The 144179-nt window shown below is 39.6% G+C and overlaps 2 protein-coding genes across 4 annotated transcripts; one reads left to right on the top strand and one right to left on the bottom strand.

Annotated features, from left to right (window-relative positions):
- Nucleotides 1-33951: 33951 nt before the first annotated feature.
- Nucleotides 33952-123718, bottom strand: REG (proteasome regulator gamma). 2 transcript variants are annotated; one of them, XM_067137563.2, is made up of 2 exons: nucleotides 123565-123718; nucleotides 33952-35910 (listed from the first exon to the last, which is right to left on the bottom strand). In XM_067137563.2, exons 1-2 carry the CDS (start codon nucleotides 123592-123594, stop codon nucleotides 35209-35211), a joined length of 732 nt encoding a protein of 243 aa, XP_066993664.1. In that variant the 5' UTR covers nucleotides 123595-123718; the 3' UTR covers nucleotides 33952-35208. The 2 variants fall into 2 exon arrangements, with proteins under 2 accessions (XP_066993664.1, XP_066993665.1); XM_067137564.2 differs by having other exon boundaries at nucleotides 33952-35901.
- Nucleotides 123622-127765, top strand: LOC136858538 (uncharacterized). 2 transcript variants are annotated; one of them, XM_068225445.1, is made up of 3 exons: nucleotides 123622-123657; nucleotides 127339-127487; nucleotides 127606-127765. In XM_068225445.1, the coding sequence occupies exons 1-3, from the start codon at nucleotides 123655-123657 to the stop codon at nucleotides 127724-127726; spliced, it is 273 nt and encodes a 90-aa protein (XP_068081546.1). In that variant the 5' UTR covers nucleotides 123622-123654; the 3' UTR covers nucleotides 127727-127765. The 2 variants fall into 2 exon arrangements, with proteins under 2 accessions (XP_068081546.1, XP_066994250.2); XM_067138149.2 differs by lacking the exon at nucleotides 123622-123657 and adding an exon at nucleotides 126791-126859.
- Nucleotides 127766-144179: the final 16414 nt, after the last annotated feature.

Here is a 144179-nt window from a genome sequence, read left to right as displayed (position 1 = left end):
AGTAATTCATTTTAGGAACTTCAACCATTCGAATGAAAAGAAATTAACACGTAACATCTCAACAATAGCATTTCAATGTTGACGAAGAAATGTCTCGACTTCAATATTTTTAAGGGGAGAAGAAAATGTTAATGTTGCATTTCACGTGCACGAGACTTTTAAATAATATAATCAAATAACAAAAATTTATGTTTAAAATACTGAAAAGGAAACAATGCATTCTAGTATTCACCTCCATACGATTTCCAGTTTGCATGATACTGTAAGAACCGAGCGAATGGCTACGCGGTCCGTGTCATGTAGCCGTCAGCATGCATTCGGGAGATAGTGGCCGGTCATACACATAAGTGGACTGCACAGCTAAACTGAATAAGAGTATGTTCGTTGATTCTGAAGTAGCACAGAAAATGACATGTGCTAGAACTAAAACAGAAGCTTTAATAAGTAATGTTATTGCACCTCACTCGAGATAGGCCTATTACTGAAATTATTATTAAGAACTAGCAATTACCCGCTGCTTCGCTCGCGAGGATTTCGTAATTTGATCAAAATAATCGTCCCTCGGCATTGTACCAAGACATTATCTGAAAATTCCTAAAGTATAAAAACTCACCCAAAAATTGAGTTGCATTTACGCCAGAAATTCTTTGTAAACCATGTTCGTGGTATTACCTTTCGGGGCTAAAGCGACCATGCGACATAGAACTGTACTTGTGAGAAACCCCTTGATCAGTCCCTCCCCAACCCTCACCTAAATGTATTTTCCGAAAACAAAAATACATGTTCCTTTATTTTTAAAGGAGATCCCCAATACCAATTTTCACGTCTGTAACATCTTCTGTTTTTAAGATATAAGTATCTTCATTAAAAAAAATGGACTATTTTTCACTTCCATTCACCCCCTGTTAAGTGCCTTCTCCGAAAACAAAAAGGTACAGGTTCCTGTATTTTTGAAGGACTTTCCAAATACCGAGTTTCTTGTCTCTAACATTTTAAGTTTTTGACATATAATGTAGATATACCGGTACTCATTTTCAACCCCTTAATTGGATTTTCGGAAAACAAAAAGTATGTGTTTCATTTTTCTTAAAGTAGATTCCAAATACCAGTTTTCATGTCTGTACGTCTGTAACACCTCCAGTTTTTGAGATAAATGGACACACATAAGAATAATTCAACTTCTTCTTCTTCTTCACTTCTTATCACCCCTCTCCCGCCTTAAGTGGCCTTACCGCAAACAAAAAAAAAAACAAAAAAATACGTGTCTCTTTATTTTGAAAGGAAATTCAAAATACCAATTTCACGCCTGTAACAGCTTCAGTTTTTAAGATAAAGTATACTCATAAACATATTTCAACTCCTTATTTATTTATTTATTTATTTTCAACCCCCACAACTCTTACGTCGATTTTCCGAAAAAACAAATGCATGTTTCTACATTTCTAAAGGAGATTCCAAATACTAATTTTCACATCTGTAACATCTTCAGTTAGTATACTCATAAAAGTAATTCAACTCCTTTTTCACCCCTATTCCCAAAAGTGCGTGTTTCTTGTTTTTTTAAGGAGATCCCATATATCAATTTTCACGTTTTTGAGATATAAGTATCCTCACACAAACAATTCAACTAATTTTTCAATTCATACCCCCTTAAGTGGATTTTCCGAAGACAAAAGAACACGTTTTTTTACTTTGAAAGAGGATTCCAAATACAAATGTTCATGCCTCTAACATCTTCAGTTTTTGTGATGTAACTATCCTCATAAAAAGAATTCAACTCGTTTTTCACCCCAACCCGTTAAGTTGATTCCCCCTCCAAAAAATGCGTGTTTATTTATTTATAAGGTGTTCCCAAAAAAATTTCTACGTGTGTAGCTAAGTTTTTGAGATACAAGTTTCTCCATAAAAAGAATTAATGTTTTATTACTTCCCTTCATCCGCCCCCCTTAAGTGAATTTTCCAAAAAACCATAAGAACTCGTTTCTTTATTTATAAAGGAGCTTCCAACTGCCAATTATCACGACTGTAACATCTTCAGTTTTGATATAAAAATAAATTAACTTCCTTTTCCACCGCCCCAAGTTGCCCCCCCCCCCCTCGCCGCCGCCGCCGCCACCACCACCAAATACGAGTTTCTTCATTTTTAAAGGAGATTCCAAATACTAATTTACACGCCTGTAACATCTTTAGTTTTTGAGATATAAATATCCTCATACAAAGTATTCAAGTAATTTTTCAATTAATTCACACCCCTTAAGTGGATTTTCCAAAGATAAAAGATTGAGTGCTTCTTTACTTTGAAAGAAAATTCCAAATACAAATTTTCATGTCTGTAACATCTTCAGTTTTTGAGATATAAGTATCCTCAAGAAAAGAATTCAACTCCATTTTCACTCCACCACCGCCCGTTAAGTTGGAGTCCCCCCACCCCAAATAATGCGTGTTCTTTTATTGTTCGAGAAGATTCCAAGTACCAATTTCCACGTCTGTAACCTTCAGTATTGAGATATAAGTTTCTCCAGAAAAATAACTCAATTGTTATACTTCCTTTCACACTACCCACTCAAGTGAATTTTCCAAAAAAACACAGTACCCGTTTCTTTAAAAGAGCTTCCAAATACCAATTATCAGGACTGTAACATCTTCAGTTTTTTGAGATATATATATCCTCGTATAAGGAATCCATCTCAGTTTTCATCCCCCCTACCAAATCGATTGCCCCATAAAAACGCGTGTTTATTTTTAAAGAAAATTCCAAATACCAGTTTTCACATTTGTAAAATCTTTAGATTTTTGGTGTGTATATATATATATATACATTCTCATACAAATAATTCAACTAATTTTTCAATCCTTTCACCCCACCCCCCGTTAAGGGGTTTTCTGAAAATCAACGAATACGCATTTCCTTATTTTTAAAGAAGATTCCAAATACCAACTTTCACGTCTCCAACACGTTTTGAGATATACTGTAGATACGCTAATTTTAAAAATCCACCCCCATTTTCAGTTCCCGTTAAGTGAATTTTTCGAAAAAAATTTTTGTTTCTTTACATTTACAAGAAATTCCGAATACCAGTTTTCAAATCTGTAATAGGCTACGTGTCTGAGATAATTTGCAGATATAGTCTTTTTAAAAATTCGCCCCGTTTGTCACTCCTGTTCACCCCCTCTTCAACGGACTATCCAAAAAACACAAAAATACGTGTTTCTTTATTTTCAAATGAGATTCCAAATTTTAATTTTCATGTCTGTAACATCTTCAGTTTATGAGATATAAGTCTCCTCATAAAAGGTGTTCTACCCATTTTCCCCTTTTTTCACTCCCCGTAATGGGATTTTCCGAAAACAAAAAATATGTTATTTCTAAAGGAATTCCAAATACCCATTTTTACGTCTGTAAACTTTTAAGTTTTGAGATATAGAAATCCTCATTTTGAAAATTCGCCCCCCTTTTTACCCCCTAGCGAAGGAATATCCAAAAATCCTCCCTTAGCGAGAACCTACATGTTAATATGAATGTATCTCCAAAATTTCATTTCTTTATATCCAGTAGTTTTGGCGATGATGAATCAGCCAGTCAGTCAAGAAAAGTTATTTTATATATATAGACTAGCAAGATCCTCGTGCTTCACTACGGTGTTATACTGAAATTTATAATTGAATGCTCAACGTTTTATATATAATCCGCCGAAATTCGCGATCTGACTCGTTTTCTGAGAGATTACGATAAAGTTCCTCCCATTTTCAATCTTTTCTTCCAGCAATCGATTTCGTATTTCCCGCGCTAGGTTCAGATATTCCACCCGGTCAGTTGGGTCCCTAAATCTTTGCCATCTTTTCCTATAAGCAATTTTAATATGGATCAAATTCTTGAGGAGATCCGGCGTGGTGTTGTCTTGGGAGCCTTGGCGGTACTGAACCCGCGGCCGGACTGCATTCGTAGTCATTACCCCGCCAGGACCCGTTTCCAGCGCGGTCCCCACATTTTGACGTCGGTCCGGAACATTATTATTATTATTATTATTATTATTATTATTATTATTATTATTAGGGTGGGTGATATTATTGATGTTCTGGAACCCACAGCAAGATGCAAGACCGCTACTTGACAGTAAATTACATCTGCTGCCATTGTCATCGCTGACAATGTGACCAGCACTATTGTCGCGCGTAGGCAAGTGCGCGGGATTTCAGGCGACACGAATGACATACTTCGGTGCATTATTGACCTTATTATAGAGGTAATTGCACGGTCAATATCATTCCTATCGTTTCTTTCAAATGTGTTTAAATTGATATGCCAGGAGAATCTACTGTAATCTAAGACTGTTCTCCAAAGGAAAAGATGGCTACTGAAAACGAACCCAGGAAAGATTGAAAATGATCGGTTTATGATCAGAAAGTATACTGAAAATCCACAGCCTGTTTCTAGCCATTTGACTGGGTCAGGAATGGAATGAAAAAGCCCCCATCTAGCGGCGAGGATAGGAATTGTGCCGGCTGCCGAGGCCCGTCGCACTTCTCTGGGGCAATGATTAATGAATGAAAAATGAAATGAAATTATATTGGAGTGTGTTGGTGGAAAGAATGACAGGCAAAACCGGAGTACCCAGAGAAAAACCTGTCCCGCCTCCGCTTTGTCCAGAAAAAACCTCACATGGAGTGACCGGGTTTTGAACCACGGAACCCAGCGGTGGGAGGCCGGCGCGCTGCCGCCTGAGCCGCGGAGGCTCCTTATAAGTACATTACGAACAGTAAAATCAATTGGTCCAACTCTTTTTTCACCCCGCCGCCGTTAAGTTGGTTTACCCTCAAACCCTCCCCCCACAAAAAAGGCGTGTTTCTTTATGTTTAAAAGAGATTCCAAATACCAATGTTCACGTTTATCACCTTCAATTTTGAGATATAAGTATCCCCATAAATATAATTAACTTTATTTCACTTCCTCTCACCCTCCTCCCCCCTTTAAGTGAATTTTCCGGCAAATAATACTTGTTTCTCTCATAGTAAAGAATCTAAATACCAATTATCGCGACTCTAACATCTTCAGTGTTTGAGATATGTGTCCTCATGAAAGGAATTCAACTCCTTTTACCTCCCGCCCCGAAGATGATTCCCCCACCCCAAACGCGTTTTTCTTTGTTTTGAAAGGAGATTCAAATAACAATGTTCACGTCTGTAACAACTTTAGTTTTTATTAGATGTGAATATCCTCATACAATTAATTCGATTAATTTTTCAATTCCTTCACCTCCCACCCATCCCACTTCAATGGATTTTCCGAGACTACGTGTTTCTTTACATTTAAAGCAGGTTCCAAATACCAAGTTTCACGTCTGTAACATCATGTTTTGGGATATCAGTATCCCAATTAAAAGAATCCAACCCCATTTTCAGTCACTTTTACCCTTCCTCCCCACCCAAGTGGTTTTTCCGAGAACTAAAAATAAACGTTTCTTTATTTTTAATAGAAATAAAAAATACCATTTTTCACTTTTGCAACATGTTAAGTTTTTGAGATATACTCTAGAAATTCTCATTTCAAAATTTCACCCACCCCGTTTTTAGTTCCCCTTAAGTGGAGTTTCTAAAAACAAATCACCTTTGTTTCTTTATGTTTCCAGGAGATTCCAAATACCAATTTTTACGTCTGTAAAATTTTACATTGCTGAGATATACTGTCATTCTAAGAATTCACCCCAATTTGTCACTCGTGTTTAACCCCCATTAATTGGATTTTCCAAAAACAAAAAAAAAGTATTTCTTTATTGTTAAAGGAGATCCCAAATACCAATTTTCAGGTCTGTAATATCTTCAGTTTCTGATATATACGTATCCTCATTAAAGGCATTCAACCTCTTATTCACCCTTTTTCACCCCCTCCTATTGGGATTTTCAGAAAACAAAAAAATACGTGTTTCTTTATTCTTAAAGGAGATTCTAAATACCACCTTTTGCACATATAAACTTTTAAAGTTTCGAGATATAGATACACACTTAAAAATTCACCGCCCCCCTTTTGGGTTTACCAAAAACAAAAAATGTGTTTATTTATTTTTAAAGGAGATCCCAAATACCAATTTTCAGGTCTTCAATATCTTCAGTTTCTGAAATATAAGTAGCCTCATTATTTATTTTATTTAGCGTATGGCTTATATAGACATAATCAGTAACATACATATATACATATTTACAGCTGAGAAACAAAGCAACTTGTGCTTCACAATTGAATGTCTAATTCTTCGATCCAGCGTGTAGCATCCGGAGTTAGCAGCAGGAAGTCATCCTCATCACCGTGATAGGCAGGAATCCTACATTCCCTGACGATATGACGAACAGTCTGGTGAGGAGCTCCGCAGTCACAGTCTGGATTAGGTAGCTTTTTCCACTTATGGAGAGCGGCTCTGCACCGACCATGTCCTGTTCTGATTCTATTCAGGGCAGTCCAGGTCTTGCGTGGTAGGTGGGATCCACTTGGAAGTCTGGGACCTGAGAAGAAGGTATGAAGGCGCACATCCGTTGCTGCTTCCCATGTACTTTTCCACTCATCAAGAGATTTAAAATCCTTAGCATCCATGTTAGAGGCATCACGCAGAGTTGGATGGCGTGATTTTAGTCTGTTAAGATTCAGAAGTGGCAGGTCACTATTCACGGGTAGACTAGGATTTCTTGAGATCTTGTGAAATTCCTTCATAAGGGCGTTAGATCGGCGTAGATCAGGTGGCATTATACCAGTTAACAGTGGAAGCCAATGAACTGGAGTAGATGTATTTATTTATTCGTGTCAGAGGTACCAATATATAAGAAATCAAATCAAATACAATTCAAAAAATTAAATAATAAAAATATGAAGTATGTTAATTACACAAAATGAAAGACATATGAACAAATTAATTGTAAAAAAGGGAGAAAGGAAGTATTACATGAAAATATCTACACTATATATACATTATTTACACAAGTTGTGACCAGTATTTGGCTACATTGACGGCGTTGTTTCCGACCAGTGCCAATTCCAACCCTGTACATGAATCTGGGCATAGACGACAGTGCAAGAGGTGCGTAGAAGTCTCTTCCTCTCCACATTCGCATAATGAGTCCCCACCATGCACGATGCCCCATTTCACAAGATTGTCCTTAGATCTTGCAACGCCGGTCCGCAGTCTGTTTAATGACTTCCACATACACCATCCCTCTTCGTGACCAGGTGGCAACTTCTCTTCAATTTCAACACGTCCCGGATGATCTGGGTACCTTTGTTTCCATAGCTTAACCCTGGCCTTTTTTGGGTCAGAATCAAGTGGAGCAGAAGACTGTAGAAAACTCTTCCTGGATTTCAGTCGAGCTGGAGGTGGCTGATGTTCATGAAAGGGGTGGGCCGAGATGCTGCAAACCTTTTGTCTCTCGATATTAGCGGCCACCTCACATCTAATATCAGGTGGGGCTATACCTGCAAGTGAATACAACTTCTGTGTGGGTGTTGGTTTTAAACAACCTGTAATTAGCCTGCAGGTTTCATTCAAGGCAATGTCGACTTTCTTTGCGTGAGCTGATTTATACCATACGGGACTCCTAGTAGGGTGTATTTGCATGTGATATTGTCATACATCCGGGCGTCTCCAGGGCAACGGACTAGGACTTTTCCTAGACGGCTGATTCTCTCACTTCAGAAGTACCAAGATCAATTTCAATGGAGTAGATGTGATTGCGCCAGATATGATGCGCATTGTGGTATTAAGCTGGGCGTCAAGAAGCCTTGTATGATGACTGTTCATCCAAACAGATGCACAATACTCAGCACTTGAAAACACCAAACACAGGGCTGAAGATCGCAAAGTGGTTGCTGAAGATCCCCAGGTAGTTCCACACAGTTTATGAAGGATGTTATTTCGAGACTTCAACTTTTGTGCTAAGTTCAGGAGGTGTTGTTTGAAGGATAGTGTGCGGTCCAAGATGACACCAAGGTATTTTGGGTTCCAGTTATGACGAAGAATTCTCCCTCTGAAACTAACATTCAGTTTCACGTTCGCCAAACAATTATTTAAATGAAAGCAAGACACTTCTGTTTTGCTCACACTGGGTTGGAGTCTCCAGATTTTGAAGTAGTCTTCCAGTAAAGACAGGTCTTTGGTCAGAATCTCTTCAGTCGTCTTCATTACCTGATCTTGTACAGCTAGAGCCAAGTCGTCGGCATAGCAGAATTTTCTGGATGAAGTGTCAGGAAGGTCAGAGAGATGTAAGTTGAACAATAATGGTGAGAGAACTGATCCTTGGGGCAATCCGTTGTTTAGCTTCCTCTCCTTGCTTATCTTGCATCCAGTGATTACTTGAAACTTCCGATCACTTAACATGTTGTTAATCAGTTGAGCCATCTTTCTGCATGGTATGATACGAAGAAATTTGTAGATAAGGCCTTCCCTCCATAGTGTCAATGGCAGCAGTAAGATCAATAAATGCTACAGATGTTTTCAGTTTTGTTTGATATCCTGCCTCAATGAAGGATGTAAGAGACAATACTTGGTCACAGCAGCTACGTCCTGGTCTGAAGCCTGCCTGTTCAACTGGAATATGCTCTAGGACTGCGCTACTTATTCTGTTATATATCAACTTTTCAAAAAGTTTGTATCAGCAGCTAAGAAGGGCGATGGGTCGATAGCTTTCTACCTTGTTGCTGGGTTTGCCAGGTTTCAGAACAGAAATTATCTTAGCCTTCTTGAACTCCAATGGAAGTTGACCAGTCAGCAGGATGTCAGTAAAGAACTCTGCCAACCATTTCTTAGCATATCCTCCCAAATGAATAAGAAATTCTGGATGGATGCCATCGAAACCAGGTGACTTAAAAGGTTTGAGGTCATTCAGTCCCATGTCAATGTCTAAAACTGTGAAGGGACGTGCATATTCAGATGAGGGAGATGTCTTTTTCAAGTCGCGAAGCTGCCGTCTGATATGTTTGGTATGTTTCTTGTCGGGAGGCACTCTTGATGTGGTAATGATGTGGGAAGCAATTTGGTCAGGTGTTACTCCTGGAGGTTTTCTGCATACTGATCCACTTCCTCCCAATCTCCTCAGAAAACTCAAGCAGGGAAGCATGGAATAGCCTCATTAAAGGCATTCAAGCCATTTTTCAGCCCACCTATTGGGATTTTCCAAAAACAAAACAAAAAATACTTTTTTTAAAAGGAGATTCTAAATACCAATTTTTACATCTGTAAACTTTTAAAGTTTTGAGGTATAGGTACACTCATTTTAAAAATTCATCCCCCTTTTAACCCCCTTAGCGACGGAATATCCAAAAATCCTCCCTTAGCGAGCACCTACATTGTAGTATAAATGTATCTTCAAAATTTCATTTCATTATGTTCAGTAGTTTTGGCTCGGCGATGATGAATCAGTCAGTCAGTCAGGACATGTTCTTTTAAATATATAGATTACTAGCAAGATACCCGTGCTTCGCTACGGCATTATACTGAAATTTATAATTGAATGCTCAACGTTTTATATAAAATCCGCCTAAATTCGCGATCTGACTCGTTTTCTAATAGATTGCGGCAAGTTTCCTCCCATTTTCAATCTTTCTTTCCAGCAACCGATTTCGTACTTCCCAGGCTACATTCCAGGCATTTCACCCGGTCAGTTGGGTCCCTAAATCTTTGCCATCTTTTCCTATACGCATTTTTAATACGGATCAAATCCTTCAGAAGATTCGCCGTGGTGTCGTTTTGGGTGCCTTGGCGGTACTGAACCCGCAGCCGGACTGCATTCCTAATCATTACCCGTCCAGGACCCGTTAACAGAGCGGTCCGCACATTTAACGAAGGTCCAGAATATTATTATTATTATTATTATTATTAGATGTTCTGGACCCCACAGCAAGATGCAAGACCGCTACTTGGCGGTAAATTACATCTGCTGCCATTGACATTGTTGACAATGTGACGAGCACCATTGTCGCGCGTAGGCAAGTGTGCGGGATTTCGGGCGATACGAATGACATACTTCCGTGCATTATTGACCTTATTATAGAGGAGAACAATTTGTCGGTCAATCTCATTCCTATCGTTTATTTCAAATGTGTTTAAATTTTTATTTATATGCCAGGAGAATCTACTGTAATCTAAGAACGTTCTCCGAAGGAAAAGATGGCTCTTGAAAACGAACCCAGGAAAGATTAAAAAATGATCGGTTTATGATCAGAATAAGTACATCGAAAATATACAGCCTGTTTCCAGTCATTCGACAGGGTCAGGAATGGAATGAATAAAGCCCAGTCTAGCGGCGACAATAGCAATTGTGTCGGCTGCCGAAGCACTCCTCTGGGGCACTGATCGATAAATGACAAATGAAATGAAATATTGGACAGTGTTGCTGGAATGAATGACAGGGAAAACCGGAGTAAACGGAGAAACACCTGTCACGCCTCCGTTTTGTCCAGCACGAATGTCACATGGAGTGACCGGGATTTGAACCACGGAACCCAGATGTGAGAGGCCGGCGCGCTGCCGCTTGAGCAACGGAGGCTCCTTATAAGCACATTGTGAACAGTAAAATAATTGATCTCACCTCCTTTTACACCCCACCGCCGTTTATTTACACCCCCCCCCCCAAAAAAATTAAAAGGCGTGTTTCTTTATGTTTAAAGGAAATTCCAAATACCAGTGTTCACGTCTATTACCTTCAGTTTTGAGATATAAGTATCCCCATAAAAATAATTCACTTTCTTTCATACTCCTCCGCCCCCCCCCCCAAAGTGAATTTTCCGGCAAAAAAATACTTGTTTCTTTGATAGTAAAGGATCTTCTAAATACCAATTATCACGACTCTAACTTCTTCAGTTTTTGATTTGTGTGTCCTCATGAAAGGAATTCAACTCCTTTTCACTCCCACCCCCCAAAACGCGTTTTCTTTGTTTTTAAAGGAGATCCAAACACCAATTTTCACGTCTGTAACAACTTTAGTTTTTATTAGATGTATGTATTTTCATACGAATAAGTCAATTAATCTTTCAATTCTTTCACCCCCCCCCCCTTCATTGGATTCTCCGAGAATACGCGTTTCTTTACAATAAAAGCAGATTCAAAATATCAAATTTCACGTCTATAACATCTTCATTTTGGAGATATCAGTAGCCTAATTAAAAGAATTCAACACCGTTTTCAGTCACGTGGTATTTCCGAAAAATAAAATACACGTTTCTTTATTTTTAGTAGATTAAAAATACCCTTTTTTACTTCTGTAACATGTTGAGTTTTATGAGATATACTGTAGAAATTCTCATTTTAAAATTTCACCCCTTTTTAGTTCCCCTTAAGTGGAGTTTCCAAAAAAAATCGCCTATGATTCTTTACATTTACAGGAGATTCCAAATACACAATTTTTTACGTCTATAACATTTTACGTTTCTCAGATATTCTATAGATATAGTCTTTTAAAAATTCACCCCAATTTGTCACTCCTGTTTAACCGCCATTAATTGGATTTTCCAAAAACCAAAAATTCGTGTTTCTTTATTTTTAAAGGAGATCCAATATACACATTTTCAGTTCTGTAATATCTTCAGTTTCTTTATGTATCCTCATAAAGGCATTCAACCCATTATTCACCCTTTTGCACCCCTCCTATTGGGATTTACAGAAAACAAAAAATACATGTTCTTTTATTTTTAAAGGAGATTCTAAATACTAATTTTTACAACTGTAAACTTTTAAAGTTTTAAGATGTAGACACATTCATTTTAAAAATTCACCCCTCTTTTCACCTCCGTTAGTTGGATTTTCCAAAAACGAAAAAATACCTGTTTATTTTTAAAGTAGATCCCAAATACCAACTTTCAGGTCTGTAATATCTTCAGGTTCTTAAATATAAGTGGCCTCATTAAAGGCATTCAACCCTTTATTCACCCTTTTCCAACCTTCCTATTGGGATTTTCTGAAGACAAAAAAATACGTGTTTCCTTAGTTTTAAAGAAGATTCCAAATACCAATTTTTACATATGTAAACTTTTAAAGTTTTGAGATATAGATACACTCATTTTAAAATTTCACCCCCTTAGCGACGGAATATCCAAAAACCCTCTCTTAGCGAGCACCTATCCCCAAAATTTCATTTCTCTATGTCCAGTAGTTTCGGCTCGGCGATGATGAATCAGTCAATCAGTCAGTTAGGACAATTTACTTTATATATATAGATTATTGTTATTAAGAATTATTAAGGAAGTTAAATTTTTGGCCTAGGAAGAGATGCAAGCAAGCATGGTGCACTAAAAATGTTCCAATTGTCATCCAATACCTTGATTACAAAAATGGCATTCAGATAACAGTTCAGTTACTACTGATCTGCAGTTAGGGGCAATCGCCCAGGTGCCAGATAACCTATATTTTTTTTTACCAGCTTTTTCTCGAGTGATTTCAAAGAAATTGGAAATTTAGTGAACATCTCTCTTGGTAAGTTATTCCAGTCCCTAATTCCCCTCCCTATAAACGAAGTTTTTCTCCGATTTGTCCTCTTGAATTCCAACCTTATCTTCACACTGTGATCTTTTCCTACTTTTAAAGACACCACTCAAATTTATTCGTCTACTAATGTCATTCCACGCCATCTCTTCACTGAAGTTAGGAACATACTACTTAGTCGACCAGCTCGTCTTCTTTCTCCCAGGTCTTCCCAGCCCAAACTTTGCAACATTTTTCTTCTTCTTCTTTTTTTGCTATTTGCTTTACGTTGCACCGACACAGATAGGCCTTATGGCGACGATGAGATAGAAAAGGCCTAGGAATTGGAAGCAAGCGGCCGTAGCCTTAATTAAGGTACAGCCTCGGCATTTGCCTGGTGCGAAAATGGGAAACCACGGAAAACCATCTTCAGGTTGCAACATTTTTGTAATGCTACTCTTTTGTCGGAAATCACCTAGAACAAAATAATAGACTTGCTTTTCTTTGGATTTTTTTCAGTTCTTGAATCAAGTAATCCTGGAGAGGGTCCCATACACTAGAACCATATGGTACTCTAGTTGGGGTCTTACCAGAGACTTCTATGCCATCTCCTTTACATCTTTACTGCAACCCTTAAAACACCCTCACAACCAAGTGCAGAGATACATACCCTTTATTTAGAATTCCATTTATGTGGTTACTGCATTGAAGAGCTTTCCTTATGTTAACACCTACGTACTTACAGTGATCTTCACAACAAACTCTCATCCCATCAACGCAGTAATTAAAACTAAGAGGACGTTTCCTACTTGTGAAATTTACAACCTGACTTTTAATCTCACTTATCAACATACCATTGCCTGCTGTCCATCTCACAACATTATAGAGGTCATTTTACAGTTGCTCACAATCTTGTAACTTATTACTCTATACAGAATAACATAATCAGCAAAAAGCCTTATCTCCGATTCCACTTCTTTACTCATACCATTTATGTATTGAACCCATGACCTTTGTGCCCTAAGAACATTATGCATAATATGACAAATTAAACTTGAAGTTGGATTCTTGATAGCATGGAGTTGACACGTGACGAGGGGGTGATTACCTTCGGTCCCACGCTCAGGGGTACGTGACGTCAACCACACGTGTCGACGGCGGAAGAATCTCAAGTCATTTTTATGAACTATTTCAAAGCGCGTGTACACGGCGTGACCACGCCAAGTCAAAAAAATATAGTGCCTATCAAAGGAGGTCAATCATCTCACAAATCGAACCCGTAAAATTTTTAAATGTCCATGAACACTACCGCCAGAAATGTAGCAAGCATGTAGTCACTTTCAAAACTCTTGAAATTACAGTTTAGGTAAGTCAGAAAATTTATAACATTTTTCTTGGCGGCAAAGGGAGAGATCCGAAGAGAGGGGGTAACTGCTATAAATATGAAGGGACGCCATGACGAAGTTTCCTTCTCCGGCATTTGTGATACAAAGCGGACGAAAATTGTTGAGCTGCTCTGCGAAATCAAACCAACGAAAGTAGACTGAGTTCGACTGCGGATTTTAGCCAGTGTGGCTAAGTCTTGACTCCATGGGGAGATAGTTTTCTTGAGAGAAATAAGTGTATCAGATAGGACGGTCAAAGTACTGAAATATTCTAATGTGATTAAGTAATTCGTGTGCGGGAGTAATTATAATCCATCGTGTGCGTTCAAGCAATCAAGTGAAGGGTATTTTCTTTTTTTTAATGCTTTATTCCAGGAAACCTGAAGAAACACAATGATATGTACAGCCATGAATTTAAAAATGGCTAAATAAAATGCCAGGGTCGCAGGTGAGCCCTATGACGAACAATGGTGTGACTACATAAGGTAATGTGACTTTCCATCTTACTACCTCTTATATCTCGTCTCGTGATTTCTAAAAGTGTATTTGCATGGGGATATACGACGCAGTGGTCACCCCTACTAAGTTTTGTAAATGTGAGAGTACGACTAAAAGAGTCATTTGTTTTATTTTCCACTTGGATAAATTTTTGAAGTCTTGCGAGGGCCGTATAATGTTGTAAAAAGTTATTGAATAGGATTCCGAAGTGATATCACGTCCAATGTAGATCGTCATCCGTGTGAGTGTACTGCCTATATTTTGTGATGTCAAATTAAGATGTTCATTCGACGTAAAATTCTTCTGTCTGCAATTTGACGTTAATAATAATAATCCATGGTCACTCATTTTCAATCGAGTGGAAGCGCGCTGTCGGATGAGAACCTAGGGTGATGAATTTGGTCATGGAGAGAAACGTTTTTATTTAATGCCCATTTTAAACTGTGTCTGACTGACAATAAAAGATCTAGTAGAATGTTTCAGTCATTTCTCGTAAAAATCAAGTTATTAAATACGATATAATTTATGCGAAGTTATTCATGATTAATGCATTGTGCGATATTAGACGTCGGTATTTCTAGTGAGGATTTTATTCCAGTTCTTTGTCGATGATAATTGTGGAGCTGGGAAACAGAGGTTGGTTTTGTGAATCAGGTTGGACCTGTCATTGAAGCCGGGACCCGGAAGCCCGAGGAGTGTTTTATATGAGTTGAGATGAGATGTGCGAATCAGGTTAGAGTCCTGTCATTGAAGCCGGGATATGATAGCCCGAGGAATATTTATAATGTTGGGAATGGAAAGAAATTCATAGAAATCTATAGCGGTATCAATTGGCGACGCGTATAATTAGTGTGGGCATCTTGAAGCATAATCTGTGCATTTTGTTGGTTAGAATATCGTATTTGTTTAATTATGTCGGCAGAGTTTAAAGGGAACATTTTGAGAAGTCAGTCAACTGTGAATAAACCAGGTGGTTCCTGTAACTGCCAAGCGAGCGAGGGGGGTGAGACACCTCAGCTATCTAACGGGACAGGCTTGGTATTGAGACTGTATTCTCGGCCAGGAAAACGTTAAAATGCTGGATTTAGTTGAAAATTCATAGCCGGTAATGATCTAAGTATTGTGAAATACTGTAATTGGGGACGTAATGAACATTTGAAACCATGAACTTTGAGTATAAGGAACAGAGTAACCCAATTTCAGGGTTGTCCAAAATATAGAGCGATGGTCGTGATTGATCGGTTTGTCTGTGAGGGTGTGCAAAATTTCATAATGGTAATGACGAGATATGACATCGTAATTAGATGGCGAGTTGTTTGGTTTGTACGTAGATTATTAGGATATCCAAGTGTTAATAACGGTTAGGATTATATTGAATTTTAAAGTGTGATATCACGAGATGAGATATATAGCTGGACATGAATGATGTAACAAATTCTTTTCCAGCCAGATAAACATCGCAATATTGAATTCACATCACAGCTGCGTAGAAATTTGTGAGGAAACCAGAGTCCGCGGAGATGAAATTTGTTGTTTGTTAATATTTCGTTAAATCATTTAAATTTATTAAATTATTAAATTCAGTGAAACCGCATTTTGAAATAACTTTAATCAAGCGAATAACTTGGAGATGCATTCTGGAAATTTTAGTTTGTTGTCTGGGGAATATTAAAATAAAGTAAAGATTAAAGGGACATATCCGAAGGAAATGGATTTTACTGCCACAAAGTTTGTGAGCATTGCTATTGTTGTAATTATTGAACTTTGATTGATTGAGCAGTGAATGTGCTGGGGATAGTAAAGTGGAAACTTTGGTCATCAACCGATGTAACTTAATTGTGTTTAGCCTTCAGCCTAGAAACTTGGATGGTCAGGGGGTCATCAACCTCAGTGACTTAGATTAGGGCCATATGCCATTGTAGCATCATTTCCTTGCGGTCATCATCCACAATGACTTTAAAGTAACTTAGAAGATTAGATGTCGGTCCATGACATAGACGCAGGTCACATCGATTCAATTAAGGGTCCATGCCGTAGAACCACTGTGTGGCACACACCGATTGGACGGCCTTAATTATACTCAGAGTCCAGAGTTCGTGTTACGGGGGCTGGACCATAACGAATCACTATGATGGTACATGTGATCTCACATGGAAGCCGAATTTAAGGATTTCCAGACTTTCCTTTCTTAAATGATTAATAATTGAGACAATGGTTTCTAGTAAGAATGCCCATCAGGCAATTACGTTAAAGTCTCACACCAGTGTTCTGACCATTATGTAAAAATGATTGTGGTGTCCAGTGGATACAGTTGACTTCTATGATACCAGTGACAGATTGCTTCAGAATTTCCTGAATAAATAGGAATCTTTTAAACAGACCTTTCATTCCAGTAGATAGATTAGAATTAATGAACCCTACCTTTACCTCAGCAAGTGACGAAGAACCCGAAACGACCCAAGAGACAGATCTCATGAACTTTGCTGATAGGTAAGGAAGGCAGGTATCCCTCAATAAGGACCTAAAGGGTTCAGTAAAATGGCTTCCAACGTGGTGGCATCAGTCACTTAACGATGGGGCATAAGTCACGATAAGGATGAGGGAACCTAAGTCACGATAACGATAAGGATATTTTGGAAAAACCGTGTACCAGAGGAAATGAGAAATAATGTTGAGGCTATGCCACATTATGGATGATAAAATCGTGCGCCAGAGTTGATAGTGAACTCGAAGAAATAGATAAACGCCCGATGAGTAAGGCTAGGAGATACCACTATGAGAATAATTTATCTACTGAATGAAAGGTATAATTTAAGTGTGTTAGTGTAATTTCCCAAATTTTTGAATACTGGTTTGAGTGTTTTGGCTGATCACTTTGATCGAGTGAACATTGAATTTCACATTTTATTAAATAAAATTTTAGAGAATGTTGCATTAACAGTGTGATGTGTTAGATAGGAGGATGTTGTGATGTTTATCGTTGTAGTCCCATTATACGCCGTTGAAGTCTCGGGCTCACCGATGACCTATCGTTTTCTGTTAAATACAGTATGTTTATGCAGGAGGGAGAATTGGCCCAAGGGCAGTTGGTCCAAATGATCAAGGACTTAAGTGAGAGTATAAAATCTATCAGTGAAAAATTAGATAGTGCAGACGTAGAATTAAAAGGTATGAAGGAAGTTGTTCAAAATGTTGACATTAAAGTGCAGGACACTCAGGATAGTTGTAAGGAAGCTAGCGTTGATATTAGGAAGGACATTGGTGACTTAAATGTGAAGGTGGAGCAGAACACTAAAGCACACGTTGACTTTAAACATGAAATAAATCAGCAGTTCATGGAAACTCGCGAGCTACATCGTGTTCTCAGTGAAAATCAGGACATAATTAGAGGGGACCTCGATAGGTACGTCAACGAAAGTAGGGAACTACATCAGCAGTTGATGTCAGATCAAGCTGAGCTTAAGGCCAATCTGAAGACAGAGGTAGAGAAGTTCAACATCATGCGTGAAGACGATAAGTCAAAGGTCTTCACAGCAATGAATGAACATAAGGAAATGTTGTGTAAAGAGATAGCCGTCGTAAATGACAAAGTAGACCAGGTAGCCGAAGACGTCAAGGCAACTGTAGACCAGCGTATTGAGGCCATTGACTTTAAATTAATCCAGATGAATAAAGAGGATATGAGAAAATTAGGTACAACTCAGGAAGAAACGGCTAGGAGTATTGAGGAGGTACAAGCAGATATTGAGGAACTAGGAAAGGATCTAGGCGATACAAGGGTAGACCTATCGAAACAACTTAAAGATACCCAAGATAAGGTCATAACACTGAGCGACGAGTTGACATCTGTTCATGAGGCTCTTAAGGGGGAAGTTAGTGCCCGGAAATTGGAACTGGATGGGTTAGTGAACAATATCGTAGGAGTCCAGGCCAAGATAGAGGAAGTGGTTAGTAAATCTCGCCGCACCTCAGATATGTCGTTCAGTTGCCCTAGCAACGCTAGTAGTCCCATACATCCTGCAGGGAACGGACACTTTGACAATTCTACCCATTCTCAGGGGCAAAACGTCACTAATGTTATAAACATGATTCGTCTTAAGGAAGATCAGCCTAAGAAATTCGATGGCAGTGGTACCCAGACGCCAAAGGGTTTTCTTAGAGAACTTAGAGAGTATATTCGCGATAATAGGATACCTGAAGAGAGGCAACTAAGGACTGTGGAACGGTACCTAGATGGAGTTGCGTCGCTGTGGTTCAAAGGTTTCCGATATAGCTTTGACACGTTCGAGGAATTTCAGACCGCATTTTTGGGCAAATTTTGGAATTCTGAGATTCAGCAGAACCTAAGGCTAGAGTTATATAGTCGCCGGTATAACACAGCAGGACCGCCGAAATTTTCGCTTTACTTTACCGAACAATTAGTTAAGTTCAAGGAACTGGAATCAGCCCCAAGTCAGCAAGAACTGGTTCAGGCTATCCAGAAACAGTTCCCACCGGATATCCAAAGAATATTAATTGCTGCGAAGGTCGAAACCCCGATGCAGGCAGAATTGATATTGCGACAGCTGGACCAGACCCATTCGCATCAATCAGCCCCACGAATAGTCAGGCATTCAGAGCCCCAGGTGAATGTCGTAAATCACAGCCAGGAGAGCGCGCCAGATAGGGAAGTTTCACGAGCACCGAGATATGAGAATGAGGGGCGGCGGTTCGACACCAGGCCATACCAAGGTAGGAAGAACTGGGAACAGCCCAGATACCATCACGAAGAGTGGGACAGACGCCGAGAACAGTGGAGAAGAAACCAGGGTCGATACCAGGGGAACTCAGATCTAAGACGAAGGAACCCACGCGGGAATGAAGGCAACAGAAGAGGGGACGGTTACGAAAATTCCAGACGTTCTGACCGTTGGCACGGGCCTGAAGAGAGAAGGAGAGAAGGGGACCAGTATTTGAGAGAGCTGAGGTCAGGTACCGGACAGGACAAATGGAAGGACAGCATCCAACGAAGGGAAGTCAACACTGACTGTGTAGGAGCTCAAGACATGTCCCATACTGGAGCTATCCGAAAGACCTACCACCAGGATAGGGAATTAAACCCTAACGCGCCTCATTTCGACGAAAATCTGAATTCGTCAAATGAGCGAGAAAAAAAAAACTCCAAATTTCCAGTAGTGGTTACGAGACAGGATTCCCACACACAGCCTGAATATGTTTCTCGCGACGGCTGGATAGTAGCCCAGATTAACTCCTGGATTATACAACCAGATGAATTAGTGGAAGACCACCTCAGACAGGAGGTTAGGAAAATAAGAGAGCTACCAATCATTAATGTCAGGATATGCAACTTTAAAGTGAGCTGTTTATTGGATACAGGCGCCAGCATCAGCTTAATTTCACAAAATTTCTTTAACGAATTGTCTACTCGGAAGAAATTGCCAGAAATTCCTGTGGCAAATATCAAAATTAGAGGAGTCATTCCCGACAAAACTGCCATTTGTAAAACGCAGACATTTTTGGATTTGCAGATAGGAGACATGACATTTTCGCATCCTTTTGTCATAATTTCAAAGCTGCACTATAATGTTATTCTGGGGGCAGACTTCATTTGTGAAAGTAATGCCGTCATCGATTTAGGAAGGAGAGAGGTGAAATTCAGGAAGGATGACGGACCGGAATTAGTAGCTCTAAACGAAGAATCATTGGGTCAGACTGGGAGAAGAATGTGTGAGGAAGAAGTCCATTTCACTACCGTTTCTAAGGAGACAGAAGAGGAGATAGAACAGGGAGAATTTGAAGAAGGTTCTGAGGAGGAAGACTTTGACAGCGAGGAAGACTTTGACGGCGACGAAGGGATAAATAGCTCAGTCGAAAATTCAGTGGAGAACTACCAGGAAGCTGAAGGCATCAACCAGTATCCGCACACCAGAAGATGACCAACTGCATAAGAGAGAAGAAAGGAATTTATGTTCAAAGGTCATGTTTCATCAGACGTCAAATTTAGAAATTTCGCCATCTGGAGTATTTTAAAGGAAATTCCTTGTCACTGTGCGAAAGGAATTCGTGTCTTGGGGGAAATATGAACCCATGACCTTTGTGCCCTAAGAACATTATGCATAATATGACAAATTAAACTTAAAGTTGGATTCTTGATAGCATGGAGTTGACACTTGACGAGGGGGTGATTACCTTCGGTCCCACGCTCAGGGGTACGTGACGTCAACCACACGTGTCGACGGCGGAAGAATCTCAAGTCATTTTTATGAACTATTTCAAAGCGCGTGTACACGGCGTGACCACGCCAAGTCAAAAAAATATAGTGCCTATCAAAGGAGGTCAATCATCTCACAAATCGAACCCGTAAAATTTTTAAATGTCCATGAACACTACCGCCAGAAATGTAGCAAGCATGTAGTCACTTTCAAAACTCTTGAAATTACAGTTTAGGTAAGTCAGAAAATTTATAAAATTTTTCTTGGCGGCAAAGGGAGAGATCCGAAGAGAGGGGGTAACTGCTATAAATATGAAGGGACGCCATGACGAAGTTTCCTTCTCCGGCATTTGTGATACAAAGCGGACGAAAATTGTTGAGCTGCTCTGCGAAATCAAACCAACGAAAGTAGACTGAGTTCGACTGCGGATTTTAGCCAGTGTGGCTAAGTCTTGACTCCATGGGGAGATAGTTTTCTTGAGAGAAATAAGTGTATCAGATAGGACGGTCAAAGTACTGAAATATTCTAATGTGATTAAGTAATTCGTGTGCGGGAGTAATTATAATCCATCGTGTGCGTTCAAGCAATCAAGTGAAGGGTATTTTCTTTTTTTTAATGCTTTATTCCAGGAAACCTGAAGAAACACAATGATATGTACAGCCATGAATTTAAAAATGGCTAAATAAAATGCCAGGGTCGCAGGTGAGCCCTATGACGAACAATGGTGTGACTACATAAGGTAATGTGACTTTCCATCTTACTACCTCTTATATCTCGTCTCGTGATTTCTAAAAGTGTATTTGCATGGGGATATACGACGCAGTGGTCACCCCTACTAAGTTTTGTAAATGTGAGAGTACGACTGAAAGAGTCATTTGTTTTATTTTCCACTTGGATAAATTTTTGAAGTCTTGCGAGGGCCGTATAATGTTGTAAAAAGTTATTGAATAGGATTCCGAAGTGATATCACGTCCAATGTAGATCGTCATCCGTGTGAGTGTACTGCCTATATTTTGTGATGTCAAATTAAGATGTTCATTCGACGTAAAATTCTTCTGTCTGCAATTTGACGTTAATAATAATAATCCATGGTCACTCATTTTCAATCGAGTGGAAGCGCGCTGTCGGATGAGAACCTAGGGTGATGAATTTGGTCATGGAGAGAAACGTTTTTATTTAATGCCCATTTTAAACTGTGTCTGACTGACAATAAAAGATCTAGTAGAATGTTTCAGTCATTTCTCGTAAAAATCAAGTTATTAAATACGATATAATTTATGCGAAGTTATTCATGATTAATGCATTGTGCGATATTAGACGTCGGTATTTCTAGTGAGGATTTTATTCCAGTTCTTTGTCGATGATAATTGTGGAGCTGGGAAACAGAGGTTGGTTTTGTGAATCAGGTTGGACCTGTCATTGAAGCCGGGACCCGGAAGCCCGAGGAGTGTTTTATATGAGTTGAGATGAGATGTGCGAATCAGGTTAGAGTCCTGTCATTGAAGCCGGGATATGATAGCCCGAGGAATATTTATAATGTTGGGAATGGAAAGAAATTCATAGAAATCTATAGCGGTATCAATTGGCGACGCGTATAATTAGTGTGGGCATCTTGAAGCATAATCTGTGCATTTTGTTGGTTAGAATATCGTATTTGTTTAATTATGTCGGCAGAGTTTAAAGGGAACATTTTGAGAAGTCAGTCAACTGTGAATAAACCAGGTGGTTCCTGTAACTGCCAAGCGAGCGAGGGGGGTGAGACACCTCAGCTATCTAACGGGACAGGCTTGGTATTGAGACTGTATTCTCGGCCAGGAAAACGTTAAAATGCTGGATTTAGTTGAAAATTCATAGCCGGTAATGATCTAAGTATTGTGAAATACTGTAATTGGGGACGTAATGAACATTTGAAACCATGAACTTTGAGTATAAGGAACAGAGTAACCCAATTTCAGGGTTGTCCAAAATATAGAGCGATGGTCGTGATTGATTGGTTTGTCTGTGAGGGTGTGCAAAATTTCATAATGGTAATGACGAGATATGACATCGTAATTAGATGGCGAGTTGTTTGGTTTGTACGTAGATTATTAGGATATCCAAGTGTTAATAACGGTTAGGATTATATTGAATTTTAAAGTGTGATATCACGAGATGAGATATATAGCTGGACATGAATGATGTAACAAATTCTTTTCCAGCCAGATAAACATCGCAATATTGAATTCACATCACAGCTGCGTAGAAATTTGTGAGGAAACCAGAGTCCGCGGAGATGAAATTTGTTGTTTGTTAATATTTCGTTAAATCATTTAAATTTATTAAATTATTAAATTCAGTGAAACCGCATTTTGAAATAACTTTAATCAAGCGAATAACTTGGAGATGCATTCTGGAAATTTTAGTTTGTTGTCTGGGGAATATTAAAATAAAGTAAAGATTAAAGGGACATATCCGAAGGAAATGGATTTTACTGCCACAAAGTTTGTGAGCATTGCTATTGTTGTAATTATTGAACTTTGATTGATTGAGCAGTGAATGTGCTGGAGATAGTAAAGTGGAAACTTTGGTCATCAACCGATGTAACTTAATTGTGTTTAGCCTTCAGCCTAGAAACTTGGATGGTCAGGGGGTCATCAACCTCAGTGACTTAGATTAGGGCCATATGCCATTGTAGCATCATTTCCTTGCGGTCATCATCCACAATGACTTTAAAGTAACTTAGAAGATTAGATGTCGGTCCATGACATAGACGCAGGTCACATCGATTCAATTAAGGGTCCATGCCGTAGAACCACTGTGTGGCACACACCGATTGGACGGCCTTAATTATACTCAGAGTCCAGAGTTCGTGTTACGGGGGCTGGACCATAACGAATCACTATGATGGTACATGTGATCTCACATGGAAGCCGAATTTAAGGATTTCCAGACTTTCCTTTCTTAAATGATTAATAATTGAGACAATGGTTTCTAGTAAGAATGCCCATCAGGCAATTACGTTAAAGTCTCACACCAGTGTTCTGACCATTATGTAAAAATGATTGTGGTGTCCAGTGGATACAGTTGACTTCTATGATACCAGTGACAGATTGCTTCAGAATTTCCTGAATAAATAGGAATCTTTTAAACAGACCTTTCATTCCAGTAGATAGATTAGAATTAATGAACCCTACCTTTACCTCAGCAAGTGACGAAGAACCCGAAACGACCCAAGAGACAGATCTCATGAACTTTGCTGATAGGTAAGGAAGGTAGGTATCCCTCAATAAGGACCTAAAGGGTTCAGTATATAGGAAAACATTAAGGTCCAACAATACTGCCTTGAGGAATTCCCCTCTCAATTATTACAGGGACCGATAAAGCTTTGCTTACTCTACTTCTCTGAGTTCTGTTTTCTAGAAATATAGCCACCCATTCAGTCAGTGTTTTGTCTAGTCCTTCTGCACTGATTTTTGCTAATAGTCTCCCATGATCTACCCTATCAAATGCCTTAAGATAGGTCAATTGCAATAACCGTCCAATTGACCTCCTGAATCCAGGATATCTGCTATATCTTGCTGGAATCCTACAAGTTGAGCTTCAGTGGAATAACCTTCCCTAAACACAAACTGCCTCCTATCGAACCAGTTATTAACTTTGCAAACATGTCTATTATAATCAGAAAGAATGCTTTACCAAAGCCTAACACATGCAATGCATGTCGAATTGACTGGCCTGTAATATTCAGCTTTATGTCTGACACCCTTTCCTTTGTACACAGAGGCTACTATAGCAACTCTCCATTCATTTGGTATAGCTCCTTCATGCAAACAATAATTACTTGAGATATGGTACTATATCCCATCCCATAGTAATGGGCAGTCTGAGACTAGGTCTCGAGATTTCTCGAGACTAGCACAGGCACAATTTCTCGCGAGAAATTTCGAGAGCGTTGTCCCCTCATTGTGCGGCGAGCAGCGTGTCGTTAGGCCTACGGGTGTCGGAGTTGAACGTCGTTTGTGCTGAGTATGCGAATAGCCAACCACGGGCCTTCTCCATTTCGTAAATACGTATTAACAAGCGACTAGGGCGTTCATTTCTACCGAGGTCTGTTTTAACGCAGTATAACATAATTATACAGGATACGCATTCTGACATTGTATGCACTGGTAGGTACACGAATAAGTGGTTTAAGTACAGAACCTGACGGCTACTGTAGGTACACGTTCCTGGATACTAGAGGCGTGCAGTATTCGAACTCGAAACGAGGCAAGATGCACCTTGCTGCATATGCAACCACCATTACGCATGAGTGGAATGTGTAATCTAAAATGCTTGAGTTTGCTCCAATTATTTTAACAGGTAGGTAGGTGTACATTGTTATCAGACCCCACATTGAATATGACCGCTGCTTGTGTTTACCGATATTTTGGTGACGAAAGAAATAATTCCTTACAATGTTACATAGTATTCGCGTCATAATTACGTATTTCGGTATATGGCGGTGCAATGTGTAATTGTGTCCAGTTGTACGCGACAACTTGAAGCCTATGTCCGAAACGCAACGTAAATCGTGGATGTCGGTTATTTTGAAGAGACGTCACATAACACAGCCCGCATACTATCGCTGAAGAGGAATCGTCACAAAACACCTCCGGGCCGGTCTGCATCACAAGAGGCTACCCAGTCGACAACAACTGCGAGGTGTCCAGGTAGGTGTACATCCTATATTTAGTTATTAACAAATTACACGGGTTATTCAGCTAAGATGTCCACCTCAAATAAGTTGTGAACAATTTAAAATACAGTACTGACATTCACTTTTGTAAATGGTATTAAGGAGCTCACAGTTCAAAACGCAGTACTCTCCCAGGCCTTTAGTAACATTTATTGGCACACACTTTTCCATATGAGAATTGCTGATGATATACTATCAAACTTACACTCGTAGTTACTGCGACAAGGCACAGCTCGCAATACAGGAGAATCGGTCTCGAGATCTGTGACGTCAGTCTCGAGCGAGAGCGTTGCCCATCACTACCATCCCACTGTCTTTAGTATTGTATATCCTCAGAAATCTTACTAATTCCGGCCACTTTTGTGTTTTTCAACTTTTGTATCTTATTTTAAATGTCATTGTTGTTATAAGCAAATTTTAATACTTCTTTAGCATTAGTCTTCGCCTCTATCTAGACATTAACCTTGTAACCAACAATCTTTACATACTGCTGACCGAGTACTTCTGCCTTCTGACGATCCTCACATACACAATCCCCTTGTTCATTAATGATTCCTGGAATGTCCTTCTTGGAACCTGTTCCTGTCGTAAAAGTACCTATACATACCCTTATATTTTTCAATGAAATTTGTATGATTGCCAATTATGCTTACCTTTGTCGTGTTACCCTTAGCGGTCTTCTTTGCTAGATTTAATTTCCTAGTAAGTTCCTTTAATATCTCCTTACTTCCACAGCCATTTCTAACTGTTTCTTTTCAACCCGCACCTCATTCTTAGTCTCTTTATTCCTCTGTTAAAATAAAGTGGGTTTTTACCATTGCAAAGGTACAAACCTGTCTTCACATTCCTCAATAACTACCGTACTTTAAACCTATCCCCGAGTTTGTTTAAATTTTTATCTATCGTTTTCCACCAATGATAGTTACGTTTTAAAAACTCCCTCATGCATGCTTTATCAGCCATGTGGTATTGCCTGACCGTCCTACTTTTAAGACCTTCCTTTCTATCATATTTAAACTATGACAAAAACAGCTTTGTGATCACTAATACCATTTGTTACTTCCATTTCTCTATAGAGCTCATATGGTTTTACCAGCACCACGTCCAGTATATTCTTCTCTCTAGCTGGTTCCATCACTTTCTGAATCAGCTGTCCTTCCCATATTAACTTATTTGCCATTTGCTGGTCATGCTTCCTGTTGTTCGCATTACCTTCCCAATTGACATTTGGTAAATTGAGATCTCCCGCTACAATCACATTCCTTTCCATGTCGTTTCTCACATAGCTCATCTTATCAAATAATTTTGAATCAGTGCCGGTGCTACCCTTTGCCGGACTGTACCCTCCAAGGACATCAAGTTTACTATTATCTTTAGAAATGAGCCTTACACCTAGAATTTCATATTTGTCATCTTCAACTTTTTTGTAGCTTACAAATTCTTCCTTCAACAGAATGAACACTCCCCCCTCCTACCATTCCTATCCTCTCTCTACGATACACACTCCAGTACTATGAGAAAATTTCTGTATCCAGTATACCATTTCTCAGCCATGATTCAACTCCTATTATAATATCTGATAATTATATATCTATAAAATTACTGATTTCTATTCCTTTCTTTACAATACTTCTGCAGTTCAATAATAACATTTTTATGTCATCCCTACTCGACTTCCAGATCCCTGTATTCTTATGACCGCTTACTAAACCACCCCATTCCCCTGAATGTACCTCCCTATAACCCTTCTAAACAAATTTCCTAACTTACACATACCACTGCGGTTTAAGTTCTTGATTTACAAGCGTGTATGAGAGTTGCCTCTTATATTTCAGATACCCTCAAAAAGCAAAACATTACTTCTAGATGCATTGCATTTGCTGGAGATAATGACAATGTTAATTTTGGAGGTCTTGAATGCAAGAGAGGGAAGAATGTGTTCTCTGCTCTCGAAAGCATGGAGCTGACGTTCCTGTTGATATTGTGTCTGGGCTGATGGAAATGTTATTTTTGAAGTACATATACAGTGTGCACTCAGGAACTGAAAGACCTTTGTGACTTTGTTGTTGTAAAATATGTGCAGCTTTCAAATCATTCCTAACTAGGGGGTTAACACTGCATCCTGGAGTAGAAAGGATCCTGCAATTATTTTCAGTTCTCAAATCCTACTTTCTCAGGATATGGATTTGATGCCTTCATCAATTAGGAACTTCCTTGAAGGTGACTTTCTAGAGTTCTATATTTTTCTCCTTTCCTCAACCATGCAAATTTTTCACTGTAAAATTTTGTCAGCTGAGAAAGAAAACAACACAGTTGTGGAAGTACTTGAACTATTAGAATCTGTCCAGTCTTCAATGGAAGATAGACTTAAAGGTCAATTCATTCCCCTTAAAGTCAGATGTTGAATAGATTTTTAGAAGATGGTCTAGATAAAGAATGCAAGTTATTTATGGAGCCTACGATTTCTAATTAAACTTGCTTCGAGTAGGGTAAGATTGCCTAATTCTGTGAAAAATTTCTTTCAAATGTAATTTTTGAAGATTATATTTCTGCATTCATATAAGTGGGTTACAGTTGTCGATGTTCACATCATGATTCACCTGCCTGAAATGTATGAAGGTTACAGGATGCATTATTTTTATGTTACTCTGTGTACTACATAAACAGGTCACTGATTCGTAATACTGTGACATGTGCTCTAATTCTGTGGTAGTGCTATCCCAATTCCGTGAGTTGTTTCCTTATTCCGTGATACTTACATAAATAATTAAATGTTATATATCAACTGTACTTACATTCTTTCAAAAGGCGACTCTCAATTTTATGTTACAAAATACATGCAATTATATATCAAACTGTTGGTTCTCACATCAAAATGTTCACTACCTGTCATTGTCTTTGTGAGTAGACCATGGCACTTTGAAATATTTCTAAGCCCTGTGTTCCTTTAGAACTTTCTTGACAGTTAGTTCCACAGCCTGCTTTTCATACTACTTTTCAGAAGTAGGTTTAGCGCCTCCTGGTCCAGATATGTACGATTTCTTGGTTTTACCCATAATGCCACCTATTTTAGCAGTAACTGAAAATAAATGTAATATACATGTGTGTAGGCCCACATGTAGAAGTTCATCACGTTCCTACGGTTACAATTTTAATTTTAGGTTATAAAATTTTCACACACCCTGCAGTAGAGTAAATTCATCTTGATGCTGGGTGAAATTATATGTTTACAAAATAACAGATTCCATTCAAATACACAACACTGAAAGTTAATTATGTGTAGGGAGATATACTCTGATGATAACATATATGAGAACAAGGCAGAGAAAACAAAAATAAATTACAAGACTTGAATGAATCTACCGTTGTTTAGAAGTCTGTGGATGAAAATAATAACAATCTGAAAAGTCTACATCTTCATCTACCGTACAGACATAAAAGCAAGCATATATTGTTATATTTACCTAATAATGTTGATTTCCCAACTTACAGGCACACAATGCAGAAACACAGCTATATTCTCACACCAGTTAAGAAATTACATACTACGCCATAACACCACACCCTCGACCCAAGCGCTGGTGTTCACGTTTGAAACGGCTAATTTCACACAATGTCTTCAGAATATAATATAAAAAATTTATTATAACTTCAACCTATTCAATACAGTACGTTGAATAGGTTGAAATTAAAATAAATATCTTAAGATTCTTTCAATACAGAGAAAATTATTTTCATTACTTGTAATGTCTTCAGAATTCAGACGTACTCGAGGGATGCCTATTGCCACGATATTCAATCACAGAAAGTATCACGGAATTAAGGCTACCACGGAGTTAGGCACCCTTACCCTACTTGGATAAATGGATGCATCCTAAGGAAGAATTCAAGTGCTTTAACACTTTAGCGCCGACGTGTACATTTGCTTTTTTCGTGGTAAACTCCTGAAATGCTATATACATTTTTCAGGTTGTTGTTGGCTACGGATGTTCGTAATTTCATTTGTAGATGATAATCAAAGACATAATTCATGTTCAAAGTTACTGTTTTTGTGTCCCCCCATTGGGGTGACATATGGTTATCAGGTTGACTATGCAACAGAGAAAGCGCACGTCACCCCTAAGGGGTGACAGCCTTTTTACCTTTGTTGTTGTGGAACACCGTGCTCTGTGTTGTGAGCTGTTGATTTACACGCCTTTCAATGAGTTCATTGTAATTTACAGTTTTATGATAAGAATTTAATTCATGTTATGTGTTTCTGTGTTGAGTAAGCCATGATTACTGATAGAGAGAGAGAACAACAACTTGAAAAGGTTTCGAATGTTGAATCAAGAGATGTTGACAATTAGGCTTCACAATGTGATGCCACCTTTTCCGAGTCGGAATTTGACAGCAGTTTGTGTAGTGAGGACACTAGCAAAGATTCCGGTGCTGCATTGGGCAATGATTCAACCAAATCATCAGCCAGTGACAATTACTCGGTAACATTCTCAGGTTTGCAGAAACATTGTATTTATTTACACGTAGCCCCGGTTTACAATTTCATCTGAGTGCTAAATCTCAACCAGTATGTAAGAATAAAGCAATAATAAATTCCAATCCACATTATTTCCCTTGCCATTAATAACTGAATTCTGATGGTTGCGTATGTCAGAGAAATTCCACTGTCTGTTGCGCAATGCACAGCATGCTGAGAAAGGAATGGGAACTGCGCTGCACTCTATGAACACCTTATGTGAACAAGCAATGCAATACAACAGCGACTGGTAGCGCTAGTTTCGTGCGACAGCCTGAAGTTGAGAGGCCTGGACACACTACCGTGTCACCCCATGAGGGGTGACATACTATATTTTGTATGAGGGTCCGTCACCCCACACGGGGTGACATCGTCTTCAAAGTGTTAAATGGTTGAAACTTCAAAGCTTTAAGGATATTGTACCATGTCTTCAATGTATACAGTCAAAGGGAGTAGAAATACATGATTCAAAATTGTTAGACCGGTTCTGCAACGTCCAGACTTATTCTAAAATTTCAATGATGATGATGTTTATTGTTTAAAGGGGCATAACAGCTAGGTCATCGGCCCCTAATGGTACAAGGTACAACGAAATGGAACGGTAATTAAAACTTCAAAGTGTATCCACTGACTAGAATCTAAAAACAAATGACGAAAAAAAAAAGGCTATGAATCCAAAACAAATTCACAATCACCTATTTTCTGGGATGATGCTTGTTGTCCAAAGGGGTCCAAAATCCAGGTCACCAGCCCCTCGTAACACCGGGTGAGCAGAATACAGATGAACCGCTACATCCTGTGCGAGCGAGCCGGCTGGTGACGAAATACAGTGCCGAATATACTCAAGGCCCTGCTACCAAGCCAGGTTTCAGTCTTTGAACGTTTGCAAACGTGACACGTTTCATAGGTGACAATAGTACAGTGTGTGAATTCAGTGAAATGGCTCAGGTAGCTCAAGTCGAGTATCAGTATTCTGTTTCCCAAAGAGTATTCATTTCAGATTCATACGTCCGTACAGAAAGTGCAAGGGCCGTAAGGAGATTATTTCAAGAAGTTTCCTGATGTTAAAGTTCCAGGTCAGGCTTTGATTCATAGATTAGTAAATTACATAAGACGGGAAGTCCTCTTGATAAGAAAATAAACCACGTACAGTACTCGCACAAGAAACTGTTGGTAACATTGGCTCTGGAAAGGTTTCCTACAAAATCACTTCGACAACTTGCTCAGGAAATGGAAATTTCCTATGGTTCTGTTCGAACGGGTACAAAGTTATTGAAAGGTAATGAACAATTTCCTAAGCAGATGCCAGAAATGCTTGAACAACGAAGGGAGGCACTTTCAACATCTCCTGGCATGACGTATGTGAGTACTTTTATTTGTTTGTGTTGCTTGTTAAAAATAGCTTACGCAACACTGTATACATATTTACTGCGGACTTCCTGTCTCGCACGCACCTCCCATGTACAGGCTGCGGGACTGATTCCACTTTATGTTGCTCACCCTGTAGTACTAATCACTGGTAGAGCAAAACCATGGTGCTCCTCCTATAGTGATAATCACAGGTAACGCAGTGTTCCTCGCATGGTGGTACTAATCACAGGTAATGCAGATCCATGGTATGCCACACATAACAGCACCATTCGCACATAACACAGACCCTTCTTGTTCCTCACATAAGGGTACCACCCACAAGCAATGCAGACCCATGGTGTTCCACACTTAGTGGGATTAATCACGGGCGCTGGCTAGATCCAGGGTGTTCCTCACATAGTGGTACTAATCACAGGCAATGTAGACCCACGGTGTATCACACATTATGATACCACCCACGGGCAACACAGACCCACGGTGTTCCTCATGTAGCGATACTAATCACAAGTAGCGTAGACTCATGGTGTTCCTCACACAGCGGTGCTAATCACAGTTAATATACCACTCGCAGGTAACGCACATCTATGGTTTTCCTCACATAATTGCACCACTCATAGGTAATGCAGACCCACGATACCAAACACAGGCAACGCCCAGACACGTGGTGTTTCTGACATAATGTTGCTAATCACAAACAACGTTCCACATAAAGTGGCACTAGTCACGGGTACTGTAAACCTATAGTGACCCACCCACAATGATACTAATCACAGACCCACAGCGTTCCTCACACAGTGGTCCTAATCACAAGTAAAGTTGTCCAATGATGTTGATCATGTGATGGTTCCAATTACATCATCCCTTGGTCACCTCTTTTAGTTGCCTCTGTTGACAGGCAGGGGATATCATGGGTGTAGGGGAGGTCTGAAAGTTCAACTTTGGATAAAGACACAACATTAGACCAACATCTATTTTCTTAAACAAATGCCACACCACTGAGATATTTTCTGAACTTTTGCACATTTGACAGTTTTTCTTTGTCATACCAGGCAGCAGGAGCCTCCGTGGCTCAGACGGCAGCGCGTCGGCCTTTCACCGCTGGATACCATGACTCAAATCCCGGTCACTCCATGTGAGATTTGTGCTGGACAAAGCGGAGGGGGGACAGGTTTTTCTCCGGGTACTCCGGTTTTCCCTGTCACCTTTCATTCCAACAACACTCTCCAATATCATTTCATAGCATATATCATTCATTAATAAATCACTTTGGCAGTGGCGACCCCATCGTACTAATAGCCTATATCTGCTTCATTCATTCCATCCCTGACCCGGTCAATGACTGGAAAACAGGTTGTAGGTTTTCATTTTCACCAGGCAGCACTACCTCTACCTAACATGTTTTTTCATTCATACATAATCAATGGACAAAAGAAAGGAACCATTTGTTGGTAGATTCAGTGAAAGAATATTACAAGTATGTACTTCAAGTCTTCTTTCAAAAGTAGGTTCTGTTGAAAAATAGAACTTCACGGAAAAGAACTGCAGCAAGGACTAATCACTGAGTAAGGCATTTCCTTCTGTAAAAAAATATATAAAAAAATAAAATAAAATAAAAAAATATGTAATATAGGTATAATTTTGTTACTGATTGAAGTTGTCCTGCCTGTTTTTTCTAAGTCCTGCTTTTTTTTTTTTTTTTTTTTTTTTTTGCCAAGCAATGTCCTGCATTTGGAAATGTTCAGTTGGTAATCCTACTACTGTCCTTATTTGTTTTCACCAGCATCGTACATATCTATTCAGGCATAAGTGAAGGTCTTGTACTTTTAATAACTGGCTGACAGAACAATGGTGATGCATCACATTCTAATGTAATCAAAGGAATAAAGGTCTGAAGAGATATTATACACCTATACTCCGATGAACTTTAAAAACTGTAAAAGGTCCTTGCAAGATTCTCAAGTACGCCAGAAAATACTTCACATGTCTAATGAATGGCAGTTCCTCCAAACATGGAATAATAAGCGTTGTACTGAGAGACACAGAAACCAGATTTGAGGTAATTATTCATAAAGCTTGGATTAGGACGATTGCATTTCACTGTCATTTAACTTTTTGCTTGGGACTAATGAACACAATTCTTTCATAACAAATATATCTCCATGGTGTGTGTGAATCAGGATATACTAGGTATAAATCAAATTTTCAAACCAGAATGATAAATAACATGAAATTACCAGGTGGATATAAAATGATAAGGAGTGTGTGTTCTACTTCGTACAAAAAATATGTGAGAAACATGAAACATTGTTTCACAGTGATGTTAAAAGTTTATATAATCAAGAAAGAGAACAATCGTAATGAAATAAAAGAGAGAGTGCATGCAAGGAGGTATGTTACAAATGCCTTTGTTTTTAAGTTCTTCCATTTTTGAGAGAGAATGTATTTCTTACACGAAAGACATGAAACAAAAAAGAAAATATGAACAGAAAGAATAAATATCGACAAATACAGATCAACAAACCTTTAGGTGCAGCAATAATTTTAAAAAATCAAAGTGCCAGAGTCAAATAAAGAGCATGAAATAACTGTATGTTCTTATATATATATAAATCAGCATAAAAACACGTCATTTACTGAAATATACATAAGAATACTACTGATAATATCACACAATACAAATTTAAAGTATAACCACATTGTAAGTTCCCTTCTTGAACTCTCCTTTTATTTTGAGGTAAAATCATGTATATTCAGTGATATCAAATACTTATATTCCAAGGGATAACATGCCAACATGTCCTACATGAAATTTGGCCAAAACTGCAAGCAAATATTTATTTATTAGACATTTACATTTCAGTTTGCATCCTTAACAATATTTGAATCTGCAAACACTTCTTACACAGCCAATACTTATTCAACACTTGCTTCAAATGGAATGTGTAGAACCACTCTAAAAAGATTAACTTTACTTTCAAGGGTAACCATATCAAAAAATCAGAAACCTTCCTTCAATATAGGCAGTGAATGCTACAGATTGCTTGAGCAATAAACAAATTCTTCTATGGTAATGTGACTGTACAAAAAAAAAATATTCAAGATTACATTTATAGATTCACTTCAGATATAAATAATACCAATCACAAAGCCTCCCACCACCTGCATCATGGAAATCAAAATATGTACTAGTCTCAAGAAAAATATCACCACAGTAAACTATTATGAGAGGTGCAAAACAATAATCTATAAATATTATTCGCAAGGTATAATTCCAGTTCAGATCTAACATCGAATGAAGTGCAATCCATAGCCTTCTATGCCTAAATATTTTCAGTCATATATCATTAAGCAAGAGGATAACAAAGTTTACTATCTCTGTGGTTCAGAACCAAATCAAAATCGCAAGTTAACAGCATCCACTACCAGAGGAACTTCCTATATATAGTAATATTCAAATGGTAGCAGAAAACATACGTAAACTTATGGGAAATATTGTTAACTTTCTTCTTGAAAAAACTTACCAAGGGTCAATGCACCCAGATACAGTCTTAAGTTATATAAAACTGCTTTTAAATAAATATGAATGAAAAAAATTCTGATTAAAGCTCCAAATATTCTCAAATACAAGACTGCACACTTATTTCACAGAGCAGGCCATTATTTGTACGAATGGTTAGCACAAGTTGGTGCAAACCATCAGGACACTGAATAGATAACTACAGCTGCTTAGATATTTACTCATTTTAGTATAAAACCTTTATACTTTTCCTGGTATCAAAATAAATAATTTCACCTCCCCATCCTCTGCTTATCAGTTCCGAACACACTTCACCATCATGGGGAAATTACAATATACAAGACAAGAGAAAGGGAATCAATCACTTGATACAGCTCTAGAATCATACTCTTGATTCATTTAATGGCAAGGCAGTACATCTGATTGAATTTACAAAATTCTAGAACTTACTGAACAACTTTCAAAACAGGTCTTTTTTAAAACTGAATTTTGGAGCAACGCAAATTGGAAAACTTTTCCTACACCTTGCTCTAAAAATCCACAATAACCAAAGATGGCATTTTAGTACAATGAGTCAGCATTGGAGTTTCGGGGTTTCTTAATCTTTTCAAGATTCTTGATAACAATATCATAAATAGTGCAGTAGCGATTACGCACTTCAGACATCACCAGCCACAGACTCAAATATTCCTTTTCATCTAGTTCCTTCATAGCACGCCTGTAATCCTCAACATGAGGATACTTAGCTACCTTTGATACCATCTTTGCCCGCGATAAAAAGTACCGTGAAATCTGGTCATAAAAAGAAGCAGCTTCTGATTCAACTGATTGGATCTCGGCTAGTGTATCTTCTTGGATGGATACACCAAAATTATTACCATCCTCAATTTTTGGAATCATGAAAGTAATCCACATTTTTAGCAGATTGGTGTCTTCGATCAACTGCCGAATGTGAGGCTTTACAACGTGCACAAGTTCACAGAGCTGTTTGTTGCAAGGCACCATACCACCAGGAAGAACCATCACTCTAGTGCCCCCAATATCACACCTACACTTCCTTGATGATAGCTCAATGTCCATGTCTTTGGAAAGATCAATAGGATCTGGAACTGGGATGTTAAGTTTCTGATGGACATCATTAAGGTCTTGTTTGCGAAACTGTGACGTCTGCAATAGTTCATTCAGTTCATCAATTTTCTTAGGAAATCCCTTCAAAATGAGTTCCTCAGCCTTCTCCTTCACAGAATCCTTGTACTGTTGAACCTGAAACAATGTAAAACTGTATATCCCTACATTGACAATGGCAACAAATACATGCATGAGCAATACAATTACTCACAAGGAGAGGTAATACTGCTTAATCATTAGCAAAATTGAACATGAATGAGAAAAAACAGATTTATATGAGAGGATTAATAAATTAATTAGGTTACAAATTAATTAGGACAATGACATGCATGGGAGGAAAAACAAACTTTATAAAATGCACTAATAACCAACACACTGAAACCAATGATACACTACACATTCAACAATTAAACACCTAACGAAGAACAGAAGAAGGTAGGAAATATTTTCAAAGAAAGTGCATGCTTTCATATATTGCATTATACTGTTGTTGAACAATGATTTGTATGCTGGCTCAAATTCATACTATTGTACACATTATACCACTCTCTTCAATTCCATGTTGTCATTCATCAAATGTATGTCTATGAGTTACGAGACTAATAAATGTATCGCTGAATTGTCAACACACTCCTTTACTCTCATCTGGAATCCTTTGTAACTGTCAACCAGTCCAACTTTAGGCATGTGCATCTACTATTCCCCATTTTAGAAGGAACCTTGGTACCCATTTTCATAACAGGCAAATGTTAGGGCTGTACCATAATTAAGGCCATGGCAACTTCCTTCCCACTCCTAACCCACTGTCACCATAAGACCAATCTGTGTTGGTTCAATGTAAAAAAGAAAAGAAGAACCTATGAAATAAATGCCTCTTTGACAAGAAACCTGTGAAATAAATGCATACATGTCCCTGACTGATAAATATACATTTTCTAAATGTTTCTCCCTTCATACTCCATTAATATTCAAGATGACTGTCCCACCAATCCTAATAGATATGAAGCATGAAAATGATCATAACAGATTATTATGCAGATTAATTACACACTTGATACTAACCAACACAAACAGGCAATAAAAGTCATGATTACATATACCTCAGAAAAAGTGTATGCCTCCAATTTGCTAGTATATAGCTTTAACTACTGTGCTGTATTTTCAATTTGTATGCATTTCCAAATATATAATTTGGAATGAGAATTTAGAAAGTTGTGTGCTAATCTCAACATTCAATAAGAAATATGCATTTTAAAAAAATATCCTTTCACTTTTTATTTCTCTTCACTGCTTGACTACCATAACTACTTTGTACCACTGACTCATTTTACCATCAACTCTTACTATAACTTGAGTGTCAATGTGGCTTTCTTAGCCAGTAATAATCTACCTCGACTGCACAATCTGCAGAACTAGTGTATTTGAAATGTTCTACATAATGCAATATTGTTAGCGTATACCATTACAATAAATTATCTTGTTTTTATTCTTTCTGTTCTTCTTCTGTTCCAATTCTCTCCTGGGCTGGGATTTGAATCAAGGACCTCCATTGTTGTCAGTCTCTCCACTTTTTTCTTGCATCCAATATTCTTTCTACTTTTCCTCCTCTCTTCACTATACTCTCTTCCACTGCAGTAATCCACCTCTTTAAAGACCTTCCTCATTCCTTCTTTTCCCCGTTGGTTTCTTAGTAAATGCTTTCTTTGGAACTTCGTCTTCTGCCATTCAGATCATGATATACAGGGTCTTTTCTTTGGCTCGCTCCGTGTGTCAAGGGAACATGCACGGAAGGCGATAGCGCGGCCGCGTGACTCATTTGCCGAGCGATATATTGCTTTATGACTGACTAAGACGATCTAATGCAGTACAGCAGCGATAACCTTTGCTTCACAGCAATAGTTTAGTTTTAACATCTGTGATATTGGTAGCATGTTCAATGTGTGCTTTAAAATAGCGTTGTTTCTGTAGGAATATTAAAGTATTGAGTGTTTAACGAGTGATGTATACAGTAGAACAGCGTGCATTCATTGTGTTGCACTATACGAAGCATTCTTCTTGTACAGAGTGCCGCTTTTGATTCACTCGCAAATTTTCTGGCATCCTCCCTCCCCATAGGAGTACAGTACGTAAATTACTAAAGAAGTTCTGCACCACAGCGTCCATTCTTAACAAGAACTCACGCATGAGACGAACGGTTTTAACAGAGGAAAAGCTTGACGAAATAGCTCTCTTGGAAAGAACTCCAACAAACTACCTGTCGCGTCTCGCTGTACAAGCTAATGTGTCATTATCTTCTGTCCACAAAGCAACAAAACTGTTAAAAGCAAAACCATACAAACCCATCCCTGCATAATATTTAAGAGGACCTGACAGTTTTGCTAGGGTTTGGCATTGTAACTGGTTGCTTCAGTCAGTTCACGATGGGTATGTTGAGCCAGAACATTTATTTTGCAGTAATGAAGCATGGCTACACTTAAGTGGCTATGTGAACAGTCAAAACAATCGCTACTAGTGTGCAGAAAATCCCCACCAGCTGCATGTATGTCCACTTCATGATGTAAAGATAGGAGTTTGGGTGCGCAGTAAGTGCTTGCAGAATTATAGGGCCTATATTTTTCCGTGAAACAATAAATGCTGATCGACACAGAGACCTCATTCTCAGACCATTCTTTCAAGAACTGATGGAAGAAGAAGGGAGTAATGGTTACTTTATGCAAGATAATGCAACAGCACACATTGCTAATCAGTCTAGGGAGGTAATACGGGAAGTTTTCGAAGATCGTGTGGTTAATTATCTCCCTGGATCTCCTGATTTAAATCCCTGTGATTATTACCTGTGGAGGATGTTGAAGGGAAAAGTGTACGTGAACAACCTTCACGCGAAGAAAACTACAAGAGAACATTACACACATTATTTTGAACATTACACGGGCTGAGATTCGCCGAGTGTCTGCAATCCAATTTGCAAGGTGTCAGGCGTGTTTGACAGCTAAGGGACAACATTTCTGAACATCAAATGTAATGCCACGTAGGTTTTAGACTTCTAGTTTCACTAGAAATGGATTTCTATTAGTGTAAATTGCTGTGAGTAGCAGGGAGGAGTTAGGGGGAGAGTACTGACTGTATTGGAGTTTGTAAAACTCTGCCACCTGAACCGACTTATCTAGTTTTGTTGCTGTCTATATACGTGTTGCATATGACAATATTTAACTGGCTGGTTAACCCTCCATGGTAATGGAGCAGATCGTACAGCTAGTGTCTCAATGCCGAAGTGTTGGGCAGCAGAAAATAACCTGACGCACTAAAGGGAACTAACAGCTTCAGGCAGAAGAGTTCCCTTCAAGCAGTGCCTGTTCCCAGTTCAAAGGCTGCTGCAAGAGGCGTCTGTACTTATTTCAGATGCCCGTTTAAAAATGTGCCTATAATAGTCTAGGACAGGGAACAGTTTACTTTTCTCCACTATGCTTGGTCGAGATAGAAACAACACTTGATAGTGAATATTTGTTATGGGAGAAAATCAGCATTTAAATAATACTGAGCCTTTCTGGTGTGGAAGGAACGGGGATATTCACAATTTTTGTTCTACAGCGAAACAGGAATAAAAATTGACTGCAGGTGAGGATGGAGTCACTCTTTGAAACATTACTTGCAGAGTAGTTTTTTTTTGCTATTGCTTTACGTCGCACCGACACAGATAGGTCTTATGGCGACAATGGGAGAGGAAAGGGCTAGGACTGCGAAGGAAGCGGCCTGACTGAAGGTACAGCCCCAGCATTTGCCTGGTGTGAAAATGGGAAACCACGGAAAACCACCTTCAGGGCTGTCACAGTGGGGTTCAAACCCGCTATCTCCTGAATACTGGTAGAGTAGTTTAATCATATGTGTGTATCCCATGTACCTATATAAATGGACCTTTATTTAATTCAATTGAAAGCAAATGATACTGCCACAGAATGTATTATGTTATTAGTTCAATGTCCCACTAACTACTTTTACGGTTTTAGGAGATGGAGAGGTGCCGGAATTTTGTTCCCTAGGAGTTCTTTTACATGCTAGTAAATCTACCGACACGTGGCTGACGTATTTGAGCCCTTTCAGATACCACCGGACTGAGTCAAGATCGCACCTTCCAAGTTGGGCTCAGAAGACAAGCGCACTAGAAAACACGAATCAAACCACCTCACTTAGCATCGCAATAAAAAAATCTGACCCACTCAACCAACTTAAGCTTTAAAAAATTCCCTTTGTCACTGAAAAGTTTAATGCACTCTTCGAACACAAAGTCTTTGTGAGGACAAAGTTTGTATCGAGGTGTCACTGCTATGAATTCTGAAAACTAACACTGTGTTAATTAAAATGGTTTGAAAGTTTTGTCCTTTTTTCCTTTATTTAAAACGTTTGTCAAGGTAGCTTGCACAATTCTGCAAGTAAGGAGCTGCTTCTCGTTTGAATGTTTTGACATGAGCATTAGGGGCAGTGATTTTTAGCCACTTTGAAATCAGAAATTTAGCATTTTGATTTGAATATTTAGCATTTTGTAGTGTTTGTACATTTGCAATTTAGCATTTTTAGCATTTGGAGAAGAACTATAATAATAACAACAACTATGATACTGCTAAACGAGTACCGTAGAACGGGGTCAATAGGAATGCAGGGGTGAATAGGAATGATTTTCTTCTATTTTTTATTTTTACGCATCAAAGTGTAAATATAACAATTACAATTTTTATCTTTTCAATTTTTGGCTGCACTTATGTTGCTGTTAACATTCACTTGTTTTCCCGATAATTCCTATATTGATCTTAGATTTGTCTGCTAAATTTGTTCCTGCGGAATTATCACTCGTTTTTCTTTGTGGAAAATCTTCTTCTGGTACTTTAAAATTTTTGATATTAGGTAATTGATTTAGTATTCATTATACAATATCATGTATCTAGATAACAACCCATATTTGTTTTTTCTCTGAAATTTGCTTATTAACTATTTCCTGTGTGTATTATCAGGAAATTCCAAATTTTATAACTTATGGGGTGAATGGGAACAATTGTGTGCTTTAATTAAATATGTTGTTATTTTCTTTAACAACCTGTTTAATGGGGAATATTAATTTATATTATTATTAGGATGTGTGAGAAATATGAGATTTTGTTTTCCTTCCAAAAAATTCTACTCATCTCACACAGCCACTTGACGTTGCCTTCTTCCACCCACTGAAGGTATCCTGGCAGAAAACTCTTCTAGAATGGAAGAAAAAGGAAGGGCGCTCAGCAACTTGTGCCCCAAAGGCAGTATTTCCTCATCTTCTATACAAACTCATGGGTGTTATAAAGGAAAACTAGGAGAAGAATATTCAATCTGGCTTTGAGAAATGTGGCATTATTCCTCTGAATCGTGAAAAAGTGCTAGAACGCCTTCCAAGCACTAATGCTGGCAGTTGGCAGTTAAAGAGCCAGACCACACTGCGAGCTCTGGCAATGATAACACCCATGCCGACTGTCAGGTAGCTGATGATTCAATCCTGTCCGTTCTTCATGAACTGCACTACAACGACCAGCCAAAAACACCTATTCGACGGTGAAAACTTAATGTTGTCCCGGGTAAGAGTATGAAGGGAACAGACATTCATTCTAAGGATGATGGCACTCCTGTAAGCAGTGGAGAAGATATTGATACGTGCAGTGCCAAAAGGAGTGAAAGAAAGGCATGCAAGAGACCATTAATTACTGATACCAACAGAAGGGAACCATCCAGGTATGACAAACGAACCAGATATGTTGATGAAGTTTGCGTAAATGGAGAAAAGCTCGCTGGTGTTTACAGGAAACAAGACATTCAGTCTGGTGATTGGGTTGTTGCAGATTTTTCACTTCAAGTGACAGCTAAACAAACATCCTCCAAACGGACTTTGTTTATTGGAAGTGTTGTTGACATTGTTTCTGCAGATGAAGTAAATGTAAAGGTCACTAAACACCTCCCAACGAAATTGATAATGGCAAGCTGTTCAAATGGCCTGACATGGATGACATTTGCATGCTGAATTTGGGAGCTATAATTGGTCTTGTGGATCCCCCCACAGCGAAAAGAAGAGGGCTGTTAAAATTCCATTCTGTTGACTTCAACTTATGGTAATGTTAACACTGGAAGACTTTCCTTATCAGTCGTTCAAAAAGTTTTGCTCATCTTCAAATTTGTATCTTAGTGTTTGTAAATAAGTGCTAGTTATTTTTTATTTTCTACACCTATTAGTCATTAAACAATCTTTGTTCCTTAAGCATACCTTATGGCACGTGTATGTTGTTCCTTTTCACCTATTATAGAGGTAGAATAGAATTTTGCACAGGTATACATTTACGTTCCTATTCACCCCGATAGTGGGGTGAATAGGAATGCTGATATTTATGTAAATAGATTTGAAACTGTGCTGCAGAATTGTTATAAAAGTACTTCATTATGAAGATCAAAAGCAGTAGCAACTCTTCCAGTATAAAATGCTTAATATAATTATATCAGTGAGATGGCATATGAAAATATCTCAAAAAATCATTCCTATTCACCCCATTCTACGGTAATATATTTTGAAACAACAATAATGTGAAATTAAAATCACGTTTGTAAAAGGTTAATAGTGAGATAAAATCAGTAGATTGTGCATTTATTTTAAATTAAATTAATATAGGTTAATGTAACACAGAGAAAAATAGAACAATTGATACAGCCTAAAGCATAACACATACTGATGAGAAACTAGAATGATAAAGTGAAAATACACAAAAAACTGAAGTCATGCAAGTTCATGAATCAGCAACACTGTTGAGTGAAATCATAGAATGTATCTCAATATTTTGTTCTGTCATTCGTGTTCTCCTGTCACTTACAGTTAAATTGTATTTGCTGAAATAGTTTTCAGCACCTACGCTGTTGGAAGGAGCCCAAATACATTGTAGAGCTACTTGCAGAAACTCTGGGTATTTGAGCTGAACTGCCAACAGCATTTGCAGGCAGTCTACACCTTCATTTTTATGCATAATTGTACCAGTTAGGAATAAAAATATTAATTTTCCTTAACAAAACTCTCCATCTTAACATCCCAAAAATATGGGACCTTTGTTTTACTTTCACTTAAATATTTCAAATCTGTAGGCAATATTCAGACAGTAGTAACAGGATTAAAAGCCAACCTCTTGGAAAAAAACAATTTGTCACATTTTCTACTATAAGACTTTTTGTTGCACTTAAGCATACATTCCATAAACATGTTTTTAATTTCGTATTTTACAATTACACTTGAAAAAATGACCATGAATTGCAACATAGCTATGGGTAACCATCCTCCGGCACACCTTTTCAGCACAGTGCATGAAGATCAGCACACCTTTTCAGCAGGGCATAAAGTTAACAACTCATCCCATGCAAAAGGATAGGAAAAGCCCCCAATTGGGTAATTAATTTACTTATTCTGATTGAGACAACCTGAGTCACAATTTTTGCCTGATACTGTACTTCAAAATGATGACATTCACCATTAAAGATATTTCGGAGGGATGGCGAACTGCTGTTTAACAAATTTTCATCCAGAGATTAAAAACATCTTTTGAAGCATCTAATGAACTGTCAGCATATTACACAGATTGAAACCATTAATTCCAATGTGTCAACATGGGGTAAGGAAATATTACTGCTAGGAGATTTGGATAACTTACCCCGAAAAAATTAATGAGCATTTTTCAGTTTTCTTGAATCTAAGGATTTTCAATCTGGACACAAAATGGTTTACTTGTGACATTTCTTTTAAATTAACACCTCCAACTGCTGTAATAAACATTCCACAAGGGTGTACAAACTCGTCAATTGAAGTTTTGAAAGAAAGAAAGAAAGAAAGAAAGAAAGAAAGAAAGAAAGAAAGAAAGAAAGAAAGAAAGAAAGAAAGAAAGATTTTATTGTATTTTTAAAAATCTTGGATTTCACATTCATATAGCATTTTCGTAGCCTATAATTTTCGCATTTTGTCGCTTTTTCAAAATGAAAACAAGAGCGGAAGCCTATATGAGCATTTTGCATTTTATCGTATTAGCAAAAATTCACCACCCCTAATCATCATCGATCAGTGACTTTGAGATAAATTAAGATGCCAAAGAACTGTGTAACTGCTCTCTTCCTCTCTTGATTTCAGTGAGGTTTTGAAGGGTTTTATAATGACAAATAGATCTGTAAAAAGCGCTTCATGTGATTGCAGTTCTCCATTTAAGGATGTCAAATACCCACCAATGCCCATTACGACATGCCGAAGACAACTAATCTTCGAAAAAGTTTATATTTCTGGAGTGTGCTCCTGAGAGAGGACGTACGATTTGTTTGGTTTGTGAAGTTTTCCAGTACTCATTCACTATTGACTCTATAAAACCTCCTAAATTGCATTATTTTTTGTAGAATGATGGAAATCATTGTGCATCTTAATTACGACGGCCTCCACAGATATTGCGAGTACTTGTGGCGTTGTTCAAGAGGTGATATTTACAGGCCGCTTCATTCAAGTTCAGATGTTCTTTCCGGAGGTCGACGTACACTTTTATTCTTTCCGAAATTCACAGAGCAGCACAGACGCTGCAGTTATTCTTCATGGCAAAGAAGCATTTTTAGTTCAATTTTGATTTCTGCTGCAACTGAATCAGATGTTTCACTGTCACTGCTTTAAAATAGAAGTTTTGTGCATACATCTTCTAGTGGAAGTATATTAAAGTATGTCATGTGCTTGATGTATCCAAAGCAAGGGAATAGTAAATAGTAAACAGTCGTTCAATTGCTTGACTACAAGCTCTTTCGAGGATAGGCCAAGTACTGAGCTCCCGATAATCATGTTTGGTGCCTCTCAGCGACCACGTGAATATTTCTCACATTTTATAACCCGGAAATAACTTCGACGGTAAATTGTTGCAACAATCCACAAAAACATATGTGACTATATTTAACTGAATGAAACACAAACGATGATACGGCAGCAATTACTTTTTCTTGCTCTATAGTTCCATGAGAGGTAAACTATGAGTTTACTTTCGTCTAGGTTTCTGAAGCAGACATGAATACAAGCCTTGTGTGTTGCAGTGTTTGTACGGTATGAATGTCGTTTCCGCCTCCATAAGAAAAACTGAAGAAAGTGAGAATTATAATCGTATTTCCCCTTTCTTAGACAGAATTCACTATTAAACTTAGTTTTCAATTTCTGCTTTGTTTTCGTCACCAACATTTCGGTATATTAACTATCTGACGACGAATCCATTGGTAAAAATGCTTTATTAAACTGAAACATACACCATAACTGCCAACAGTGAAATGTCGCTAACACTACCATACTCATGTCATAATTGGCAGAGAACCGATATCACTCACTACTTACTGTGGACTGGAGTATAATAGCCTACACACTACAGCAGAACTTGGCAGTATTGCGAGCACCGCATCGGTTTCATACAGTTACCGAAGAGTGGCTTCGTCTATACAGCTTTCTTTGCATTCGGGAGGTGATGGGCTGATCCTACCGTCAGCCATCCTGAGAATAGTTTTCCGTAGCTTTTCATTTTCCTCACAAAGGTGAATGCCGGGGTTACCCTCTGGGAGGCCCGCCGTAGGCCTTACCTGCACAATTCTAACAGAATTAAAATGGAGACCAAATTATGTGATATTATTTATACAGATATTGTCTACTTCGGGGTAACCGGGATTTATACTAATCCCGTCTGGCTTAATAGGGAGTCGAGTTTTCACCACGCAAATCAAGAAAAATCTCACCTAAATCGCCGGACAACCCTGGCTGCTATCGAAGCCAAATACTCCTAAAGCGTACTGAACTGCTGCTAAACTGCTGAATTGCCAGTGTTGTATTATAATATGAAGCATGTGAAATGTAGGTGAAAACGATTAACAAAGCGGAGCAGGAAGAGAATACAAACCATCGACTGTAAGAAGTGGTGTTATTATGGAGTCAAACCTTGTAATACACGTGTACGAATTGCTAAATGCACGCGCGAAGTTACTTGCCGTTCCGTTTATGTACAAGATGTATGGCACCGACTGATATATAGGCCTACAGTACGAAGTTTGTGCGCCTTCGAAAGACAGCGCAGACCAAACTTCGTCCATGCTTTGTATTCACTTCCTGCTCCACTTCTATCATCGCGTGCGCCTCGTCGCGCCTGCTTTTCACGCGATTCATATTACAATACTGGCACTAAAATTTATTTTGGGCCGATACGGATTTCACGAAAGCAAAACAAGTCATCTTCGCTGCCCTTTTGTGAAGTTTCATTATGATCCGAGTGTAGTAACTCGATTACTTCCTTTGTCAGTTTGACAATATATATGGAGGAGGTATGAGCTATACTAGAAATGCCATTCCTCATACAGTCTCTATTATGAACGTTGGTGAAAAGTGTTCCTCATAGGGTCAGTTGGTGTATGTATTTCAGCGGGCTTGTTAGTGTGATATTTAATGGTATCGTGCGGCCCAGCGAGGAAAGCAACGAGAAACTACCTCACTCATATTTCAAGTCTGAGGTCACTGAGATTCCATAGTAACATAACAGGAGTAGAATGTTCACGTCCTTTGTGGTCCTTCCCTTTCTTTAGCAAGTAAGCTACCTTCATCCTTCGAGCAGCCGGATTTTTTCCTTTCTCTTCTTATTATTAGAGTTAAAGAGATGGCGGTTGTACTTCGTCTTAAAACTATCGTATGTTCTCTCTACTTGGCTGACCATACAAATAGGAAGGGAAAGAACCCACATCGAACAGTCAAAATTTCATCACATTTTGATGCTGCAAGTTTGCTAAATATTGTTTTTAAGCTTTCACGAAAATAAATGTATACTTATACAGATATATTTACATTTTTCAGAACATTCAACTCACGTCACTGACAAATACATTTTCTCACATGAACCGCATATATAAGTATCTTATGTTACCGAAGTTCTACAAAGATAAACCCCCGCATCAGAACAAAAACCTTGTAAGACTTCGAGTGACTGTAACTTGACCCTCCGTAAGGCTAACACTGATCACGCAGCACAGAGTCGTACGGTTTCTTATCTCTTTTTGAGATAAAATGACAAAGCGAGTTATACAAAATGTTATCCATTCCTCGAAAGGTATTTACAACCAACAATATAAAATATATTTCATGAATTCTATCTCACAGACTTTTAACATCTTCAGTATAGTATAAAGTGGGAAACCGATGACGAATCGGTAACGTTTGGTCACTTGACAGTTGCAATTCCTAAACTATCTCGCCTGAAATGTGTTATTCATTTGGAATGAATGTTTGGGACCTGTCTACACATCAGTATATACGAAGGGCACTAGGAAAGTTTTGCAATGTGAGTGAAAGCTTTAGAATTTTTCAAAATAATTTCCACTACACTACTCCATACGTCGAAACCAGTCACTGAACCAACTCTGCCACTCTTCTTCGGTTACATTTTCACACTCTTGATTCCATGCTACCAGAAGCTCCTCGTCGGATGCAAAACGCCGCCCTTTCAAGCTTCATCTTCACTTCTGGGAAGAGTGCGAAGTCACATGGGGCAAGATCAGAACTGTATGGAGGGTGATCAAGCACAGTCAACCCTGATCTGGCAAAAAAAAATCCAATTACATTAGCACGATGTGCTGGAGCATTGTGATGCAAGTGCCAAGTGCCGATATGTCAACCGCTTCTCTTGCCGCAACATTTTCCTCACAGCTTCAATGTTTTCCTCGGTCACTGATACAACGGTCGCCCAGAACGAGGATGGTCTTCAACCTCAAAATTTCCCCTCTGGAACTCTTTGTACCAGCGGAAAATTGTTGTCCGATGTGGGCAGTCTTTCCCCAGCACAGGAGTCATTTCCTCCAGGCACTGGTCAACAGTTAATCCACGAGCAAAATTGCAGCGGATAATTGCGCGATATTCACCTTTAGACCACACTGACATCTTTACTTGCTTTCAATCCCACTGCTTGGTAACAACTGGTGTGAAGGTCGCGCCTTGCTGTCTTCTAGACCGGTTTTCATCCCTCACCATAACAAGTGGTGCCTAGCCAACCGTTTTTGCGCATTGCAAAACTTTCCTAGTGCCCTTTGTATTAGACATTTTGAACTTGATACCGCCCAGAAAGCACCTCAGAAAGTACATCTGTGGATTAAAGGCCATGCTGGTATAACGATGAACGAGATCGTAGACCAGCTAGCGAAAGAAGCCACAACTTGTGAACTCCGCCTTCAGTCACCATATTCTGATGCCCTGTCCACAATCGAACAACAGGTCTACAGGGACTGGTCTGAGTACTGGAAAATGTCAACTTGCGAGAGGAAAGCACTATGCTAAACTTCAGCCAACCACACCATCGCAAATCTGGTTCACGAAATTGAAACCAACTCTCAGACACCTTTCATCTTTAATAAGAACGCATTTTTTCTTTTTTTTTTTTCTTTTTGCTAGTTGCTTTACGTCGCACCGACATAGATAGGTCTTATGGAGACGATGGGACAGGGAAGGGCTAGGAGTGGGAAGGAAGCAGCCGTGGCCTTAATTAAGGTACAGCCCCAGCATTTGCCTGGTGTGAAAATGGGAAACCACGGAAAACCATTTTAAGGTCTGGCGATAGTGGGGTTCGAACCTACTATCTCCCGAATACTGGATACTGGCCGCACTTAAGCGACTGCAGCTATCGAGCTCGGTAAGAATGCATCTAGGCCATGGATGCTCTCCCGAGTCATCTACAAAGGATCAAGGTTTTAAACAACCCTCACTGCCCAGAAGACCCTGGAGAAATAGCCGACTTGAACTACATCATTCTGTCATGGAAGAAGTACTCCCAACAACAGACCATTGCTGAAGTTAAATACCTCACTGTCAACTTCAAATGCCATCCTGTTATCAAACCTAAGGCCACAATAATGCGCTGTAATTTGCCAATATTTATCCGACTGTAGTATTAGGGTCTTACTAATAAAAAGTCCTTATACCGTTGTTTAACTCTTGTTTAGTTATACAGTGAATAAACCCTGTATAAGCGTTTTACATTTTTCTTACTAATAAACGAGGTATACGCATTGTATTACTAAACAGCACGTATACACTCGTTCCAAGGAGTAGGAATCTCTTCCTGTAGTTCACTGACGTATTTCGCACGTTCGCCGCCTTTATGATCGCTTCTGCTGGTTATCTACGAGCAAAACTTTCCGGAAAGTCGCACAGTAGCACGGCATATCGAAAAGGCAGTGGCAGCACTAAGTGAGACAGCTGGAAATTCGCTTATATTGATATCAACATTTCTTCAGCTTGCTTGTGTAATGATCGCCAAAAAAAGAAATGGAATGGCTTAAGAAAAGATCAATAGCTCTTAACTGGGATAGTACGGAAAACGTAAGCAATTGTAATTCAATCGGCGGGTTGAAAAGGGTACACATTCCAAAATCCTTCCTTTTCAGGAGAAAGGAAAACCTGTTTTGTAGCTAAACGAAAGGTTAGATCAAAAAAGTTTCTATTAGGCATTTATACATCACATTTCTACGTATTCAACTACAAAGTATGGAAATCATATTACGTACGGTTTTCAAGTTATACCATTTTTTATGTCAAGGAATATGTCCCTTTTTATACTCAAATTTGAGAAAGATCTAAGATCTTTGTAGAGGCAGATAATGTATAATAAACTCGCAATTTAAAGTCTATTAAGCAGTAACACCTTATTACACAAACATACGCCCAACCATAATTTCTTTTATAGTTATTCCTTGTCATTCCGTGAGACAGCTGGAAATTGACTTATATTGATATCAACATTTCTTCAGCTTGCTTGTGTAATGGACGCTAAAAAAGAAATGGAAAAGCTTAAGAAAAGATCAAAAGGTCCTAACTGGGGTAGTTCGGAAAACGTAAGCAACTGCAATTGAATCGGCGAGTTGAAAAGGGTACACATTCCAAAATCCTTACTTTTCAGGAGAAAGGAAAACCTGTTTTGTAGCTAAACGAAAGGTTAGATCAAAAAAGTTTCTATTAGGCATTTATACATCACATTTCTACGTATTCAACTACAAAGTATGGAAATCATATTACGTATGGTTTTCAAGTTATGCCACTTTTTATCTCGAGGAATATGTCCCCTTGTATACGGTAGGTACTCAATTAAGAAAGATCTTTGTAGGGGCAGATAGTGTATAATAAACTCGCAATATCAAAGGTCTATTAAGCTGTAACATATTTTTACACAAAAATACGCCCAACCATCATTTCTTTTATAGTTATTCATTGTCATTCCGTCTCTTTAAAGTGTTTTACTTTACGAAGATGTCTAGCTTCCATAACCTCTGAATGGTGTACGGTACCGTATGTCTTCTATGTTTAAAATATCGTGAAGATCATCAACGTTATCGTCATTCTTTCAACGTGTGTTCAATGTTAAATGGATAAGTCGAATATTTTACAACGATTATATTACTGTCGACAATAAATACCACGAAAATAAACTGCTCGCTCGTTTCTTTTTTTCCGCTACACGCTGCTATACAACGCTTATACTAGGGTCCTGGACTGTATAAGCAATTCAGTGAATAACTATAACAGATGTATACACAGGAGGCTTATACACGGTTTATTAGTAACGAATTTCGCGTAAACGGTGTATAAACCTTGTATAAAAGTTATACACCGTTTATTAGTAAGACGGTTAATGTATAAGATACAAGAACTGCACGTGGCGAGCCGAACATGTCCTCGGGCACTCCCGGCACTAAAAACCATACGCCATTTCATTTAGCAGACTATCATGATATAGCGTAAGCTGCTGTCGCCTAGCGACAATCTGTCCATCAAGTCGATCCAATCTAGGTGCGGCTTTGCAATTTAATATACATAAAATTACTTATAATAATAAAACTACCTTACCGATTTCGTTTAAACCACTTCATAATCCCTTTCAGATGTAATAAGAACAAGTTGTGAAAATTTCAGCGAAATCGGTCCAGTAGTTCTTGAGTCTATTAACGTCAAATATACCAACATCCAATTATATATATATTCAACCACGAAATGTATGTACCATAAATGTACGCTCACACTGTAAATGCTGGCCGCAAGGTTCCGAGACCTAATGCCGTTAGTAATAAAAACTGAATTAAAAATATCATCCGTCTTCTTTTTAGTACCAGTCATTCACGATGTCTAGGAAACCGCGAAAATACAGTCAAAAATGTCCGCATCTCAAAGAGTCAGTCTCCCATCACGCGAGTGCGATACGCAGCGAGTAGATCTGTTACATTATTATTAAAAACTTCTAGCTTCCAGCTGCCGTGGTTCAGGTCCCGGTCAATATATGACGGAGTTTAGAAACTAAAAGTCACAAACTTGTCTTTTGAATTTCGTGTAAATCTGCCGGTCTCGTGGCCGAAAACCACAAGACTGACATACATAGAAATTGAGTGCACTGATCAATGCTTCTGGACCTATTGCGGCAGTCGAAATGGCAATAAGGTTTGTTGTCTTTCAATGTAGTTTGTATATGCTGCTGCACTACTACACTTTTTTTAACCTAGAGAAAGAAATCTAACGACGTTCGGCAAGGAGAGCATGCTCGAAATTTACGAACACGACTAGGTCTAGCTTTCTGGAAAGTTAGGAGTTTAATTGGATTATGGCTGACAAGCCCGCAGTGTAAGGCAAAGTTATGTTACGACTGCCTCCTTTCACCCATAGATTTGGGAACAGCCGATATTGTGTATTTCTTACCTCAATCGTATTTTGAACAGCCATTTTCACATAGTTCTCACGGCATTTGACTAGTTCAGCGTTAGGTTGTCTAACAATATGGGTACGATGGTACGATAAATCACACTGCACGTTTAGCCATTCAGAGTACCATCCATGAAATAAGGGGAATTTTGAGTTATCATTACTTATGTTGACGCACCGCCTGACGACGTCACGGCGACCTTTCCGACGCTCAGAAATTTATATTAATTTGATTTACGTTCCTGATTTCTAAAGTTGCTTCATAGGTAAACAGATCCCTCCCCATATCAGGGTCTTTTTGCAGAACCCACTGACAGAATGCCAAACTATTTCAAAACCCATTGCCGTGAAACTCTTAGGGACCCTACACACGGCTTTGCCTTCTGATCGATCCTACGGGCAAAACTGCTAGTTTGGCATCTCCCCTTGGTCCGATGATGACCTAGATGTTACGCCCCTTTAAACAACAAGCATCACCACCCTCTCCACTTCCACCTTCACATCAGTGTAGATAAACCGGCAGGCTGCACAGTTAATTAACTCAAGTTACCTTTGTACCACTCACAAGACTTGGAAACCCGTGCACAGCCTCTTCTTGTCTACCAAGAACAATAAATATTTGACCGAGCGAGTTGGCCATGCGGTTTATCATGTAGCTGCGAGCTTCTAATCAGGAAATGGTAGGTTCGAACCCCACTGTCGGTGGCCCTGACGATGGTTTTCCGTAGTTTCCCATTTCCACTCCAGACAAGGCCACGGTCCTAAGAACTATTTGTGTCCTGTGACAAGCCTCACAGCAGGGTTATTCAAAAAGGTGGACCCAATTTAATTTGTATTCCACGAAATATACATTGGACATGTACAATCTACATACAAATGAACAGTGAAAGGTTCAGAATATTTTTGACCAAAGGCTATAAATGTTCAGTGTGTGTGCCCTGAGCTGCACGGCAAACATCTAAGCGGTAGCCAACTCGTTCCACACGGAGAAAGCATGTCTCGTGTTATTTAGTGCACCACAGCAGTGATACGGTTCCGCAGGTCGGCCAGAGTTGTTGGTAGAGGTGGGACGTAAACTGTGTCCTTAACAAAGCCCTACAGGAAGTCACATGTAGTAAGATCTGGTGATCTCGATGGCCAGAAGTGTAGAACAGGTCTTCGTTTCGTATGCGACCTATCCATCGCCGCGGAAGGGATTGATTTACAGTCTTCGGACATCAAGGTATCAATGCGGCGGAGCTCCATCCTGTTGGAAAATGAAGTATTGTGAATCTTCGGTAAGTTGAGAAAAAACCCATTGTTCCAACATGTCCAGGTACGTTACTCCACTTACAGTGCGTTCCGCAAAAGAGAATGGGGGGGGGGGGGAATCGAGGTGGCAGTGAATGAATACAGACGTGTTATTGATGTGTGCTTGCTTTTATCTAAACACACTTCAAGTCCTTTTTTCAACACAAATACTGGACTAAATGTATTACGATTCAGTGTAAACTTCCAGGACTGGATTCGACATAATTTTATTTACTTAGAGTGAACTTTATTATTTTCTGTTCTACGTGTAGAAAACCGTTAGGACATCAATAACCAACAGTTGAACAACGTAACTCAGAGAGGCTTCCAAGTCTTCCACACTCAGAAATGGCTTCTTACCAAGGAAATCAGTCCGTACAAAACTTTACCGACAGTTATACCTATAATGCACCTAAGCAGTCTCAGATAAGTTATGCTTCTGATGCAGTTAACACCAAAAAAGAACAGGCTATCATTATTGATGCTCACGGCGGAATCCCTATAAAAGACTACGTCCTTGCTGTAGGAAAAATAACAGATCCAACTCACATGCGTTATATATCCCGTATTTCAAACTCAAGAATTTGCATATTCCTATCGAAAAAAATTGTTCAGGAATTGTCACTCAATCACTCTGTAATCAGAATCAATAATATTGATCTCACTCTTAGACCGTTACTTGTCGCAGACAAGACAGAGATATCCAACGCATGTCCTATTTTACCCAACACAGTCAATGAAGAACACTTGCAACAACTGGGTATCTACATCTAAGCCTAAAGAATGGAAGTAATATTCCGGGATTCACACACATTCTTAGCTTCCGCGGACAACTATATGTTAAACCTGACGATTTCAATAAACTACCGAATGCACTGCAAATTCTGTATGTTTTGAACGAATTGGACCTACACTTCCTCAGACGTTCCCACCTGTCTCATTTGCAAAAAAGGCCACCTAGCCCGAGTATGCCCCTCACTACCTGAGACTCTAGAAGAACTAGTCACGTAATCAACGTTCAGTCTACTCCAAGGAGGACGCCTCCAACCCAGCAAACGCAACTATGACTCCTCAGCCAACTACTGACCCTCAGCAAATTATTGAACATTCTAATATCACATCATCTTTCTCCAGAAACACCCCTCGACTGGACGTATCCTTGAACACTTCAGTTCCAATATATGAAGCAAATAAAGAACCACTCATAACTAAACCTCAAGGAATAAAACGACCCTTGCCTTCAAGCTCTTCAAATAACACTTCCAAGGCTGATAATTCCTCCTTAGATATTTCTTCTATCTCGGGAGATGATAAAACGGATGATGAATTTCCTGTTCTAGGATCACATAAAACCCAAGACATTAAACAGTCTAAGAAGAAACTAATGGTATTAAATCTCTTTAGTCTTGAAGAACAATTTCTTCCTGTTAACGAAGTAATAGAAGCTAATCCCTCAAATGTTATTCTCAATTTCATACAACTCAAAAGTTTATTTGAAAATACTAAAGGAACATCAGCACCAAATATCTTACCTATTGCATTATCTTATACTTCCCATGCTGAAGATCTCATCGAGAACTTGCATAAAGTATACTATCAAAACAAAAAAATTGAAAACGAGAGTACAAGAATTGTAAAGAAATTACTCACTGCCATAAACGGAGAAAGCAATAGATCTGCCCCAGATCAGACAATCCCAATCTATATCTATACTAATATTATAAAGAGGAAAAATGTGTTTGTTTGTAACGAATAGACTCTACTGAACCGATTTTGAAAATTTCTTCACCTATAGAAAGCTACATTGCCAGTGAGTAACATGGGCTGCATTTTATTTTCAAAACAATTCGAGATGGGGGGCAGGGGGAGGGGAGATAAAAATAATAGGCTAATATAGGCAATTTGTCGTATAAGGACGAGACAAAGCTCAATTTAATCCTCTTGACGCAAAGAACAAAATTCGATAAGCCCAAAAACCATGTTTTAAGGCCGTAAAACCAACCGTTACGGAGATATTGGCACCACACTACCACAGCTCTAGGAATCGGATAAAAGAAATGAACTGCTGTAACCATGGCAACGTCAGCTCCAGGATTCTAGAGCAGCGAGATTATGCATGTACGTTTGGGCATAGCTGCCAACCAAAATTGGTTCACACAAGACTTAATATCTGGAAAAAATATACTGTTGTGTAAAGCACTCATAGGACTCCTTTGGGCGGGGATGAAAAGGGGGTGAAGTATAAAAATCTTATCTTACTATACATAAAAAAATGGATGTATGTGTGTATATGTAAATGACACATCTCCTCCTAAACCACTGGAGCAATTTCAACCAAACTTGGTACACGTATTACTTACTATCGGGTGACGAGCACTGTGGGGGGTAAGCCATCCCTAGCGCCCTTAAGGGAGGGGGACAGGGGGGTTAGTTATAAAAATAATCGAGAACAGTTTCGAATTCATAGTTTTCGGGGTCGCTGAGTTGAAAAGTAATACTCCAGAATTTTTTAAAGTCCAAGTTCAGCCCCCTTTTAGGTGGGGTGCGAATGGGGGACGAGATATAGAAATAATTAAAAACAGTTTCGAATCCATAGATTTCAGGGCCTCTGAGGTGAATAGTAATACTCCGGATTTTTTACAGGTCCAAGTGGGGGGAGGGGGGCGGCGAAAGGAGTGTGATATAAAAATAATCGAAAACTATATATAAAATATTATCTTCTTCTTACTATATATAAAAATGAATGTATGTAAGTGACATCTCCTAAACCACTGGCGCAATTTCACCAAACTTGGTACACATGTAATTTAGTATCAGGAGATAATCCGCGTGGGTGTAAGACACCCCCTAGCACCCTTATGGGCAGGGGGCGAGGGGGTGGTATAAAAATAATCTAGAATAGTATCGAATCCATAGTTTTCGTGGTCGCTGAAATGAATAAAGACACTCCGAATTTTTTAAAGTTCATGTTCAGCCCCCTTTGGGGTGGGGGTGAGTGAGATATAAAGATAATCGAAAACCGTGTCAAATCTACAGTTTTCGGGGTCACTGAGATGAATGGTGACAATCCAGATTTTTTTTTCTCTCTTAGGGATGGAGGGCGAGAGGGGGACAATCTCATTGACAGTTGAAATCCTGTACATCGTATCTATAGTGCGACGGCTAAATATATATAATTATCACTTATTAATTTTTGACAGGATCAAATACTTCCCAGTCGATTCGAGCTCCCATAAGGACGAAGTTTTACTCGAAAATTAAATAATCTAAAACTTGAAATCAAACACATCTAAATAATTCTAAAACTACATTATAGATCGTAACATATCAATCTGCAAGTCAAAAAGGAATTCTATAAAAATTCACTTCACACATAACTAACTGGTATTGCAAATCTTAAAGGGAAATATTCAGAAACTATCCGGGCAACGCCGGGTACTACAGCTAGTAACTGATAAGGATCAAATCTAGTAAATACATCTCATAACCTTTTCAGACACAGAATTCAAAATTATATTATTTTATTACTTTACGTTAATACCTGACCTTATACAAACAATATTAAGTAAAATATATCAAGAAATATTTCACTAGCAAATTTTTTGTCCAGATACGGAGTGGTTTCATTTGGAACCACTGTTGAGTTAAATGTCTAATTTTGCCCATGGTATAACAAAAAGCAGTTTCGGTCGGCAGACAAAGCCCCACTGAGCACATACTGCACATCCACCTGCTTCTGTGGGGATCTGATTTTGTGCTGCAATATACACAGCGCCTGGTAAATGCTTTGGTTCAGTCCTCCTTTCAAGGGGTACAACAGCTCTGAACTACTTCATCCTCGGCTCACTCGATGATCTCGGTTGTACTCTAGGACTGCTTCCTACAAGACCTGCGGAAGTCCTTTCGAGGAATCTCTTTGTTCCCACTGATAAGGCAATTAAGAATGTAGGCATTGCCAACACATACATCAACAAACTAACAAAACAATCTGTGCCACCACTTTCTTGACTTCCTGTCCGTGCAGTAGAAGCTATTCATCATATCTGCTTTGTCCACGCAGCTCACGTTATAATAGCATTATACTCCTTCACCACTTTAGGACAAGGTGTTTGTATAATTGTGCCATCCTTTTCCCTCCGATTCACTTCCACTGTTTTCCGCAAATACTATGTCTGCACTAGTCTCTGTTGGATCATATCTCTTCATTTTTCACTGTCAGACTCCTTATCAGATGGAATTTCATCAAGAATATGGGAAATAGCCTCCTCGTCCAGTCGCCGAGAAAACATCGCGATGAACTACAAAGAGAGGTTACGTATCACAAGCGCTTTTACTCCACAGTGGTTTCGTATGAAACCACATACGACTCTATGCTAATTTTAATCTTATTGCTATATACATCACATTGGGCATGTCGGTAATTTCATATTATACATATATCTCATAACTTACCACATACAGGTTCAATATCAATTAAAATACGACGCAAACGGTAACTTACACCACATGGAATTACATCTCACTGCAGTCAATTATTTTTGATAGTATCTGAACCTCTGTTCAAGTGTTTTCTATTTTAGAGACAAGATGGCACCGCCAACCAAGCATTACAAGCGTGGTTTCAAATGAAACCTCTGTGTAGGCAGCGGAAAACCATATGAAGGTGGTTTTAAATGAAACCACTCTGTAGGAAAGGGTTAAAAGCCATCGTGAATTCTTGGATACTGCAGTGGAATATTAACGGATATTACCCTCAATACGAATAACTGCGACAATGTATTAATGAACACCAACCCGAAATAATTTGCTTTACAAGAAACTAATTTTGGAGATAACTACGTAGTTAATATGAGACGTTTCACAGCACATCACAAAAACCGTAACAATCACATTCATGCAAGTGGAGGGGTTGCAACTTATATATGTGACAATGTTCCTCAAAGAGAAATACCACTGAAAACCAATTTGGAAGCAGTAGCAGTTACAGTCTTTCTAACATTTTCCCTATGCATCTGTAATGTGTATTTGCCCAGCAGCCAGAATATGGATTTAAAATGAACTAGTAGACCTGATAAATCAACTTCCTAAACCATTCCGCCTCTCAGGAGATTTTAACTGGAATACTAAACATGCCAATCGGCAAGAATACAAAGAAATCCATTTCAAAAATGACAACATTGACTATATCGTACTCAAAGCCGCAGAAAATTCGGCTCCAAGGACCAACAATACAACTTACAGAAAATCGGTTCCTTGGTGGAATGATTCCTATAAAGATGCTATTAAAAAGAAAAACCAAGCATTCTACGAGTATAAACGCCATCCCACTTTACAAAACAAATTAGTGCTCCAAAAAAGTCGTGCAACAGCCCGAAAAGTCATAAAAGAGAGTAAAAGAGCATCTTGTCTGACGTATCTATCATCTCTTTCTCATCATACTCCACAAAACACAATTTGGGAACATCTACGAAAAATAAGGACTAAAAAAACACGTGTCATAGCTCTCAATAAAACGACTGGATCAGTTACAACTACACATCACGATATTACAAATACATTAGCAGAAAACTTTGCAAAAATTTCAAGTGATTCCAACTATGAACAAGAATTTTTATCCTCTAGTGAAGATTGTCCTGATTTACAGTCACACATCCATCTTAGTGCTGACCAATGCTACGATAATATCAGTATTACTGAAGTACTAGTTGAACTTAGTAGCTGTCGAAGTATAAGCTGAGGTCCTGATGATATACATGACTCCTTGAATGAACTCCCCCCACCCCCCCCCCCCCCTTGAAGGCCTAGCATTCCTCACTGAAATATTTCATTTCATTTGGTCACAGAATGTCTTTCCAGTCGCTATGAGTAAAGCTATAATAATTCCAATACCTAAGCCTGGCTGCGATCACATGTTACCAGATAACTATCGACCAATAGCTCTAACCTGCATTATGTGCAAACTGATGGAAAAAATAATAATTAAAAGACTAAAATGGGTTCTAGAACAACAATTTCTTCACTGCATAACAGTGTGGCTTCCGCGGTTTCACTCAACAGCTGACACCTTAGCAGTATTGAAGTTAAAAATCCTGGATGCCTTTCATTACAGACATCATCTTGCAGTATGCCTAGATATTCATAAAGCGTGTGATATGGTGTGAAAAACTCACGTTATAAAAACTACTGCAACATAATATTAAGGGAAATATGATCAGTTTTATCTATAACTTCCTACAAGACCGACGCATTCAAGTTCGAGCTAATGGTGTCCTATCCCAAGAAGTCAGTTTAGAAAATGGTGTCCCACAAGGCTCAGTTCTGAGTGTAACACTATTCTTAGCAGCTATAAATGGCGTCACGTCATGCATCAACCCTCCAGTAAAGACCTGCCTCTTTGCTGATGACATGACATTTTTTTGCAGAGGTCGCAATCTATCAACCACCAAAAACATTATACAAAATTCCCTTGAAGATATTGCCAAATGGGGAAAATACACAGGCTTTATCTTTTCTTCAACCAAAACTAAATGCATCTTATTCTCTTAACAAAAGTGATAGTAACTGCCCAGAATTGTACTTCAAGGGAAATACAATTGATAGTAAATTAAATAAAAATACTAGATGGCCTTTGACAGAATATTAACATAGAACCCTCATCTAAAAACTGCAAGATTGCCTACATCGAATTAATGTACTCAAATCATTGGCAGGTAATAACTGGGGAGCAGATCTTCATGTATTAATGTGCACTTAAAAATCTATTATTCGCACCAAACTGGATTATGGTTCTATTATATATATTTCAGCTACAGCATCCTCACTGAAAATGCTTGACCCGATTCAAAGCACATCTCTCAGGATTCCCTTGGGAGCATTCAAAACTAGCCCAATCTCAAGTTTATTAATGGAAGCTAATGAACCCCCGCTTCGGACTCGCAGAAAACAACTATCAACTACGCAGTAAAGACAGCGGCCTCTCCACACTCCAGAGCACATGCTTATGTTTACCCACGCTATCAGCCTCAACACTATTCCTTGCAACAAAAGAGACATACGCCCTTCCACATTAGGTTTATGCAATACTTACAGGAAATTAAATTTCCCAGATTGCTTCAAGAAGCAGTAAAAGACATCACATTTTCTCCCTGGAAAGCTGAACTACCACCAATAATATTAGATTTAAGTGAATTCAATAAAGAAGCAACAGACCAGTACAGTGTTTAAAAAATGTTACCTGAAAACTGTGAAAGTCTGCCCAGACACACTCCTATATACACTGATGGCTCTAAAAACGAATATAGTAGCAGCCGTGCTGTTGTCCACCCTGATCACACAATGAAGTATGCACTACCAGCTACACACTCCATATTCACATGTGAACTGTATGGTATCCTAAAAGCTATGGAATCCATAGAGAGGTTCCCCCCCCAAAAAAAAAAATATTTTTTTCATCCTTGGTGATTCTTTATCAACAGTAAAACTCATTCAAAATGCATCATCCTCAAATACACTAGACCAAGACATACTACAGGTTTACAATACTGTGAAAAATAAAGGACAGCAAGTTACCATAATACGGATTCCTTCACATAAGGGAATAAAAGGCAATGAACAAGCTAACATATCAGCTAAAGAAGCAACTCGTCTTCCTGTACATGATCCAAACTTTCTAATTCCCCACGCAAATGCTGCTCCTTTTCTTACTACACAGATCCGAACACAATAGTTAAGTGACTGGACATGGAAACAACCCACAAGACTCCATGGTATCAGGCGTGGATCTACAGATAAATTTGATGTTTCATTCCTCCAGCGTCGAGAACAAGTGCTCATTACTAGAATACGTATAGGCCATAGCAAACTGACACATGCATATTTATCTTCTCTAAGAAACCTCCACCAAATATGAGACACCGGTCAAAAAAGAAAAACTGTTGTCCACGTTTTACTAGAATGCCATCTATACGATCAACAAAGAAAACTGTGTAACTTAAACCAGAATAATAGTGTATGCGGCATCTTGAACAAAGATACTCAGTGTAAAAACATTTTTTCTTTAGACAGACAAATCTATTCAACATGAAATCATTATCTGATCAATATGTACTATTTTTATTTTTGCAACTGTAATTCTATATAATCAATGTAATTATTCCTTTATGCATAATTATGAATGTCGCGATATGACTTTCTAAATTAAAGCGAAAATAAATAAACTTTAAAAAAGGAGAATGGTTCGTACACTTTAGCCCGTGAAGGGCACAGAACATGTTTAGCTTCGGTGAGCCTCTCTCGTGTTCGAATGTTATATGGGGATTTTGCAGACCCCATATGCGAGTATTGTGCTTATTCACGTGTCCACTAAGATGGAAAGCAGCTTCATCGCAAAAATTATGCGCGATAGAAACGCGTCATCTTCCATCACTTTTAGCATATCACCACAAAATTCAATACTCTTGGTTATGTCATTCGGACGGACAGCTTGGACAGGTTGTAAGCGGTATGGCTTGTACACCAAACGACGTCTAAATACATGCCATAGAGTTGTTTGGGATATTCCTAGTTCTCTACTATCTCTATTGCTTGAATTACGTGGGCTACGAACATAACTTTCTTCAACCACCATCATCCTCTAACACACTCGGGTCGGCTCGATTTTGTAAAATTGCGTAACACGTCGTCTTACGCTTTTTCCTAGTTGGTGGTTCGATGCCGAATGGAGATGAAAAGGCCGCTGCACTGTAATTGCTGACTCACATTTAGCAAACTCAAGAACGCAGAAAACCGTATGTTGCACAGTAGCCATTTTATTCACAACTGACGGTTAAGCGAGACGGCGCGAGTACATATGCAATCGTTTTACGAACTATCACCATCCAAGCGGAGGTGGTCAACAAAACTTTGAACCTTCCACTGTTCATTGATATGTAGACTGTTCATGTCCAACGTGTATTTTGTGAAGAAAAAAAAAAATCAATTGGGTCCATCTCTGTGAATAACCTGTAAGTATATATCCTGCTCCATTTTTGGCCTCTGGACCACGGAGTAACAACTACGGTATCCTGGATCATCTTTCCCTCCACTCGCTTTTAACTTCCTCATTCGTTGGCTTTTCTCCTCCTTTCTTTCCTCTGAAGCGATCACATTTGAACATTTCTATTCTACTTCTCTCCTGTTTGTAGTGTCTTCCTGACAAACGCCCATTTTCTCCATATCGGCATGTACTATATCGCCATAGACTGCTCAAAGCTTAACATCTCCATCCGGCGGACGAATCACCATAACAGTGCCATATGCCTTCACTCCATATGATCACTGCGAAGAGGTTTGTAACTGAATCCAGGCTTTTGGCACGCAATCTAATGATTAGAAATTGTATATACCACCTCTTCTTCTATTCTGCCGGACAACATTCTAATGGATTTGGAAGCGGGAGAGGGGGCGGGGTCCCACTAACGGGACTCGACCGGCTAGTCACGGTGTCAGACCACAGACTTGCTGGGGCGAAAAACATTATGCAAATTTTAACGGGAGATAGTGCCAAATTTCGCTTTACTGGACTAATTTTTTTCTCTCGTGTCACGTTTCGTATTAAGTGACGCTCCTGCGACAATAGTCCTGTACCTCAGGGGGCAACATTATGAACGCTGAGGACACATGTACGGTGTGCATAGATTGTATATTCTCTCTCGTCGATGACATTCAAATGGCCAGTAAGGAAATATTCATATCTCTAACATTGTAAAAAATAATGCGATGTGCATCCTCCCTTCGATATAAGTGGCTTCTTATTTATCGCATTTTGTATAGCAATAAGAATTCACACGCTTTCGGAGAAGACGTAGATTTCTTCAAATCCGGTATCGACGCTGCAATCCCTTTTGTGATACGACTTACCGTTTAGCCACAAAACATCTCCAAAAGGTGAGTAACCGGTATATTTCCTCACATCGAGCTGCTGGTACTGTGAGATTACCTGTCACAATTTTATTCAATTCTCTAAGTTTAGGTTGGAGTCGGGCTGATCTTTTAGGATGGAATCCACCCGAGGCCCATCTGAATCTGAACGTTACAAAATAATGTTGTCAAAAGGCAGGTAATTTTGCAGTGTGTTATAAATTCCGTTTCTAGTCACCCGTACAGTGAATTCAGCTGCGATACGGCACAATATCTCAGCGTTGCGCAAGTTAAGCTAAGTTAAACCCAATTAGCAATGCCACGTGTCAGGTTAAGAGCCACATACTCACCCGGTTGGCACAATCTATAACCAGAGACAAATAGTAAAAACCATTGTACGAAAGTGTCACATCACAAAGTGATCAAAAAAATATTTGGTAGTATTGTTTTTTTTACGACTTACATTTGCTTGATCAATGCGAATCAACAGAGCCTAATTAAGAAAAAAATATTAGCATATTTCAATAAAGCATTTATACAGCTAATTAATTTATTAAAATAGTCTATTCACACTGAATAACTCCGCAAAATATAAATTTCACAATGAATCTCTATTGTCGGCCTCAATATGAAATAAGATCTAATTCACTTAGTGACTCCCTTTACAATGCAACATTCTCTTTATTTTAAGAAAAGGGACATGTTTCGTCCCTTCTATTGTGAGACATCTTCATCCTAAGCTACTATAGCAAAAACCCATGATAATCGTAATACTAAAAACATTGACATGTATTAAAATGATGAAGAGTCAAGGTGACTCAATCTGTCACATTCAAACAGATTTTTAAAAACGACACAGTTCGTGTAAGTCTTAAAAACAATTTAGATGATAAAAGTCCCATTGAGTTCTTAATGTACAAAGTGGGTTGACGCTGTGCACGCTGTGACTATCTTTTCAACCGACTTTCATTAAAAACTCAATGGGACTTTCATCATCTAAATAACTGTTTTTAAGACAACACGAACTGTTTTTTAATCCGTGTTTGAACGTGACAGATTGTCACACCCTGACTCTTCAACATTTAAATATATGTCATTGTTTTTAATATTACGATTATCATGAGTTTTTACCATAATAGTTCAGGCTGAAGATGTCTCACAATACCAGAGACGAAACATATCCCTTTTCTTAAAATAAAAAGAGATCTAGATCCTATTTCACACTGAATAATACCCACAATCGTAATAGTGACTTCCTTCAAATGGTGTACATTTAACTGATATTTCCCTACTTCTTCCGTACCCAGTTCTAAATAAATACCAATGTGAATGGTTCTTCCAATAATCGTACAAGCATTAGGAATAGGTAATTTCAGAAACAGTAAGTCAAAAACGAAACTAAGAAAAATTAAAAGCACGGCATTTTAGTCCTTTAATAACATTACATCATCATTATAGACTATTATGCCTTTCAGCGATCAGTCTGCAAGCCTCCGTGAGTTTACTAAACGTCGCCACAATCCTCGATTTGCAACTAGTGTTGTGGCCTCATTTAGTTCTATACCTCTTATCTTTAAATCGTTAGAAACTGAGTCTAACCATCGTCGTCTTGGTCTACCTCTACTTCCCTTACCCTCCATAACGGAGTCCATTCTTCTTCTAGGTAACCTATCCTCCTCCATTCGCCTCACATGACCCCACCACCGAAGCCGATTTATGCGTACCGCTTCATCCATAGAGTTATTCCTAAATTAGTCTTTATCTCCTCATTCCGAGTACCCTCCTGCCATTGTTCCCACCTGTTTGTATCAGCAATCAGTCTTGCAACTTTCATGTCTGTTACTTCTAACTTATAAGATATCCTGTACCGAGTTCGATAGCTCCAGTATCCAGTATTCGGGAGACAGTAGGTTTGAACACCACTGTCGGCAGCCCAGAGGATGGTTTTTCGTGGTTTCCCATTTTCACACCAGGCAAATGCTGGGGCTGTACCTTAATTAAGGCCACGGCCGCTTCCTTTCCACTCCTAGCCCTTCCCTGTCCCATCGACGCCATAAGACCTATCTGTGTCGGTGCGACGTAAAGCAGCTAGGAAAAAAAAATCCTGAGTCCACCCAGCTTTCGCTCCCGTAAAGCGAAGTTGGTTTGAAAACAGCCCGATGAAAAGATAGTTTCGTCTGGGAGCTGACTTCCTTCTTACAGAATACTGTTGATCGCAAATCGAGCTCACTGCATTAGCTTTACGACACCTTGATTCAATCTCACTATATTACCATCCTGGCAGAAAACACAACCTAAATACTTGAAATTATCGACCTGTTCTATCTTTGTATCACCAATCTGACATTCACTCCTGTTGAATTTCTTACCTACTGACATCAATTTAGTCTTAGAGAGGCTAATTTTCATACCGCACTCATTGCACCTATTTTCAAGTTCCAAGATATTAGACTGCAGGCTTTCGGCACAATCTGCCATTAAGACCAAGTCGTCAGCATAGGCCAGACTGCTTACTGCATTTCCGACAAAGTGAATCTCTCCCTGCCATTTTATACCTTTCACCAGATGATCCATGTACACTACGAACAGCAAAGGTGAAAGATTACAGCCTTGTCTAACCCATGTAAGTACCCTGAACCAAGAACTCATCCTACCATCAATTCTCACTGAAGCCCAATTGTCAACATAAATGCCTTTGATTGATTTTAATAGTCTACGTTTAATTCCATAGTCCCCCAGTATAGGGAATATCTTTTCCCTCGGTACCCTGTCATATGCTTTCTATAGATCTACTAAACATACACACCGCTGCCTATTGTTCTAGCATTTTTTAATTACCTGGCGCATACTGAAAATCTGATCCTGACAGCCCCTCTGTGTTCTGAAACCACACTGGTTTTCATCCAACTTCCTCTCAATTACTGATCGCACCCTCCCTTCCTAGATGCTAGTGAATACTTTGCCTTCACCAACATCAATGAGATACCTCGATAGTTGTTACAATCCTTCCTTCCTTGCTTATAGATAGGTGCAAGTACTGTTTTTGTCCAATCTGAAGGTACCTTACCAACACTCCATGCTAATCTTACTACTCTATGAAGCCATTTCATCCCTGCCTTCCCACTATACTTCACCATTTCTGGTCTAATTTCATCTGTTCCTGCTGCTTTATGACAATGGAGTTTATTAACCATCCTTTCCACTTCCTCAAGCGTAATTTCACCAACGACATTTTCCTCTCCCCCTTCCCCGAGCTTGGCTGTTCGCAACACCACCAGGATGATTTCCTTTTGCATTGAGATGATGTTCAAAATATTCCCTCTACCTCTCCAGTGATTCCCTGAGATCTATTATGAGTTCACCTGAATTACTCAAAACACTGTTCATTTCCTCCCTTCCTAAGATTCTTTATTACTGTCCAGAAAGGTTTCCCTGCTGCCTGACCTAGCCTTTCCAGGTCATTACCAAAATCTTCCCACTTCTTTTTGGATTCAACAACTATTTGTTTCGCTCTGTTTCTTTCATCTACGTACACGTCCCTGTCTGCCTCGGCCCTTGTTTGGAGCCATTCCTGACAAGCCTTATTTTTACGTTTACAAGGTGCTCTCACTTCATCATTCCACCAAGATGTTCGCCTTTTCCCATCTTTACAAACAGATGTTCCTATGCATTCCCTTGCTGTTTCTACTACAGTATCCCTGTATCCCACCCATTCACTTTCTATATCCTGAACCTGCTTACTGTCTACTGTTCGAAACGTCTCACTAATCATGTCCATGTACTTCTGTCTAATTTCCTCTTCCTGGAGATTTTCTACCCTTATTCGTTTGCAGACAGATTTCAACTTCTCTACCCTAGGCCTAGAGATACTTAGTTCACTACAGATCAGATAGTGGTCTGTATTATCGAAAAATCCCCCAATACTCGTACATTCCTGAATTCGAAGTCGGTTAAGATATAGTCTATTATGGATCTGGTACCCCTAGCCTCCCATGTGTAGCGGTGAATAGCCTTATGCTTGAAGAATGTATTCGTAACTGCTAAAACCATACTAGCACAGAAGTCCAGCAAACGCTTACCATTCCCATTAGCTTCCATATCTTCCCCACATTTACCAATCACCCTTTCGTATCCTTCAGTTCTATTCCCAACTCTCGCATGGAAATCGCCCATTAGCACTATTCTATCCTTGCTGTTGACCCTGACCACAATGTCACTCAGTGCTTCATAAAACTTGTCAACTTCCTCCTCATCTGCACCCTCACATGGTGAACACACGGAGACAATTCTAGTCCTAATTCCTCCAACTGACAAATCTACTCACATCATTCGCTCATTTACGTGCCGAACAGAAACTATGTTGCGTGCAATAGTATTCCTGATATAGAGCGCTACCCCAGACTCTGCCCTTCCCCTTCTAACACCCGTCAAGTGCACTTTATAATCTATCTCTTCCTCGTTATCTCCCCTTGCCCGAATATCACTTACTCCTAGCACATCCAGATGCATCCTCTTTGCTGACTCAGCCAGTTCTACTTTCTTTCTTCCATAAGCCCCATTAATATTGATAGCTCCCCATCGAATTCCATTTCGTTCGCCAAGTCAAATGGGTGTGGGACTCCGTTACTCCCATAGGTCCGGGGTTTGCTTAAAATGTTCTGAGCTCGGTAAATTCATGAAGCAGGGTGCTACCCTACTTACACATAGTCCAAGTGAGGATCTCTCCTCTAACGGGTTATGGACCACCGGTGAATTGCTATAGTCCTAGCCGCCTGAGCACAAGGAGGGCCATGACTCAGAATATGTCCGAGATGCCCACTCCCATTCCATAGTAACTGGTATCCTGACTCTCAGGACCACTTACTAGGCCACTCAGCCGTTGCCCATGGTTCACGAACTAGGACCTGACTACAGTGACCCACACCATGAACCTTTAATAAAACAAAACAAAAAATGAAAAGAGACTGGAACGGCGATGAAATTAGAGCTTATTGCACATGAAGCAAAAGTAATAGAAAGGTCTTATTAGATAATACAACTACGTTATACTGTTAGTTTTATATGCATTATTTATGAGCTCCCAAAAATTAATGCCAGAACAAGTCTAGAACTGCGAGTACGATAAATTAACAGCTTTTTAGAATTTACTTTTAACCATCTTGGCAAAATTTAACCCATAAATAAAATACCTAAGAAGATATGCTTCTCTTGGAAGTCCTGAGTCTACTGAGGAATCGTTTCTATGATTTCCCAAACTCCATTCCGAGAACTTCCTTTACGTAGATTAGTTTGTCAGTTAACAAAAGAAATGTCATAAAAGAAATACTAGTCACACCTTGGGCGAACTACTGACACACATTTTAAAGTCAAATTTCCCATTGGCAATGCTCTACCAAAAACAAAAAAATCTTGTAAATATGGCCCTTTTCAAAAACATTAAATAGATTGAACCAACCTATCTGTCGATCGGTTGCATAAAAAAAGTAAACACGAGAATTATATTTTAGGTTACAGCCTGTGGAGCGAAAGAGTACGTTTTAGTCCACAGTGCACAATCAATTTCTTGAACAATATTAAGTGTGCAGTGATGTGGAAAGTGACCTTCAGCATGATTCAGTCCCACCGAGAATTACAACTGAATCAAAGGTCAACTCTTGTTTACATTCCCAATTTATTAAAGCAGCACTCGTCAATCAGTCCCAGTTATTTTTGTCACTATTACTGGCCAGATTTACATAATCTTCGTCAAAAATAATACAACTGATCACATGTGACAGCTCTCGGTAGATAATAATAGACATTATCTCACAAACATATGAGCAACATTTCAACTTTTTTAAAGCACGAAACAAGGAAACTACGGAAGCTAAATCAGTTTCCAGGCAGAATAAATGTTACGAGCCATAAAACTGTCAACGGAAATGGGAAACCTAAATTTTCACCCTACGAACCCGGATAATTAGACAAAATCATTACATTTCATAAACAATTCGTAACTCAAAATCAATGAAAAGGGAAAGAATTCCGAGTTCAAAACGTTAAATTATACGAAAACTATAAGCATCACTGTAAGAGTATAGAGATACAGATTTCTACTGTGCTAGAATGATAAAGTCTCAGCACATTTCAATATCTCAAGATAGATTCAAATAGCAACAACACCCCGGCACGATTTATGGTTCTCCACGAACCACTCGCGATGAGATGCTCGAAAGAAACACTTCCCATTTGGCACTCCAGATAACGAGATGAAGCTCGGTGGGCGAGAAGTACTGTATATACCATGCAAAATTTCAGCCCAGCACGAAGAATAGCTTCGGAGTGAGCACCAATAGGAAAGACATAGCCATACACAATAGTCATTTTAATCGACTAATCACAAGCTACGCAACGATGATCATTTACATTTTACCTTTAAAACTACGCAGTTTCATGATTTTAGTGATAGTATTTATTGGTAATAAAAACTGCCACTAGTGCATCAGTACAATCATGTCTGAACGATGTTTCCCGCAAGACACTGCAGTTTTGTAATAGATCATACAACAGTTATATCTCACCACAACCATTCAATTCGAAAGGGTTGCAAACGCACTGCCTCTCCGCATCCGATCCTCATATTGTACAGTATTTCGGAGAAAATGGGTTGGACAGCTCAGTAATGTCTTTACGAAGACAGGATGTCTCTGCCTGCTGTGGCACTGGATCGTTGACGGAGTCGACTAAAGTGGAGAACGATAGTGATTTCCCAGATCCCAACAGATTCCGTTCAGCTGTTGCGAAAACTTCGAATTTAAAACTATCATCCTAGCAGTTTTCAAACTATCCGAAAGCATCAAAGAAACAACTATTACATCCCAGCGTGCATTTGTTAGAAGTTCTCGCAAGAGTACTGTATAGGCCGGCAACTCCGGAATACATTCGCTCAGACTGTTGACGATGTAAGGCCATGAACAAAACGAAACGAATAAAAAAAGTGTTGGTTTTGATGTTTTACAGTATCTTGGAGCTTGCGTCTAAATTTTACAGTGCTATGTTTACGGTTAACTTGAGTCAAAAGTAGACAGCTATTAAAATAGCAATAAGCTGCTTTAGTGATAAAAAATAACGCACTTTACTCGAGGGATTGCAAAACAATATTTTATTCCAGGACCACCAAACATTTCCATTCAATTTAATTCCATACTTGGTTGACTTCTTTTAATACTGTGGCTAAGACACAGATCGATTTAAAAATACTGTGCCTAGTTTCCGTTCAATTCCTCCTTTCCTGGGAGTTAACTAATGACATATTTTCGAATAACTTATACAATACTATGAAGCGCGGGAAAAAGACTGAAAATTTTTTTACAGTATAATCACAGTAACAGCAAAAAAATCTTAGAATAAACAGCTTAAATTTGTCACAATTTCAAACTATTTTTGCAGTATATCCATAGCAACTATGAGAAATTCCTAGAATAAGCACAGTAAGTGCAAATTTGCCAATATTTCAAACACTATTTATATTTTAAATGGGCGACTTGAAACATGTCTGCGATTCAGAAATGTAATTTCTCCCAAAACACTGGCCATTTATCTCGACACCGTCTAGGTCAAACGGCGTACAATCAGCAGGAGGTACTGAAGATGATTACAGGTCTGAAACCCTCCTCCCGACCATCTAAGTACCGGTAGTAGATTGATACTGGAAATCCACAGCCTGTTTCCAGTCATTTGACCGGTTCAGTAATGGAATAAAGCCCCATCTAGGATAGGAAATGTGCCGACTGCCGATGCCTGTCGCACTGCTCTGGGACAATGATAAATGACTGACAGATGAAACGAAATGTTAATGGAGAGTGTCGCTGGAATGAAAGATGACAGAGAAAGTCGGAGTACCCGGAGAAAAACCTGCCCCGCCTACACTTTGTCCAGCACAAATCTCACATGGAGTGACCGGGAATTGAACCACGGTATCCAGTGGTGAGAGGCCGGCGCGCTGCTGCCTGAGGCACGGAGGCTCTCACTTCCGCAATTTAACTGCACGCTGAAGACGGAGTATCTAATATATAGACTAAGGTCGCTGCATTCTCCATCTAATTAGTAACTACAATCATACATATGTACTAACACCACAGTTATACAAATTAAACTACACACACACACACACACATTAAACACACGGTCCCACTGATAAAGATGATTAGATTTTCGCCCAAAGCATTTCAATAGCAACTGACAATTTTTCAATTTACCAAGAAGACCAATACACTACCACGATTTCAGTCTATATTTCATTCTAGACATAAACGTCTTCATCTCCTTAACTTACCATACCACTACATATTCACTGACTCTGCGTTAATAGTCCACCTGAAATGTACGAATTCGAATTGTAGCAACTCGCTTTGTTCTCGACATGAATGTATCGTGCCGCCACAGACGACGTGCCGAAAGTTGGACAAGATAAACACACTGAGGCAACCAAACAAGTTTGAGGCCGGACGTTCACGTCGGGCTTCGTAGATGCTGAACATTTATTCATCTGCATCCCCCCCCCCCCCCCCCTGCTCGAGTCTCATTGCATGTAATAAAGCTACCTGCTCAGCAACGCATAAGGAGCAGCTGACTGTCGTAGCGAGAGGTCGTACGTGCCTGTCGCTCCGTTGTCTCTCTCCTTGCCAGGCGCTCAGTACTTTCAAGTGCTAACCAGGCAGCTGTACTTATTAGTACGACTTCGAAAGGGCTTTTGTCTGAGCTGAGCACTTCTCAGTGCTCGCTTATTCTCTTTCAGGAGGACCAGGATGAAGAAGACGGACGTGTGGCGATCGCCGCACTACTGCTGGGCAGCGGAGGACAACGAGCCGCACCAGGGGGAGCCGGAGACCGAGGTGGAGACGGAGCCGTACAGGGACGGGTGCGACCCCCCTGACGGCTTTCTCTTCTCCGAAGGCCACACCGACCCGGAGTACGAGGCGCTGCTCGTGTACTACAGGCTACGGCGCCTGTAACTTCTGAACGGGGCCTCGTCCTGGACAGAATGCGGCGCCCTCGCCGAGGAGGCAGGATCATCTCGACAACCATGGCCGTCGAGAGCTTCCTACCAGGAGGCCTCATTATCCGGCATCACGACCAGGAGCGGATGCGCGACGCAGAGAGGGAGCTTTCTTCTCTGTTCCAGGTCATCCGCCTACCAGGGAGGGACGGAGTGCCAGGGATGAACGCCGGCGCAGTCAGGGCCGCGACGGAGACGAGGGAGACGCCGAGGCGGCTAAGGAATAGGGCGGTTAACACCGACCTAGTCCTGGCCACCCAGCCGGCGACCAGCGACGCCAACACGGAGGTGGGGCATGACGCCCTCTGGCGCCGCGACTGTGCGACTTCAGTGGAGGATGACGTCCCCTGGCGTTCTGAGGCTGCTGTCCAGGCCCAGCCTGCCAGCACGTCTATCGAGCTGCAGACCTCGATGTGCGCCCCACAGGACAGGGAACGCAGTCAAGCGTTAGCACCAACCGACGCCACCGCCACCGCCACCCAGGAGAAGGAAGGAGACGGCGACGCAGCGGAGCCATCAGCCACCCTGGGGTCACCAGGCCGGGAGGAGGGTCACCAGGACGAGGACTCTTCCCCCGCCGAGAAGACACGCCCGGGAAGAAGACGACGACGCCGGACCACGAAGCAGAAGGCGACGCCGGCCCACCAGGAGAGGGCCGCCCAGCCACAACCCAGGACTGCTCCCAGGACAGCAGTCAACCGAGGAGCCAATCAGGAGAGGACCTCAGCGGGTAGCGGCAGTCAGGTGAGAGTAAAACGTCCCCCTCAGCAGCTCTTGCAGTGTTTCCGCTGTCTGAGGTGGGGCCACCGTCAACTTAGCTGTGGACTCCAAGTGAAGTGCAACCGCTGTGGTGGTGATCACCACTACACGGCCTGCGCAACACTTAAGGAGGCGCCGGTGTGCGCCAATTGCGCGGGGGGCCACCCGGCCTCCCACCGCAGTTGCCCAGTCTACAGGGCCATGGCGCGGGCAGAGAGGAGGGAGGCCCGGCGCCATGACCCAGCCCCTTCCAGGAGGCCCCCGCCTCGGCGGGCTTAAGGACGAGCTGACTGCCGTAGTGAAAGGACATACGTGCCTCTCGCTGCGCTCGCTCTCTCTCTCTCTCTCTCTCTCTCTCTCTCGCTCTCTCCTTGCCAGGCGCTCTGTACTTTTCAAGTATCAGCCAGGCACGTGTACTTATTAGTACATTTTCGAAAGAGCATTGTCTGAGCTGTTGCACTTTTCAGTGCTCGCTCTTTCTTCTGTTTCAGGATTTCTTACAGGAGGACAGGATGGAGAAGCCGACCCTACCAGTGAGACTGGTCGACCAAGACTACGAAGGAGCCTTCGACAAGATACAAGACGCGCTCTACACGATGGAAGCCCCCCGCTATGAACGCCCTGGGCTGGTGGTGTTCAACCGGTGGGGTGAGGGCGACCACCAGGGGACGCTTCGAGTATTCGACCACCTCAATGCGACGGCGGAGTCCACTGGGGAGCCACTCCTGCAGATCATCGGCCATATGGTCCCTGGCTCGGCGATCATCATTCGGCCTAATGACGCAGCCAGCTTCAGGATCTACGAGGAGCGCGCGTCCCAGCAGTTCCAGGTTGCCCGGCTACCAGGACTCAGGGAGCACCTGGACGTCTCGGGCTACCAGGAGGCAGCCTCGCAGACGGAGCCAACGACCGAGGACGACGGCGGCGCTCCCGAGCGCCGCGACGGCGCGACTCCAGTTGGAAAGCTGTACTTAACGAAGTACACGCAGACCAACAAGGCGACAACCAGGGCGAAGTGGTCGCAGACGCAGGCCTACCAGGAAGGGCCTGTTACCCGGGCGCAAACCAGGAACGCGCCCGTGTTGGTGGAGAGCAGCACAGCGGTGGAGAAGGACGCCCCCTGGCGTACTGAGACTGCTGCCCAGGTCCAGCCTGCCTGCACGTCTGTCGAGTTGCAGACCTCGATGTGCGCCCCCCAGGACAGGGAACGCAGTCGAGTGTTAGCACCGACCGACGCCACCGCCGCCGCCAGCCAGGAGAAAGAAGAAGATGGCGACGCAGAGGAGCCGGCAGCTACCCCGGAGTCACCAGGCCGGGAGGAGGGCCACCAGAGCGAGGCCTCTTCCCCCTCCGAGAAGCAACCCTCGGGACCGACCGACGCCGCCGCCAGCCAGGGGAAAGAAGAAGATGGCGACGCAGCGGAACCACCAACTACCCCGGGGTCACCAGGCCGGGAAGATGACCACCAGGACGAGGCCTCTTCCCCCGCCGAGAAGCAACCCCCGGGAAGAAGAAGAAGACGACGCCGCACCAGGAAGCAGAAGGCGACGCTGGCTCACCAGGAGAGGACCACAAAGCCACAACCCAGGACAGCAGTCAACCGAGGAGCCAATCAGGAGAGGACCTCAGCGGGTAGCGGCAGTCAGGTGAGAGTGAAACGTCCCCCTCAGCAGCTCTTGCAGTGTTTCCGCTGTCTGAGGTGGGGCCACCGTCAGGTCAGCTGTGGGCTCGAGGCGAGGTGCAACCGCTGTGGTGGTGATCACTACTACACGGCCTGCGCAACACTTAGAGACGCGCCGGTGTGCGCCAACTGCTCGGGGGGCCACCCGGCCTCCCATCGCAGTTGCCCTGTCTACCGGGTCATGGCGCGGGCAGAGAGGAAGGAGGCCCGGCGCCATGACCCACCCCTTTCCAGGAGGCCCCCGCCTCGGCGGGCTTGGCCTCATTCTTCGGGATCGGAGACTGGGTACGAGGTACCCCAAGGAGGTGGAGTAGTGCGACAGGCCCTAGTGGTACTCGACGCATGGCTCCGCAGCCGGCAAGGACCGTCCTAGTCACAGCAGTGCCCAGACGGACTGATCCCCAGACGATGGAATGGCGAGGAATTGGTTTATGTTTTGTGCATGTTACCTGTTCCTAACTAACACAACCTCTGGTCTTTTTCCAACCCACATCCTTGCATGTGCTATCAAAAGATGTCAGGTTTTACATGTAGGCTCTTTCTTCTTTCTGCCTATGTGGATTTTCCCTGACCCTTCAATACCATACTTCAACACCATATACCTAATACAATATCGCCTGGTAGCGTGTCTGACATGGAAACAGGCAGATACTCCTTGTATCACTTCCCACTCTTCCCTGCTATCTCTTTCTTCTTCTTAGAAATAATAGCATGTCGGAGGCCATGTAGATTGAGTCGTTGGTCACGCGGGGGGAGCGGGCTTCGCCCCCCCCCCCCGAAAAAAAAACAGCAACGCATTTCCTCATTAAACGCTTACGCGATGAAGGAGGACATTAATATTAAATAAAATATGAACGAAGCATTCAATGAGCCAGGTCATCGTACAAGGCAACAATTAAGAAACTTTCCCAAATGGAAGCGCATAACTCCCACGTTTTCCTCTAAGCTGACGAGAGCTTCTCACGTGTCGGCTCTGCGCTTCCCAGTAATATGTTGAATTCGGGTACAAATACAACAGTAGAAACTTGACTTGTTTATATCCTCGTGCCTTCTGTGTCAGAATGTAAAAAAAGGAAGAAAAAACAACAACTCTGAAGTCTTCGATCATGATCTGCCAGAAGATGGTTGCTCAGTTGTACTTCCTCTCAAAACAGTATCATCACCACCACTATGATCACAATCAGAGCAATACTGATGATCTTTGTCGCGGCATCATTATTGTTAAATAAGTGTTAAATTACATTGCGAAGACGGTCAATCTCATCAACCCACGGCCTTCGAGAAAACTGTTGCAGCTCGGGGAGAGGGGTCTTCAATACTGCACACAAACATAAAAGGGGTGTCTCAAAACGTGCTGAAAATAAGTTTTCTCTAATACAAAACTGAATGCTTGTTTTAAGGAAGAAAAGGTTCTTTGCGTTTGACCTTACATACTGTACCGGGAAAATACTCATTTCTGTTAATCTAACCCACTGAAATATCTCGATCCCTAGGTGAATCAGAGACTGGAAACAATACTTTTCCCGTCCAAAAACTAAAGATTTTTATGCTAATTGTTTAACGTCACACTAACACATGGAAGGTTTTCGGCGACGCAAGGATGGGAAACGGCTAGGAACGGTAAAGTAGTAGCCGTGGCCTTAAAGATTTGCGCAGCATTTGCCCAGTGTGAAAATGGGAAACCACGGGAAACCATATTAAAGGATGGTGGGATTCGAACTCGCCATCTCCCGAATGCAAGCTCACAGCTACGTGACGCTAACCACACGGTCAACTCGCTCGGTAAACCAAACTTTCATGCGAAAGATGGATCTCGAACGTAAAACTAAAAAGGTAATTTGTCAAACTGTTCAACTTTCATCATCTATCGGAAGACATGAGAGTTGAAAATCACCACGTCAAGACTACAAGATCCAATAGATACATACTTCCTACCTTCATTCGGGGGATGGTTGCCAAGCTGTATTTTACAACAATCATTATCATCTCGACCTCTTTATTACCAAGTCGAAATTCAATTATATTATTTGACTTTGAAAACAGAGCAGGATTACACAGTTAATGAAACAGAACAATTCACTGAAATCTGAACCGATTACGCACTCAAAACGACAATGGTCAAGGTGCGACGTTGAAATCGTTTCTTGGCGTTAGTGGAGGAGATTCCTACTCTCGTATAGAATATAATGTACTGATGTCTAATAATGCAACTTCCTCCTCTTGACAGCAGACCTCCTCCGTTACGGTAACAAAATCAAAATTTTGGAGTTGATATGTGCGTTGCATTGTCACCTACTGAGCCCCAATACGAAACTTCTGTATTTAAAGTATCAGTCACACATCACCAGTTCATAGAACGTTTGAGTGCTAACCCAAGTTCTACCGCAAAGATTTTAAAGAATATTAATATCTTAATGTAATTTATATGAAAAGACATTTCATTCCAGTAGTCAGTTTTGCCGGTAGCCAACATCCGGATAAGGCGGCAGAAGAAGGTGTATAGCTTTTACTATAAAAATATTACGTCCCAAAACGTATTTAATTTATAATAACTTTCAGAACTCAATTGTGAACAAGTTATCATTACTACAAACCAAACACTAATAAGAGACAGTCAAATAGCCTATCATGTTGCAAGACGAATGTGTTTTCCAACAGTAGGACTACATGTACACCGTTCAAGGCACTAAGAAACTTTCCGCACAACCTAATCATTCCCAAATCTAGGCTTGAACTTGTTCAACTTCGTAGTGAAAAATCCACAGCCTGTTTCCAGTCATTCGACCCGGTTTGGAATGGAATGGAATTAATGAAGCCCCCACATCTAGCTGCGAGGATAGGAATTGTGCCGGCTGCCGAAGCCTGTGGGGCAATGATTACTGACTAGCAAATTAAATGAAATTATTCTGGAGAGTGTTGCTGGCATGAAAGATACGGAAAACCGGAGTACCCGGAGAAAAAAACCTGTCATGCCTCCGTTTAGTCCAGCACAAATCTCACATTCAGTGACCGGGATTTGAACAAAGGAACCCAGCGGTGAGAGGCCGGCGCGCTGCCACCTGAGCCACGGAGGCTCCCCTTCATCTTCGTAGCATTATTCCTTACAAGATAAAAACATACCTACATTTAATAGGTAAATTAAGTTCATTTAATTTTTACGGCAACTAAGAAGTGAAAGAACTGTATCGCCCAATTAAACCAAACTCACGTGTCCTTTAACGTCTACAATACGGAAACAGCAGGTAAAGTAGGAGTTTCCGTATGGGTAAAGAATTTGACAGTTGCCAATTTGATTGTACACACACTTAAATGGTACAGGAGTTAAAACTGAAAAAAAAATAATAATAATAATAATAATAATAATAATAATAATACTGCGTTCTTACACAATTACCAGAGGTAGAGAACATTGAATAATCCACTACCTATACAGGACTTGTAGAGCATGTGTCATCTATGTTTACAGGGTGACGAAATAGTTATGACGTCAAGAGAATGTAAGCGAGACAACATAATACAAAAACAGTCCGAATTTCCAAACTGTGCATGCATGCGCGACGAATTTTATTATACCGAGTGGTAGAGCTGCCCCTATTCACTCAGTTTTATGCGACCCGCAGATTATAGCCGAACTTAAAAACATTTACCTTGGCTTCTCACAGCGATGTCTGGTCTTACTACTCTTTCTATAACTCGTTTATTCGTGTCAACGAAATCAGCATTAACGATAAATTATCGAATGATTGTAAAGAATCGTGAAAATTCTGTACCACAGAAATTCCATTCAGCCTCATATTCTCCGTACATGACTAGAAGTGTGTTGGTATATAGGTGGTAAACGACAGCTCGTGATAGCCGAGCGTGCTCGAAGCTAGAGGAGGAAGGCGGTGCTCGTTAATCGAGGTTCGAGTCCGATATAGGACGATATTTTTATTTCGTTGTTAAATGTTCGTGTGAATCACGTAGTTGAAGACAAATATAAATCATGATCAGTTCTCATGTTGCAGGTAGCTCTTAAAACAGCTGTTTGCAGTACCGTATAACAAGTTATTGCCGCCTAATCGGTAGAGCCCTGCGCGGATATACAAAATATTATCCGCATCCGCGAATGGTTATACGCGGATATTGTAAATACTTAACTACAGTATATTAAACCCCAGATATTGAAACGGATAGATCTGTTAACATAATACAATAGGCCTGATACCTGGCACCAGAACCCCTAGTCACAAGTTTTTTTTGCTAGGGGCTTTACGTCGCACCGACACAGATAGGTCTTATGGCGACGATGGGATAGGAAAGGCCTAGGAGTTGGAAGGAAGCGGCCGTGGCCTTAATTAAGGTACAGCCCCAGCATTTGCCTGGTGTGAAAATGGGAAACCACGGAAAACCATTTTCAGGGCTGCCGATAGTGGGATTCGAACCTACTATCTCCCGGATGCAAGCTCACAGCCGCGCGCCTCTACACGCACGGCCAACTCGCCCGGTAGTCACAAGTTTATGAGGAATTTTCTCTTGCGACAACTACCGATATATTGACCTTTGTTCCTTCCATTAACTGCGGGCAAGAGACAGTTAGGCTTAGGTCAGATTTACGGCTTTATGGTCTCAAGGCCTCATCATACTCCCATACGGTACCTGTATCAAGGGTCGCCTAATCACAAGCAAAAGTCAGAGTATACCTGAGTGAAAATCAACAAACTTATTTAGAAATTATCAGCAAAATTATCCGCACTGCTATACAACTTGCACCCGTCTAGACACTAACTTCGCGGACATCCGCAGTTTAGCTGACGGCCCGCCTGTCGAAGGACAGGAATGAAATAACCTCAGCAGTCAGTCAGTCATCCGTGCAGGGCTTGCGTATGGCCATTCGATTAATGAAGAAAATGTCCAAAATGACCTCCTTCGTGAATGCATATCTGAGTACGGTAGAGGCGAGTCATTCTTGCTTGCTGCAAGCGTATTTGGTGGAAACTGCCTGCACTTTGCTGTAAGGATTACATTGTGCTGTTTCATGTGACTAACGTATGAAGTCCAGTCGTTCTTCGAGTCGAACATGCGCAGTTGTTTGGTTGAAAGGGTTTGTCAATGCCGACAATAAGTGCAGTGCGCTTCATTCGTTGTAGCCGTTTGCTATATAAAAATCGCATGTATTTATTCCTTTCTTTCTAAAGGTGAAAAGTGTCTTGAGATTTAAGGAAGTTAAACCTTGAATAAGTTAAACCTCTACAAATACCTTAAGAACATAAAAATAAAAAGCTCGCAGCTAGATTTGAACTCCGAATCCACCCGAAAAATAATATGCTGGCTGCGATTAGTACCATGTAGCCACTCCAAGCGGCGAAGAATAGGTGTCGTATCTCTGTACTAATGGAATAATCGACGCTATCGCTTCGAAACTGATGTTTTATGTTACAAGTTCTGAACTCGAATGTGCAGACAGGTTTACCTTGCTGCAAACACCACAGCGTGCTAAAGAATCATGTCTCTTAAGCCGAGATAGTTGCAACCATTCCCTACGAGTAGAGTATGTACCTATTACTTGGTTAAACGAATCCAACGTTATGTTTCAGGTGGTATTCACAATGAATTTGTCCGTAGTCGGTGCTTACGTGCCGATAATTATTATGTTTGTTTATTATTGTTTATTATTTATTATTCTAGAGATTTCGGAAAAGTTCAGTCTTCGTAAAGGATGCCTAGAAGAGTACAAAATTAAAAAGGCATGACTCAATAAGGTTTCGAACCCTCACTGCTTCCTGTAGCTTATCCAGGTACATCTAACATTCCTAATCCCGCGCAGCTACTTGCTGCTTGAACGTCTAACTCTTACAACCCTGTATTCACGAGAAGAGCGAAAGTTCTCGCTTCCGTAAGTTACCGATGGGTTACAGCCTTGGTCCAGTTTTATGACTTCATTGCACGCTGTAACGGTAATAATTACAAGGCGTAAACTATCATATCTGCTGTGCAGTTTTTGCGTGCCATAAATTATAAGATACTGTGAAAAACGCGTTTCTGTTAATTTCCATGTGATGAGACTACACAAAATGGCGATGAACTGCCATGTCTATAATTGGTCCTAACGTATCACGTTTTCTATGATAACGTGACCACCCTTTTTTTGCCAAAAGAAAATGGCCTCTTGAGCCAATCAGGTGCCCAATTCTCTACCAACAGCTAAAGGAGTGGCTATGGTTTGTACAGTATAGTACCATTTCGTAAAAATGACTGGAGTGTTGGACTCCGCTCCACATAAAATAGTACAGTGCTTTTAGCATGGGCCTCGGGCCTCACTTACTGCCTCTTGTACTGTTTTTACATTGTGCGGGGAAGTCTATATCGGACTAACTGCACATTAAATTGCTGTAAGATGTTGCGCAAGACAGGACTAAGATACATTTCATTCCTAGCTGGTTGCATATGTTTGGGTAAAATAGGGACAGCTGTAGCATCCGGTACAATAATTTATCCATGAATGAAAAAAAAAATTATATGACGTCACATGCATTTTACAAAAGTTGTCAAACTCGGCAGTTGTCATTTAGTGTTTATTTTATTAAATGGGGTTGTCAACATGTACAGTACGTTGGATACTTTCTGCCCTTTCCTTCCTCAGAACCCTTTCGTTTCTACAGTGAGATGTAAATGTAGTTAAATGTCTTTTCTCGTGGGGGAAAATGCATTTATTTTATCCTACAGTATTTTCTTTCAGGACGAACAGTCTGCTCTGGCTACTAGGAGGCAATATTCACCAACTTTTTAAATGACGAATGAAAGAAGTAATTTCGAAGACATTTTTGGACAACTGACCAAGTATAATAATTATTAATGCATTCAGCCAGTTCCAAGTGTATAGCTACTTACGTTTTGTTTCATTTATAACAAACTCCGGCGTATAAACTGAACGACGGTTTCATGAATTTGAATATCCTTTCCTGAACGATAACAACACAGCCCAACTTCCAATCAAGTCAACAAACGCAAACTTAACGAACATACTAAAGCCATTCGCTTCTCCTTTCGAAGGAAACTTTTAGTTTATCAGAAGGAATATGTTTCTCTTGTGACGTGGATCACTGATCTGGAAACTATATCTCGTCTTATTGAGCCAATATATTGGTCTTACTGAAGTACACGCGAAGTTATGAATACAAGAATGTCACATGCAATCTCATGAAAACTGCCATCAGCTTCCCGAAGAAAACATGACAAAAAGGTAGGCCTATATACTGCCGTATATTTCCAAAGCTACCATACGAGTCACAAGAATCGAAGTACCTGGACATACATTTTCTCATTGTTAAACGTATATTACACGTACTTGCATTCTTGAATAGACTGTGAATGTCTCATTACGAAATCAATAAGGAAAAAAATCTGTGGCGGGGGAGCCGGGTGGGAGTAACAATAGAATTTAGCCTTCACTCCAGTGACTGTGGGTAGGAATGTTAATCTAAAATAACCTAACAAAGCTATAAATCCGGTCAATACCACAAATGGGCTACGATGCTTAAGAAATCTCACAAAAAAAGGAGACAAGCTGAGATAATTATACACGATGCTTATTTGCCAGAGCATCTCAAGGATGGAAAAATAAGACTCCCAATCTGTACCCTGAAGAACTCTTCCGTCTTTGTTCATCGGTTCAAACTAATGACGGGTAGCAATGACCAGTAAATACACTAGTTGTTTCAATACCCTCGTCTCATATGATTTAAAACAAATCAGAGGAAGAAACCACGAAGTAATAAATAGCAAAAAAGAGAGATGATCTGCAGTGGCGTTTACTGTTGTAAGAGGAAGTACAACTGAGCAACCATCCTCTTTAACAAGAGGAGGGAAAGGGGTGGAACCAACAGTTCGAAGAATGAAGGTAACAGTAAAAGAAAGGGGAAGGGCCACGAAGAGCGTGAAAATGAAGGACCCCCCCACTAGGCCTCGCAAACCTAACACCGTCGAGTCCGGAAAAGAACACGAATAAACTTAAAATAAGTGTTTTGCCACTGCTCACGAAGAAATTGAATTTAGTTCCTTAAAAGCTGATATCCTACTTTTACAAAATTATAACGAATGCCGCTACAAAGGAGGTCAATATTAGTGGGGAAAAAAATATTTGCCAAGGAAAGTTCAATGAACAATGAGGCAATACAGTATTGTCGAGAATGGGAGATTTCTTCAGTTAACTTCAAACTTCATGCCGCAAAATTATATACACATTATTAGCGATATTTAGCATACTGTGCATAGTGGTAATTGCAGGCTACAGTTTAATACGCTATATTCAAAATATGTTGAACATACTGAATTTTACTTTAAACACAAAAACTTAGAGCGAATATTTCAAACATCATAGTGTTGCATTTTAAGAATTGTTTAGTTTTGCGCACTGTTTATTCACTTTGACAATCAAGGAGTCTGATTTGTTAGAAGTCCTGCTTTACACAATGCCGACCTGTCTGCAACGGAAATGTGAACAGAGAAAACCCTCTCTCTGTCGAGCACAAATGACAGTATAAACGTATTGCGGTCATAATATTGGAAAAAGAAACCTACCAAATACGGAATTGGCATGGGGTGTGAATAGTCCAGCGGCTTACATGCTGGCTTCTCACTCAGAAGGCTGAGATTCGAAACCCATTCGAACCTGGGATGAGATTTTCATCTCAAAAATCGCGTGGCGTCAGGAAGTCTCCGGCCTTAAAACTCCAGCCAAATCCAGAATAAGCCTGGATAGCTCTGGCGACTTCAGAAAGAGCTGGGATAAGCTAAGCATTTCGTTTCACCCTTTACATTTAAATTGGAAGTTCATGTCACAACTCGTGTTTCACCAACTGGAAATTATTTTTTGCACTCACCATAACATTACAGACCAATTGCTCTATTGTGCATTTGTTATAAACTGCTAGAAAAAATAATCTATAACAGAATCTGAGCAATAATCTTTCAATATATACCAAGTGAACATAAAGGATTTAAACAAAATCAAAGTTGTTGTGACCAGGTGCTAGCACTGATCTGTCACATCAAGAAGGAATTTGAAGACCGGAAGAAGGCCATTGCGGTATTCGTGGATCGGCCATCCGCGTTATCACAAGTCCGGCGCCAGGGCATGATTCTGACATTTCTGGAAATTCCCTGTAAAACCCTTGCCTTGAACAACATGCTTTGCATTAGGTCGATTAAAATATATATATACGAGGCAATGTAAGTAAATCTTACAGATTGAATGATGGACTGCCGTAGGGTTCAGTTCTTGCTCCACTTCTGTTCAACATCTATACTGCCGATCTCATAATTACAGCAATGGCTGTGATGGTCAGCACAGTGAGTCGGTGATGTATACGTAGGTATTCTGACAATATGATCGAGATAACGTACGATACGTTACAGAAGCATAGTGCGAGTGCCTTGACGCACTGGAGAACAAGGTCTGTATAGGGAGGTCAAGTCACGAATGCTACTTATGGAGCCTTTTACTCTTTTACTTCCTTACAACTTGGTCTTACTGTGTTTCTTATTAATATCATCTGTCAAATACTAAATCTTCTTGACAGAAACATAGAAATCTGTACAGTACCTGTGTCATATTATGATTACCGGTACATGAAATACTTAACTTGAAGTACTGTATTTAAAGTACTAAACGACGGTTGTAATAAATTACCTTCGTCGTTTTCTTTATTAAGAAAGTAATTTCCGATACTGCGTTTCTAAATGTTACCCCAGTACGTTGACAAACAATGAATGCCTCTTGAGTTGAGTGCATTAAATTATGTATGGTGACTGTTGTTATCCATGCAAATGGTATTTCTTTGGGTTGTAAGGCAACAATATTCTGCACATATGCAACAAGAGTGATGTTCTTAGCTACTCTTAACTAGTTTATTGATAACACATGCAGCTATATAGTACAAAGTGGTGGTGGTGATTATTGTTTTAAGAGGAAGTACAACTGGACAACCATCCTCTATAAACACTAATCAGAAGAAAACAAATGGAAGGGGACCAACACTTCGAAGTATGAAGGTATCGGCAAAAGAAAGACGAAGGCCGCAAAGTGCGTGGAAGTGAAAAACTTCCTAGGCCTCGAATGCGCTAATACCGTCGCGGTCGGAAAAGAACAAGTGTTGACCAGGGGAGGTCGGATGGGCTAGATTAGTGAAAGCAATGTCAAGACTCAGCTAAGGGCCTCGTAGTCACAACCCAAAATAGATTTCCCCCGTGGGTGGGGGCAATAGAACAACACCCACGGTATCCCCTGCCTGTCATAAGAGGCGACTGAAAGGGGCGTCAGGCGCTCCTAAGTAGGGAGCGTGGGTTGGCGACCACGGGGCTCTTAGCTGAGTCCTAATATTCATATAATAATAATAATAATAATAATAATAATAATAATGGTTACGAAAATTAAAGCCATTGGTAAACATGATTCCATAAGAAGTAGAAATTCAGTCACTATTAAGTTGAGTTAACCTAGGTTAGGCTATTTTACGGATTACATTAGGATATTATGTTAGGCTACGGTACATTAAATTACACTAGTTGGTTGCGAGTGAAGCGAGTCTTGTGATCTTTAAGTATTTGTCCAGCCATATAATGTACTCTATAGATCATTTAAGATGAATGAAATTTAGCTGTAAATAATAACTACAGTACAGTATAAAACTGCTATTATCAACAAAATTGTTGTAATGATGGCCAGCTGGACATAAATTGTTGGTCTGAAGTGATAGGCCTATTGTTTGTTGAGATTATAATTGGTAACTGTACAGGAACAAGCATTTCAAATATCTGTGAAACATTTGTACGTTGCATGTAGGATTAAAATGATACTGTCTGTAGTTTACATGAAAAGGAATGGAATGAAATGAAATGGCGTTTGGCTTTTAGTGCCGGGAGCGTCTGAGGACAAGTTCGGCTCGCCAGGTGCAGGTCTTTTGATCTGACTCCCGTAGGCGACCTGCGCGTCGTGATGAGGATGAAATGAAGATGACATACACCCAGCCATCGTGCCAGCGAAAATTACCAATTATGGTTAAAATTCCTGAACCTGCCGGGAATCGAACCTGGGACCCCTGGGACCAAAGGCAAGCACACCAACCATTTAGCCATGGAGCCGGACATATGAAAAGGAAATTTTAATAAATATCAATACTACTATTACATATTTTCTGTTTCTTTTTTGCTTATTTTGCAAGACAATTTTCTTTCTTTGGGAGGTTTCCTATTATATGTCAAAGACTTAGGTGAATTAGGGACGTTGAAAATTGTTGGGATGGAATTCCACTTCAGTAGTTTCCGTCCATCTGCCCTCTTTAGTTCAAATTGCGATTCTTCAAAATGATGCTAGAAGAAAATATATAATAAGACCTATAAATATAAAACATCATTCACATAAACATACTATTGTTCAGGAATAAAACGAATGTATAACTTCCTAACCTCGCACAAGAAGCAATTATCTGTAGGTTGCCATTTGTCACGCCTACAATTTTGTACTCACTGAGCTCTCCTTTGCTTACCTCTCGAGAAGCGAAACACTAATTTCGTCTCAGTTGTCTTATTTTGACAATTTGGTACGGCACAGTATGCCGTATTCCTTCAAAATACAAGTAATAACTTACATCATTACATCGGGCACGCCCACATAATTACGATATTTGAGACCCAATATGGCCGCCACCGCAAAGGATTGTGGTAGCGTGACCAGACCTCCCTAGACAGACCTTGGAGAACACCGTACAGCACGAATTTCCTAGGAACAATTGCCAACGGCAACTTCGATGATGGTACCAGGTAATGCTGACTGAAGAGACCAAATTTCACCAAACTGGGTCGATGGCTTTAGGAAAGATTAGAACAGCGGCTCGATGTGACGGTAACGTATGAGGGGACAAGGCATTATGGTCGTATACATTTTGTTGCAGAACCTGTCCATTTTAATGCCTAAGTATACCTCCGTGTTACTGTGGAAATGTTGATCTTGTTGCTATTGATGTACAGGTTAATTTCTGGTGGCTCATTCCGGTGGTATTTGAAAGCGCTCGAATACGCCAGCTTCGTTTCAGATTTACCGGCGCGTAAAAACTCCCGCGGCAGGACAAACTTCTTGGCACATCGGCGTGTCCGTAAACCACAAAATTAGTGGATGGGACGTAAAACTATTATTATTATTATTATTATTTAATGAATAGGGAAGCTTATCATGAGTTACGTCTAGAATGGTCAGGCATACAATTGCAGCACTGTCACACTCCAATACCTGGGAGTAACCTAGAAAGACCTCTTATGTTCAAAATCAATTGTAAGAGTAATAAGATGAAAATCTCAACGCAATCTTATTCGTAAATTGGCAGGGTCACAATGGAGTTCTCATCCTCAAACAATCCCAACTTCAGCAATGGCACTGTTTTTCTACTGCTGAATATACTTCTCCAGTTTGGTGCGCCTTTGAACGATGAGTGAAGAGCATCGACTGCTATGATCGCCGAGTAGTAATCCACCCGTATGTTCGTACCTTACGAATGCCACTACTAGCATCGCTCATCTCTCAATCACTCTCCAGCTAAGGCTATGACGACATAGAAATCCGAACCCTACCCATAAAATATGACTACTGCTTGAAGAATCGCAAATAAAAAGGTTATGCTATTACAACCCCCGAATTGAGCATTTCGCCGCAGTTTGCGTTAAGAAACGATGAAATGAAAGTAAATTAAAGAAAAATAGGAATACAGAACAAGAGCTTATTTCACCTATAATACGATTAAATTGAAGGAATTCAGATACGAGTTAACTTGCTGTATAGGCCAAGGATGCGCGTGCAGCAGTAAACCAGCTCGCGGCCTTCAATCCTCGATCAACTAATTAGCTTCAACTAACTCATCCACTCATCCCATTACAGCAGGCGTGCTTCACTTCCAAGGTGCAGTGACGACAACCCACGTCAGTCTGTAACGACCGCCCCAATTACGCTACTTCCTCGCTGAAAATATCTTCAAAAGTAAGATACGTGAAAATAGGTAAAAAGAAATTAGCCGTTTCCTCCATGGATTCATGCTCTTTGACATGCCAGATTTCAAAAATCTGGTCACCCTCGTTCCTTATACAGAAATCATAAATACTTGAGAATTACAAACAAGGAAAGAGAGTAGTTTTGTACATTCGCATCATATCTTTCAACATGAACCCAACCTACAGCCGCAATACGTTATTTGTTTGGGAAAATAAATTTACACTACAACTTTTCTGTATTACTTCCTATAATGTTATGTTTTTCTCCTGTCGTCTCTTTTCATCGTAAATGTGCTAACGTAATGGTTTCACGTCCTACTACTTTTTTTTTTTTTGTTGGTTGCTTTACGTCGCACCGACTCAGATAGGTCTTATGGCGACGATGGGAGAGGAAAGGGCTATGAGTGGGAAGGAAGCGGCCGTGGCCTTAATTAAGGTACAGCCCGAGCATTTGCCTGGTGTGAAAATGGGAAACCACGGAAAATCATTTTCAGGGCTGCCGACAGTGGGCTGCTAACTTCTACGATATTCAAAAAGGTCGAAGTTTCAGAAATATTGTCCCATTGAATTCGTACACCCCAATTAATTGTGAGAATAGCTGTAGTCCACCGAGTCCTTTATTGTAGGTCAGCTCACGGCAGCTCGAAAATTAATGAATTGTTGGTGCAATATAATAGTTTTACATTTGCGCGCTGGGCTCAGGGCTTTCTGAGGCCAAGGTGGCGGGTTCGATCTTCGTTCAGCCTGGTGATATTTCTGCAGGTGCACAGATACGCCAACCTTCTGTCGGTAGATTTATACCTTTCCTTATCTATCAATGACAGTTTTGACACAATTACGCTGAATATGCTGAGTGACTACATTACGTTTCGAAAATCTATTCTTTGTCCTCAGAAATAAACCAAGACCGACTACGAACGTTCTAATAATGCCGAGGTGTAAATTATTAAGTTACTGTTGTTCTAGGGCAGGGATGGCGAACCTTTTCCAGCTAGTGTGCCATTTTAAGTCTGTTTTATTATCCTCAAATGTTTACTGTGCCACTTGTTATTTTCTTTTAAGGAATGGCTATACCGCCCCCACCCCCACCTCCCGTACGACTTCCTTTAATTCCCAATTATGTTTTTATAATATGTTAGTTATTCTTTTAGTAATTTATTTACTTATTTAATATATATCTTGTAAATACTGCATGCTTGGTGGTTGTATTTTGCAAAACATCAAAAATACATTTTTAAGTATTTCGACAATACCTAACATTACTTGTTAAAATATATAATAAGCTCCCATTGTAACACACCTCGTCATTAAATATTATTAGATATAACAATTAAAATACTAATATTGCTAATGAACTTCGAGTGAAATATCGTTCTCACATTTAGTACCCATGCCATTTATATTAGGTTCATAACTTCTTGTCTTCAGTAACACATGGGTCTGAACCAAGACGGATTCTAACTGTTGACTTCACAACGTTCATTATAGGGTGTTTAACGTTTTCTTTAAGAAATTGCACAAACCCATTATGAATACCCACCATACTTGAGGCTGTTCTGCAAGTCAAAGCCCATTTTAAATACAAGTTCTTGCTTCACATCCTTCATTATATCCTTACCTATTGTCGTATTTCGTAAACTCAACAATTTTACTAATTCCTCCCTGCCCTCATCATATTTTCACAAGGAAATCAGACAAAACAGCAATCCTTTCTTGTAAGGTCACATACGTGTTTTCATCAAGACATACTGAATACATCTGGGAGTTATCCGAATCAGCTTTCAAATGCTCCGAAACATCTTCACTCATTCTTATTATTCTACCCTTGACAGTATTTCGGCTGGCTGGCATTTCTTTAATTCTGTTAATTATTTGCTGTTTGTTAGGAAAGTCTTCAATTAATGTATCGGACGTCGATAAGAAAGTTTCTTTCAAGACTTTCCATGCTCTAATATGCAGTGAGACAGGTGGAAACATCCGCACTGATATTATTCCTTGGCCTGAAAGATGATACAAAACAAATAGTTTGCTTTGTGTATTCTTCGATTTTCTACGAAACAGCTCTCTTCTTTCTTCATTTGACATGGAATGAACATTTAAATGATTCGTCCGGAAATGGTGCTTTTGGCCTACATTAAAAGGGCGGGACACGGCGGTTTTCAGTTACAGGCAACACAAAGCGTTATTGCTTATTTCTATCACTCTGAATTCCGTTGTCCACTGTTCTTGAAGAATCCGGTTACTACTTTAGTTAAGTTTCTGTTTTTTCGGCACCAAAAACATGTTTGTGAGGTCCGTATACAAACGACATTCAATAAACAGTAACACACAACGAATAATTACACGCTAATGGCTACCACACACACGTCAAACTTCACTCACCGACTGACTGACAGCCAGGTTTTCTATATTTATTTCTTACACGTAATAATAATAATAATAATAATAATAATAATCGTATGGCCTCAGCTACCGTTTGCAGACATTTCGATTTGACGCCATCTGGCTGTCTGCTCGTCAATTTGGACGTTCCGGTTTACTCCGTCTGCCATCTAGCGGACCTAGAGTAAACCGGATCTCTCTTGGGCGTCTATGGCTGAGATTTTAATTAATTTTGTCGAGTAAATACCAAATGTATCACCAGAGATCTTTTACATGCCGACATCGTACGACATGGAGTGTCGATTGGACTTTTTTCCGCCCTTTAAAAATCCGACTACCTCTATTTCTTACACGTGAAACACTATGACTGCACGAACCATGTGAGGTGGTGGTGGTGATTATTGTTTTAAGAGGAAGTACAACTAGGCAACCATCCTCTATATAACACTAATCAGAGAGAAAAATGGAAGGGATCCGACACTTCGAAAGATGAAGCTATCGACCAAAGGAAGACAAGGGCCACGAAGGGCGTGAAAATGAAAGACTCCCTAGCCCTCGCAAACCTAATACCGTCGGGGTCGGAAAAGAACAAGAGTTGACCAAGGGAGGTCGGATAGGATAGATGAAAGTGAGGAGCCTGGCATAAGTAAGTGGAAGCAATGCCAGGACTCAGCTAAGGGCCACGTGGTCTCCAATCCACGCTCCAAAGTTCAGAGCCCCTGGGGCCCCTTTTAGTCGCCTCTTACGACAGGCAGGGGATACCGTGGGTGTTATTCTACCGCCCCCACCCACAGGGGGAGAAACCATGTGATATTGTACAGTCTGTAGCACAAGACGTATATAAAAACTTTATTGTGTTCATGTGGCGTGCCACCGAAATCCTGTTTGCGTGTCACCTAGTGACACGCGTGGCATAGATTCGCCATCCGTGTTCTAGGGGCTACCTAGCCGAGGCAGTAAAGGTGTATTCGCTTCATCCGAAAGGACGCTGGATTCGATTTCCTGTAATTGCAGTAGTAATACCATCTAGCGGAGATGAGTGACAGAAAAAACCAACTACTGATGTCGAAGCGTGCTCTGTAAATATGATGGTACAGTCGGGCTTAGGTGTATCTTATAAAAACAATCACAAAACAGGCGCCACTATCGCTACTTAGTTCGTTACCATCACGGCTAAAAATATTTCTACGTACGGGATGCTCGCCGTTAGAAAAGTCATCTCCGCTCCTGCTTACAGACCGAGATGAAACCAAGTGCAAGGAACTTCTGGATGTCTCTAAAACCGACAAGTTTCATAAATTAAACGTGATTTAGAAGTTTTGCGTTTATTCAATTGAAGCGAAACGAAAGACAGAAAAAAGTCCTAAATGTGCGAAGTTTCTTATACACTATATAAGAAAAGTCGTGAGCTGTTCCTCACAAGCACGTCCAACCTCTAATGGTCAGCTCTTGTCCTCTTCCAACCTCAAGGGTGTTAGGTTTGCGAGGCCTAAGGAAGCCTTCATTTTCATGCTCTTTGAGGCTCTCTTTCCTTGCATTTTTGTATATGAAAAGGTCCTCATCAACAAGCACTTCTACACCAACCATATAAGACGAGGGTCTATAAACATCACACGTGCACATAAATGATTATATACAACAAACAATATAAAAAAGTAACTTAAGTAATATAGTTATTAAATAATGTTCAGTAGTTCCCATATTACTGTAGAACAGTTCTTCCTTAAAAAATGTGATTGCCTTTAGTGTTTATGGCATACACTTCCCAACCATTAGCATAAAGAGATCATAATGCATCCTATACCTTTCCAACTCCTTAGGCAGCATAATTTACCAGTTTTATGCCATAATTAAAATATTTCGAATTTTCTGACAGGGTATTTCTATCTAGGATACCCATCAGATGGTTGATTGTCTTTTTGGCGTGAGATTCGTACAAATCTAACAAATATGATTTAATTTGAAAGCAAATTCAAGTTAAAGGTCTTAAAGCCATGAAGTAGTTACAAGAGCACTTGTATGAATAGAGGACAAGGGCAGTACTTTTTTTTTTGCTAGTTGCTTTACGTCGCACCGACAGATAGGTCTTATGCCGACGATGGGACAGGGAAGGGCTAGGAGTGGGAAGGAAGCGGCCGTGGCCTTAAGGTACAGCCCCAGCATTTGCCTGGTGTGAAAATTGGAAACCACGGAAAACCATTTTCAGGGCTGCCGACAGTGGGGTTCGAAGCTACTATCTCCCGAATACTGGCCGCACTTAAGAGACTGCGGCTATTGAGCTCGGTAAGGGCAGTTTTGTAGTGGTGACAGTAATAATAGCTTTGGGAAACAAAATGTGATAAGGCATGAGAAGCAATATAATATTATTGTGGAAGTAATAAGCTTAATATGAGAACCAGACCAGGCCAAAAATAGTTTATATCAATTGACACCACAACTGAGGCCAGGAAAGGCACATCAATGTTAATGAGAAGATAATCATAGAGGTTAATCTGTCCCCCAAGAAGGCCATTACAGTCCAAAAAATTACATCACATGATAAATAGGGATGGCTCCAGTTTGCAAAGCTGCATCAACTATGGAATGAAGAAGGGGAGAAGGGAATCTCCTCCTGGACAAGATACCTGATACTCAAGGAAGGGTTTGGAGGAGGGCAGGGGAGAACATTCTCCTTTTGGGCATCTTTTGAGGAAGGTATCACTCTTAAGGTGAAAACCAAGCTTGTCAGCCAGTGCCCCTATGGTCAATAGCATGAGACACAATGTACACTAGTACATCAATGAAATTCCAGTATGCTATGAATGCTGGATCGCATCCTGCATGCTGTGCGAGAGACTTCCTTGGTGCAGTCACATACGTACTCCAGATTAGTCAGCCCACAGCCCTATTATGGGACATTCTAGCATGAACTGTTTAATATAACCCAACTCCCTGGAACAATATATGTAATAATGTTCTGAGTGAAGAGTAGGGCATTCTTCAGAAGTCTATCTGGAGTCTGCTGTACAGAACATCCCCAATGTTTCATTTTTAAAAGTTTTCAATGAAGCAAAAGGAGACACTAGCTTTTAATGTTAAGTTTTCAAAAAGTATGTGAAAAGCTGCCACAGGGAGAATTTTTAAAATTATTTTTCTACAATTTGCTGGAATAGCTAGAATAGTTTGTTTCTTCTCTCCTAAACAATAGTTTAACTACATAGGTATAATCCATTTAAAAAATTTGCGAACGACTGTTACAAAATTAATACCTTAGTATCTCTATAACAGCAATCTTGTATATTATCCATTCTACTTCATTATCCTTTATCCTTTTTTTCCCCAAAGCATTTTCACCCACAACCAGCATGACAGCAGCATTACATCTGGCCTGAAAGGTTTTAGATACAATTTATAAGCTCATCAGTGAATGTTCAACACATTCATAAATAAAGTATTTAACATAATGATTCATTTTATCCGATCAGGCCACATACTTTTAACTTGTTACAGTATATTTTTCCTATGCAAGTAATCACAAAGTAATGGAGTGAAATAGAAGGATCCACCTATTCAATACTACATTATGTGAGAGATTCTTAAATCACCACATAGTCATTTATTTCATGGTACCGGTTTTGGCAAAGTGATTGCCATAATCACCCACAGGAAGTTTACAAATTAACAATCTAAAGTCCAGTCTTCTACCTATAAACCTTGTTGCCCCATTTCTTTATTCACAACTCTAACTCAAGAATATTTTTCTTGTATGTTCCGTCTTGAATCAAGAACATTTCATTTCAACATCTGTAACAACAAATTTGTTCTATGTGATCCACTCTCCTGTTACATTAACACACCACAGTATGAAGTTTGAACCCAGTGCTATATACAATTATGCAAGCTTATATTTCTTGAGGAACTAAATTTTTATAAAGAACCTTCTGTTACTTTTATACCAGCCCATTATTACTGAAATATGGCTACAATACCCATGGACTACATATATTTGATTCAAGACAATTTCTAATAAAGAAAAACAATTGAAAAGGAACTCTGTCATTTGTACACATCATACTACTAGTGAATTATAGACGGAAAATACGCCATATTTTACCGACAAGGTGCAATCGTAATATTTTTAAAACATTTAATACTGGACTTTAGATTGTTAATTTCTTTTAATATGACTTTCAAGTTGTAAAACTGTAAAATATAGTTAAATGACTATCAAGTCATACACTTGTGAATAACATTATTCATCTATATGGATATCCATTTTAAGTTATTTAGTATATTTTAAATATAAGGTCTAACATGTCAATGTCACTTTATATGTCTTTGCAAACTCCCTATGGCTAATGATGGGAATCACTTTGCCAAAACTGCTACCTTGAAATAAGTAAATGACTATGTGGTGATTTAAGAATCTCTCACATAATTTAGTATTGAATAGGTGGATCCTTATATTTCAGTTTATTACTTTGTGAATCTTGATTCAATACGGACCATATAATCAAATTCTCAACAAATATGCGAGTAATAGCAGAAGACATTTTAAGCTCCGTGTATCTGTTAGGATAACAACTTGATGTACTGAGCAAGAAAATTGAAAAGTATGGTATGAAAATCAGCACAAAGAAAAGCGAGACCATGCCCATTAAGCTACAATTAATAAAAGGTTCAGATCTGAAATGGTGTTGGGGTAATTACTGTGGTCTAAGATGTGCAACAGCACCTAATTAATCTTTGAATTTGTACTGACTGTCTAAATGCCAGCCTTTCTGGTCATCACGTGTGTAATTCCAAGTAAGTAGTGTGTTTCAATGAAAGTATATTAGTTTTTAATAGGAGTATAAGAGCTTCTTGCCTGGCTTACTGTACCAAAAATAACAATAACTGTTCAAAAACAAAAGAAGGTGAAGTTTCTATGTATCATTATTTGAACTTCCAATCTTAGATGCGTCCCTATAAATTGCCCCAATTTTTTGGACCACTGCTTTTAGAGTCTTGACGCCAGCAGACAAAATCTCATCATATAACACCTCTCAAGTCAAAATGAATAGTGCAGGACTACTCTCAGAGAAAGCTGTAATGTGCTGTAAACATTTCTTTCAAAGCGCAAGACTTGAGCAGTTTTCAAGGAACACATTTTTGGTCAATCTGTTGCAACACATGCGCAACTTCCTTTTAGAATTGTCGTAGCTGAAAGTACAATATATTAGATATTTTAGTTCTATCTTTGGGAAGGCTTGACTGATATTTGACCCATCTTCATCACAAAAAGGGATTTTTTTAAACTGTGTGCTGTGTGAAATTAAACTATGTGAGAAATTGTTAAGAGTTCTTAAATAATAATTTACAATTAAAAACTTCATTTAAAATATCTGCAAAGAAATTTCCCTCTAATCTTATATTCTCATGTTGTATTTTTACCATGACAATCAGGATCCTGATTTTTATCTTTGAGTATGAGTGTAAAAAGGCTGATGATGCCCTTTTAAAGGGCGAAACATGTCCCTTCAAATTTTTGTTTAATAGGATATAAGTAATAACATTGTAAATTCTATCGTATTGAATAGGTTGATCCTAATAAATTTTGATATCTTAAATTGAGGTACATTTCAATACAGACCAAATATGAAATTTGTAACATGTATAGCTTATATTTGTCTGAACTTTCAACTGCTGTTTTGTCTGTATTGTATTTTTCAGCATTCCTTCCCATACAAGAAGGCTCCTTGTGACAGTTCTAATCAAAGTTAAGTGAAACATTCAGGAAATCTTCCTGTACACATAACAGTTAAATGGTACTATTGCATTCTACTGTTGCAAAAAGAAATTAAATAGAATTTGCAATTTGGCCATCTATGCGTCCATAGAACTTAAGGCTTCTGGGCCTTTCTTCTCTTCCCAAAACCTCTCCATTCTTTTGCTTCTGATCTCTCTCTCCTCTTCGGAAATGCTATGATCAAGGATTCTCCAATATCTTCCCACAGAGTGTTATTTCTTAAATGACACAATTTTGCCTTTTCATAAAAACTTGGCGTTTAACCGTAAAACTGTCATTAATTATTCAGAAAAAGGTGACAAACGGAACATAGTTTAACTACAAATGTAGCCTGCAAAATACACGAGCCACTAGCCGATGCCTGACTGCCTTGAAATGCCATCCGACTCTTCAAATGGTAAATCCATTCCATTACCATTTCTTCAATAACACACTGCTCCTAGCAAACAGTTATAATTTTAATGTACATACATGAAAGGAAAATGTATTGACTTTTAATTACAGTCAAATAAAGGAATAAAACTGCAAATAATATATTTAATTTTATAGCCTAATATGTAAGTGGTTTCATCCCAATGAAAAGCAGACACAGTATTACTTTGAATTGCATGAATTGAAATATTCGCTTTCACTCATTTTCTAGGAAATCACTGGACATCCATTTAACCAAAGATATATGATAAATTCTGAATATTGGAGACTTTTCAGCAAAACAAATTGCAACAACTTGATTGTTTAGCTCTCTTGACTGGGTCAGACACTGCGAACAAAGAATAAGGGTAGACTGCCAATCAAAACAAGGGAATTGCTAGAAACAGATAAGGGGTTGGTGCTGGGTAGGGAAGAATTATTGTAACATTCCATTACGGCAAAAACTACTGTTTCTGTATCACCGAGATCCCATCAACTCGACTGTACATATAATATACTGACTGATCACAGGTCACATGAAGGAAGACACTAAAGGTTTCTGAATTACCCAGCTACAATACCAGAAATGAAAATGTCAAAGTTATAAGTTTCACTGAAGAGACGTCTCAAATGGAAAACTTGTGTTGGAATTTGTACTGAGGCCACAGTCTGTCTTCCAGGTAGAAATTCAAGTTTAGTTACTCTAATTTAGAATAGATACCGCAGGCAATACTTATTAGCAACACATGGTTATGCAACCAGACAACTCTTCGTCTCTGAAAAATGGCACCTGAACTTAATAAAGTCTTGTCTCAATCTGTTAAAATTACAGTAATAATAATATTATTAATTAATTGTTTAAAATATTGCGCAATGAAATCAGTTCTGATCGTCAAAATTATCTTTTCCATTCAGACATGAAACAGGTAGCCAGCCTACCGTATCTTAGTGATATATGCTCCTACACAAACAAGTTGAACTTAAAACTTCAAGGAACAGACAACAATATTTAATGCTAAGAACATATTCCAACCATTCGAAAAGAAACTCAAGTTCTGGCAAAAGGAAACTGTGAAATATTTCAATTGTACTCAGATTATAATACAGAGTGTAACAACGTAGCATGGCCAAACTTTCAGGACACACATAACACATAGGAGAAAAAAATGTTACTGTATATGGAAACGGGTCCAGATTACATAATATTAGCTTCATTCCGTACTGACAATGCTGAATTATAACAATATGCTTTTATTCACCCTCCTATTCAATATATATTCATACCTCCCTGAGGGGGGCCCAGAAACACTTTATTTCCTTATAAGAACTAAATATTTTACAACTCCACATAGTGCATCAATCATGGCAAACACACAGGAACAGAGCATACCAGCATACCATTTGAAACTCTTTCTTACATGAAATATTCAAAATGCCCACCGTGACACTAAATCCCAAATGAGCTGATACACATGGGTCCAAAAATGCTGATGTATCAGGGCATCCAGGATTCAATGCGACGGCAGGCATTTTAGATATTTCATGTAAGAGTTTCATATGGTATGCTGGTACATTGTGTTTCTCATGAATAACATAACTTTCTACGTTCCGTTTTACTCTAGGTCCGCTAGATGGCAGACAGAGTAAACTGGATCTCTTTTGGGCATCTATGGCTGAGATTTAATTAATTTTATCGGGTAAATACCAAACGTATCACCAGAGATCTTTTATATGCCGACATCGTACGACATGGAGTGTCGAATGGATATTTTTCCCGCCCTTCATAAATCCGACTACCTCTGCCAGGTCTGAACCCGCTACCTTGGGATCCGGAGGCCGACACTCTACCACGGATCCACACAGGCAGCTTACTTGCGAAGGTAAAAGAGTATGAGGGATGTTCCACCATTCAACACATCGTAAAATACATTAAATTTATTGAGCGAAGACCAGTTACAACTCCCTTGGAGTCATCATCAGTTCTTGTTGAATATCAAATGAAGGGGAATCTGATAATCGTCATTAGGGTTGCCTACATACATCTCGAGTGGTTGACATAAAACATCATAATAAATTATACACATAATAGCAAGTGCCTAAGAACACATCAATGGGTTGCAAAACATACACCTTGAATTGTAACGTACACGTGGTATGCGATACTTGGAACTTTAAAAAGTTCTTAGTTCTGGTTAAAACTGGTGTGTGTTAATGGAACATGGAACACTGGAAACATATGCACTGGTTGAAAATATACAAATTGACATGAAACACATGGCTGATGTGTTTCTTAATAACACTGTGACAGGTGATGAAAGCTGGGTTCACCATTACGACACCGAATCCAAAAGGGCATCAATGGAGTTCGGCCGCAAAGGATCACTGGCACCAAAAACATTCAAAACCATGCCATCAGCAGGCAAAGTCATGATCACAGTATTCTAGGATGTTCAAGGTGTAGTGCTTTCGGAATTCATGCCTAAAGGCACCACAAAATCTCTGCACGGTACAGCGAGACCCTCAGCAAACCGAAATATATGTGTTTCATGTCGATTTGTATATTTTCAACCAGTGCATATGTTTTCAGTGTTCCGTGTTCCATGAACACATGACAGTTTAAACCAAAACTAAGAACGTTTTAAAGTCGCAAGTATTGCATACAATGTGTACGTTACAATTGAATCATTTGTTTCAGAAACGACACTTCTCCAATGTACCAAATTGTCCAGAAAACAGGAAAAACTGTTTGTAGTGTGTAATGCCAGTTCTATCTTTCCAATATTTGTTATGGTTGTTCTACTGTTGAAATGACTATGACAGATAGGTTGTTTGTATGAATTAGTCCAATACGTTCCTTTACAGAATGTGTTGAAAACAGTGGAAACACGCTGTTTCTGCAACAAACACGATTAATGAGAATATAAGTAAGTGTTACATTGATTTTAACGTCATTTCAATTTCAAAAGGAACTTTATTTTTACTGAGGAAATATAGGACCGATTGCAGAAACGATGACTAATTTTAAGCCTTAGACATCATCTACCTAAACAACGTCTAAATCATTCACGATCTTCCATTGCATAAACAATGTTCAGTCGATGTTTAACTAGACTAACTAGAAAGTTTCAATTTTGGTTTGAAAATGAAGACAGAAGCATCTTTCATGCAACTCTTTGCTTGTCGCAACCAATGAAATTTGTCGGTGCGCGCGCCGAACGCCAGTCAGCTGTTTGTCTTCCTACACATTACTCAAATATGGCTGAGCATGACTTGCCCACAGATAAGAGTGTCGCTTTCGGTGCAAATTAAATATCATAATATTATCGAAACTAAAGCGACACGCCACCATACAGGAAAGTGTAACTTTCATTATAGCGTTGTTACAGTGAGTGTAATTTACTCATAAATACAGTAGCTTCGACGAAGGAAAGATGAAGTAATAGTAATGTGTAACCGAGTGTGTTATACGGGCCATATAGAAGTAGCTTGCATTCTGGAGATCGTAGATTCGAAACGCATCATCGGCAGCCCTGAAGATTGTTTTCCGTAGTTTCCCTATTTTTACACCAGGCAAATACTAGGGCTGTAATTATGGCCACAGCTCTTCTTCCCCAGTCCTCTTTAAACGATAATCACCACCACTTGCCTTTTCCTATCTGATAGTTGCCGAAAACCTATGCGATTATATATATAAAAATCCCATACAACCTACTTTTTAGTTTTCACTATTATGTGTGTTTACTTGGCAGTAAATATAAGTGAATCTATCCTGGTTGATGTATGCGACAGCCCTCTGACGATCGGGACACGTAATTCTGATATGTATGCAGTCGAAGTGACCTATAATTCCATGGAAATTACCCGATGTATATAATAAAATATATCGATTGCCAAGAAAATTGTATTCAAGTTGACAGTTACCAGACTGTCACTTTGTCAGTCTCAAGAAACAAGTCTCTCGTAAAGCGAAACCTTATTTTATGATTATCTCCCCGAGCATGTCAAACGAATTGCTGCGATTAGCAGCGGGCGACCCACAGAAAGGCCGTCGGACTAACCTTTCTTCCCGGAATCGTCTCAACATAATAATACAAATTACATATTTCACGGTACATAACCTCTGATTGTGATTCACTCCTGTCATTTGAGGTTCAACAGTGCTCTCGGCAGTGTTTAAACATGACCGGTTGAACATCGCTTTTAGACAGTGTCTAAGTGATAAACGACGTCTCTGCAATGCGGCAGCCATACTTAGGCATTGTCTAACCGTATACATCGTCTAAATGCCGTTTCTGCAATCGGCCCATAGTGTTAAACCCATTATTTAATAGATATTTGTAAGACTTGCTTATTTGCACATATGATCAGACCACATTGTATAGAAAAATACACAGAAGAATACTCCTTTTACGTCCCTTTCCAAAGTTCAAAATATATATCAAACAAAACACAATATAATAAAAGTAACATGTAAGTCTCTTATCTTTGAACAATGCTTCAGACTTCTATTGTGCTAATGTTGTCCATGCAAACATTTTAATGAACTCATGGTGTTCTTCTGGTATGTAAGATTCCAACTTCTTTATGTCTGCTAATTTCTTTTCATTTAATGGAACGCTGCCTTGTGGATAAGCAAGTCTAGTTGGTAACACAGGGAGACTGGTTGTAGATATAAGCAACTTGAAAGTATGAACGCACAGTCCATCAATACAGTATTTTCCTAAGACATGATTTTCCTCACACTGAAACTCCATAAATTGATTTATATGAAACGTTACTTCCACATCTCTTTCTATACCTCTTCCTAGAGACTCATGTGCAAGAACTTTCTTCTTGAAGAATGTCTTCCACCAGTTGTTGAAATCAAGAACATCTTGTAGTTTGCACCATTTTAACAGTGAATCTGTTATTATTATTATTTGACAAAATTATCAATTCAACACTCTCTCTGAGGGAATAAATTCTGTCTATTCTGTGAATATTCCTTTTCACCACACCAAAGTCGCGATCACAAGGCATGAAAGAATGACCTCGAATTGGAAAATAGTGGTTTATTTGTTTAAACTGTCCACTAATAACAATTGTTGAGAGAAATCTAACAACTGTGTTCTTATTCTGACCTGGACAACTGTCAGAGATGATGTGCAAGTACTTTGTTGACTTTGCTAGCTCACTGTTAATATAATCTAAGAGAAAGGAACAGACTTCATCTGGACCCTTCTTACCTTGTCCCTCATGATATATATATAAAATTTCACTGTATTATCTTTCATGTTATGGATACTGAAAACATTAACATTGAGCTGTCTAAGGTAGAAAGCTTTCTGTACAGGTATTTGCAGCAGCTGCAAATTTTGCATATAATCCATGCATATTGCAGCAACTTCGTCATCTTGTTTGAGAAGACTAGCCAGTGACTCAATTTTTTGAGTAAATTCCTCAGCTTTCCTCTAGTGCACACTATACTCTGCTGCAGCTACACGTTTGGCATTGTCATTTAGGGATGGACTTTTCATCTTCACTGACAGTTCTTCAAAATTTACATGATGTGTCAATTTGTGGTCTTCCAAATGCTAGATTAAAACGGTCCTTAAAAACATTGCGGTGAAATAGGAAACCTCTTTATAGGATATTTCTCCATGTGGCAGGCATGAATTATTTTCAGATTTTCTCACTCAAATATTAAATTACTCTCGCGGAGTAATGCGATGTTTTGGTAGGGAATGAGCGTATGCAATCTTCAATCAATTTACATATTTCACCTGATGTTGCATTTGCAGAAGTACTTTTACCTCGTAAATCCTTTGGTGACCTAACAGAGAGCAACAAAGATGATAAACGATGAATGTGAGCTTTTATCACGGCATGCATACTTTTGGAATATTTTCGCACATACTTCCTGTCTTCCAGAACTAGATGTTACATAATATTTGAAATTACTTGCCCATGACTTTGTACATGCACCTCCTGTAGGACATATCCTTTTAACTTAACTCTTTCTATCAATGCTTGTAAATATGCATCTTGTTCATTTTTAGTTTCCTTGTCATAAAACTTCACAAATATTTCATCCCGATCCCCCTCCAGTACTTTTTCAAAACACCTCTGTTTACACCTAGAACAAATTGAGCTTATTTTAAATAACAGTAGTATATTTATCTGTTACTGTATGACACATTCTTAAACAGGATGTAAACATATTTTAAAGGTCTCATCCATTAACATCCCTTTACAATAGTATCAAATCTAAGAACAGAAAAACTGGCATCACTTAATAATAGATCAACATACTCACTTGCTGTCATTTCTAATTTTCTTCTTCTCAACAACTTTTGCAGCATAGTTTGTATATTCTGCACCCTTTACTCTTGCATGTTTCACTTGCTCCCATTTGTATTCAACATTAATGACACCTCTTTTCCTCTTTTTCACTTCCGACAACAGTTTCTTCCTCACTGGTTGACATGAACAGAAATGGAAGAGGATGTTAACATTTCGAGGGAAATTGGGAAAGCATTCTCAGTACCTCCTATGGAAAGCAAATACAACTACTTTGTGAAGCAGGATGGTTTGAAGCATAAACAACACCTCTCCAGGATAAGTGTTCTTTCTGCACAAAACCGAAACTTTCATTCAAGACTGACAGGCAGAGCTATATGGTAGAAGTGTCTTTCTGCACAAAATGGTAGCCCTTCGTGCATTAATCATGGCAGTATTAATAACTCATATAGTGTCAAAAAGTGGAGAAGTGCTGTTTCTGCAACAAACGATTCAATTCAAGGTGTATGTTTTGCAACCCATTGATGTGTTTTTAGGCAATCGCCATTATGTGTATAATTTATTATGATGTCTTATGTCAACCAATCGAGATGTATGTAGACAACCCTAATGATGATTGTTATCAGATTCCCCTTGATCTGATAATCAACAAGAACTGATGATGACTCCAAGAGAGTGTAAACTGGTCTTCGCTCAATAAATTTAATATATTGTACAATGTGTTAAATGGTGGAACATCCCTCAAACTCTATTATATTAGTTATACATCAACACGGAAATAAAAATCATAACCTATGATTGTAGAGGTAAATCAAACAAATTCCTACAATCATTCCTTTTTAGTTACTGCATTGAGACTCTGGAATACACTCCCAATGGACATTCGGCACGTTACATCCTCTGATAAATTCAAATCTGCCTGCCGAAAGTTTCTCCTGGGAACATAACTTGAGTTGTGCGAGTCATTGTGTGTACACTATGTTGTATGAATGAGTTTTCCTCATCTATTATGTACCAGTCATTATTCTTATTATATTTCCTCTTTATAGTCTTATTAGTATTGTCACCTAATTGCCGAACTGATCTGTAACTTAGTCTTATTTATCTGTCCGTAGTATTATTTCTTTGTAGAAATACTATGTCTTACTTTTATGTTTACATTTTTAAATTTTGTTTATAGTGGTTAAGTGTAAGAGAGGGCCATGAGCCCTAACATCGCCACAAATGTAAGTCAGAAATAAATAAATACATTTTTAAAAATAGTTTTAACACAAAAATAAAGCATTTCTGGACCCATGCCCATACAAAAAATTTTCTTCTACGTGTGAGGAACGTGTCCTGAATGTTTGGATATTACTAATTGTTATACCCTGCATAGATGCTGATTTCAGTTCATAGGATTCAGTCTGAGCCAATCTGAAGATGTTTTTGTTTGATAAGTACTATACCAAACATGAGGATCGCTGGAGGCAAAACATATGAACACTTTTACTGAACACACAGAAACGCTTTCCCGTGACGAAATCCTTCAACTGTTTGTACTATCATCAAAGAACTGCAATATACTTTTAAATTAATTCAAAATTATAGAATTGAATGTAAAATTACAAATATCTCTGAAATACGTCAGGTTTTTTCTTTGCTTTTTCAACATATATCTTTGTTAAAGTGTACAATGACATGCTGAAAAGTAATGCCTCCGACCTTTTTATGGTAAAACCCTTAAAAGCTTTTTAAATAAAACAAACTGTATTAACATTCTACATCTTTATTTTTCACGTCTACATATTTATTTCACATCATCATCACCCTAGATATGAACACATTTCTCCCAACGAGAAACCAGTTTGTTGATACCGTCACTGTAGAATGTTTCACTTTGTCGACGGAGCCACAATCACACATCTGCTTGCACCGTTTCACTTTCAAAGTGAACTTCTCGAAGGCGATCTTTAAGTTTTGGAAATGGATGGAAATAGGATGAGGCCAAGTCAGGACTGTGTGGAGGATGAATGATGACAGTGAATCCAAGGCGTGTGATTGTTTCAGATGTCGCAGCGCAAATGTGAGGTTTGGGACTGTCATGTCGAAGGAGAGGGTGCTCCATGTGTGGACGAACTCGTCGAATTCGTGCCTTCAGTTTGCTGAGGGTCTCACAGTATTGTCCAGAGATTTGTGGTGCCTTTAGACATGAATTCCGAATGCACTACTCCTTGAACATCCTAGAATACTGTGAGCATGACTTTGCCTGCTGATGGCACGTTCTTGAATGTTTTTAGCGTCGGTGATCCTTTGCGGCGGAACTCCATTGATGCCCTCTTGGATTCAGTGTCAAAATGGTGAACCCAGCTTTCACCTGTCACAATGTTATTAAGAAACACATAAGCCTCATGCTCAAAACACAGAAGCAATTGTTGACAGATGTATAATCTCCTTTGTCGACTTACCTGAGAGCTGTGTCTGTGTTATCTAATGATTTTCACTGATGAGCTCATCAACCCAATTCTGATTAGTCTCGTCATTTGCCGCACGCGGTTGTCCACTCCGAGCTGTCACACATGTTGAGGTTTGCACCACCATTTCCTTCATTATGAGCACAAAAATCCCAACATCGCATATTACTGATGTTGACGCAATCACACTGTACACAGCTTTCATTCTTCTATGGATTTGGATTGGAGGCAAGTTTTCTGCAGTTAGAACCTCTATTACAGCACGCTGTTTCTCATGCACCGACATAGTTACGCAACACACAGCCATGGTACAAGTTACAATTCTGAGCCCTCTAGCAGCAGAGAGTTGCAATTTGCGTAAGCGATGCGGGAAAGCGACTGAGTAACATGCATGACGCCATATCAACCGATATCGAGAACAGAATAATGAATTTGGAGGCATTACTTTTCAGGAAACGTACTTTCTGCAATGGCTGTGCATAAAACAAAATGGAGGAATGGATTTTTAAAGAGTGTGGGAGGATTGATATGGAACAGGGATGTACCATAGAGATGTAAAGGAATTATCTAACAAGACTTATTTTGTGGCAATTTTGACATTTGGATCAGAAACGTGGGTGATAAAGGAGAGGGATAAAAGTAGAATATAAGCAGTGGAAATGAAGTTTCAAAGGTGTCTAGTAGGTTTAACAAGAATGGACAGAGTACGAAATGAGCCTTCGGGAAATGGTAAATGAGGTACACCTACAGCAAAAATCTAGGCTGCAATGGTATGGACATCTTAAAGAGATTGGGAGGACCAAGAGACAGATGGCTGAAAGGTGTAAAGAAGAGCATCGAGGCAAGAGGAGGGAACTCGACAACAGTAACAGAAGTGATGGATGGAAAATAACAGAGGCTTAAGCAGACCCAGCCTGTGGTTGGAAACTTCTCCAAATGATGATGATGACCTGCAACTACCTGACTGTCTCCCTTCAGCTAGCAGTTCTATTCATCTCAAAATTAACAAACTAAAAAAAAACCAACAACAACACAGATGTTCACACTAAATATTGGAATAAAAGCCAAGAAAAAGATTAAAAAAGTAAACAGAGGTTTTACAAGAACTATTCATGTTCAACACCAGGAACAAACTCAATATTCATTAATAGCAAGAAGAATTAGGGATTTTAATAATTTATCAATGGAAATGTTTAATAAATTCCAAAATTCTTTAAAATCATTTAAAAATGACAAGGTCAACAAATGATAGGGAATCTGCCATCTTAATGCACATAAATGATGACTGACCAATTGATGAAGTGAAAGAGAAACTAAGTGGTAATGGAAATCCAGTAGAAGAGTTTAGAAACAATACAAAATGGTTCATGCCAACCAAAATTTTCAACATGATGGTGACTTGACTGTTAGACTGAGAAATAATTCCTCCAGTTTTTTTTTTTTTTTTTTTTTTTTTTTTGCTAGTGGCTTTACATCGCACCGACACAGATAGGTCTTATGGCGACGATGGGACAGGGAAGGGCTAGGAGTGGGAAGGAAGCGGCAGTGACCTTACATTTGTCTGGAGTGAAAATGGGAAACCACGGAAAACCATTTTCAGGGCTGCCGACAGTGGGGTTCGAACCTACTATCTCACGAATACTGGATACTGACCGCACTTAAGCGACTGCAGCTATCGAGCTCGGTTACTATTATTGTGGTGTCAGTCCACAAGTAGCGAGCCTCAAAGTTTGAAAGATAAACTGTGCTAACTTATAAAATTTTAAAAATGCATTGAAACACAGGTTGTCAAGCAGTGTCATTTTAAATTAGACTTAATTTATTTGAGTAATTATACTTCACACTTAAACGGAGGTGGACAATGACAAAAACATGGGACTATCAGGATAATCTTGGATTTTGCCAGGTTCTTTCACATGAAAGTATTGTCTGATCATTCGCAAAGTACATGTACCAAAATCAATTAACAACAGATGTCAGTTTGTTTTCAGGTCTTTGGTTCCAAACTGTTAACTATTTAGTAGATAGTGAGTAGATGCAAATAAATTATGTAACTTAAATTGAATAATGTGAAATGTACAGTTTCGTATTAATGGCCTTTTCTTGTCACACAGATAACATTTTCAAAAATTTGCTTCAACTCTAAAAATGTAAGTAATGTTTAAATTTTATAGTTATCGTCGCCATAAGACCTATCTGTGTCGGTGCGACATAAAGCCGCTAGCAAAAAAAAAAAAAAAAAATTTTAATAGTTATTCCTGTTAAGACTTCCTCCTCAAATAATAAAAAGATGTCCAATCATTGCACAGACCTCAAGAATGGTATCAACCTGTATCAAGGAACATGACAGATGCATTCCACTTAACCAAACGGGTAAATCAACATTAGCGGATCATGCCTTGTCAACTAACCACAACATTATGTTCTAATGATACCGAAACACACAATGATTCCGGGATTGTGAGAGAAGCAATAGAAATATGAAAACAATCTCATAAATTCAATAGAGATTCAGGTTACATCCTTAGCACAGCTTGGTTCCCACAAATTGCTCCGCTTAGAGATAAAAAATCTGGCTTTGAATAGTTCACAGCACAGAGAGCACATCCTGGCGACCAGTGCAATTTTGTTTGTCAATTGCCCTGATAAAGACTGAAAAAGGTCAATCAAAACGTTGACGCCTTTACTTCAAATCTTGAATAATTTCTTCCACACGTTGTAGCTCAAAAATAATATAATTTCAGACCGAGCAAGATTGAGTAATAACAAATTTGAAATGCTGTGAATAATACCATGACAAAAATTGTAAAACTTTAGGTTCATTTAACTCTTCGGATATAAAAGTATAGCATAAACATCTGAAACAAGCTCCAAGGTATCACACCCACAGCTGTAGAATGAACCTACATTGTCTGAGCATCATATGGCCTCCGCTGCCAAAATGAAAGTTAATCGAGTTGTCTTGCTGAATTTTGAGGCCCTCCAATCAATCACTACTGATCTGCATTTAGGGCAGTCGCCAAGGTGGCAGAATCCCCTTATGTTTTTTGCTTATACCATACGTGATTAGAACTAAGAGGGGATAATTATATCATCATATTCCCCTCGAAGACAGTAACAACCTCTACTGATCACTCTGAGAACTCACTGCATTATCTTTTCAACATTTTGACTTTACTTTGCCCATTAGTGTACCATCCAAGGAACAAGGTCCACCTGCACCTAAAGGCTATTTACAGGTTATATTTATTCGAGTCAGAAACAAATAAAATATATGGTAATACCTATTACAATCACCCACGGAAAACCAGTGACGTGCAACCTCAATAGCATTTGGTGTTCCAAGGAGATGAGCAACTGTACAAGATGCAGGGCACAGCATGCAACCCTGTAGATGCTCCGTAATTTGAGGTTCTCTGCAGTTGCAGTTAATGGTGTCAACAAGAAGCACCATTTCTGGAGATTACTCTTGGATCTTCCAATACCAGAAAGAAGACAAATGAGTGACCACACAGTCCTATTATGTTCATGCCCAGGTGGGAGATTTTCTGAAGGGCGAGGCTAGGCAAAGTCACTCTCGAGTCGAGAAATCCACATTTGTTTTCTTGCTGTAGCTGCTGTAGTTTGCAAGACTGCAGTGGTTTGGAGGAAGTTTCTCCAGGACCTCAAATCTAAAGGTGGCTACACACGTTATGGTATAATTGAGATTTAACCACACCAAGCAAACTGCGGAGATTTATCTAACGTGTGGAGGGTAAATCGTTTCAGTTACTTTGGCTTGCACAGTTCATCGGAGCAAGTTGATTTTTCTAACCAATAAATCTGTGTCAATTGAGTTTACACAGTTTTATCGCGCAACGTGTGGACTGTGACAACTGCCGATTGCTCGATTCAAGTGAGTCACTCCTTAAGAGAGTGCGCGCTACAAGTTATCACATGTCTCAGGCAGATTAAAGCAGATATTGTGAGAATTGAGAAGCTTTCATTGAATGCTATAGAAATGAATATTGTCTCTGCCAGGCAAAATCTAAAGATTATCACAATCGGAACAGAAAAGACGACGCCTACAATAAGTTGATTGAAAAATATAAATCCATCGACTGCAAAGCCAACAGAGACATAGTTGTAAAAAAGATTAATAATTTTAGGAGTTCGTACAAAAAGGAAATAATCTAAAATACACTCAGCGTTTATGGTACTTTCATCTACTGGACTTCTTATATGAACAAGAGACACCAAGAAATTCTACATCTAACATGAGTGACGGTAAAAATGAGGTAGGACATTATTTTACATACACACATTATATAATATTACATACTGTATTTAAAATACACTATGTGATCAAAAGTATCCGGACACCTGGCTGAACATAATGTACAAGTTCGTGGCACCCTCCATCAGTAATGCTGGAATTCAATATGGTGTTGGCCCACCCTTAGCCTTGATGACACCTTCTACTCTCACAGGCATACGTTCAATCAGGTGCTGGAAGGTTGCTTGGGGAATGGCAGTCCATTCTTCACGGAGCGCTGCACTGAGGAGAGGTAGCGATGTCGGTTGGTGAGGCCTGCCACGAAGTTGGCATTCCAAAACATCACAAAGGTGTTCTATACGATTCAGGTCGGGATTCTGTGCAGGTCAGTCCATGACAGGGATGTTGTTGTCGTGTAACCACTCCGCCACAGGCCGTGCATTATGATCAGGTGTTTGATCATGTTGAAAGAAGCACTGAAAGTTAGGTGCATTTAAATGTTGTATACAGATACACCTTATGTTCTACAAACCTCACGCTGGACTATTTTCTCGTGTATCATACCCTAACTATTGTTACCTTCTCTGTTTTACTTTCATTGTTTTAACTTTTGACAATTTAACTTTCAACATTAATCCTTGTGTTTGCTGTCATGTGTTTTGTATTTCAACTAGTCATAGTTTAACATGTTCACTGCGTATTAGCAGTGTGTGAAATACCCGCCAACCTGAGCAAAATATTTGTGTGGGACTCTTTAAAAGTTGAAATTATTGTTTTGTACATTGGTAGGACGAGTTCTGTCGAACTCGTGGACTTATCTCCCTTGCGCCTGGTGCGTGACCCGCACTGTGGTTGAAATCGAGAAGTATTACTGGTCACCAGGCAGATCACGCGCCACGCGCGTTGGTAGATTACTGTGCATTATTTACCGTGGATAGAAAACAAATGCAGAAAGTATGTTACAAACATAAATATATTCATATTTACACTTTTCTATTACAGAATTTGACAAACAAAAATGAAATACTTTGGTTAATTGGGCGGGTCTCGTGATGTTGAAGGAACCACATTGTCGGCCATCAGAAAAAAATATAAATAAAATGATAACATAAGCATCACGAGGCAGTCAAAAATGATTACTGCACGTTCTTTCAAGTTACTTATAAATGTGATGAGGAATAAATAACAATTAGAAGTTCTTTCGTGTTATACATATATATGACGCAAGAAGAAACGACAATTACAAGTTCAGTTCTCTTACCGAACATATTGCAGTAGTGGAATTTATTTATTTCAAAAGCTGAACCACTCTTAATTCTCCTGAAGAATTAATAAACAGATAATGCAGTGTCTTAGCTCGCACTGAAGTGGTCTTGCTGCTGAAAGATCCCATAAATGAATGATGACTTATGACGACAACTCTGGAGAGGAAATACATGGGAAACGGAATACGCATGCGCAAATGTGGCTACGGCCTGTGCTGTGATAGTGCCACGCAAAACAAGGGGTGCAAGCCCCCTCCATGAAAAGCACGACCACACCATAACACCACAGCCTCTGAATTTTACTGTTGAACTACACACACTGGCAGATGACGTTCACCAGGCATTCACCATACCCACACCCTGCCATTGGATCGCCACATTGTGTACCGTGATTTGTCATTGTGTACCATGATTCGTCACTCCACACGTTTTTCCACTGTTCAATCGTCCAATATTTATGCTCCTTATACCAAGCGAGGCGTCGTTTGGCATTGACCTGCGTGATGTGTGGCTTATTGCCAGCCGCTCGACCATGAAATCCAAGTTTTCTCACCTCCCGCCGAACTGTCATAGTACTTGGAGTGGATCCTGATGCAGTTTGGAATTCCTGTGTATTGATCTGGATAGATGCCTGCCTATACACTTTACGACCCTCTTCAACTGTCGGCGGTCTCAGTCAGTCAACAGACGAGGTCGGCCTGTACGCTTTCGTGCTGTGTGTCCCTTCACGTTTCCACTTCACTACCACATCAGAAACAGTGGACCTAGGGATATTAAGAAGTGTGGAAATCTCATATACAGACTTCCGACACAAGTGACACCCAAACAGCTGACCACGTTCCAAGCGCCCCTTTCTGTTCTCTCACGATGTCTAATTACTACTGAGGTCGCTGATATGGAGTACCTGACAGTAGGTGGCAGCACAATGCACCTAAGATGAAAAACTTTATGTTTTGGGGGGTGTCCGGATACTTTAGATCACATAGTGTACATTACATTTATGAGAATTTCCTTGCTAGTCAGAGTTACTTGGCAAAGCAACTACGTGTAACAAAACTCAATGTTCATGTAGTTCAATCAGTGTATGAAATTGTCTTACCACAGGACTTTTCCTTCGTTCACAAAATAGCTCATAAATACATCTCCTAGTTCTTTTGCTGTTGTAGGGAAATTGCTTAGGTGAGTTCTTGGCAAAGGCACTGTTGTTGAATTTGTTGTTGTAAGATCCTCAGTTACCAATACTCCTAAATGTTCACAGTCAAAACATTCTGTTGGGGCATAATAATTAGGAAAAGATGACACTAGATAATTGTGCTAAGTCCAGCTTGCCATTACTACTGATTCAATGCTTTTTCGTTCCAAATTTATTTGAGTCTTAAAAATCCTGAATCTTGCTGCCAAGATGCCAAACCCATTTTCAATTATTCAACGTGCTCTTGATGTTCAGTAATTATAAACTTTTTCATCATACTTCCCAAGTCACTTTGTCTAAATGGTTTCAATAATGTCCTTTCGCAAAGGAAAAGCATCATCTGCAACAAATATGTAGGGGAGTATTCATGAACTATTACTTTTTCTTCTAAAAGAATATGTAACGTACCATTTTCTAGCTTTTCATAGAATTTTGTATTCCGGAAAACACCTCCATCAGAACCCTCTATTAGTTCCAAAATCACACAAAATAAATCTATCTCATATCAGCGATGGCCATTAGTACCATACTAAAAATCTGCTTGTTATAAAATACTGAACCACTATTTTTTGGAGGTATGTTATCTATATGTTTACCGTCCAGAGCTCCCAGACAGTGCGGAAAGTTCCACTTGCATTCAAATTTGCTATTGTTTTCCATTCTTCTTCTGTACGTGGCAATTGAAACAAAAGTATAAATAAGTAAACTACATGACCTGTTGCAAATATGATACCTCTAATAATGAAACACCTTACAGGAGTTGCCGACTAAAACACAACCAGACACCACAACAATCCAGCAACACCAATCCGGACTTGCCAGAACCACCCAGCAACGTCCATCTGAAGGCGAACAAAATTCTATTAGTTCTATTAGTTCCAAAATCACACAAAATAAATCTATCTCATATCAACGATGGCCATTAGTACCATACTAAAAATCTGCTTGTTATAAAATACTGAACCACTATTTTTCGGAGGTATGTTATCTATATCGGCTCAGACCTACAAAAAAGTCTAATACATTAACCGACGAGATACTAAAAACTGTAAACGATAATTTTAAACGCCCTAAAACTGAAGTTCGTTTCGATATCTTTGACAAACATACAGCTATGAAATTGCGAGAACTACCCTAAACAGCAAAGAATAATCTCTGAGAAATCAACTAAACTCTATTCTTAGCTGAAATGGCTGGTTTTTACTCATCTTCATATTATTCGATACATATTCATACCTCCCTGAAGTGGGTACTGAATGGACGAATGAATAAAAAATATTATAACTCATGGGTCCAAAAACTCTATTTCCTTATAAAAACTAATATTTTACAACTCCACATGGTACAGAAATCATGGCAAACACACAGGAACAGATGATGATGCTTGTTGTTTAAAGGGGCCTAACAACTAGGTCATCGGCCCCTAATGGTACGAAATGATATGAAATGACAAATTAAAAGCCCAAAAACATCCACTGATCACAATTCAAAACGTGAGGATGAAGAATGGATAGATGGATTGATATGAATTTGAAACGATTAGCAGAACCGACCCACAGGCAAGCCAGAACCATGGATTCCCTCATCCCATGGTGTTGCTCATATAGTGCTATGAATAACAGGTACTGTAAAAGCCGCCGCACTCTCGTTTGCTACTAATCACAAACCTATTTCGTACCCAACAAAGTGGTACTACGCACAAGTAAAAGCGAGCCATGGTGTTCCCCGTGTGGTGGTACGAATCACAAGTAGTTTCATGGTTATAATTCAATCATCCCAATAGTACTAATGACCAAGGGACTGCCTCTATAGCACAATACTGAATCGATGATACTTGTGGTCGAAAGGGGTCCAAAAACCCAAGTCGGTGGCCCCTCACAACGGTACTTATCGCTAGGAAAGTAGAACCATGGTATTTGTCATGTTGCAGTACTAATCAAGAGTAGCGGAAACTCGTGGTATTCCACACATTATGGTACTACTCACAGGCAATGAAATTTGCACATGTATTACAGACCTATGGTGTTCATCACATAAGTGTACTAACCACAGGGACTCATACTATCCCGTGATGTTCCTCATATAGTGGGTACTAATCATAGGCAACCCAGAACCATGGATTCCCTCATCCCATGGTGTTGCTCATATAGTGCTATGAATAACAGGTACTGTAAAAACCGCCGCACTCTCGTTTGCTACTAATCACAAACCTATTTCGTACCCAACAAAGTGGTACTATGCACAAGTAAAAGCGAGCCGTGGTGTTCCCCGTGTGGTGGTACGAATCACAAGTAGTTTCATGGTTATAATTCAATCATCCCTTCGTCACCCCTTTTAGGCGCCTCTTACGACAGGCAGGGGATACCGTAGGTGTATTCTTCGCCTGCGTCTCCCACCCACATTAACAGAGCATACCCAGCATACCAAATGAAACCCTTTCTTACATGAAATATTTAAAAATGCCTGCTGTCACACTAAATCCAAAATGCACTAATATACATGAGTCCAGAAATGATGATGTATCAGGGCATTCAGGATTCAATGCAACGGCATTTAAGATATTTCATGTAAGAGTTTCATATGGTATGCTGCTACATTGTGTGCGTTTCTCATGAATAATGTAACTTGTAGAGGTAAATCGAACAAATTTCTACAATCATTCCTTTTTAGTTACTGCATCGAGACTCTGGAATACACTCCCAATGGACATTCGGCACGTCACTTCCTCCGATAAATTCAAATCTGCCTGCCGAAAGTTTTTCCTGGAAACATATAACTTGAGTTGTGCGAGTCATTGTGTGTATGGGTTTTCTTCATCTATTATGTACCAGTCATTATTATTATATTTACTCTTTATACTAATAGTATTGTCACATTAATTGCTGTACTGATTTGTAACTTAGAATTATCTCTCCATAGTATTTCTTTGTAAAAATACTGTCTTACTTTTATGTTTACATTTTTAATTTTATTGTTTATAGTGCTTAAGTGTAAGAAAGGGCCATGAGCCCTAACTTCGCCACAAATGTAAGTCAGGAATAAATGAATAAATATATTTAAAAAATTAGTTTGACACGAAAATGAAGCAATTCCAGACCCATGCCCACACACAAAAAAAATGTTGTTCCACATGTAAGGAATGTGTCCTGAATGTTAGGCTGTTACTAATTGTTACACCCTGCCATGGAAAACTATCTTCAGGGCTGCCGACAGTGGGGTTCGAACCCACTATCTCCCGGATGCCCACGTACACTTCTCGCTCTTGGCACAGCTTTGCACATTATTCTCCTCACCATTTCTGGCTTCATAAGTGCCAAACAGAGATCTTGTAGGAATGATCTCCTCGTTATCTAATCACAATTACTGCTTTCGGAATATATGTTCCGTGCATTTACCCAACAAAACCTCACTAGAACCCCGGTTTTCATCATCCTGATACATCTGTACTAACAAATCTACAGAGGTGCTAATGGTTCCACTATGTGCCATATATAATTTAGTTTTAAAGGCACAAATATTTCCTGAGATTTGGAAAATAAGTAAAATAAATCCGATCCTTAAATCTGGTGATAGTTCGAAAATTGAGAACTACAGAGCTATCTCAATAATATGTGCTCCAGCGAAGCTCTTTGAACAAATACTCTATGTTAGAATATTTAATCATATCAAACCATACGTATCAGAATTTCAGCATGGGTTTTACCCCAAGCGTTCTACTATGACTAATCTAATGAACTTTATTCAGGATATTTCTGATTCAATGAATGAAGGGCTTCCTATCGATGCAGTTTATACTGATTTTGCAAAAGCTTTTGATAAAATTAATCATGGTATACTTTTGAGTAAATAATCATTATTTGGTTTATCTTCTGAGTTTCTGAAATTAACTTCTTCATATCTATTAGACAGAAAACAGTTTGTATCTTACGCACAAAATACTTCATTGCAGTTCAAAGTTAATTCTGGAGTCCCTCAGGGCTCAAACCTTGGTCCATTGTTCTTTTTATTATTTATAAATGACTTACCGAAAGTAATAAAATATTCAAAATACTTACTCTTTGCTGACGACCTAAAGATTTATAAGCAAATTACCGGGTATGATGATGCTATGGAATTGCAAGCGGATCTGAACAACTGTTACAAATGGTGTGTTGCAAACAGGCCTTTTTTCAATATTAAAAAGTGTTTTGTGTTCACATTTTCTCGTAACAAGAATGTGACTGTGCATAACTGCAGTATAAATGGTGAGATCTTGCAGAGGTGTAATTTAGTAAATGATCTGGGTGTTATGCTTGATTCAAAACTTTCATTCAACAGTCATTTATTATTAGAAATACTCTGGAACTTAGGGATGAATATACTTTTAAAATCTTATTCAGTCATCTCGTTAGAAGTAAACTTGAATAGGCATGTGTAGTATGGGTTCCTCAGTACATGTGTACAATTAACAAAATAGAAAAAAATACAAAACAAATTTTTGCGATATTTATATTTTTTAAAATATAACCGATCATCATATCATCAAAGAGTTTCTTATAGAACTCTATTAAATGAATTTGGTTTAATGCAGCTCAGTACACGTAGAATATTAGCTCAACAGATATTTCTTTACAAGACAGTTAAAGGAATATTAGATAACCAAGAGTTTCTTAAAAGAATCAACTTCAATACCAAGAGGGTAACTTTTCGTTTGAGACAAACATTTTACTGCCCCTTCTCAAGCACCTTGCATCATAAAAATGTACCTATTGTAAAAATGTGTGAAGTATATAACAGAATATCTTCAGACAGCAGACAAATAGATTTTGCTTTATCACTTCCTTTATTTTCAAAAATGTTAAAATATTTACATTATAATGAATAATTCATCGGAGAAAAATAATTCAGCACTAAAATATGACTTATGTAATCCCACTATTATTTTTCCAATGTATATGTGTTTGTGTATTTGCTATTCGTATGAATATTTTTCTTTTTTCTCTGCTTATTTGTTTTTTCTTTAACTTTAATATTTTATATGTTTGTACGTTTTATTGAAAATGTGTTTAAATTATTCTTAATTTAGTCATGACAATCTTTGTTTTTTAATTGTTATATATTATTATTATTATTATTATATATTGTTATATATTATTTTGTACCATTTATATATTGAATGTATCTTGTACCATCCATTGTAATTGGGGATATACCCTGGTATGGATGTATTAATAAATAAATACTAATTTGACCATCACAGAACGCATACACCACAAAATACCCTTCTACAAAGTGACTCATACAACTGCCATTTCAAAATAGTTCCATAAATAGTCACGTGGACTACATTTGTAATCCAAGTTAACTCTTCGGTATGCCACTGGCATGTTAGTAATCACCGACATAATATTTCACGGTGATTATAGTGGGGAGATCTAGGAAAGGTAATGAACAGTAGCTACCAAAAGCAATACAATAGTAGTCCACGCAACCACTGGAGGGTTAAAGACATACTGCAAATCCACAGGCCAAAAATCAGCATCCTTTAAGATGTCAATAGGTTCAGCCGTTCTCTCAAACTCGCAGTCACAAACATCAGCCAGTGTTTTAAATATATATATTAACTTATGTCTATACTTTGAATATATGATGTAAATCTGACCATATAAGTATAGGTTATTGCGACATACTTGCAAAACTTCATAACCGATTTTGAATTCGGAAAATTTGTTGGGAATGTGCGGGTATTTTGGGGATTTTTTGATGATACAGACCACTATCAGATCTGCAGTGAACCAAGTATCTCTAGACCAAGGATAGAGAAAGTGAAATCTGTCCCCAGAAGTAAAAGGGTAAAAAATCTCCAGGGTGAGGAAATTAGAGGTACTGTGCATGGATATGATTAATGAAAAGTTCCACATAATCAATGGTAAGCAGACTCAGGATATAGAAAGAGAATGGGTGCCTTACAGGGATGTTGCAATAGAAACGGCAACAGAATGCTTAGCAACAATTGTGCGTGAAGATGGGAAAAGTCGAAATCTTGGTGGAATGATGAAGTGAGAGCAGCAGTAACAAACAGGTGCGTGTACAACAACAACAACCTAATAAAGGACAGGTAAAGTTTTGCCAAGTCCAGCAGTTCAGGAAAACCCAGTTATTCTGGTACGCAGCCATTAAGTTGGAAATTTCCGTGTAGTTGTTTGAGGCCACAAGCTACAAATGGAAAATATTTTTAAGTTTATGTAAAGAGGATGTGAGTAGGCAATTTAAGCAGTGACTGTTGGCAATATTTCCAACCGAACCAATATTTGGTTGTTACTCCAAGAATAGTTCAATATCCAAAAAACTAAAATTTAAATTTGAAGACAGTATAAAAAAACATTTATATAGTTCACAGTAAATGTTTTGGTAAAAGTACAGGAAGGTAGCCAAACTAACCATAAAGGCAAAAAAAAAAACATACAATATGTGAAACAATAAATGCCTTGTAAAGAGTGCTGGTTTTAGAAGCTGGTAGTGAAATTTCAAAAATTCCTCTCTCTGTTGCCACAGTCAGTTGCTGAGTTATTGGCATACCCAATGATACTGAAGACATTATGAAACAGAAAATAAACAGCAATCAAAAATTCTCCCTTCACACTGGCAAGTCTGTCAATATTAGCAGCCACAGTGAGGAAATATTTAGTTACTAATGAATATGTGCTTCAAAATGAATTAAAATGGAAGGATTGTATAAGTATTTGTACAGACAGATCCTAATGAAAGGGAGAGCGAAAGGTTTTGTAGTTCAAGTACGTTAAGCAAAGTTAATCCTAACATACGCTGCTACTATTGTCTTATTCACCGCAAAGCCCTTGCTGTTAAATCACTACAACCCTCTCTGGAAATTTAGCAATACAAAAGGGTAAACATCATAAACCTCATTAAATCACAACCCTTAAATTTGCAGTTATTTCCCATTTTGTGTCAGGAAAGGGGATCAGAACACACAACACTCCTGCTACATGCAGAAATAGGTGGTCATCATGAAAAGTATCTGTGCAAATATTGGAACTAAAAAACTAGGTTATGTAATTCTTGGACCGTTGAGGGCCATACTATATTAGTCTTGCTCTGTACCCAAGTGCTGGGCAGTCATCGTTGTACTAATGTTCATAACCGGCGAGATGTGACACAGGAAGTTTTCCCTTGACCCATCACAATTTTATTTCATTGTATTTCCTCAATTACAGACTGTTACCGAAGGGCAGTACAGTACAAGAAAATGGAAACTGTCAAAGTGGTGCGACAGTGTGTTCCAACAAACCCCACCTTACAGGTCCCGTCAACAGGACGAACAGTTGCTCCAGTTTAGCAAGTATTCATTGCAGCTGCCCTATTCAAGTATTCATAGAATAATTTAAGTTATAAAATGCAAGAAGCTGGTGTGCAAATCTTCTACAAACTGTGGAAGAGAAAAACCTTTGATGGTGAAAATAGCTTGAGTGAAAATGAACCATATACAAACACTCATCTATATTATAAGACTGTTATGCCTTCTGGTATTCATTCTGCAAGTTTTCTTTTTTTGCATTAGTCACACTGACATAGATAGGCCTTATGGCGACGATGGGATAGGAAATGGCTAGGAATTAAAAGGAAACGGCCGTGGCCTTAATTAAGGTACAGCCCCAGGCATTTGCCTGATGTGAAAATGGGAAACCACGGAAAACCATCTTCAGGGCTGCCGACAATGGGGTTCAAACCCACTATCTCCCAGATGCAAGCTCATAGCTGTGATCTGCAAGCCTCTGTGAAGTTCCTCAACACCTCCACAATCCTCTATTTGAAACTAGCCCAGTGGCCTCGTTTAGTTCCATATCTCTTATCTTAGAACCATTAGAAATTGAGTCTAACTGTCGTTGACTTTGTCACCCTCTACTTCTCTTACCCTCTATGATCAAGTCCATTACTCTCCTAGGTAACCTACCCACCTGCATTCGCCTCATATGACCCACTGCTAAAGCCAGTTTATACATATACAGCTTTGTCCATAGAGTTAATTCCTCTAGGCCTTTATGAGGATGGAATGGTTACCTAGTTGTACATTCTCTTAAAATAAAAATCACCACCACTATCTTAGCTTTTTATCTCCCCATTCCGAGTAACCTTGTACTATTGTTTCCACCTGTCTGTACCAGGTATCATTCTCGCTACTTTCATGTCTGTTACATGTAACTTATGAATAAGATATCCTGATTACACCCAACATTCACTCCCATACAGCAAAATTGTTCTGAAAACGGACCAGTGTTCAGATAATAATTTTGTCCACGAGCTGATTTCTTTCTTACAGAATATTGCTGATCACAACTGTGAGCTCACTGCATTAAGATTTGCTGCATTCAATCTCATTTACAATACCATCCTGGGAGAACACACATCCTAAATACTTGAAATGGTCTACCTGTTCACGATGTGTATTCCCAACCTGACATTCAATTTTCTTTAGTTTCTTCCCTACTGACATCACTATAGTCTTGGAAATGCTAATTTTCATATTATACACACTACACCTATTTCCAATCTCCAAGACATTAGATTGCTGGCTTTCAGCACAGTCTGCCATTAAGACCAAATCATCGGCAGAGGCTAAATTGCTTACTAAATTTCCACCAAACTGAATTCCTCCTTGCCACTTCATAAATTTCAGCAGATGTTCCATGTAAACTATGAAAAGTAAAGGTCAAAGATTAAAAGCCTCTGGTTCATAATCTTGAATCACACACACATTCTACCGGGCGAGTTGGCCGTGCGTGTAGAGGCGCGCGGCTGTGAGCTTGCATCCGGGAGATAGTAGGTTCGAATCCCACTATCGGCAGCCCTGAAAATGGTTTTCCGTGGTTTCCCATTTTCACACCAGGCAAATGCTGGGGCTGTACCTTAAATAAGGCCACGGCCGCTTCCTTCCAACTCCTAGGCCTTTCCTATCCCATCGTCGCCATAAGACCTATCTGTGTCGGTGCGACGTAAAGCCCCTAGCAAAAAAAAAAAAAACCACACACACATTCTACCATCAATCTGTATCACAACTGTCAACATAAATGCCTTTGACAATAAGGTTGCCCACGAGCATCAATGAAAGACTTGCACCAGGCCTCCCACTATATTCAGGTCTAATTTAATCTAGTTCTGCTGCTACATGACAGTGGAATTTATTTACCATCCTTCTCACTTCCTCAAGCATAATTTCAACATCATTGTCGTCCTCCCCATTAGCTTAGCTGTTCACGATGTCACCAGAAATATTTCCTTTTACGTTGGGAAGATTTTCAAAATATTCCTTCCACCTATTCAGTGATTCCCTGGGATCTACGAGTTTACCCAAAACACTTTTTTCCCCCCTCCCATTTTAAGATTCTTTATTACTGTGCAGAAAGTTTTCCTTGCTGTTTGACCTAGCCTTTCTAAGTTGTTATCAAAATCTTCCCATAACCTTTTTTCTTTCATTCCACAGTAATTTATTTTGCTCTATGTCTTTCATCTACATACAATTCCCCATCTACATCGATCCTTATTCGGAGCCATTTCTTATACGCCTTCTTTTTACATTTACAAGCTTCTATCATTCCATCAAGATGTTAGATTTCTCCCCCCCCCATCTTTATACACAGTTGTTACCAAACATTCCCTTGCTGTTTCTACTACAGCATCCCTGTAAGGCACCCATTCTCTTTCTATATCCTGACCCTGCTTACTGTTGATTTGGAACTTTTCATTATCATATCCATGTACAGTAGTTCTGATTTCCTCACCCTGGAGATTTTCTACCTTTATTCTTCTGCAGGCAGATTTCACTTTCTCTATCCTAGACCTAGAGATACTTAGTTCACTGCAGATCAGATAGTGGTCTGTATCATCAAAAAAATCCTCAGCATACCCACACATTCCCAACAGATTTCCTGAAATCAAAGTCGATTATGAAGTCTTATTATGGATCTGGTGCAGCTAACTTCCTGTGTGTAGCGGTGAATAGCTTTATACAAAACAAAAAAAAACAAAAAAAATGTATTCAAAACTGCTAATACTATACTTACATAAAACTCCAGTAAAGGCTTCCCATTTCCATAATTTTTCACATCTTCCCCACATTTAGGCCTACCCAAAACCTTTTTGTATCCTTCAGTTCTATTTCCAATTGTCCATTAGCACTAGCGTGCCCTTGCTGTTGATGCTGACTACAATATCATTCAATGCTTCATAAAACTTGTCAATTTCATCCCCATCTGCACCCTCACATGGTGAATATACTGAGACAATTCTCGTCCTAATTCCACCAACTGACAAATACACCCACATCATTCGCTCATTTACGTGCATAACAGAAACTATGTTGCATGCAATAGTATTCCTGATAAACAGCCCTACCCCATACTCTGCTCTTCCCTTTCTAACACCTGTTAAGAATATTACATTAAAATAAAAAAACAGGAATTTTGAATTTTAGTAAAAAATTTAAGAGCTTGGTGGAAAGAATTCATACAACTTAAGGCATGTCAAAACAGTTACAAAAGAGATTAAATTAATATTGTGGGATGGGGAGTAATAATCTGTTATGTTGACATCAATTTCTTAAAATAAAATCTGTAGCCACAGTCAAATGACATTTATGGAAGCCTACTATAGTCACATATTAAACTTACTAGAATGTAATCTCCTTGATAGTAACAGGTAGGCCCTACCATTTAATGCTAAGTTGGAGCACATAACATACCCACGTAAATCCACTTGTATAAGTACACCTAAAATGGCCATGCTATTTGCAATAATATAATTATGCTAAAACGTATCTGGGTAGAGGCTACAAGTTGTCCATTCTTATTCCATACTGTACTAACAGTATTCCAGGATTTAATGCGTGATAAATAGAAAGGATGAGGGGGGGGGGGTGTTGAAACTTTCTCGTATTTTTTCTACAAAAAATTCGATTTACTTCGGACAGAATATTATGCAGCGAGGTTAAACAACGTACGTCCATTTATATTTCGATCATATATAAGTAATAGAGATCTACGCGCCCCATTTTCGCATTGCAGAGTGTGATGGTTTACGGCTCAGCATGCATTGACAAGACATCGCTGATGGATACAGATGTAGTGCTATAAAATGTTAAATATTCAGATATATAGTAAATCAAATTGATAGAGATCACGTGGTCATCACGCCTGAGGAGAAAAATAACCTCACGCCTCGTAAGACAAGCGCGCGCCATCTCTACGATCTAGCCCACACTTTTTCCTTCCTAGTCCCTGAAAGGGAAAGTATAACCTAAAATCTAGCCTCGGCAAAAGACTCATTACTTGCCGAAAGAAAACAGCAGCAACGGAATCTCACTGCAGTGTGACGTTAAGAAATGACAACGATCCGTATATAACTACTCCCCCTTTCCCTACGTCGCATCCAAAAATGCACTAACCTATAAACCGCCGTATAGGTTATGGTTACACAACACATACCTGCACGTCGTCGATACGTTTCATTCTCAACGACCAATGTTGACATTCGCATTTTTACACCCAATTCATGAGAGGAATAAGCGGCTTACGTTACGGTAAAACAATATTAAATGCATAACAAATGTAGAAATAGGTTTCTCAGTACATTTTGATTTGAGAACGCATTACACTCGTGTAAGGCAAAACCCAAATGCAATTGTGCAATAAATCATACAATTACATATTTAGAAAAGTAAACATTAAAATACAGCACAAGGAACATTAAAATTACTTAAAATCAATTCAAAGCTGGAGAAACAAATTTAAATTCTACTTGGGAGAAAGATTTCCCATCACTGCTAATAGATATCTCACTACGTAAACTACGCTTGAAAACTACGATAAACCATCATTTATTTCACTGTTATGTATTTCATTTCATGTGTACAAAAAGAGCATGGGGCACATATTAACTACCGCATATTACTGACAATGTATGCTCTCATCATTCCAGTAAACAACTGCCATGTGATTATAACCTTGACAAACACTTTGTCTATACTTCTTTACAAATATAATGCGATATCTATCTTTCACATTCCAGTCATTAATATGTCACACTTAGAAGTCGATTCCATGTGATCTCCTAAGCAGGACGTCATGGTAATACGCAATTTCCCTGTATTAAAAAGTAAATTAGTTCGGACTGTTCTAGTCAACGAACTTGTCCACGCAGTAGAACAAAGCCCTGCAAGCTTATCTCATTCGACAGACATGGACAGAATGCACAATCCACCACTGCAAAATTTGTCGCGAAGACGTGTCAAAACCCACACGCATGCACACATCACCACAATGTAAGAATTTAATTTTTACAACACTCACCTGAGCTGAGTAGATACTCTTCGACTCCATCTTGCTTTAGCTAGAAGGCCGGTCGTATTGACATCCGTGATGACGTAGAAACTCAAGCACATGGTTAGTCAATTGGTTTCCATTATTTATCATAAAATCAGCATGTCAGTAAATTGTTGTTACTTGATGGGCGGATCGTGCTAGAATAAAAATATGTGATAATATGTATAGAATTCTCCTTTCCACCGTATAATGCTGTGTTCAACTTCCTCAACGTTGTACATCGGCCGCTCATTTTGTCCACTGTGATTGGCTGTTACATAGCTATGGAAAAATTCGAAGATGTGACAGGAAATGTCAGGCTGTAATATTTTTTTGTAGAATGAATATTTAAGCGTCATTATAGCAACACAATGACGGATATCAGATGGTTGAACATTTTAAATTGATTTTTGTATATTAATACCGAATTTCAACGATTTCCAGGCAGTGTAAATTGATAGTTCGGAAAGATATTTTTCTCGAGCTTGTTGTCCATGGCGCGTTCCACACTACCAAATATCATCCTTTATTTCGTTTTGCCGTAAGCATATGTTGAGTTGTCTTCTTTCGATTTTATAAAGTTGCTGTTGTTCTGAATTTCTATCCACGGTGTCCTCCTGGGAACTTGCTGTTGAACTCCTGATCTATAGCTGAAGAATGACGTACGTCCCCCTGTGGGTTGGGACGGTAGAATAACATCCACCGTATCCCCTGCCTGTAGTATTAGGAGCAAAGAGGATAGAATAGATTAGGAGACTAAAAGGAGCCCCAGGGACTCTTAACTGGGGAGCGTGTATTGACAATTATGGGGCCCTTAGCTGAACCCTGACATTGCTTCCACTTACGGTACTTTTGCCAAGATCCTCACTTTTGTACGTCCTATCCGACCTCCCTTGGTCAACCCTTGTTCCTTTCCTGACCCCGACAGTATTAGAGCATTCGAGGCCTAGGGAGTCTTTCATTTTTACACTTCGTGGTCTTTGTCTTTCTGTGGATGATACCTTCATTTTTCGAAGTGTCGGACCCCTTTCATTTTCTTCCTCAGATTAGTGTCATTAGTAGGCCTACGTATATTCGGGCAAAACCACCATCGCCAAGGTCCACTCCCGCAGGCCTACAACGGATTGTTGACAGGGTTCACCATTGATTGAATTGGATGGTAGGATCGGGCCGCAAAGTTGTACTTCCTCTGAAAACAACGATCACCACATCACCACTCTGACACCGTGGTTAGCTAGTTCGAGTCCCGTTGGTGGAACATAATTTCATCATCAGAATGTTGGCCGACAGGGTAGGTGGTGGTATATAATTTCTAAACACTAGATTGTGTGTCAAAAGTCCGGATTCAATTCCAGACCTCTCCGCAGTGCTAATATCAAGTTTTATTATCTATTTCGCAGGTAGCTTTTAGTGCAGAGAGGGTCCGAGGTAGTGATGGGTTGCGACTGGAATCGCGAAGAGTCGATTCCATATGCCTGGGGAATCGGGTGATACAGATACGTAAACACGTGTAGCACGAATGTGTTCTGTAATGTGAGTTCGTTTTGGTTTATAACCAGGTCACTTTACAAGCCATGCTTGCTCTCATTGTACTGTCCTGGAGTTATACACTCTAATGCGACTGTAATTTGATCAGAAAATATGATTCTCTGTTTGAAACTAATCAAATGGTACGGATTGTAAACAAATCGAAACTTGTATGGGGCCATATATATATATATATTTTTGCTAGTTGCTTTACGTCGCACCGACACAGACAGGTCTAGGAAAGGCCTAGGAATTGGATGGAAGCGGCCCACTATCTCCCGGATGCGAGCTCACAGCTGCGCGCTCCTAATCGCACGGCCAACTCGCCCGGTGTGTATGGGGATTATGACATAATATTATAACACTACTATTTCGACAAAATACAATTGTACTAAAGAGACAACCTTAACTAATGTTATGCTGTGATGAAAACAAACAATAGTCGTTCTGACAGTTTCTCTTAATATTTAGCAGTAGTACGAAACTATTTCTTATTCTTATTCTTCTTATTCTTCGTTTTCTACAACTTTTTCCACATCTGTGGGGTCGCAGGTGCGAACTGTATAGCACATGTTGATTTGGTCCGGTTTTACAACCGGATACCCTTCCTGACGCCAACCCTGTATGGAGGAATGTAATCACTGTTGCGTGTTTCTGGGTTGGTTGGTAGTGCAGTGTGTTGTCTGAATATGAAGAGGAAAAATGTTGGGACCATAGAGTTGGTTAGGACAAACACAAACACCCAGTCCTCGGACCAAAAGTATTAATCAGAGGCGATTAAAATCCTCCACTTGGCCGGGAATCGAACTCGGGACCTTCAGAACGGAAGGCCTCAACGCTGACCATCCACCCAATGAGTCATACAGCAGCACGAAAATTTCATTGCAAATTAAATGTAACGGAAGATAGGTATGCTACGAAAAAGTTGCGTACTTATTAAACATGTGACTTAATTCCACAGACTTTATATGGGCCGATTGCAGAAACAATGACTAGTTTTAAGCCTTAGGCAACGTCTAACTAACCGACATCTAAGTAATGTTCGATGTTGCGTTGCTTAAACGGTGTTCAGCCGGTGTTTAGCAAGACATCGTTTATGTTTCCATATCGGCTCCTAAACGGAAATAGAAGTGTCTTCGAAGCTACTCTTTGCCAGCTGGGACCAATGAAAACTCATCAATGCAGGCGCCATCTTTAATCAGCTGTTGTGTGCTGTGAAAATGGCAAGACGTTCAGAAAACGTTTCAAGCGAAGAAAATATAGTATTTTCTGAAATTGTTAAGTCGCATGATTTTGTAGAATGTAAGGCATACAACAGCGATACCATACTGAAAAAGAAGGTAGCCTGGCAGAAGATTACAGAGGCTGTCAACAACAGTTTTCCTCAGAACCCCCCACGTGACAGCAAGACTCTGTTGGGTAAGTTCCAAGATAATTTTGCGGGTTGTATTTATTTCAGTGGGAATTAAGCTGTTCTATAATGGAAAATTAATCATGTTGAATGAAAATAAAGGCAAAAGCTGACTCAATACGCATGCACTAAAATGTATTGGGGTATTTTTACAGGACTGTGGCGGAGGCTGAAGCTCCAGACTGAAAACAGCTTGGATTATAAAAGAAAAAATATCCAAAACAACAGGAGGTGGGCCGCCACCAAGCCCCTTAAGTCCTTTAGAGGAGAATGTGTTGGTGGTGTTAGGCGATTCCGGGGGACCTCTCGAAAACCCATATGACGATGAGGGGGGAGCTCGCTTACGTACGTATAACGGATACTATAGCTGCCTCTGTGGATCAGCGGTAGAGTGTCGGCCTCCGGATCCCAAGATAGCGGGTTCAAACCCGGCAGAGGTAGTCGGATTTTTGAAGGGCGGAAAAAAGTCCATTCGACACTCCATGTCGTACGATGTCGGCATGTAAAAGATCTCTGGTGACACATTTGGTGTTTACCCGACAAAATTCATTAAATCTCAGCCATAGACGCCCAAGAGAGTTTCGGTTTACTCGGTCTGCCATCTAGTGGGGGCCTAGAGTAAAACGGAACGTCGAAATTGACGAGCAGACAGCCAGATGGCGTCAAATTGAAATGTCTGCACACGGTAGCTGAGGCCATACGATTATTATTATTATTATTATTATTATTAACGGATACTATTAAATAATCATTACTCTTGTTGTAGGAAATGCATTGTAAATAAATTGCTTGACGAAAGTTTTATTTGGTCCGTATGAAAACAGATCCCTGCGGAAGGTGTTACCGCTCAGCTGTCGCTGCTCAGCGAGCGTGAGGTGGAGAGAGGTTACCGTCGTGACGCCGAAGTTAAGGAGGTGGAAAAGGAGGACTTGATGGAATTCACAGGGGAGAGATCTTCGCCTCAGACTCCAAGGTAAGTTGTGGTCAGAAATTTGAATTAATTTCTTTTCTCCACGGAATGTAACCTCAGATTTTTAGAAAAAAGTACAGTATAACCTCTAAACATGGTCTGTGTTTTCGTGTACTTCCAGTGCCAAGTCCAGGAAAAGGCGACACGAGGAAGGTAAAGAGGACGAGGCGGTGAAAATGATTCAAGAAATCCACAAGAAACAGTTGCGTGTGTTAGATTTACAAGAAAGGAAGGCATGTTAGACATTCATTTAATTGAACAGGAAATGAAACAAAGGTTATGACTTGCCGGAGTGGTATAATTCAATTAATTGATAATCATGTTAAATAATAATGAATAAATGTATTTTCATTTCACTTGAGGTGATCTTATCTTAGCAAGATTTCTAGCGGGTGAAGTAGTTATCAATTATGAGCTGACGATATCTGTTTCCTGTCACATCATCTCCTACTGGTTCAACAGGCACTTCATCATCTGGTAAGTCTGCCTCTAGGTCAAGTTCAGCGCGCTGCACAGCGAGGTTATGTAGCACAGCAGTCGCCATGATAATTTTCAGGTTTTCCAAACCTTCGTTCGCAGACCCTGTGCAAGACAAGGAAATCTTCTTTTCCACGAACCGAAAGTTCTTTCCACTACATTTCTGGCCAGGACATGAGCTCGATTATAACGATTATCAGCTGCATTCCTTGGGTTCAGAATCGGAGTGAGGAAGTATTTCTTGCAAGCGTAGCCAGAATCTCCGACAAGATGTCCCTTAACACCTCCTCTTTCCAGGCGGTCGTGGATAGTAGAATTTCGAAATATTCTCCTATCATGAGTTGAGCCAGGCCAACGAGCAACTATACTCCTTATTCTCATCTGAGTGTCACATATCACCTGCAATGAAATAAAAACCGCTGTATGTAAGCAGGTTTCAAGTGTAGTAGTAGTAGCCTAGTAGTAGTAGTAATTGTTGTTGTTGCTACGTGTTGTAAGGGAGCGATAACATGAACCAGTTAGACCGTATTTATGTCCACTATTGTGCATGCCGTATAATGAAGTGTAACATTAATAAGAGTATTGTCGTTAGGATGAGTACAAATAACAGCCATTACAGAAAAATAAGTGCTGTTTTGCGTCAGTGTTATGTGCACTTACTTGGCAGTAGATAGCATGGAATCCTTTCTGGTTGATGTACGTGACAGCTCGCTGACGATCGGGACAAGTTATTCTGACATGAGTACAGTCAATCGCACCTATTATTCCGGGAAAGTTGTCCCTAGAAATAATAATTATTTTCCACAGTGTAAATGGATAACACGTTTATGAGTTCACACATTACAGAGAAGATAATTACATTCAATCCACAGAAAAAAAGATTAGACCTATTTACCTGGAAAGGACGGCGAAATCATTCCTGATAGCAGGTAGCTCATCGTTGTTACGGAAGTTGATAAATCTTCTCCTCAAACTATTGATGGCAGTTACAACACAATCCACTGCCCGGCACACAGTCGCTGCGTTCACATTTACCGTATCACCGTCCATAGTGTAAAATGCATTGGTTGCCAAGAAACGCAAAGTCAGAAGGAGCTGAAGGGTGACAGGTAATGAGCTACCTCTTGTGTCGTGCTTGATTAATTCTCCCACGTCACGCAACAATTCCCTCACAGTTTCCTTTGAAAAGCGAAATCGTGTTTTAAATTGTGCGTCCCCGTACATTTCAAAAGGATTGCTCCGATCTCGTAGCAGGCGACGTACAGGAAGCCGTCTGACTAACATTTCTCTCCTGAACCGTCTCAACATACCGACATAATTTACATGCTCCATAGTAAACAACCAACGACTGCGATTCGCTTCTATTTTGAGGTTAAACAGTGCTCACAGCAGTGTTTAAACATGGCGTCTTGAACATCGACTTTAGACAGTGTCTAAGTGATAAATAACGTCTCTGCAATGCGGCAGCCATACTCAGACACTGTTTAACCGTAGACATTGTCTAAGCACCGTTTCTGAAATCGGCCCCGTCGTTTATACTAGCGATATTTGAAAACCATATTAGAAAAATACAGTATAAGCATAAATAACAATGTCGATTGCTACACCCAGTGTCGAAATTTGTAATGTGATTTCTAGACTACCAGGATAAATTGTTATTTCATTATTATGTGGCATAATTCATTCGTGACAACCAATAAGACATTTCACTATATACAAAAGAAATAGTAAATATTGCACGTTCGAATTTGCCGCACTTATATACGGAAGACTCACTCTAGTCAAGGTCTGTCTAGAGAGGTCAAGTCACGAATGCTACTTATGGAGCCGCCATATTGGGTCTTTAAATCAAAGTAGTCCGCCTCTGTGGTGTAGTGGTTAGTGTGATTAGCTGCCACCCATGGAGGACCGGGTTCGATTCCCGGCTCTGCCACGAAATTTGAAAAGTGGTACGAGGGCTGAAACGGGGTTCCCTCAGCCTCGGGAGGTCAACTGACTAGAGGTGGGTTCGATTCCCAACTCAGTCATCCTGGAAGTGGTTTTCCGTGGTTTCCCACTTCTCCTCCAGGCAAATGCCGCGATGGTACCTAACTTAAGACCACGGCCGCTTCCTTCCCTCTTCCTTGTCTATCCCTTCCAAACTTCCCATCCTCCGCTAAGGCCCCTGTTCTGCATAGCAGGTGAGGCCGCCTGGGCGAAGTACTGGTCATCCTCCCCAGTTGTATCCCCGACCCAGAGTCTGAAGCTCCAGGAAACTGCCCTTGAGGTGGTAGAGGTGGGATCCCTCGCTGAGTCCGAGGGAAAAGCCAACCCTGGAGGGTAAGCAGATTGAGAAAGAAAGAAAGAAAGAAAGAAATGAACGTAACCAAAGGCAAGTGTATTCGAATTTAGAGGATTTTGGCACCAAATATTGAACAAAATCAAACGAACAACTATTTCTCATGCAGAATTTAGCTGGGCATCTATTGTTCGTGTATATTGTACAACTCGTAAATGGCATGAATGCATTCACAGCTATTTGAATAGGATGATCTAGAACCTAAATTTCATTTTTTTTATTTATTTAGAAACAAGAATCGGGAGAAGTGCTCATGTATACTCTTTCACCTCTATATTTACTTGATATTACCGTGTTTCTAATCAATATCGTCTGTCAAAATACGTAATCTCATTGTCAGAAACATAGAAATATGTACAGTACCTCTATTATACCATGAATAGATGAAATATTTAACTTAAAAGCATTTAAAGACAGTTGTAGTAAATTTCTTTGAGCATTTCCTTTATTAAGAAAGTAGTGACGGGTACCGCGTTTTTAAAAGGTTACTTCAGCATGTTGACAAAGAGTGAATGGTTCTTGAGTTGAGTGCATTAAATTATGTTCGCCGTTATCTTTCTTTTTTTTCTTTTCAGTTGCTTTCCGTCGCACCGACACAGATAGGTTTTATGGCAATGATGGGACAGGAAAGGGCTAGGAGTGGGAAGGAAGCAGACGTAGTCTTAGGTAAATTTGCCTGGTGTGAAAATGGAAAACCACGAAAAACCATTTTCAGGGCTGCCGACAGTGGGGTTCGAACAAACTATCTCCCAGATACTGGATACTGGCCGCACGCTGTTGTTATCCATTGATGTGGTAAATTCTTTGGGTTCTGAGGCAAAAATACTCTTCTCATATATAACAAGACTGGTGTTCTTAGCTACCCTAACTAGTTTATGGATAACCCATGCAGCTGAGTACTACAAAGTGGTGGTGGTGATTGTTGTTTTAAGAGGAAGTACTATTGGGCATCCATCCACTTTTAACACTAATCAGAGGGGAAATTTTGAAACGATCCGATACTTCGAAAAATTGTGGTATTGGCCAAAGAAAGACAAAGGCCACGAAGTTCGTGAAGATGAAAGACTCCCAAAACTCCGACTGCTCTAATACCGTCGGGGTCAGAAAAGAACAAGAATTGATCAAGGAAAGTCGGATACGATAGAAAAAGTGAGGAACCTGGCTCAAGTAAGTGGAAAGAATGCCAAGGACTCAGCTAAGGGCACCGTAGTCGGCAACCCACGCTCTCAAGTTAAGAGTTTCTGGGGCCCCCCTTAATCGCCACTTACGACAGGAAGGGGATACCCTGGATGTATTTATCCCCACAAAATAGTTCAAACCTGGCATCTGTATTATGTTTATGTCAACATCATTTGAAAACCGGTGATAGGCCTAATCATTTGTAGGGCTACAGCCTTCAGTTGGCTCTTGGCAAAAACAATCAAGGTAACACTCATCATCATCATCATCATCATCATCATTATCACAAGAAGAAGAAGAAGAAGAAGACCGAGCAAGTGGCTGTGCGGTTTCGGTCACGCCGCTATCAACTTGCATTCGAGAGATAGTGGGTTCGAACTCCACTGTTGGCAACCCTGAAGATGATTTTCCCTGGTTTCCCCATTGTTCACACCAGGTAAATGCTGGGGCCGTTCCTTAAATACGAGGCTATGGCTTTTAGTCCCGGGAGTGTCCGAGGACAAGGTGCAGGTCTTTTGATTTGACTCCCGTCGTGACCTGCGCGTCGTGATGATGAAATGATGATGAAGACGACACATACACCCAGGCCCCAGTGCCAGAGAAATTAACCAATTAAGGTTAAAATTCCCGACCCTGCCGGTAATCGAACCCGGGACCCTTGCGACCAAAGGCCAGCACGCTAACCATTTAGCCATAGAACCGCACTATAAGAAGAATACTTAGGCAGGCATTATGTGAATGTTGGGCTACACTTACCATTCGAATCACATGTAACACTGTTGTAGGAGTGGTATAACACTTGCGGTATATAACTGCGAACCTATTTGTATAGGCTTTCACAATCTTTATCCCCCGTGGGTGTGGGCGGTAAAATAATACCCAAGCTATCCCCGTGCCTGTCGTAAGAGGTGACTAAAAGAGGCCCCAGGGTCTCTTAACTTGGAAGCCCGGATTGGCGACTACGGGGCCCTTAACTGAGTCCTGGCTTTTTTCTGTCACTTAGCTTACTTCTGCCAGGCTCCATGCATCATTTTTTCCTAAACGACCTCCCTTGTGTAGTTAACTTGAAGAAAAGAAAACATGAATAATATTATTATACAGTTCCTCTTACATTTGCTGCTTCTTTTAAAATAACATATTTGTTTGGAAACTTTCCTATAACATTTTGAAGACTTGGGTGGATTGGAAACATTTTTGGGATCGAATTCCACTTGATTGTTACCGTCCATCAACACTCTTCTGTTCAAACGGCAATTCATCAAAATTATATCAGAAGAAAATACATTTTTTTTAAAAAAAAGCTATTTATTCGGGACGGCGACCTAAGATCTTTTGCCCCTACTTTGCACCATATGTTGTGAACTTGCGTGTATTTGGAAATGGCGGAAGTGTAGTGTGTTGAATGTGAGGAAAGAAACTTTAACGATGACACAGACACCCAGTCCCCAGGCCAGGGATATAAATCATTACAATTAAAAACCACTGACCCGGCCGGGAATCGAACGCGGGATCACCGGGTGACAGGCGGACGCGTCGTCCCCTACACCGCGGAGCGGGAGAGGGAAATACACAATCGAATCCACAAATACAAAAATTGTTCATATAAACATGTGATTCTTCAGGAATAATTCCATTGTAATCACTTACTAACCTCGAACAAGACGGAATTATAAGTGGGTTGCCATTTATCACGCCTGTAATTTTTTACCGTATCCACTGAGCTCTCCATTGCTTATCACTGGAAAGCGAAACACTATGATCCCGCCAGTTGACTTATTCTGACAATTTGGTGTAACGCAGTATCCCATTTCCCTCAAAAATGCAAATATATTTCATATTATCACATCGGGCCCGCCCACATCATAACGATGCCTAAGACCCAATATGGCTGTCACCACAAAAGATTGCGGTAGCGTGACCAGACCTTCCTATACTGACCTTGACTCTAGTGAGTGCGCCCAGCACACTCTGGTGACGTCATCGGGAACCGATTCCTCGCATGCGACATTGAGTGCGACCGCGGAGTCATAGGAATCGATTCTCGCGATTCCAGGCATCATTCGCGCACATCACTAGTCATGGGCGCCCATATGACGGTTTGGGGGGGGGGGGGGCGGAAGGAGTTAGACCTGGGGGTACGTAGTATTTTTAAGATTTTGGAAGATAAATGGCGACTTGTATTCTGCGGTAGAATGACCCACGGGATACCCTGCCTGTTGGTAGGAGACGGTACTACCACTTCAACGTAATACTGACTTTTAAATCATTTTCTTGAAAGGAAAACATCTGACTACAATATATTTTTTCCCTTCCCTGAGAGCTACAGGGGGGGGGGGGCACCTTGCCCCCGTGTATGGGCGCTCTGGTCACTAGTCCGAGGACATATTCGGCTCGTCTGGTGCTGGTCTTTCTGCTTGACACGTACGGGTGATTTGCACGTCTGGGTGTGAGATGATAATGATGAGGAAGGGAAACGGGGAAACCTGGTGTGGGCATATAGACTACTCTTGTAGAATAACACCAAGTGGGTCTGTTCAACACTTAACGCACCATCCAACGGGCGAGTCTTCATTAGTAACGGCATATGCCCTCACATGTTACCTCTGCTCAGTGTTAAGAGAGGATGGACGTCCAGTTGTATTTTCCTTTAGAACAATTGCCATCGCCATCACGATCAGATCCCCCTGCGGATGGGGGTGGTAGAATAACAAGCACGGTATCCTCTGCCTGTCGTAAGAGACGACTAAAAGGGGCCCCAGGGGCTTTCAAGTTGGGAGCGTGGATTGGGACCACAGGTCCGTCAGTTGAGTCCTGGCATTGCTTCCACTTGTACCAGGTTCCTCACTTTCATCTATCCTATCTGCCCTTCCTTGGTCAACTCTTGTTATTTTCCGACCCTAATGGTATTAGGTTTCCAATGCCTAGGAAGTCGTTCATTTTCACGCCCTTCGTGGTCCTTGTCTTTCTTTGGCCAATAGCTTCCCGTGCAGTACCGGTCTTGTGGATGGGAACCTTCAATGTGCATGGTTACGCTCACGTTTCATTGGCTGCAACATTGGGCCTCTGTGAATCCGAATATCCCACATGCCTGACAATTGCACGATACGACCACTCGGCCTCGTCGACGTCTAATGTGGCTCCTATGAAATGCTTGCAATGTCGTTCTTTGTGTCCAAGAGGCATACTCGTGAGTTTAGTAACCCTCCCCCACCGTGTTCACTGGTTATCTGACACTTCGTAAATGCCGGATATCGTTATCACTCTTTTCATCTCCGTAGTGTACGGGTTAGCGTTATTAGTTGTCGTCATCAAAGACCAAGTTTCGATTTCCAGTACTGCCAGATATTTAAGATTGAGTGGGCTGCTATATGGATAAACAAGTACGGTGCATGTTTATGTGAGAGTCATCAGTCCATAGACTGGTTTGATGCAGCCCTCCATGCCACCCTATCCTGTGCTAACATTTTCATTTCTACGTAACTATTGCATCCTACATCTGCTCTAATCTGCTTGTCATATTCATACCTACCTTTCTTACCGCCTACATTTCTTTCAAAAATCAACTGAACATGTCCTGGGTGTCTTAAGATGTGTCCTATCATTCTATCCCTTCTTCTCGTTAAATTTAGCCAAATCAATGGTTTCTTTCACAAGTCCCTACTCCAATTCTGACTTCGATCCTGTTTATTATTGTTACAATATTATCGTCGTTAGAATCTTGCATCTGGAAGAAAATTTACATAATTAATTTCCAGTATTATATCTCGTTTCATGTCATCGCACTTTAAGTTTAATCTAATACTAACAATTATTATTACTTGGATAACCCTAATAATTAAGTACACAACAAAAATCTGCATAAGTAACTCGATTACGATGTCATATCTCATCATGATACTTCCATGAAGCTTTGTGCACCCCTGAAAAATAAATCAATCATCACTACCATATATATATGAAAGCAAGTAGGTCTGGAGCAATGTATACATATTTAAAAATGTAAAAAGACGTGAATTAATGAGGCACTTCCAGAAATCTCAGAAATTTGAAACTTGGTACGGGAAAGCTGATGACCCCAGGATCCCTAGAAAAATCGAAAATTCTCAAAATTCTCTTAAAGGGTCACACTGGATGGCCTCAAATTTTGGGCTCGGCATACGAACGCAGTCGTATAATTTGTCCAAAGCGACAACCTGTAGGTTTTGTGGGTTTAAAATTTTTTAGGAATTTCCTTATTTTTATCCCCCGTCCCCCAAATCAAGATGGCAGCACAACCTGCCAGACGAGATAGAAAATTGAAATTTGGTGAAATTATAGCTTTTAGTCCCTAACCGACGGAAAAATTCCAAGATGTTCAAATTTTCCCCCCCAAAGTGTACAATGTGGAGGCAATTTTAATGACTGTGCAGACATTCCTTTTGGGGTATTTGTTGACTAAACGGTAAGTCGTATCACAAAACGGATGGTACAATCTCCATTCAATTCGGAGGGGTCTACAACTTTGGTCCTATGACTTTTTGTCGTATCTCTCTCTCCCTTATACGTTAGATTTGGCCGTATTTCTGGATTGTTCGTAAATTTGGTGATTTTTACAAGTATATTTCATTGTTTGACACACTTATAGGAAAGATAGGATCATCAAATTCAACACGAATATTGGCCCACACAGTAGCCGTATTTGTGCCAAATTCTATGTTTTAAGCTGTCACATAAGTATCTGAAAAGTAATTCTACATGTGAAAAGCTAACACCAATTTCACCCTATTCAACTTTTCTCAAACAATCTTACCATTAAATAGATGAGATACTTGAACATATCACAGGACCAGACATTTAGATCGCTAAATGTGGCAGAAAGTGCGTCTTATCGTACAATCCGTTTTTCGATTATGTACCGTTAGCAGCAGTTACTCTGTAAATGAAGGTAAACTTCCATATACTTTCGTATGACGACTATATTCATTCATTGAAGTCGATTTTTAGCGATCTAGAAAGGTTTTTTCTGCCATTGTTATTAAATACTTTGCAGATCGATAGTTACTGTCAGAAGGAGGGCGTCTGCTATTGTAATCAGTCCTCCCCACATCGACTTTGACAGGCAGTAAGATTGGGGTCGTCCTCCATCTCCTGTGCACTATTTTAATGCATAATTCCCTTCTCGATTCGACTAGCAGAAGACAACGGAACGTGCAATATTTTTCAAAACTCTTTTACCCAATTCTGTTTGTCAGTGGGCACGGGTGTCTTCCATTATAACCAAATTTACCCATCTAATATGTGACTGATGTTAGGCATAGTGGCTTGCTATTATAATGAAAACTCACCAACTCGGTGTGACTGGCAGTAAGCCGCCTGGCATTAGAAAATGCGTCTGCCATTATAATGATAAGAATGCAACTCACTTTTGACTGGCAGTAGGGAAGGTCCTTGCAAATACAGTATAATAAAAGTTCCTCAACTGTAATCTATCTGAAAGTAGGAAATGGGGTCCGCCATTGTAATGAAATCTCCCCAAATCGATTTTGGCCGCGCACTAGGCAATGGGGCCTGCTGTTAAATTAAAATTACCAACTTCTTTGTGAATTGCAGTAGACAAGTGGACTTGCCGTTATCATCGCAATTTCGCAAATCGTACTTACATTGGAAACAACGTCTGTGGATTTCACAATGCTGTTTCACGGATAAGGCCAAGACACATGCAATTTTAAAAATCTTATTCACTTCATGTGCAGCAATTCACATCGATATCCGTATACAATGTAGAGTACCGTAGCGAAGCACGGGTACATTTGCTAGTCACTCTATACTTTGGACAACCCTGAAATTGACTAACCTCGCTCATCATACTCTAACTTTATGGTTTCAAATATACATAACGATCACAACTGAACAAAATAATAGTACCTAATAACCTACACGTTACTCCCGGATGAAAATTGAACTAGATCTCGCAAATTTAATGATAACCGTTCCAAACAATGCAATCTCATTTTTTACACGTAGCAAGCAGCGCAACCCCCGTTATCTTCGAGCTGCGAACTCCGATCAGCTGGCGGCATTGGAAATAAACGACCCTCGCTCTCAGCTTTGATATGAAACATCTGTCCTCTGTCATGCGTAACTGGTCTAAAAGAATGAAATCTTCGACTTCGCAAATAGAATTAAAATACGATATTCCTGACCAAACAGTTATGCACATATATTTTACTTTTAAATGTCCTTCAATAATTGTACACGTCGCAAATTAACACTTGCGTGGATTCTCTCACACTTTTCCATCCCAAACATTATAGAAATATCATCCTCGGGCTCACATAAAATCCCGGCATCATTACAGGCTTCCACTCACCTGATTCGCAAATCCTATCTCAATTCATACGGCAAATCTTACCTCTTGCCTCACACTCGACGACTCTCACTGACAAAAAAAGGGAATAAAAGTCCTTAGAATCCACGACGCATAATTACGCACAAATACTTTAATAAAGAACAACTTCGCATAAAATGATCTCGTATTTTTATTAAAAACTGGATTTTCACAAAAAATGACTGACAAACTTTACTGTTATTTATTGTCAGTCAGATACAGTTTAAACGGACATAGAATAGTATTACACTTCGTGACAGATATTCACCGATCTGCATTATTCAACTCGACAGCGCGCTTACACCCGATTGAAAATGGGTATCCACGGATATATTGCATCAATTCCATCGAATTTCTTACAGAAAAATTTTACGTCAAGTGCTAGTATGGGTTTAGCTGTTACGAATACATTCTTCAAGCATAAGGCTATTCACCGCTACACATGGGAGGCTAGGGGTACCAGATCCATAATAGACTATATCTTAACAGACTTTGAATTCAGGAAATCTTTTAGGAATGTACGAGTTTTTCGGGGATTTTTCGATGATACAGACCATTATCTGATCTGTAGTGAACTAAGTATCTCTAGGCCTAGGGTAGAGAAAGTGAAATCTGTCTGCAAACGAATAAGGGTAGAAAATCTCCAGGACGAGGAAATTAGACAGAAGTACATGGATATGATTAGTGAGAAGTTTCGAACAGTAGACAGCAAGCAGGTTCAGGATATAGAAAGTGAATGGGTGGCATACAGGGATGCTGTAGTAGAAACAGCAAGGGAATGCCTAGGAACAACTGTGTGTAAAGATGGGAAAAGGCGAACATCTTGGTGGAATGATGAAGTGAGAGCAGCCTGTAAACGTAAAAAGAAGGCTTATCAGAAATGGCTCCAAACAAGGGCCGAGGCAGACAGAGATATGTACGTAGATGAAAGAAACAGAGCGAAACAAATAGTTGTTGAATCCAAAAAGAAGTCATGGGAAGATTTTGGTAATAACCTGGAAAGGCTAGGTCAAGCAGCAGGGAAACCTTTCTGGACAGTAATAAAGAATCTTAGGAAGGGAGGGAAAAAGGAAATGAACAGTGTTTTGAGTAATTCAGGTGAACTCATAACAGATCCCAGGGAATCACTGGAGAGGTGGAGGGAATATTTTGAACATCTTCTCAATGTAAAAGGAAATCATCATGGTGGTGTTGCAAACAGTCAAGCTCATGGGGAGGAGGAAAATGATGTTGGTGAAATTATGCTTGAGGAAGTGGAAAGGATAGTAAATAAACTCCATTGTCATAAGGCAGCAGGAATAGATAAAATTAGACCTGAAATGGTGAAGTATAGTGGGAAGGCAGGGATGAAATGGCTTCATAGAGTAGTCAAATTAGCGTGGAGTGTTGGTAAGGTACCTTCAGATTGGACAAAAGCAGTAATTGCACCTATCTATAAGCAAGGGAACAGGAAGGATTGCAACAACTATCGAGGTATCTCATTGATTAGTATACCAGGCAGAGTATTCACAGGCATCTTGGAAGGGAGGGTGCGATCAGTCGTTGAGAGGAAGTTGGATGAAAACCAGTGTGGTTTCAGACCACAGAGAGGTTGTCAGGATCAGATTTTCAGTATGCGCCAGGTAATTGAAAAATGCTACGAGAGGAATAGGCAGTTTTGTTTATGTTTCGTAGATCTAGAGAAAGCATATGACAGGGTACCGAGGGAAAAGATGTTCGCTATACTGGGGGACTATGGAATTAAAGGTAGATTATTAAAATCAATCAAAGGCATTTATATGACAATTGGGCTTCAGTGAGAATTGATGGTAGAATGAGTTCTTGGTTCAGCGTACTTACAGGAGTTAGACAAGGCTGTAATCTTTCACCTTTGCTGTTTGTAGTTTACATGGATCATATGCTGAAAGATATAAAATGGCAGGGAGGGATTCGGTTAGGTGGAAATGTAGTAAGCAGCCTGGCCTATGCTGACGACTTGGTCTTAATGGCAGACTGTGCCGAAAGCCTGCAGTCTAACATCTTGGAACTTGAAAATAGGTGCAATGAGTATGGTATGAAAATTAGCCTCTCGAAGACTAAATTGATGTCAGTAGGTAAGAAATCCAACAGAATTGAATGTCAGATTGGTGATACAAAGCTAGAACAGGTCGATAATTTCAAGTATTTAGGTTGCGTTTTTTCCCAGGATGGTAATATAGTAAGTGAGATTGAATCAAGGTGTCGTAAAGCTAATGCAGTGAGCTCGCAGTTGCGATCAGCAGTATTCTGTAAGAAGAAAGTCAGCTCCCAGACGAAACTATCTTTACATCGGTCTGTTTTCAGACCAATTTTGCTTTATGGGAGCGAAAGCTGGGCGGACTCAGGATATCTTATTCATAAATTAGAAGTAACAGACATGAAAGTAGCAAGAATGATTGCTGGTACAAACAGGTAAGAACAATGGCAGGAGGGAACTCGGAATGAAGAGATAAAGGCTAATTTAGGAATGAACTCGATGGATGAAGCTGTACGCATAAACCGGCTTCGGTGGTGGGGTCATGTGAGGCGAATGGAGGAGGATAGGTTACCTAGGAGAATAATGGACTCTGTTATGGAGGGTAAGAGAAGTAGAGGGAGACCAAGACGACGATGGTTAGACTCTGTTTCTAACGATTTAAGGATAAGAGGTATAGAACTAAATGAGGCCACAACACTATTTGCAAATCGAGGATTGTGGCGACGTTTAGTAAATTCTCAGAGGCTTGCAGACTGAACGCTGAAAGGCATAACAGTCTATAATGATAATGTATGTATGTATGTATAAAACATCTTGACATCACAAAAATATAGTTAATAAATTCACGGAAATGACGATCTACTTTGGACGTGATATTACTCCGTAACCCTCCCTAATAACTTTTTACAACATGTTACACGGCGCTCATTATACATTTAAATTTTTTATCCAAGCAAGAAAATAATACAAATGACCATTCGTCATATTTCTGACATTCATGTAAACATATGGGTGACCAACTGCTTCGTAAATACCCATTACAAATATTTATAAGTTTGACATCATGAAACAAGATATAATATATAAGATGGCATTCACCTACCTTAACTGCACATCAGCTTTCATTTTAGGCTCACCTACGACCCTTTGTCCTTTTATTTAGCCATTTTTACATTTCTGGCTTTACATTTGTTTTTCTTCATGTTTCCTGAAAATAAAGCATAAACAGAGAAATGCCCTTCACTCGACGTCTTCGTTGACCACACTTGACTGCTTGTATTTGTTACCCGCACATGAATTACTTTCTTTACAACACAACTATTTACAACTTTATTAATACAACTTCGATATCTTGAACGTCTTTTTATCAGATTACTTCTGCTATGAACAACTATCTCCACGTGGAGTCAAGACCCCGGCCACATCGGCCAAAAAGCTGTTCGTTGGACTTAGTCTACTTGACGATCGATTTACTGAACAGTTCAACTCTCTCACTCAAGCATCAATGATGCAAATGTAGGGGTTTCAATATGGCGTCCCTTTTTATTTTATAACGCTATCCCCTCTCTCCAGGCATTTTTCCTTTGCGCCAAGAAAATTTGCGTAATTTTTCCGACTTAGTGGTACAGTATTAAAAAGAGTTTTTGCTGTAACCGCGTACTTGCTAACTAGCTAGCGACGGCGTTCACGAACATTTAAAATTTATTCTTACCAAATTAACTGGTTAAATGACCTCATTTGATAGGCACTATTTTCTGACGACTTGGCGTGGGTAAAATAGACACGCGCGTCTCTCATCGACAAATCCACAGAAATGGTTTAGCAGTCTCAAATCTGTCTTACTAAAGACCAATTGTCTTATAGATAAATACAGGACCCTCATTTTACTGAGGGCCGATGACCTCGATGTTAGACCCTTTAAACAACAATCATCATCATCATCATCATCATCATTTTACTGCGTTCACTACTAATTTCATTTAAATATACTTATTCAACCTGAACTTTCTTCTGTATCCATCCACTTTCGACTCGTGCGGATGACGTCACATCTCATAGCGTGGGAAGGAAGGTAGCCACCTCCTTGACACGTGTCACCTCTGTGATATGAAGAATATATTCGAGCTCCTCTTCAGAATTGACATGGGGCCTCATGTAGTGACTTTAATAGTTACAATTCTTAGGGCACAAAGGTCATGGGTTCAATAGATCATTGGAACATAACAATTCACACAGTCATCGGTAGCATGCTCGTATACTAAACTGGACCATTTTTTCCTCGTTTTCTAAACTTTATTTATTAGTGAGCATAATACGTATTTTAAAGTGTCAACTTATCCTCCTAAATTTCAAAGAAAAATGCGTGTTCTGATCTAATAAACCCGTTTCTGTCAATTTTATTACTAGTAAATTTAAGATTTTCCAGCCTATTGATACCATATGGCATCTTTTCTCTCTTTTTTTTTGCAAGCTGCTTTACGTCGCACCGACACAGATAGGTCTCATGGCGACGATGGGATAGGAAAGGCCTAGGAATTGGAAGGAAGCGGCCGTGGCCTTAATTAAGGTACAGCCCCAGCATTTGCCTGGTGTGAAAATGGGAAAACAGGGAAAACCATCTTCAGGGCTGCCGACAGTGGGTTCGAACCCACTATCTCTCGATTGCTGGATACTGGCCGCACTTAAGTGACTAGAGCTATCGAGCTCGGTGATCTTTATTTTTCAGTGCATAGCAAATTGTTTAATGATATTTACATGCGGACCTGTTCCAATGCTACCAACGAACTCCTAATCTTCTAAATATGTAAAATTGATGTTAGTTTGTATGTCTGTCCGTCTATCTCGAATGGACTCAAAAACTACAGGACCGATTTCCCTGAAATTTCCATAGTTTGTTCTTATTATTCCTGGGAGAGTTTAGGAAGTGGTTTTAAAGAAATCCGATGGGTATTTTATGATGAATATCTTGATGTAATTAATTTAATTGCTAAGCCGCACCAAGATTCGGTCGACGTGATGGACAGATTGTCGCTAGGCGTCAGCAGCTTACGCGATATCATTATAATCGGCAGCAGCGGCTCGTGGCTCAAATAGCAGGTGGGGCTAATGTGCGTATTATTATTATTATTATTATTATTATTATTATTATTATTATTATTATTATTATTAATTTAGTTTTTTGTTTCTTTTGCTGTTGTACAGTATATACACCCATATTAAACCTTATCATTACATTTATATTGGCAGGACCAGTACAGTTAAGTATCCTTGATTCTAATGCATGCTAATACAGTAATAAAATACTCTAAAAGTGATGGCCTACCTCATTTATAAAGGGTCTGCGTTCGTCAATTCTTCTGCGGTGCAAACTATTCACTATTTTAAACGCTACATACTAATCACTGTTGAACAAAAACTATCCAGAACTTATGCTTTCCACTCCGCAACTGCTAAAAGCGAACTGTAAACTGACTTAAAATTCGAAACGTGTCGAAAGCTTCACTCTGTGAATGGTCACAAGAACTTGACCCCAGGGGCTCTGAACTTTGGAGCGTGGGTTGGCGACCACGGGGTCCTTAGCTGAGTCGAGGTAATGCTTCCACTTACTCGTGCCAGGCTCCTTACTTTCATCTGTCCTATCCGACCTCCCTTGGTCAACTCTTGTTCTTTTCTGACGCCGACTGTATTACGTATGGAGGCCTAGGAAGTCTTTCATTTTCACGCCCTTCGTGGCCCTTGTCTTCCTTTGGCCGATACCTTCATTTTTCGAAGTGTCAGATCCCTTCTATTTTTCCCTCTGATTAGCGTTATATAGAGGATGGTTGCCTAGTTGTATTTCCTCTTAAAACACTAATTACCACCACCACCACCACCACCACCACCACCACAAGAACATGTTACATGAGATTAGAAGAATACAAATGAGTTTAAAATAACATCACCATAACAACCGCCGCTACAGCTTCGTCTATATTGTTCTTTTTTTATTGCGGGCATGTCAACACTAGTTCCTAGCTTGACATTTTAAAATGCATTGAAACTTTCACTCCCTCAAAGGTTCACTAACCTTCAAAATAGTTACCAATACTCACTATGAGGACTGACAGCGAATAAGCCCCAGAGTTAGGATAAGCGTAGAAAACATGTAATACGATCATACTTTCATTTTCTTATATCATTAATTATTTCAAAACAGTGGTATTCAGATATTAACTTGGCCTTATTAAATTCATTACCGTATCAAAAATATACATAATATAACATTTCTAAACTCTTTATGTCCGAAAATCTGGTGGGGCTAAGCCCCTTGAGCCCTTAATGACACACCGCCTCTGATAG

Source organism: Anabrus simplex, chromosome 1 (assembly GCF_040414725.1).
Source record: "Anabrus simplex isolate iqAnaSimp1 chromosome 1, ASM4041472v1, whole genome shotgun sequence".
Lineage (NCBI taxonomy): Eukaryota > Metazoa > Arthropoda > Insecta > Orthoptera > Tettigoniidae > Anabrus > Anabrus simplex.
The sequence above is the reverse complement of the archived record's forward strand: the minus strand, read 5'-3'. Positions and strand labels throughout refer to the sequence as shown.

Bases quoted from the DNA above. Each gene is read 5' to 3' on its own strand.
- REG (XM_067137563.2), bottom strand. From the start codon at position 123,594: ATGGAGTCGAAGAGTATCTACTCAGCTCAG. The intron at 35,911-123,564 runs GTGAGTGTTGTA...ACATTGTTTCAG, and splicing joins AGAGTATCTACTCAGCTCAG to GTTCAACAGTACAAGGATTC.
- LOC136858538 (XM_067138149.2), top strand. From the start codon at position 126,833: ATGACGATGAGGGGGGAGCTCGCTTAC. The intron at 126,860-127,338 runs GTACGTATAACG...GTATGAAAACAG, and splicing joins TGAGGGGGGAGCTCGCTTAC to ATCCCTGCGGAAGGTGTTAC. The intron at 127,488-127,605 runs GTAAGTTGTGGT...GTGTACTTCCAG, and splicing joins TCTTCGCCTCAGACTCCAAG to TGCCAAGTCCAGGAAAAGGC.